The following is a 144,179-nucleotide window of genomic DNA, read 5'->3' as shown; positions in this document are numbered from 1 at the left end:
CGAGACAGAGACGCAGGGCAGTATTTTGTATTGGTTCCAGTATATTTAGGTACGACTTCCTTGCTGCTCCATATATTATGGATCCGTAGTCTAGCTTGGATCGAATTAGACTCCGATAAAGCAGCAGCAAGGTATCTCTATCAGCTCCCCAGTCCGTATAGCTGAGTACTCTAAGTATGTTTAATGACTTTTGGCATTTCTTCTTAAGTTCCTTAATGTGGGGGAGAAAATTAAATTTGGAATCTAAGGTGAGGCCTAAAAATTTTGTAGTTTTCACGACAGGGATCTTCTTTTTGTGTATAAATAGTTCAGGGTCTGGGTGGAGTCCCCTTAGATTACAAAAATGCATACTAACTTTTTTGGAGTCTGAAAATTTGAAACCATTATCGTTTGCCCAACCCTGAATTTTGTTTAAACATAACTGTAATTTTCTTTCTAAGGTGTTCATGTTTTTCTTATAAGTAAAAATGACAAAGTCATCAACATACAAAGAGCACTCTATGCCAGGGGACAGCGCATTTATGATGCTCTTTATTTTAATGTTGAATAGGGTGACTGACAGAATGCTGCCCTGTGGTACACACATTTCCTGGTCATGAGTGTCAGAAGCGGAGTTGCCCACTCGAACTTGAAATTTTCGATCTTTCAGGAATTCCCTCACAAAACGGGGGAGGTGTCCCTTAAGCCCCATAAGCTCCAGGTCAAGTAGAATGCCATGTTTCCAGGTTGTGTCATAGGTCTTTTCTATATCGAAGAATACAGCTACTATATGTTCTCTTCTGAGTAATGCATTTCTAATATAAGCTTCCAGCCTTACCAGGTGGTCAGTTGTTGTCCGCTTCTGGCGGAATCCGCACTGGTAGTTGGAGATCACTTTATTCCTCTCCAGGTACCAGACCAGCATACTTTTAATCATTCTTTCCATGGTTTTGCAGATGCAGCTTGTTAGTGCTATTGGTCGATAGTTAGCTGGGTCAGAGCCGTCTCTTCCCGGTTTAGGTATCGGTATAACTGTGGCTTTCCTCCAGCTGTTTGGGAAAGCGCCTGTTTGCCACACACAGTTATAGACCCCTAGCAGGACTGCCAATGAGGGTTCGGGAAGGTGCTTGAAGAACTGGTAATGGATTTCAACTTCTCCAGGCGCTGTGTCATGTGACTTGTCCAGCGATTCCCTCAGTTCCTCAAGCGAGAACGGTTTGTTGTAGTCTTCATTGTTCTCTGACCTGAAATCAATGGGGTGTCTTTCCTCCCTGGTTTTGAATTTTTGGAACTCTGGCGTGTAGTGTGTAGTGGATGATTTTTCTGCTATTGAGGATGCAAGGCAGTCAGCTATTTCTCTGGACGACGTGACAGTTTGTCCTTGGTTTTTCAAATGCCCTATTGCATTTGATTCTTTTCCTTTGATTCGCCTTAATGCCTTCCAAACCGCTCTAGCAGAAGTTTTGGCATCCAGACTGCCGACAAAACTTCGCCAGGAATTCCTTTTGGCTGACCGTATTGTTTTTCTAGCATTTGCTCTAGCTATCCTGAATAGCTTTAGGTTTTCCTGGGAAGGATTCTTTATAAATGCAGCCAGTCTGTTCCAGTTTCTTAATGTTTTCTTGAGTTGAGGGGTCCCAAACGGAGGATGCATATTCTATTATTGGCCTAACCAAAGTTAAATAACATTTTAGTTTTATGTTCTTATTTGATTTATAGAAATTTCTTTTAATAAACCCTAATGCTTTGTTTGATTTTTTTTTAGTTTCATCAATATTGGGATTCCATGACAGTTTTTCATTTATTATAACACCTAGGTATTTTGCGTTTTTAGTCTGTTACTGGTTCACCATAAATGAGATAAATGGAATTCATTTTTTTTTGTTACTCTTAATAATTGACAATTTTCTGGGTGGAAAGACATGCTCCAATTTGATTCCCATTTCTGTAATTCATCTAATTCTCCTTGTAAAATATCTGTGTCTTGTGTTGTTTTTATTGTTCTATATATTATGCAATCGTCTGCAAATAATCTGACGTTTGTTCCTGAAGTAATGTAATTTGGTAAATCATTTATGTAAATTAAAAATAGTAGTGGGCCCAAGACTGTTCCTTGAGGTACACCTGAGTTTACTGATATCTGTGTTGATTTAGAGCTATTTATTATTACAGTTTGTTCTCTCCTTATCAGATAATGTTTAATCCACTCATGCAGTGGACCATTAATGCCAAAATATTTTAATTTTTTAAGCAAACTATGGTGGTGAACTTTGTCAAAAGCCTTAGAAAAATCTAGTAAGATAGCATCTATTTGTTTATTATTATCTGAACCTTTTAAAAAATTATCAATTAGTCCTATTAGTTGTGTTTCACATGATCTATATTTCCTAAAGCCATGTTGGTATGGTGTGAGGACATTATGTTTGTCTAAGTGGTTTATGATGTTGCTACATATTATGTGTTCTAGAATTTTACATGTGATGCTGGTAAGTGATACTGGTCTGTAGTTTCCTGGGTCAGATTTTTCTCCTTTTTTTAAATAGGGGGTCGACATTAGCTTCTTTCCAGTCCTTTGGTACTCTGCCCAGGTTAAGCGAAGCCTGAAAGAGTATTTTGAACACTGGGGCTAGCTCATTGCTTAGTTCTTTGAGTAATCTAGCTGGAATACCATCAGGTCCAGACGCTTTATTTGGTTTGGTGTTGGCTAATAGTTTTTGAATTCCATTTTCTTGTACTACTATATCTTCTATGTTGTCTAATATGTTCAAATTCAGTAATATGTCTTTGTCTCCTGGGGCAGAGAATGCTGATGCAAAGTACCATTCATCGCAGGTGTCACATTGAATGGCTTTCTGTTTCATGGTGCATATTTTTTTGCAGATGTTGTATCTATCTTTAGATCTAGGCACTGGATTTGACTCTACATCTCTTGCTATTAATATTAACAGTGATGGGTATTTATTTCTGCAGTGTCTGATTGAGAACTTTCATTTGTGATGGGTAATCTTCTTTAATGCTATGGATGTTTATGTAAGTTTTTTTTGGAAGTTGTATTGTTCTAAAGTGTGATTATTGATTATGACTGTTGATTCCTTTGTATGTTTAGTGTTGACTAAGGTAGATCTAGTTCTGTGTTCAGCTAGTGTGTATTTAGTAATTTTTAGGATAAATAGCCAGAGCAATTTCTTGATGTTTGTTGTTGATTTTAGTTTTTAAAGGAGTCTAGTCTAAATCTAGTTTAAGGTTTACAATGCCTAAGTTAAGTGTAAATCTAAAGTGAAAGCTAATTTACAATGACAATTACATCAAATCAAATGATTTATTAAATTCAAAATATGGACCTAGACTAGATCTAGATCTAATTCTAGATCAATACATTTACGTGTTTAACTAACTATATAGAATATTACTGTGGTGACACGGTTACTGTGTGGTCAACCGTGACACACGGTCAAGTGTTGAGTATCGAGAGTTAGGGGACTTGTGGGGAAGTGACTAGTGTGTAAACAAGAAAGAGAGAGAAAGGTCAGCGAGTGAAGCATGAGATCTGTACATAACGTTGCCGTGTATATGTGTTTTGTTAAAATGTTCTACAATTAAAAGACACTTTAAAAGTAAAAGGACTTGTTTCTTCACAACTGGCGACCACGACGAGATACGACGAGGCACAAGTAAGTGGAAATGTCGATGTACAAAATATTTAGAGAAGCGGGCAAGGAAAATGGCCTGCAAGGCGAAGAACTTGAAAAGTTCATTACACTAAAAATAACACAGGAGGAAGAAAGGGAAGAAAGGAGATTTAATAGGGAAGAAGCCAAAAAGAAAGAAGAAGATAGTAAAAGGAAGGAAATTTTACAACTAGAACTAAAACTTAAAGAAAAGAAAGACAAAGAACAGCAAAATGAAAAGGAGGAACACTTTGACAAATACAAACAATTAGACAGAATGTCTCCATTTGACGAGAGCCAGAATGAATGCATTGACTCATATCTACTGAGATTTGAGGATATAGCAACATCATGCAACCTGCCACAGACAGAATGGGCAAGAAGCCTCATGGGGAGCTTAAAAGGTAGAGTCTTCAAATTAGAGATGAAGAAAGAAAAGAGTACGTGGCCGTGAAGGAGGCGTTGCTGAGACAGTTTGGCTCCACAAGTTACGAATACAGAAGGAGATTAAAAGAGTCGACACCTCTGGCGAACGACGATCCACAAATATTCGTCACCAACATGTCGATATACTTCGATCGATGGGTAGACCTGTCAAAAGTGGATCACAAATATGAAACCCTCAGAGAACACATCATAATGGACGCTGTGATGGAAGCTTACAATATTAGTGTGAAAACATACGTCACGGAGCGAGAGCCAAAGACCATCAGCAGCCTGATAGCACAACTAAAGCAGTATAAGGCCGCACACCCAAGGGAAGTGTTAGCTAGAGAGAACCCAACTGCGGCATCAGCTTTTATGGTGAACAACGATGAAAGAATGAGGACTCCAAGCCCTTTATATAGAAGAGAGAACGCTGACAAAAGCCCAACATATAGATCTCGAAGAGAGAAAGATGAAGAAATAAGCCCAACATATAGAGATCGAAGAGAGAACGCAGATAGGAGCCCAACATATACATATAAGAAAGACACAGCTAAGAGCCCAACATATACATATAGAAGAGGGAAAGATGAAGATAAGAGCCCAACATATACCTACAAGGAACAAGAATACCGACGTAACCAGCAAAAGGTTTGTTTCCAATGTCAAATTTGCGGTAGAACAAACCACACAAAAGAGACTTGCTTCTACAACCGACGCAATAAAGATTGGAACGACAGACCAAGAGATCGAGCATTTGCTGCCAAACACACTAATAAACTGCAGGTATACCCAGGCTTTGTGGGAGAACAAATGACCAACGTACTGTACGATACAGGTGCAACTGCAACCCACAAGAGTACACCGGAAGAAGACAAGACTGTGTTGGTTACACGGGTCAAGTAACTACACATCTGGTAGCACGTATCAACATACACACACCGTTCATCAGGGGTTGGCATGAGGCTTTAGTACTAGACAATAAGCCTGACAACATTGGCCTTATCATTGGCTGTATCTAAGGCTCTAAACCTTGCACAGTAGAAGAATTGAACTAGTGAAAAAAAAATACACACAGAAATGTTCCATGGTTACTACAAGAGCTCAGAAGAAAGCAGAAGAAGTGCTAAATACAAACGATAACATACAAGTTCCTTATAACAATGAAAATGAAAATACAGAAACAGAAAATGTGAGAAGCCATAATCAAGTGAACAACCCGAATGAAATCTCCACAGAAAATCAAGACCCACTACACATTAAAATAGAAAAATTTGTCAGTGAACAGAAAAATGATCCAGATCTAATAAAACTCATAGAAAGTGAAGCTCCACCAAGACGAGGGTTAATTAAGATAGGCGAAGATGGTGCCTATGTGAGAGAAATTCATCTGAAAGCAGGCAAGACACAACAATCGCTAGTTCCAAAGAAGTATAGAGAAACAATTTTAAAGCTTGCACATGACACCCCGTTTGCCGGACATATGGGAGTAAAGAGAACATTGAATAGAATCTTGAATGAATTTTTTTGGCCTAGAATTACGCAAGAAGTCAAGGCCTACATAAAATCTTGCCATATTTGCCAAATACATGGAGCAAAGGGAACATATATGCAAGCTCCAATACAAACAACAGACTTAAGTGAAATGCCATTTGAAAAGATAGCTGTAGATATTATTGGACCAATGCCAGTAATATCCGGAAGAGGCCATCGCTACATATTGACTGTTGTAGACATATGCACACGGTTTCCAGAAGCAATACCATTGAAAAGAATTTCTTCCGAAGATGTCGGAGACGCACTTACAGCAATATTTGCAAGAACAGGTTACCCTCGCATAATACTGAGCGATCAAGGCACCCAGTTTAAATCAAATGAATTCGCACAGTTTTGCAAAACTCTGAATATTAAACAAGAATTTGCTGCCCGTTTTCACCCCCAAGCAAATGGGATGTGCGAACGCCTGAATTCAACGCTGAAAACAATGCTGAACAAAGTAGCAAAGGACAACCCAACAGACTGGGACAAGCTGATCAACCCCATACTGTTTGCCTACAGAGAAGTAACACACACAACAACGGGCTTCTCACCATTCGAGATGCTCTATGGCTCACCTGTTAGGGGACCCATGTCACTATACAGAAGAGACATTCTAGTAAATAGGAACATAAAACACGACGTACTCACAGGATACGATCTTGTCATCAAAACAACACAAAATATAATCAAAGCATGCGAAACTGTCCAAAAGCAAACAAACAGAGAGAAACCAGAACTATTGAGAAAGCTAAATCAGGGTCGAAAGTTGAGAACACTACAAGTTGGTGATAATGTCATGGTTCTGCTGCCTGACAGAAATAACCAGCTATTTATAAAATCGCAGGGCCCATTCCAAGTCACAAAGGTGATTTCGAAGGTCGACTACAGCATAAACATCAGAGGCCGAGACAAAGTATTTCACATCAATATGCTGAAGCTGTACATGCCCAGACCATTTACTCTTTCAACAAACGCTAATCAAGACACGCAAGACAGTTGTAGAGTAATGGTGATAGAACCAATAGAGGAAGCAGATGATGTCTAGGGACGCTCGACTTAATTCATTAATCAGATGATGAGAAAATTAACAAATAACTTGTATGATAACTTTAAAATGTGTCTTGTCAAAATGAATGAACATTACGATTCTGAATTTTTTTTTATTTTATTCAGAGATGTGAAAGTTGTACTACAATTTAGTTTTTAAGTTTGTTGCATTGATTATAGTCATAAATGTCCATTTAGGAACTGATATGAAAGAAACACAAAGTAAACAATTCCCTTAATTTGGAAGATGTTTTGATGTAACATAAACTAATTGTGCATTTTTCACCTGACAATGTTAGCATTCAAAAGATTATTGTTACATAGAAAAAACTATATGCGTGTATTTTTTTTGTATATAAGTTGTATAATATAACAGGAAAGCTTTCTGCGATAGATCAATTGGAAATGTCCCTTTCAATAACATATTATTGAAAATTTATTTGTCGTCATAGGCATTATCAGTTCTCTCATAATTGAAGATGCCATTGTATTACATGTCATTGTTTTTCTTGTCGATGTTAAACATTATTAATGTACACCCAAACTATTGGGCTCATCAAAATTATTTTTCTCTGCCCTGGGAGGACTGTGGTGACACGGTCACTGTGTGGTCAACCGTGACACACGGTCAAGTGTTGAGTATCGAGAGTTAGGGGACTTGTGGGGAAGTGACTAGTGTGTAAACACGAGAGAGAGAAAGAAAGGTCAGCGAGTGAAGCAGGAGATCTGTACATAACGTTGCCGTGTATATGTGTTTTGTTAAAATGTTCTACAATTAAAAGACACTTTAAACGTAAAAGGACTTGTTTCTTCACAATTACATTTAGTTATTATTAGTAGTATTAGTAGATGATTAGTAGATCTAAAGCCTTAATTAAAGTCTAAGTCTAACAATAGAGTGACTAGATCTAAAATCTAAGGATATAATAATAAATATAGACTAGATCTAAAAAAATTATAAGGATTAGTTTAGTTTAGTTTTGTTCCTAGTCCAGGACAGTTGGACTTTTGGATATAGATATAGTCTAAGTGTAGACTCTAATTATTTTTCTGTGTTGTCACTATTCTGTCTATGGAATATTAAGCTGGTGTATTTTTAATGGATAATGGATATTAGAAATGTCTGAACTGATTCTGTATTATAGTGCAGATAATGTAATAAACATGTTATATGTCTGTGAATTTGCATTCTGAATCTTATTCTGTCGTTGTATGTGTCGTTATGGTATTACCCAGGACTTGGGTACATTTAGTATTAAACATACGTATATTAAAGAGAAAATGAGTCTTGACAGTCGATGTCACGATCATCAATGGTGCTAAGATAGATGTCACGTTGAAGGTTATCTTGATCTAAACAGCACTATCAATGATCGTGGTCGCCGAGGATTTTGAAATCGTCAGTTGATAAGATGATCGTTTAGAAGTTGCTAGTTGATAGGCTGATCATCTAGAAGTTGTCAGTTGATAAGAGGATCATCTAGAAGTTGCTAGTCAATAAGACGATCTAAGTATATTATTATATATTCAATGAAGAAACTTCTCTTCGTCTAAAATAAATACTTTAATTCAAAACTTGGAAAAGCTATTCACAAATAATTACAATGGTTAAATGTACTTGAATAAAACTTGTAAAATATTTTTCTACTAAATAAATGATCTACACAATAAAATGATCATGTCATCTTCCTTTGAGTTCCAACACGAGACTCAAAATATACATCTAAATCCTAACACGTTCCGCACGAGACTGAAGACAAATTTGCAGTGACTAATCTCTTCCTGTCGCTTGGTTAATCAAACTGATCAGTAAATACAGCTCAACGTACAATAATTAATATTTCTATCCAATCATTTTTATTTTAAAACATAAGTTTGCTGCATGATGGAAATTCCCGAGCTAGCTGATCTAGTCGGCAGACCTTGGCTAAATATAGATACAGTGTACGTGATAGTCGGTATAAGTCCTGTTAACTGTTTACAATTGCCACTCTCTTCAGTCTCTGAGCTGACTGTGACGAGATGTTGAATTAGTTAATTCGTGGCTTGTTTATTTAAGTCTAGGGGAAATTTTATTAATTTATCCCGCTCACATATATAAGATTTTGTACAGGCACACCGCAACTAACAGAAAGAACAGACCAATATTATAAGTATATAAATAAAAAATAAATAAATAAATGAAAGTTTACAAAAGATAAATGATCAAATAAAATTATAATGGAGAAATGAAATGAAGGTGCTAATATCTAACTTAATTGATCCTCATGGATTGAAACTTTAGGAGTGACTGGAAGAGTAGAGTGTTCCTATACCTTGACTACTTAAATTCTTAGCTGCTAGCCCGTGGGTCGACTTCTGGTTATCGTAGGACTGGCACTCAGAAGGATGAATAATCCTGCTCTGTCTTAGACGTCGGCTCGGAATATTCTCTACGCTGTAGGCAAACTGGCTCTAGGGTGAGGCCGCTGTCTGTTTAGCAGTAGAGAGGGTTGGTGCTGCAGACTAAGTTGTAGTGGGGTGGACCTCTCAGCTGTGGTTTCTAGCTTGTAGATGGCCGTGATGGCTCACACCAGTTTGTCTTCTTCAGCGAAGGTTGCTCTAAGCGGTCGGCATTAGGCAATGGCTATTGGGCAGTTGACAGTTTGGGCTGGGTACTGGGCAGATGATACTGGGCAGTATAAGGCACTGTGGACACTGGGCAATATTTTATGGCCAAGGATGGTAGGCAATGCCTTCTTGCTGACAGGTATGCAATGGGGGGGGGGAGTATCTGGTGTGATCGGCTTTGGTTACAGCTTTCTATGGAGATCTGGTAGTTATAGCAACGGCAAGCAGTTACAGCAAGCAGTTACCGCAATCAGTACAGCAATCGGATACAGCAATCGTGTGTAGCAATCGGGTGTAGCAACCAGGCTGGGGATAAGACAGACAATTAGGAACCTCCTAAAGGCATTGAGCATGGATTCCCATATGCCTTGCAATCATTCAGATACAGGTAATGGTATCAATCCCAATAAGGCATTTAAGACAATCATGCATAAAATCTTAAAGCATGCATATAACTCACTAACAAAAATGATACAAGTGAGATAACCACAATAAATGTGTTATCATACAATGTAGGATGATACTAGTCAAGATTCATCAAAAATTTGATAACGACGATAAGTAATCAGTTATAATACAATGGGGAATGAGCATAGTATATACTTAAATATAAGATGAAAATAACTACTAGGAATCGAGATACAATGATAAGGGTTTGATATAATTAATCAAAATTAAACCCATCAAGAAACTATAAGTTCACAAGGCTGTGAGACATGTATGTTTGAGGGATATATAATAGGAATGTGAAATAATTACTTTCCCATGCGCTCTGTAGGTTTAGAGCACTGTGATCTAAGTTCTTAGACAGTACTTAGATTCACAAAAGGTTATCGTTTACATCAATCACTTAGATACAGGAATGGATGAAACATAACCAATCAAATACAATAACTATGGTTTCAAAGGTAGACAACCATAGCGGCATTGATAATAATATATGGAGATATATCATCGACATAAAATAGTACAATGTACATACATAATATAGTCATAATGTAATGACGAGGAACGTGGTTAATTACTAATGTGTACTAACACATTCCTATAAAATGAAATAAGTATAGCAAAATATTTACACTCACCCCTTTGTCCCTAATGAAACCTCACAAAATATACTTCCTAACAGGGGAGACTGTATGAATTCTAGCGGGCCTATCTGATGATGCGTTGGTGTCGCTTTATATATAGATGGGACTTTTGTTTAACGGGTGGGGAAGAATCTAGGTGATTTTCTCACATGTATCTATGTACTGGAGATGTCAGGCGTCATGTCCGATTTATGGTCAATATTCGTTGCCTACCGTGAGAGTAAAAAAAAATAAACGAATATGTATCTGTCCAGCCCAAATGCAATGCTATTCTTAGAGCGGTGTGTATCCTGCGGGGGGGAGAAAAAGTTGTGAAAATATTAAGGCCGCTGCGTGAAGCGCTGGTGCCGCGACTATTGTTTGTTGGTCACCTGTACAGCGGTCAAAAATTAAAAGTTAGCCCTAGAGAAGCTTGTTAATGTTTTACGTCGAGATTCGTTCCTTGAGAAACAGTGCTAGGGGAGATAAATCCTATAAGAAATTAGTTATGGGTGGACATAAAAATAATTGATAAAGTTAAAATTTAAAGTTTTCCACGATTTGAAGAGAAAAACTCAAATGATTTTTTGCATGCAAGTTTCGTATCGTCACACTGACCAGTGTAGTTTGAAATAAATCTCTATAATGTTTAGCTTATACTTGTGTTGTTGTGCTATTCCTGTGTTACTCAAGAGGAGTGTGCCAGTTATGGAAAAAAATGTTTCGATAATGAGCTAAGTAGAATTTATTTATTTGTTAGTAATAAATTGGTTTATGTAAATATCATATGTCTACTTAGGTTCCCGGTCACTTCATCCTCGGTCACTTCATCCCCGGTCACTTCATCCCCGGTCATTTCATCCCCGGTCACTTCATCCCCGGTCACTTCATCCTCGGTCATTTCATCCCCTGGTCATTTCATCCCCTGGTCACTTCATCCCCCGGTCACTTCATCCCCCGGTCATTTCATCCCCAATTAAATATTTTATTTATAAATATGATTATGTAGAATGCTTTCTTTTTTACATTTTATGACATATTACTAATGCGTTTATAGTGTTTCCTCTTCCACTTTGTATTCTTAATGAGAAATCTAATATTATATGGTAAATCTGGATGTGTACTTATCTAAAGCGTAATGATTAAAGGCCAAGGTGTAGTGCAAGTAGTGGGAATCTTTTGATAGATAGAAGTGCGATTAGAATAATTATGACCGTGCCGCTGATAACTTATCATCAAAGGCCAATGTGTGGTGCAAGTAGTGGAAATCTTTTGAGAGATAGAAGTGCGATTACAATAATTATGACCGTGCCGCTGATAACTTATAATCAAAGGTCAAGCTGTGGTGAAAATACGACCATGTTTCACTTTATTTGATTTTTCAATCGCTCTTTCTTGAAAATGGGCGAGTCATTTTTAGCCTTGTAATAAGGTTTTATTTTTTTCTAATAAAGGCGGTCTTCCTTATAAACATTAAAGTTACAAATTGTGTTATAGGACTTTATTTCTATCGATATTTCATTTCTACATGTAAATGTAAGTATGTATTTTGTTTATTGATATTCAATTTAGATATCGAAACTGGTGGGGGGCCTCTAGTTCTGAGAACATACCCGTCATGATGAGGTTCCTATATCCTTAAAATTAATTGTTTAAGTGCTTATTGGAAATAATCTTGCATGTATATTTAGGGTGTGATTCTCTCTCTCTCTCTCTCTCTATTTCTTTCTCTCTCTCTGTCATTTAAATAAAAAAGGAATACATTAAATATTGCTTATTTAATGCTTTTTAAAATTACAATTTTTAGATAAAATTATCAGATGATGAAAATATCAGGGGATGAAGTGACCGGGGATGAAGTGACCAGGGGATGAAATGACCGGGGGATGAAGTGACCAGGGGATGAAATGACCGGGGGATGAAGTGACCGGGGGATGAAGTGACCAGGGGATGAAATGACCAGGGGATGAAATGACCGGGGATGAAGTGACCGGGGATGAAGTGACCGGGGATGAAATGACCGGGGATGAAGTGACCGGGGATGAAGTGACCGGGGATGAAGTGACCGGTCACCGTCTACTTAGTCTCTTATCCTCTCCTGTATGTTTTGTTTGTGTAAAAGACATCTTATGTTTTGATACGAGACAGTAGCGTGTCTCATGGATGACGTCATTTCATTGTTAGTGCATGTATGATATTATTGAAAACCATCGTTTTGGTTTTTGACATAAGACACTATTGTGTCTCTGTGATGGTGGTTCTTTAATTAGTTTGACCTGAACCTGTCTTACTACTTTGATTTGCTTCATTATTTCATTTTCTTTTGTGAGCCTTTATGTTTTTAGATATATTTTCTTTGATCTGCTCGAAGCTTCCATCAACCCGATCGAGCTTACTAACTGGGGAAAAATCCGCTTGAGGAAAAGTACGCTTGGCGATACTTACCCTACACCTCTTTGACTTCGTATTTAATTTTAACTAAGCCTTTTGATACATTAAATCCAAAAAAAAAGGACGAGGAATTCAGAGATACCATCAGTTTTTTCATAGGTCAGACCGTTACGGTGCTATAAAAATCCAAACTTGAAAATTGCTGCTTGCGGGCTTAATGCGCTCGAACTTCGCACTTTACTCTATATCTAGATCTAGACCTAGAAGATCAAATTGGCAGTAGATCTGGATCTACATTCAATATAAAGTTTCTGGCTACCAGAGTAGTGTCCCCTATGCATGGGCACAACTCTTCCTACTATATACAGCAGTGGTCTTCAACCATAGACATAAATAAATATAAACTGGAATTAGGAAGTTATTTTTATTTAGGGGGAGTCAAATATGTTTTATGTACTATATCTATTTAAAAACAAAATGGCGGCAATTAAGCTATAATTTCTAGGACGTACATTTCAGCCTATATATAACTATGGTCTTTAGTTTTGAAAAGTACAAAATTGCCATATTTCCTATAGTTGCAAGTTATTTATAAACTTAAAAATATATAGGTAAGTGCTTAGTTTAAAAAAAACTTGATGGTTTCATTGGAGACCTGTTTTGTATTATGGCCATAGCCAATGTTGTTTCAACGTATATTCAAATTGTTTATATCAGGATTTGATTATCTAGATATATTTAGATTGGGTATTATGTAAGGTCGACTGATAATAATAATCACGTAGGCCCCTACCTACATTGTGAACAATGATTAAAAATTCAAATACAATCACTGTCACGTAACAATGAGTCAAAAGTCAATGAGTAATGAGTAGATTCGGTAGAACTAGATTGTGCTCTCATATTCGCTGTCGGATTGGTCGATTTCTACACTACAAAAAACCAAGAATAACTTTTTTTTTAGGTTATTAATCCGTTCGTTAGCAGTTCTAAATATTTATCGAGCAGTAGTATATCTAAAGTAGTTATAAAGTTACACAGTAAATTTAGATCTACTATGTCTACATCATCATAATATAATTATATAGAATAGAATCCTTATATTATAATATAATTATATCATGTATATCTAGTCAATTTTAGGGGCTAGTCTATATAAAATATATTGATATATTCTTTATTTCTATATTATTACAGTATAGCTATATAGAGTCTACTATAGATATATCTATATACTCTATAATATAGTATAGCATTTTAAAAAGTAAGTAGGTCTAGTAAGTCATAATCTAGATCTGTACATAGATAGTAGAAAGTATAGTAGAAAGTATATAGTCGTATTAAAGATCTACAATAATAAACTAGATATAAATACACATTATAGATTAAGTACATAATATAATAAAAGATAATGACTTACTCAACATTATCAAGAAATGATACGTAAATCTTTTTTTTTTTAGATTTCCCAAAAATATCGGAATCAGGTTGAAATGGGTAAAGGCAACGGAAAGGGGAGAAGGATAGTACCCTTATGCATATGATTTTGTTGACAATACACATTTTACTGCTGATGAAAGTAATAATGTGTAGCCTATGGCGATTCCTACTTTATTCAATATGATAATTTGTAAATCTCAAATAATGTATTAACTGTTAAAATTTTAAAGTATGACTGGCTTTTTCAATTAAATGTTTTATTTACCCAAATTGATTTTTAAAATTATAATAAAAGGCTTTTTAGTACTGTATACATTTTGTTATTGGACTAAATTATCTATTTCTGTCTCTGGAGAGAAAATGTCAATCTTTCAACTTGTAATATCAATGCACATAGCTCTACTGTGAAGAATACAGTTGATTATGTGGGAGTTCTAAAAGAGGTAAAAAAAATAGCATAATAAAAAGTTGTTTTTTTTCAAATTAAGTAACATTTTTTTTTAATTTCAATGAAATGCTTGATTAAGTAATAATTTATTTATCACATAAGTTTCCTATTTCTGACTCTAGATTGAAAATGTCAACCCTTCAACTTATAGAATCAATGCACAGAGCTCTTCTTCCACAAATTCTGATAATGGTGTGGAAGGTCTAAAAGAAGTACACTGTCTTATATGAAATTTCAACTGAATATAATTGATATTATACGCATTTTTATCAATTCTTTTTTATGAAGTTGGTATTTGTTTTATACTAATTGTAATAATTAGTGGTAATACACATTTACAATTACGTTTTATATTGATTTTGTAAATTGTTTAATTTTTATATTGCTAAGGAATATAACTATGCAGCTTCATGCACGATAATAATGAAGTGTAAACTTCATTGTGCATGGATTAAAGTTGCAAAACTGAGGAAACAGTTGAAATGTTGTAAGCAGCTTCAAACATATTATAAAGGAAGAGTCAAATCATTACAAAAGGAATTAAAAGAAAAAAAGCTCCTTACAAAAGAACTGACAAGTTGACTTGAAATGTTTAATGGTAACTATTTCATAAATATTCCAATAATTTTCAGAATCATAAAAATGATATTGATACATTTTTTATTATCTATTTATAGTCAATTATATATTTGTATATAGATATAATTTATTTTATATTTTCTTATATTTCAGAACTTCCATTGCACATATTTTTTTTTAATCCAAAGGGAATGCACCATACAGTGAGTGATGAACTGATTTCATTCGCCTTAACTTTACACTATTATGGGCCCAATGCTTATGAGTACCTAACCACGAAATTTCATCTTCCCTCAACCAGAACATTAAGAAGGTATATGTGTTGAGCATGCTTAGATATTTAAAACATCTGCATTTACCAAAATCAACAATACCTTGATGAGAAAATAAATGATTATAAAATTATTTTTTATTTTAAAACAGTGCTAAACTTTGATGATTCTAAAAATTGTATATATTTATGTTATATTATAAGCAGTTGGGTAAAATATTTACTTTTCCTTTTTCCTCAGGAGAATATCTAAAATTGATGGCTCTCCAGGAATGCATGATGGAAGCATTGAAGCAACTTGTAATAGACAATCCAGAAGTATACACAAATGTGGCTTGCATGTGAGACGCAATGTCTTAAAAAAACACATTTGCTATGATGCACATAACAAAATTATGACTGGGTTTGTGAATCTTGGACACCAACATAATAAATAAGAATTGGAAGCAACAGAAGCCCTTGTTGTGCTTATAGTTGGTTTAAGGGGAACTGGAAAGCTCCTATTGCCTATTATTTCACTTTTTGCATTAGTGCAGTCACACAAAAGCAGATACTGCTTGATATTTTATCTGAGCTCCACAACATTAGAATGAAAGTATGGTCATTAACAATGGATGAACATCCTTTTAACTTCTCGACATGTGAGCTTTTGGGATATAAATTGAAAAATGTTCAATTCCTTGAAACAGCTTTCACAGATCCTTCAACTAGAAATAAAATTAATGTATTTTCGGATCCATGCCATATGATCAAACTTACAAGAAATGCTTTAGCAATGTCTGAAAACATTTTTTTCCAAAAATGGACTCATCAGCTGGAGACATATAGTAAATTTAAAATCTCTCCAAGAAAATTGTGGTTTATCTATTGCAAACAAACTGACTTCAAGACATACACAGTTTAAAAACCAGAAAATGAAAGTAGCTCTAGCTGTGCAAGTGATAAGTACTTCAGTAGCTGATGCCTTGCAATACTTATATAAAACTGAGCAAAATGGATATGACTTTTCAGAAATGCTGCCAACTGTTACATTTTTAAGAGTAGGAACAATAAATTATAATAATTTAATTCTGATTAGAGTAGTCTTTTAACTTAGTCTTCTTACTTTACATGTTTAAATGTATTTGATATATTATTTTAAACAATTATATTCAATTTTTAATCAGAACTATTGGTTGGGTATTTCAAATTATAAATGAGAGCCATATTTTTATGTAATATATGTAATGTTGTTTCTAAAACATTTTAAATGATACTCATGGTATCCAGAAATGGCATAATGATTTTTAATTTACTATTATAATTAACACTTGTAAATATACTATAATAAATATTCATTTTTCTTCAATTTTTAGAACATGGACTCACTGTTTGCTGTATTAAACTCTAGAAATCTGCACAATAAAGGTTTCAAGTCACCTATAAATGCAGAGAACTGGCCAGAAAAGCTTCATTTTCTTGAAGCTACAAAAACATATTTGCTGTCTTTAAGAACTTATGGTCGCTTTCTTTACCAAACAAAAAAGTAAATATTTTTATGTAGTGTAATATAATAAATATTTTTATCAAACATAATGTAAACTTTTAAAGATATTTTAAAAAATCATTAATGGTTATAAATTTGTTACTTTTTATATTAGCATTTTTTTTGTTTATAAAAAAATTGTTCATGTATTATTCTATTTTTTTATCCAGACACACTGCAATAACAGCTTCTTAATAACTATTGAAAGCCTGATTGCTCTTGTACCATAACTTCTTATGATTCAGCAATTTGTTCTAACGTACACATTTTCACAAGACCATCTGGAGCTATTATTCAATGCAGTAAGAAGAGCTGGTAAGTTAAATGAAAATAAAAATCACAATTATATTTTCTGTATACCTGTATTTCCATTGTTGGTACATAATTTTATTTGTTAAAAAATAATCAATTATAATTTTTATTTCTGTAGGTAGCTGGAACAACAACCCTAATGTTAAACTATTTCAAGCTAAATTTGAGAAAATCCTTGTTCGATGTGGGGTTCAACCTGGAAAAACAGGCAATGTATCTTTACTGGACAGTTCAGACCTCACAACTCCACCATTGGCAAATTCAGAAATTGTGATGAGTGAAGCCCTATTTGCAGATGACCAGTCTTTTTGTCTGAACATGATTACTGTTCAAATTTCAACATTAACTATAAATACACAATTGAACAGATTGTTTCATACATAGCTTGTTAAGTTGTTAGAAAAGCCATGAATGTAGTTAATTGTTCAACATGTAGAGTATCATTAGTATGTGTTGAAAAGCCCACAGATTTTTCTTTAAGTTATCATTTACTAAATTTAAAAAACAAAGGTGGGCTAATAATTCCCTCAAATGGTACTGTATCTGTGCTATTATCTGCAGAGAAAGCTATTAGGCATCGTATGAAAATAAATAGTGTTAAAATGTGTAGATATAAGTAATGTTATATATTAATAAAAAGATTTAGGCACAACAGACATCTTTGAATTGGGAGGACACATATTAGAAAGTCAATCAGGGATTGAAAACCATTATTTCAATTTAATTACAGTGCTTGTCAACATTTATTTCAATATGAGACAGCATCATATTGCAAAAATGTTCGATATACAACGGCATGCCACTGTTGTGAGGCAAAAGTTGTCAAAATTATTTTATTTAAAGGTCAATAATTCCTACTATATTTTTGTTACAGACATGTCATTAATAAATAATCATTTGGTTCATTATGGTAACATACTTGACAATATAGGCTTAATTCAAATAACACATATATTGTCAAAAAAACAACAGCAGAAAATGTTAGTCCCTCTAGCTGTGCAAGTAATGTCTTTGTTTAAAACTGACATCTTGTGTTTTTTTTTCATTCTCTAACTACCAATATCAGAGATTTTCTTCACTGAAGAAATATGTAAATAGTTTGGTAAGTGAAAGTAATGACTGCTTCCAATATCATTTTTTATGTGTACATGTTTAAAGAAAAACCCTTAATAAATCTAAGAATTGTAATTTTTAATGACAAGCTTGTGTAACTTGAAACATTTTAATATTGTTACAAATCACAGTTATAGATATAGGTTAACGTATGACCCCGGCGAGATAACACAGCAGCGGGTGTTCTCTGGAATGTACATGTATCAACAAAGACAGGATGTGACGTGTCCTTACGTGTTATTCCAGAAGGTACTAACAATGTCCAGTGACAGATAGAGGTCACAACTTGTGACCCCGGCAAGATGACACTGCAGCCGATGCTTTCTGGAATCTACATGTATAAACAAAGACAGGAAGTGGCGTTTCCTCACGTGTTATTCCAGAGGATACTAGCCGTGTTTGTGCAACTTTGGACAAGCGATTAGGTACTCTATATAAGCCAGAGAGTTAATGTGAAAGTCAGTCGTGAGTGAGTCGTCGGTACTGTTGTCTACTGTACAAGACAGTAGAAGAGAGATGTGTATCACTCGATGCAAGTTAACTAGGGTAGAGTTAACTGGAGTGGACTACTGTCGTTAAGGTTTATACAGCAAACTTCAGTGGACTTGATGTAAGACGTCGATGTAAGACGTGTACGGCTCTGATTCGGTAGACTTGAGTACGACTTGGTTCAGTTTTGGGAGACCTGGAGCGACACTGGGAAGTGTGTCGTTGGTCTGTTCTGTGGAATACAGCTCGATGCAAGTTGAGAAGAGATGAATTGCAGCGAAGTGAAGAGATGAATTGCAACGAGGGTATAGCTAACTTTAAAATGACAGATATTGTACAGTCTTCTACGCTACATGTTACAGTAACAAATTTTTAGATATAATAGTCAATAAAGTTATATGAAGCTGAAAGTTTAGTCGTCAAGTTCTTAGCAGTGTTTTTATTTGTGTGCCTACTAGTAAATCTAGCCAGAAGATTCAGAAATACGTAACAATATGTATTGCTTATTCTTTATTATGGGAAATGCTTCATAATAAAGTGATATTAATAGTTGATAGTGTACCTATCTTATTTAATACAGACCTTACTTCAAAAAAGAAGATGATTATGTCTTATGCATCATGCATTTAGTCATGCAAATTAACCTTGGAAACATCTAGTAAGATAGCATCTATTTTCTCACTATTATCTAAACCTTTTGAAAACATCAATTAGTTCTATTAGTTGTGTTCACATTATCTTTATTTTCTAAAGCCATGTTGGTATGGAGTAAGGACATTGAGTTTGTCCAAGTGGTTTATGATGTTGCTGCATATGTGTTCTAGGATTTTACATGTGATGCTGGTTAGTGATACTGGTCTGTAGTTGCCTGTGTCAGAATTTTCTCATTTTTTCAATAAGGGGGGGTAACATTAGCTTCTTTCCAGTCTCTTGGTACTCTGCACTGGTTAAGAGATGCCTGAAAAAGTATTTTGAACACTGGTGCTAGCTCCTTGCTTAGTTCTTTGACTAATCTACCTGGAACACAATCAGATGCTTTATTTGGTTTGCTGTTTGCTAATAATTTTTGGATCATCCAAGTTTACAGATTGAAAGTGACAGAGAATGAGTGTGAAGTGTTGGCCAACTATGTTATTTTGTATTTTTATCTTATCTTATATAATACAGACGTTACTTCAAAAAAGAAGATAATTACGTCCTACGTGTCATGCATTTAGTCATGCATATTAACCAATGACTTAAATTCAGCCAAGTCTCTGGTTTTCCTGGCTAGCTCAGGCAACCCATTCCATGCTCTAATAGCACTAGGAAAGAAGGAGTATTTGTACAAATTTGTCCTAGCATATGGGACGAGGAATGTGCCTTTATCTTTGTGTCTTTCAGAGTATTTTATTAAATTTTGTCTTTGTATTTGAAGATTTTGGTTTAGTGTGTTATGTATGATTGCTTTTTTTTTTGAGCCTTCTGTCCTGAAGGCTTTGTAAATTTAGTGATTTTACTAAAGGTGTTACTCTAGTCAAATGTGAATATTCATTTGTTATGAATCTCACTGCTCTATTTTGTGTTGTTCCAGTTTCTTAATGTTTTCTTGCTTTGAGGGGTCCCAAACGGAGGATGCATATTCTATTATTTTCGGAACCAAGGTTAAATAACAATTTAGTTTTTTGTTCTCATTTGATTTATATAAATTACTTTTAATAAACCCTAATGCTTTGTTTTTTTTTTATAGTTTCATCCATATGTGGGTTCCATGACAGTTTTTCATTTATTAAAACTCCTAGGTATTTTGCGTTTTTAGTCTGTGTTACTGGTTTGCAATGAATAAGATAAGTGGAATTAATTTGTTTTAGTTTTTTTATTACTCTTAACAACTGACATATTTCTGGGTGGAGAGACATGCTCCAATTTGATTCCCATTTCTGTAATTCATCTAATTCTCTTTGTAAAATATCTGTGTCTTGTGTTGTTTTTATCGATCTATATATTATGGAATCGTCTGCAAATAATCTGACTTTTGTTCCTTAAGTAATGTAATTTGGTAAATCATTTATGTAAATTAAAATTAGTAGTGGACCCAAGACTGTTCCTTGAGGTCCACCTGAGTTTACTGTTGTCGGTGTTGATTTAGAGCCATTTATTATTACAGTTTGTTCTCTCCCTATCAGAAAATGTTTAATCTACTAATGCAGTGGACCATTAATGCCGAAATATTTTAATTTTTTAAGCAAACTATGGTGGTGAACTTTGTCAAATCCCTTAGAAAAATCTAGTAAGATTACATCTATTTGTTCACTATTATCTAAACTCATCAATAAAAATCATCAATTAGTCCAATTAGTTGTGTTTCACATGATCTATATTTCTTAAAGCATGTTGGTATGGGGTGAGGACATTATGTTTGTCTAAGTGGTTTATGATGTTGCTACATATTATGTATTCTAGGATTTTACATGTGATGCTGTAAGTGATACTGGTCTGTAGTTTCCTGGGTCAGATTTTTCACATGGGTCAGATTTTTCTCCTTTTTTAAAAAGGGGGGTGACATTAGCTTCTTTCCAGTCCTTTGGTACTCTGCCCTGGTTAAGCGATGCCTGAAAGAGTATTTTGAACACTGGGGCTAGCTCATTGCTTAGTTCTTTGAGTAATCTAGCTGGAATACCATAAGGTACAAACGCTTTATTTGGTTTGGTGTTGGCTAATAGTTTTTGAATTCCATTTTCTTGTATTACTATATCTTCTATGTTGTCTACTTGGTTCAATTAAGTAATATGTATTTGTCTCCTGGGGCTGAGAATGCTGATGCAAAGTATTTGTTTAGAATGTTTGCTTTAGTTTCATTATCATTATGTCATGTTCATCTTTTAATGGCGCTATGCCTGTTGTTTCCATTTTCTTAGACTTAATGTATGACCATAGGTTTTTATTGTTATCTTTAGATATTACATTGTTTATGTATTGACTCTGCACGTGTCTGCTTACTTTTTGGGTTAAGAGTTTAATTTTATATACTTTTTGTAAAGTCTTTCTGCCTTAGTTTCTTTAAATTTTCTGTATAGGTTTTTCTTCTGTTTTTTAGGCAGTTAGAATGCTATGTTGTATCAAAATGTAGTTGGTTATAATAAAAAATCATTGTGTTTGTATTTTTAAGGAATAAATTTTCTTTGTAATATTAGAATCAATGTGCATAGTAGGAGTTATTTGTTACAGTTATATTTTTCCTACTAGTAGATTATGTAATTTGTTGAACGATATTAAAAAGCTTACAAATATAATATAATATAAATCTTTATTATCTTTAAGGAAATGCATGTATTACATATATATATATATATATATATATATATATATATATATATATATATATATATATATATATATATATATATATATATATATATATAAATTTACTATGAGAAAAAAAAAGAGCTTTTATTTTATTCCTAAAAACGAATCGTTGCGTTTCTCTATAAACCCTTTTCCAAAACAAGTCAAGAACCAGACAACTCGGGTTTGACATAATGAGACACTTTAATGTTTATAAAAAATAATCACGCATAAACAATCAAATACTTTACAATTGGCAGAAGTCAATGTCATAATCTCATTATCGCCTTAATTCTCCTTGTCATTTGTGAGTCCAACTGACCTGATCCAACCTTTTCGAAACAGCACACATTCCATATAGCCAGATAAACATAACACCGTGGACATACATGGAAAATGTTTACATCAGTCCTTTTAAGAACACAGGTCTGTGTTGCAAATAATGTATTGGTTGATTACCCATAGGGCTACAATGACCAACATCACATAAAACATATTTTGATGCGTTGTCTACAACTACAGTTATCCTGATTACTTTTATTCAAGTTATATTTTGTTGTTAATTCGTCCCTGGCGTCTCTTTAAGCTATTGAAAGAAGTATGTTATGTGTCAAGTATAATTTAAATAAGGAGTTCACAACAGTGGTTTCCAGATCAGCATTTATCCATATATTTAATATATATATTGTTGTAACTCTCTAAGGCAGGCACTCAACGAAAGACAGGTTGACTAGAGTAAACGATGTATTTATTTATTATAACTAGTATAAGCATCAACAAATAGTAATAGTTACTAGTTAGACTTGGACGTCTGCTATAAAGTCACAGGGAGTAATGTGTTTTAAGTTCTAAGAGTCCTACTTCATACCAGAACACAGAACAGACCACCGACACACTTCCCAGTGTCGCTCCAGGTCTCCCACACAGTTTCCTAGTATCACACAGGACAGCACTCAGCACCAGACTGTTTAAACTCCCTTGACTTCTAGCCGGCTCACAACAGTCCTTCTTCCTGTCTCAATATGCCTTTCACTAGTCGTGTTCAGTAGTGCTCAGATGCGCACCATTAGTGTAGCGCGGGAGCTTGGTTATACAATATATATATATATATATATATATATATATATATATATATATATATATATATATATATATATATATATATATATATATATATATAATAAAACAGAACTTGCCTAAATAAATTTTATATAAAAATCAAATACCTTATATATATGTATATAATAGTATATATGGGTATATGATTTGATTTCATTTAACTTTTTTTTTGTTATAGATAATTCATTTTTTAAACTTTTTTCTTTTACATACTTGCAGCAACACAGCCAAATGTAGAATTATTTCTAATCGCTCAGATTTCTTATTGTTATTCTAGATATATTAAAAATTAAATTTCCTGACTGACCCAAAATAATTAATACAATTATGCTTAATAGAAGCTTTTTTAAAGTTTTTTTTTTCATTTTAAATATATTTTTATATAGGTAGAAATATATTAATAACGCATAACAATAATCTCAATATATATTTTTATTAGTATGATTAAAAGTTAAAACAAATGCAATAAAGATAAACAAGGACAAGTCATTTCATCATTCTTTTAAATTGTAGTTTTGGAAGCAAGAGCAAGGAAAGCTTTGTAATTTAATGTGTATAGTTGATGATAATTTAAAGATCTTCTCTGGTAAATTGCATAAGCTCACAGACAACATTGTAGCCACAGTCTTGAAGAAATTTGTCTGGAGCTTGACAATCATCAACAACTAACCGTTTGTATTTTGGATGGTAGATACCACATATATTACCAGGGTAATAAACCCATCTCTTCCAGATTTTATAAGCAGTAGAATCCCATTCATAGTCTGCAAAAAAATGTAAAGGAAATCCAATTACAAATATTCTCAATTATTTTTAGCGGCCCCCGCAAGGGGAAAAGACGCTATTAGATTTGTGTAGCCTGCCAATCCGTCAGTCCGTCCCGTTTAGATATCATAAACTAGAAGAGAATATGAAAATCGCACATATTGATATTTTAGATCATTAAAAATTATGATGCAACGGCTACTTTTTTTTTTCTTTTCCGAAATTGCACGTTCTTCTTTCAAATTATGTATGCAATCAGATTTTTTTAAAAAATTACACCACTTTTTAATGAAAAACATCATGGGAGGCAAGTTTTTTAAAAAAGGTCACAGACTTCTTTATTAATAACTTAATCTTCATTCATAGTTTTGCGCATTGGTACAAAAACTTTTTTATCTAAGGTCACAATGGCAAAAGTTTCAATTGGACAATACAAAGTATATTTACCATTTGATAACTAACTCATTGAATGGAATACTGATTCAAATGTTAACCTCCGACTTAAGTTCAACAAGTCTACTGTGAAGAAACAAGTCTCTTTAAATATAAAGTGCCATTTAATTATGAAGTATTTCAACATAACATATATACAAGGCTAACATTATATACAGAACAACTCCACTAGATGACTTCCTTCTTCTTGTTTCCAACACACTCGTGACTTTCCGAAGGTCCCTTAACTCTCTGATCTCCAACACCTGACCGTGTGTTACGATTGACCACACATAGTAACCGTGTCACGACAGTCCTCCAAGGGCATAGAAAAATTTGATAGTATCTAAATTTCATTAACTCAAAAGTGTGGGTGTACACTATTAATGCAAAGAAAAACAAGATTACAAAGAGAGTTTGTGTTACACAAACTCAGAGGCGGCCCCCGTCGAAGTCGGATCCCTGTCGGATCTGCATATTCGCAAATAATATTCAAGAGGTGATTTAATTTTGATGTAAAATGTTTTACACGTTTCGGATGTTCCTTCAGAGTTGAAGATAATTACTTCCTAGTCCAAACCTCCCGCAGGATGACGGGGGATGGGAGCGGGCAGGGTTTGAACCCTGGGCCATCCATAAATCTGAACGACAGTCCAGCGCGCAAACCGCACGACCAGGCAGCCATCCGATGGTCAAAAGTAATAATGTTTCAAAGATTCATTTGCCGTAAATTTAAATTTAAATTCAATAAAAAAATAGTAGATTAGTTTTAGTATATTAAAACATTACAATATTGATCAAAACGTTTGGAAATGAAAATCTACACTTTTTTTTTTACACTTTAAGTTTAGAAATTGAAATTCTACATCTTAATCTATTTTAGTCTAAACTAGATCTAGAAATTCTAGATCTAGACTCTAAAATAATTTTAATTAGAATATAAATCCAGATCTAGATATACTGTAATAATAAAAATCTAGATCTAGTTTAAAAAATCTAGATTAGATCTAAATCAAGATATCATTCCTTTTTTAAACGCAAGTCACATAACGAGGCTTAATAAACATTACTATACCGAGTTCTTTTTTCATTTCATTTGAAGAATTAATTCCATATAACGTCAGAGGGAAAAAAAAAACACTACGTCACACGGCCTAGCTAGACTAAAAATCGCCTTCATCTATAAGAGCCATTTATCGAGTGTTCATAGACTTTGGTGCACCGAGTGCGTTCTTTAAGCATTTCATTTAAAGAATTCATTCCATATGACGTCAAAGGAAAAAAAACACTACGTCACACGGCCTAGCTAGGATAAAAATCGCCTTCATCATTACGAGCCTTTTATCGAGTGTTCATAGACATTGGTGCACCGAGTGCGTTCTTTTAGCATTTCATTTAAAGAATTCATTCCATATGACGTCAAAGGAAAAAAAAACACTACGTCACAAGGCCTAGCTAGACTAAAAATCACCTTTATCAACACGAGCCATTTCTCGAGTGTTCATAGACATTGGTGCACCGAGTGCGTTCTTTTAGCATTTCATTTAAAGAATTCATTCCATGTGACGTCAAAGGAAAAAAAAACACTACGTCACACGGCTTAGTTAGACTAAAATATGTTTTCATTAATACAAGCAATTTTTTCGAGGGTTAATAGACATTGGTGCACCGAGTGCGTTCTTTTAACATTACATTTAAAGAGTCCATTCATATGACGTCAAAGAAAAACAATTCCATTACCTCACAATAGGCTAGTACCGGTACCATAAAAAAAATGTCTTTATTTACACGAGATATTTAACGAGGGTTCATAGACATTGGTGCACTGAGTTCTAATAGATATTATTTAAAAAGGATCAAAGCCACATTGTTTTTGCGTTTTGTCTGTCAGTCGGTCTGTCTGTTATCTTGATATAAAAAAAAACAACTAAAAGTTATTAAAAATTGATTAACCTTTATTTTACGTTTCAAAACATCGCAATAATTTTTAGGTATGAACACAATTGAAAAGTTTATATAATAGATTGTTCCGGATGTTTGTATAAATAGTAAAAGAAAAAGAGAATTTCAGATAAATGTAATACCGTTAATAAAATTTTTTGGATGGTCTCGTATAAAAATTAGATGTACTACAGCCACGTGGAGAGATTTTCATACCTTACTTTGGTGTTTGGATTCTGTTTTCCTTAAAAATCGGAACATAATATTAACGATAATTAGATTTTTTAATGTTTTAGGTAGAAAGTTAAATGTACTGTAAGAAAGTAGTGAGTTAAAATATTTTTCATAAAAATCCGTAAAAACATTATTTCGTAAATGAGAAGATTATTTGTTTATTAATTAGAAGAGGGAGTTCAAACAATTATTTGGCGTTAGTAGATTTTTAAATAAATTCGGAAATTTCTGGCGACGATTTGTAAGAAACAAAATCCGGAAATTTCTGGCGACGATTTGTAAGAAACAAAATCCGGAACTTTCTTTATCGATTACAAAACTTCTATGTTATGTTTTACAAGAAAATTAAATGTCTAAAAAGTAATTTTCAGTAATCAATTCTAGTAAATTACTTTTTTTAAAAGCCTTATGCGATTTCAAACAATCATTAGGCATAATTCATGTTTTATAAAACAATATCCGGAACATTTTTACAATTAATGAAATATAAGTCAGTATAGAGATTATGATTTAGCATTAATATGCTATTTACATAAAAAACGGAACAACATATTATTGATAATGTGTTTTTGCAACGTTTAAGCATGGAAATTGAATGTAATATAAGTTAGAAGAGCAAACAAACATTTGTTGGCGTTGATTAGTTTTGCACAAAAAAATCCGGAACAATCAATTTTAGATACTTAAAACTATTGAGATGTTATGGGAGGAACATTAAAGGGTAAATCAGATTTTCAATAGCTTTTAGAGTTCTAGTTTTTTAAATCTAATCGTGACGGACAGAGCGACCAACAGACAAAAAGCACAAAAATAAGCTTCTTTTATTCGGATGGGGGCAATAAACAAAAAAAAATAAAATCTTATTTTTAAAAAAAGTTTAAGGAATTGGTTTAGCAGCTGACCATGTTGCGACGTTACGCTACTGCACGAAAATCGCTGCATAAAAGTCCATTAAAAAAAATGTGCGTGATATTTACATACAAAGTGCATTATTAGCCTTTATAAACAAACAGAAATGTTTTCTTTTAATTTTAGCAGCTAGTTGACCAGAAAAAACGTCTTTAACTATTATTTGTATTTGTTGTAAACATTTCCTGTACATTTTAAAAATATATTTGACTTAGTGATACTGAAAATACACAAAAATTGTCCATCTTTGTTAGCATATTGTAACATTGCCTCCCTTACATTTACGTAATTGTTTTAGAATTGGTGTATTTTTATGAAAAAATCGCTTGCATAATTAATTTTATAAATTAAACGGTTTGCTTTTAGAAAACCAAAAGTAGCCGTTGCATCTAAACTTTTCAAGCCGGATTTAATGATGAAATAATATTTTTCATATCTCTTCTAGTTTTCGAGATCTGAGTGTGACAGACGGACAGACGGACAGACGGACATTTTGCACAAACCTAATAGCGGCTTTTTCCCCTTACGGGGGCCGCTAAAAAGCACTTTATATACTTTCAGCCGACATGCCGTATTATTAAAAACACCTCTATGTGAACTTCTCAATCATCTAGAGTCTTAGACAGTCATTATTTTAGACTAGATTTAAGTAGAGTCTAGACCTAGATTTAGTAGGCCTATTATTATAAAAAAAAAAAAAAAAAAAATCAGTCATTATAGACATCATTCGCAATTTGAAAAGTAAATCTATTAATAAACTATAATAGATCTAAGTCTAAGTACTAACTTATAAAATAAGTCATTATAAGTAGAAGTATTATAATGAATATTGTATAGATCTAGATTGACTAGATTATAGATAGATCTATAGATAGATCTCTAGTTTAGTAGATTAAGTATAGAGTATAGTAAACGTATTACAGTATTATTAGATCTATGTCTTATGTCTATATCTAATAATTTAATAATTAAAAAACTTTAGTCTTTATTAATATCTAGACTTTTTTCTAATAAAAACTGACTATAGGCATAGCATAGGCAAGACTCGGCAATCTAGTCTCAAGATAGAATCTATACTATTACTAGATCTATTCGATTTATATATATAGATCTAGACTAGAATTAGATTATAGATCTAAATATACTAATGGAGAGATGATATGAGGTGTGTTAGACACCTTAAGGAATCTGTTAGACACCTTATTTATAGTTTAGTTATTTAGCGACGCACCATAGAAGACGCATATTGAACTATTCGCGTCTGACATATATAATATTTATGTTCAGCAACAAACCCTATTAGTAAATACTTTATGTTACAACAAATACATCTTCCAAATTAAGGAATTCTTTACTTTGTGTTTCTTACATACCAGTTCCTACTTCGACATCTACGACTACAATCAATACAACAAACAACAAAACAATTGCTATATTGTAGTACAAATTTCACATCTCTGAATGGAAATAAAAAATTCAGATGCGTAATGTTAAATCAATCTTGACAAGATAAAATTTTAAGTTATCCTACATGGTATTTGTTAATTTTCTCATTAGCTGATTAATGAATGAACATAAGTGCAGCGGTCCCTAGACACATCTTGTCAACTCGTCAGCTATCACGTTGATTTGTCCCGGAATAGCTTGAACTGTAAAGCTGAAGTCTTGAAGTTTTAAAGCCCATCTAGTAATCCTCTGGTTGGTTAGCTTATTTATATTAATATAAGCTAGTGGGGCGTGATCTGTTAGTAAGATGAATGATTTCCCAAGCAAGTAACTGGATACAGAACACGATAGCTAAAGCTTTAATTCTATTGTGGAGTATTTTTGGTCTGCTGCGTATAGCTTTCTGCTAATGTAGTAGACTGGTCGTAGCGTTGCGTCACACTTCTGCATTAAGGTTCCTTCCACTGCTGTGGGGGATGCATCTGTTGCCAAGTAGAAAGGGTTTCTGATGTCTGGAAGCTGGGGTACTATGTCGTCTGAGAATGCACTTTTAATGCTTTGTAGGCATTGCTGTAGTCTGGAGCTCCATGTGATCTTATATGGCATGCCTTTTTTGTCAGTTCATTAAGAGGTTGTGTAATACTTGTGAAATTTGCCAGGAACCGTCTATAGTAATTACATAAGCCTAAGATGCTTCGGACTTGTCCCTTTGTGGTAGGTATTGTTAATTTAAGTATCTTGCCTATGTTGTCTTGTAGTGGTCTGATAGTATTTTGCTGTATTCTGTGCCCTAGAAATTCAATGTCTGTTCTGGCGATTTTAACTTTACTAGGTTTTATTGTAAGCCCTATGTCTTGTAGTATCTGGAATACTTGTTGCAGACCAGAAACGTTTTCTTCTAATGTGTTGTGGAAGACACATATGCCATCAAGATAGAAAAGGACATATGGTATTTTTCCTAATATATTTTGCCATCATTTTGTTGAAGGTAGTAGGTGGTTACTAAGCCGAAGCTGATGCAATTCCATTAGTAACAGCCAAATGAAGTAGTGAATGCTGTAAGTGGCTTAGAATCTTCCTTTAGTGGAATTTGCAAATAACCTCTGGCTACGTCAAGAGTAGTGAAGTTATTGCACCTCTAAGTTTAGGTATAATGTTCTCTATGTTAGGCATTGGATAAGCATCTTTCACTGTAATGGTGTTTAGTTTCCGGTAGTCTAAGACATAGGCACATCTATCCGGTTGTTTCCTTTTGTTTCACTAGGACTGCTGGAGCTGAGTATGGAGATGTAGATGTATCTATTATTCCCATTTTTAAAAGCGTTTCAATTTCCCTTTTCAGTATCTCTTCATGGTGTAGGGAAACTGGATATGGTTTGGCTCTTGTGGGCTTTGTATCAGTCAGTTGGATAGTGTGTTTTATGGCAGTCGTTCTACCCGGTTGGTACCCGGTTGGTCTGTGAATATTGGAGCCCATTGAGCTAGCAGTTTATTACTATCTTGCTTAACTGGATACTGGAGGTGTGATGTGTCCATATCTTTCACATTTTCACAACTGGGCATGGTAATTCATCTGTTTCCTCTATTGTTTCTGTCATCATGACTCTCTGACTGTCTTGCGTGTCATTCTTAGGGTCGTTGAAAGAGTAAATGGTCTGGGCATGTACAGCTTCAGCAAATTGATGTGAAATACTTTATCTCGGCCACTTATGTTTATGCTGTAGTCGACCTTCGAAATCACCTTTGTGATCTGCAATTGGCCCTGTCATTTTATAAATAGCTGGTTATTTCTGTCAGGCAGCAAAACCATGACATTATCATCAACTTGTAGTGTTCTTAACTTTCGGCCCTGATTTAGCTTTCTCAATAAATCTGGTTTCTCTTTATTTGCTTGCTTTTGGACAGTTTCGCTTGCTTTGATTATATTTTGTCTTGTTTTAATAACAAAATCGTATCCTGTGAGTACGTCGTGTTTTATGTTCCTATTAACTAGAAAGTCTCTGTATAGTTGCATGGGTCCTCTAACAGGTGAGCCATAGAGCATTTCGTTGTTGTGTGTGGTACTTCTCTGTAGGCGAACAGTATGGGGTTGATCATCTGGTCCAAGTCTGTTGGGTTGTCATGTGCTACCTTGTTCAGCATTGTTTTCAGAGTTGATTTCAGGCGTTCGCACATCCCATTCGTTTGGGTGTGAAAACGGACACAAAATTGTTGTTTAATATTAAGAGTTTTGCAAAACTGTGCCAATACATTTGATTTAAACTGAGTGAGTTGATTGCTCAGTAGGCCTATTATGCAAGGGTAACCTGTTCTTGCAAATATTGCTGTTAGTGCGTCTCCTACATCTTCGAAAGAAATTATTTTCAATGGTACGGCTTCTGGAGACCGTGTACACATGTCTACAACAGTCAGTATATAGCGATGGCCTCTACCGGATATTACTGGATGAATCCAATAATATCTACAGCTATCTTCTCAAATGGCATTTCACTTAAGTCCGTTGTTTGTAAGGGAGCTTGCATATATGTTCCCTTTGTTCCATGTATTTGGCAAATAAGGCAAGATTTTATACAGGCATTGACTTCTTGCGTAATTTTAGCCCAAAAAATTCATTCAAGATTCTATTTAATGTTTTAATATTCTCTTTACTCCCATATGTCCGGCAAATGGGGTGACATGTGCAAGCTTTAAAATTATTGCTCTATATTTCTTTGGAATTAGCAATTGCTGTGTCTTGCATGCTTTGAGATGAATTTCTCTCACATAGGCATCCTCTTCGCCTATCTTGATTAAACCTCGCCTTGGTGGAGCTTCACTATCTATGAGTTTTATTAGATCTGGAACATTTTTCTGTTCCTTTTCTATTTTAATATGTAATGGGTCTTGACTTTCTATGAAGATTTCAGTCGGTTCATGTACTTGATTATCACTTATCATATCATTATTTTCTGTTTCTGTATTTTCATTTTCATTGTTATAAGGAACTTGTATCTTATCGTTTGTATTTAGCACTTTTGCTTTCTTCTGAGCTCTTGTAGTAACCATAGAGCATTTCTGTGTATAATTTTCTTTCCACTTGTTCAATTCTTCTACTGTGCAAGGTTTAGAGCCTTTGAGGTAACCAATGATAAGACCAATGTTGTCAGGCTTATTATCTAGTACTAAAACCTCTGATGAACGGTGTGTGTATGTTGATAGGTGCTACCAGATGTGTAGTTACTTGGTCAGTGTAACCAACACAGTCTTGTCTTCTTACGGTGAACTCTTGTGAGTTTGTAAATGACAGGTTGAATATTAGAGACTGATTGAATGGTGTAATACTGGGTTCTTACTTCCTGAAGTACTCTAGACACATGACGAGACAAACACTATACGACTGACTCAAGTCCGTTCAGCAGACAACATGAAGATTTTATTTACAACATAATAATAATATACTGCACTCCTTGTTAGTGCTACAAGTCAAGAAATAATAATCCTATCCGCATCCGCATAACAGCGGTATCAAAAGTATCAATCACGTCCGCATCTCAGCGGGTAACAATAAGAACAATTACTACTAGTGACACTGGAGCTTCAACTATAGATATCCATTGAAATACGAATAATACCTTAATATCCAATAAGCACATTATGAAATCAACTCTCAAATATTATTAATCAACAATGACTAGTCCTTCGACTCTCATGCTATATGCATACATATCCACCAGTCCAGGAGGAAACGTCCAACCTTCCTGTACCGGGAGCAACTTGACTTGACTCGACTGACCTCTAAGTCAACTTTATTCATCCTACTTCCTGTTTTCTACATCAGGAATTTCACGTGTCTTTTAAACTATTAACATGACGTGAACTTTAGATCATGCAATGTCAACTAAGACTGTGACAGAGTTGACGTAATATTTTGCGACTAAAATTGCGGTTGCGCCTGTATCGTACAGTTGGTCATATGTTCTTCCATGAAGCCTGGTTATACCTGCAGTTTATTAGCGTGGCAGAGAATGCTTGATCTCTCGGTCTGTTGTTCCAATCTTTATAGCGTCGGTTGTAGAAGCAAGTGTCTAGTTTGGTTTGTTCTACCGCAAATTTGACATTGGAAACGAACTCTTTGCTGATAACATTGATATTCTCGTTCCTTGTAGGTATATGTTGGGCTGTTTTCTTCCTCTTTTCCACTTCTATATGTATAGGTTGGGCTCTTAGCTGTGTCTTTCTTATATGTGTATGTTGGGCTCTTATCTGCGTTCTCTCTTCGATATCCATATGTTGGGCTCATTTCTTCATCTTTCTCTCTTCGATATCTATATGTAGGGCTCCTTTCTTCATCTTTTCCCTTTCTATATGTATATGTTGGGCTCTTATCTGTGTTCTCTCTTCTATATAGAGGGCTTGGAGTCCGCATTCTCGCAGCGTTATTCACCATAAAAGCTGATGCCGCAGTTGGGTTCTCTCTTGCTAACACTTCCCTTCGGTGTGCAGCCTTATACTGCCTTAGTTGTGCTATCAGGCTGCTGATGGTCTTTGGTTCTCGCTCCGTGACGTATTTTGCACATTATTATAGTAAGCTTCCATTACAGCGTCCATTATGATGTGTTCTCTGAGGGTTTCATATTTGTGATCCACTTTTGACAGGTCTATCCATCGATCGAAGTAAATCAACAAGTTGGTGACGAATATTTGTGGATCGTCGTTCACCAGAGGTGTCGACTCTTTTAATCTCCTTCGGTATTCGTAACTTGTGGAGCCAAATTGCCTCAGCAAAGCCTCCTTTACTGCCACGTAATCTTTTATTTCTATTTTTCTCATTTGTATGCAGATATTCATAGCTTTCTATTTCAAACGCCCCATGAGGCTTCTTGTCCATTCTGACTTTGGGAGGTTGCAGGCTGTTGCCATGTCTTCAATTCTCAGTAGATATGAGTCAATGCACTCATTCTGGCGCTCGTCCAATGGAGACATTCTGTTCAATTGTTTGTATTTGTCAAAGTGTTCCTCCTTTTCATTTTGCTGTTCTTTGTCTTTCTTCTCTTTAAGTTTTAGTTCTAGTTGTAAGATTTCCTTCCTTCTAATATCTTCTTCTTTTTTTTTGACTTCTTCCCTATTAAATCTTCTTTCTTCCTTTTCTTCTCCTGTGTTATTTTCAGTGTTATGAACTTTTCAAGTTCTTCACCTCGCAGGCCATTTTCTTTGCCCGCTTTCCTAAATATTTTGTACATCGACATTTTCACTTAATTGTGCCTCGTCGTAACTCGTCGTGGTCGCCAGTTGTGAAGAAACAAGTTCCTTTAATTGTAAAATGCCTTTAATTGTAAAGAATTAAATAATAACGTATGTACAAGGATAACATTTCTATACAACCAACTTCACTAGATGTTTTTTCCTTCTTCTTGTTTACAACACACTCGCGACTTCTCGCAAGTCCCTTAACTTCCAGGCACCTAACACTTGACCGTGTTTCACGGTTGACCACATATAGTAACCGTGCCACAACACGTTAAAATTGTTTTAGTTTTTAATAGAATTTAATTTTAATGGTATTCGTATCTAATGTGTTATACTTTTTGTCATTTAAATAAAAAATGACTATCTATATATATAATTCTCTTCTTCCCTCAACAGTTTAATCGAGTAGTAAGGAGTAAAGGAAAGATCACTCTGCGGATTCATTGGCCTCCTTCAGTCGTAGAACGACTATTGTTCATCTCAGAGCACACTTCCTCATGTGGCTGTGGAGCCCTATTTTGGAGAGACACTCCCGTCCACAGATAGCGCAGGTTAAGGTGGCTTTTTCTTCGGTGGTAGAGGAGCTGGCCGTTTTTCGGATAGTGCGTTTTTCTTCCTGAGCTGAGAACCATGTACTTTCACTGTCCATAGCTTTTTTGGTCACTGTCTCTCTCCACCTGTTGCGGTCTAGTGCTATGTCTTCCAAATTGTCAGTATTGATGTTCACTGATTTGAGGTCACGTTTTATTACATCTATGTAACGGAGGTGGGGGCGACCAGTTTTTCTTGTGCCAGTCGCGAGTTGACCATAGAGGATGACTTTCGGGGTGCGCTTGTCCTCCATCCGGCGAACATGTCCAAACCAGCGTAAACGGCGTTGTCTGAGGGCTGTAAAGAAGCTTGGAATACCTGATCGCGCAAGGATCTCAATATTGCACACTTTTTCTTTCCAAGTGACATTCAAGATCCTACGGAGACATTTCAAATAGAACGAGTTCAGTTTTCTCTTTGCTTTGCGTAGGTGGTCCATGATTCACTGCGATACAACAGTGTAGTCATAACGCATGCCTTGTAGACTTTCATTTTGATCACCGTAGTTAGCTTATGAATTTCCCAAACTTTTGGTCTGAGTCTAGCGAATGTCGAGGCAGCCTTCCCTATGCATTTTTTTATCTCCTCTTCTAGAGACAGGTCATCTGTAATTGTGGAACCCAGATAGCAGAATTCGTTTACGGCGTCCTGCTTGTTATAGTCTATGAGAATGGAGGGTGGTGCTGTAGCAGGTGGTCCCATAACATTTGTTTTCTTCGTGCTAATAGTCAAGCCATATTCTTTACAGGCCTGAGAGAAGCGGGACATTAGTGACTGAAGTTCCTCTTGCGTGTGTGCCACTACCGCTGCGTCATCCGCGAATAGCATATCTTTTACGAGGGTGGCTCTGATTTTAGTTTTGGCCCTCAGTCTGGCAATATTTAGGAGTTTGTCATCAAATCTGGAATGGAGATAGATGCCTTCAGTGGATTTGTCAAACGCGTTGTGGATTAGCAGTGAAAATAGTATTCCAAAGAGGGTTGGGGCCAGGACACATCCTTGTTTAACTCCACTGTTTATACTAAAACTTTCAGAGCTGGCACCGTTGAATTGCACTGTACCCATCATATTTTGGTGAAAAGATATGACTACATTTTGTAGCTTGAGTGGACAGCCTATTATCTGTAAAATTTTAAAGAGGCCATCTCTGCTAACTAGATCGAAGGCCTTTGTCAGGTCAATAAACGCAATATACAAAGGCATCCTTTGTTCTCTGCACTTTTCCTGAAGTTGGCGGATGGAGAAAATCATGTCAATCGTGAATCTCCCTGAGCGAAAGCCGCATTGTGATTCTGGATAGACCCGATCAGCGAGTTTTGTAGCCTGGGAAGTATCACTCGAGCAAAGACTTTGCCTACAATACTTAAGAGGGAGATTCCCCTGTAATAGTTGCTGTCTCTTCTGTCACCTTTGTTTTTATACAGTGTAATGATTTTAGCATCCCGCAGGTCTTGTGGCACAGCACCTTCTTGCCAACATTTGCAAAGCAGTTCATGTTGAGGTTAGATTAGAGTAGTTTTGCATTGTTTTAGAAGATCTGGGGGGATACCATCGCATCTGGGTGCTTTGCGGGCAGCAATGTTTTCTATGGCTTTGTTGAGCTATGAAAGGGTGGGTGTTTCATCTAGCTCGTTCATTGTGGGTAATTCTATGATAGCCTTAAGGGCTGAGTCAGAGACTGAGCTTGTGGTGGCGTAGAGCTCAGAGTAATTTTCAACCCATCTGTGCATTTGTTGGCACTTGTCTGTGATAGTTTCCCTAGTGGTTGATTTCAGAGGTGCTGTCTTGTTTTGGGAGAGTCCGAGAGCCTTTTTGATTCCTTCGTACACTCTTATGTTGCCCACTTGGGCTGCGAGCTGAATACTCTCACTGAGCTCTACCCAGTATTCATTGGCACAGATCCTTGCTGTCCTCTGTGCATTGGCTCTAGCTTCTTTCAGGTTTAGCAGGTTGCGTTGGGTAGGTTTTGCCTTGTAAGTAGCGAGTGCATCTCTCTTTGCTCTAATGGCAGGTACTATAATAACTGCTTTAGAGTAGAACCAATCATTTTGTTTTGTAATTTTTCTTGCAAAGATTTCCAGGGAAGTCTTTTGTATGGTGGACTTGAGGTGTTCCCATTTTTCTGTTCGTGTATTTTCAGAGATATTTTTATACTCGCGTTCAAAATATTCCGCAAACTGTATCTGGAGATAAGGGTGACACATCTTGCTTACATCCGATATGCTTGGTATGGTGGAATTTTTTGGGGGAGAAGATTGATCTTACAACATACCAAGGAGTGATCTGTGTCGCAGTCTGCACTGTGATAGCACCTGGTAAGCTTGACAAATTTTAAGCACTTTTGTCTTACCATGATTAGGTCTAGTTGGTTCCAGCGTTTGGAGCGAGGGTGCCGCCAAGATACTCTGTGCTGTGGTTTAGTGTTGAAATAGGTATTAGTGACGTAGAGGGAGTGTAGTGAGCAAACCTCGAGGAGCCTTTGTCCATTTTCATTTACTTTTCCGACACCAAAACGCCCAAAACAGCTGTCCCATGCAGAGTTGTCAGATCCAACGCGTGCATTGAGGTCGCCGAGGATGATAACCTGTTCCGTAGTTGGGATCTCGCTAAGAGCAGACGAAAGAGCAAACGAAAGGTTGTCATAAAACATATCTTTGGCCTCTGGTGTGGAACTCAGAGTAGGAGCGTAGGCACATATCTAAGTTACATGTCCAATAGATGTGTTAAGGCGTAGTGATAGGAGTCTTTCTGAACCGTTGCACTTCAGCTCTATTGTGTTCAGCAGTGTGTTCTTAAGTGCGAAACCAACGCCATGTTCCCTTACTTCACTTTCGGCTTTGCCTCGCCAGAAGAAGGAGTAGTCTTTTTCTTTGATTGAACCAGAGTCAGCTAAACCAGTTTTCTGAAGGGCGGCAATGTCTACTTTGAGCCTGGACAGTTCATCGTTTATTGCAGATTTTCTGACATCTTCTATAACTGGTAGGTTTTCATTAAGTCCAGTTTGTACAGTACGCACATTCTATGTGCCCAGTTTAAGAGTGGAGCTCCTCTTTTTTTTCTTCATGTCGACTGGTACATTGGCTTTGTGCTGCTTTTCAGATTTTGTCCTATCCTCGTGTACCCAAACGAGGAAGACAGGCATGACGAGACATCACCTTATTGGCTGGGGGCTGTCCAGCTTGAGGCGGGCGGTAGCTGTTGTTAACATTGTGTTTTATGTGTATATGTTTGTTATTAGTATGTAGAGTTATTCACCTTGGTAAGAAAGTTCATATCACAGTGTTGTGTGTAACCTCGTTCTGTGAGGGTGTGTAAATAAATGGACTGATGAATCTGGCGTTATAGTGTTGGTGTCGTTTATAGTTATTAAGTGTAGCGTCTCTAGCTTAACAAGTGGTAGCGGAGCGTGTAAGTAAAGGTATTTACTTAGTTGATCCTATTTAAAGCGATAATGGCTACAAGAATTGAGATTCCATCCTTTTTGAAAGATATGTCTTATGAATTATATAAGAAAGAACTGCTAGCTTGGAATGAAATCACAGAGCTAAAGAAAGAGAAAAGAGCGATAGCCGTAGCCCTTTCATTACCACAAGGCAGTGAGTCAAGGATAAGAGAGAAGGTATTTAAGCAATTAGAGCTGTCGGAGCTCAAGTGTCAGGAAGGTTTCAAGAATCTGTTGAAGTTTCTTGATACAAACTTGGCTAAAGACGACCTGGCAGACAGTATTGATAAATTTGATGATTTTGAAAACTTCAGGCAAAGGGAAAATCAATTCATACATGATTTTATCTCAGAATTTGATACAAAGTATAGGAGATTAAAACAGAAACGAATGAAAATGGTACCTGAGATTCTGGCCTTCAAGCTTCTCAGAAAGGCAAGAATTACGCAAACTGAGAAGATGCTAGTTCTGACAGGTATGAACTTTGCTAGTCGAGAGACGCTGTATGAAGAAGCAAAGGCATCTCTTAGAAAGTTCAAAGGAGAAGTTAGTAAAGGGAAAAAGTTCGATGCCTGTATCAAACTTGGGCCAATGTGTTTGTCTGAGAATGAGGAGGCTTTATTGGCGGCTGGCTACAAGGAACATGAACCGTTGAGCAGTTTGGGAAGACGAGGTGAACAACAGTTGAACCACAGCAGACGTGAAACTTCAAGAGTTTTGAAAGACGAGATAAAGAGCAGTTGAAATCTACAGCCAAGAAAGAAAGGTTTAAACACATTAGGTCGTGATGGAAATGTTTTGAGATGCATATCTTGTGGGTCATATAGACATCTTTTGTCTAAATGTCAAGACAGCTGGGAGAATCTGACAGAGACGCTCAAAGTTGTAGTGGACGAAAAGGGAACATGTCCGTTTACTGGATACCACAGAGAGAAAGATTTTACAACGAGGTTATGAGGGCAGTGCACGCTCCAGTATAGCGATGAATTGTTTTATGATTGACAGTGGTGGAGAAATTCAAGGCTGACCTGCACTAATTTGAAGTTACGCTTGTGTAGTAGAGCTGCTAGTATTGTTTGGACAATACTTCTTCAAGGTCACGGTCAAAGAGAGAGTTATAATCCTACTGTAGCTGACTGCGTGTGTGTGGAGACTACTTTCAGTTCCTGTTACTGAAAAAAAACAACAACAAAGGGAACATACCTGTGTCGAAGTATTAGGCAGAATAATTTGACTTAGTGACCTTTGATCTAGCCACCAGAAGGAAACAATTGTGTGTTAGTCTGATACAATGTGAATCTATCTGCTCTAGTCACAAGTTTGCTGTGTTTAGAGACATTGTTTTCCTTGACAACTGGTATTACTTTCTCGTATCGCCTTTGAGTCACTATTGATTCATACGATGCGCGTCAAGTTTGAAAACAGCACTGCAACAGCGCAGATTGTTTGTTAACAGTTCCACTCCCCCCCCCCCAGTCTTGTTACCGTACTCCATTTGATCAGACTCCAGAGCATAGTCAACATTTTCCCACTCCATTTGATCCGACTGCAGAACATAGTCAACATTTTCCCACTCCATTTGATCAGACTCCAGAACATAGTCAACATTTCATCTTCTCTGTGTGGGAAGAACGTTCTTTGAAACCTGGGCGTATTAGACTATGTGTATTTCTGGTGAATGCCTACACCACCAACAAAAAGATTCTATCTACACTTGCAACGTGACCATCAGAGAATACAGAAACAGTGAAGAAACAAGGTGACGTCTGACAACACAAGTCGTTTGGTTTGGCAGCTTACAACCATAACATCCTCAGAACAATTGACTCCATTCATGGCGTCTTTTAAGCCCTACATTCTTAGGATGTATGGCTCCATACCTAGTGTTTTACCCCCCCCCCAATCCTTAGGACATTTTATTATATTTCTAGTCTTATCAACCCCATGTCGACAACCCATTGACTCCATTCTATGTGCACAGTTTGACAGTTAAGTAGTTTTCAACTTACAGCCAATGTTTGACCAGATACGAAGGTACAGGAATCGACGTGTTCAGTGACCAAGGCCTGCATTACCTAACACCAAATATCAATGCTGATCAGTTGAGACGGGCACATAAAGAAGACTGGCTGAAATTTGGGTGTTTCTTATTAACAATTATTCGTATATTATGGAACATGATACACCGTATTTTTGTTTCTCTCATTGTTATGATACCAGTATTTTGTTTTCATTTTGTTCAAATTTTGATATATTTCTTTAATGAACACACACTGTCAGAAGACGTACTACAATTAGATTATTTCTCTCCAGAATACTCCTCTTACCATTTGACATATACTGCTCAAATCTATTCATTTACATGTTTAGGTCTAATAGCATGTCATTTTTTGTATTTCATTGATGTTCGTAGCCTACACTATTACATTATGCATACATAAAATTTATTATTTTGATTTGTAAAAATTTGCTGTAAAAGTTTTATTGAATGCAATGCTAAGGCAACTCTCAACAATCCAGACAGTGCTACATTTCTTTTTTAAAGTTGACTTTTTTTTTCTTTAATCCTACTATACACATTCTCCTTGATGTTTGAGAAGATTGAATTGTATATAGTAGACAAGGACACTTGCAAAGTTCTCCATCTTTTAAAAAAATATATTTCGAGGTAGTCAGAGGTACTATCATCTAGTTTTGTTTTCTTATGTAGCCTATATGCTCAGTTTTACTTAGCCTTCAAAATACAATGAAAGAAAGAAAGAAATAAAGATTTGAATGAATGACGAAGGGAATGAATGAAAAAATGAAAGAAAGAAAAAAAAAGAAATTGTTTTATGTGTATGTGTTTGTTATTAGTATGTAGAGTTATTCCCCTTGGTGTTGTGTGTAACCTCGTACTATGAGGGTGTGTAAATAAATGGACTAATGAATCTGGCGTTATAGTGTTGGTGTCGTTTATAGTTATTAAGTGTAGCGTCTCTAGCTTAACAGCTGTCCATTGGAATCCTAGGATCCCTCCCACCAACGAACGTGGCCCCTGGCGCCCTGCTCTACGTCAATTGAGCATTTGAGCTTATAACCGGTGACTGCCACTTCCCGTGTTTGGCCAAAGGCGAAGCTGGAGTGTCCTCTCCAGTTTTTTTTGGGTTAGGGCTTTGAATAAGTGAGATGAAAGCCAGGGCAATGTTTATGGTCGGAACGATGTCGCCCACACAGCAGTTCCTCCCTCTCTGCGCAGATGTGACCAAAGGAACGGAGTATCCAATATAGTTTGGGATCAGTAGCGCCGCAGGATCTGCCAGGCTGTAGCACGGTGTGCCACAGTCTGCCTAAGGGTCACCAGCTCCTGATTTTTCCTCAGGGTTGTCTCCCGAAGCCTTTCCCGTGTTTGGGTATAGCCGCAGGGCAGCGGAGGTTTGGATTCAGAGTTTTCCTTCTCCTAGATAGGTAGCCAACCAAGGCTAACGAGCCCCTCCTGCTCGAAGCTTACTGGTTTAGGCGCCAGTTGCTCGCCTTTATCCCTTCTCCTGTCTGTGGTAACGGTTCCGCCAGGCTCAGTAACTGAGCCACACGTGAAGGCCAGGAGTTGGACTGGTTGTCAGAGGCTATTTGAGACGCATGCCATTGGAAGTACTTTATAGGTAATGATGGGCTTAAGACCATTACCACTTCCGGCGTTAACAACCTTGCTGGGAGTAATCTACTCTGTAGTAACTATCGAAGCGACAGAGCACGCTCAGAGTTTGGACACGATGGAAAGATCACTCTTTTATTTTTGCAACTCGGACCGAGGGAGTTATCCTGGGTAATGTAAGAGTAAAAAAAAAAGACAATTTTTTTGTTTGTATATTTCAGGAGATTGGTATGCGTTTTCAAAAGATTTTAATAATTTCCGGATATTTCCAGGACTTTTTCGTATATTTTACAATATCAGGAGATTTCCAGGACCTCCTGTTAAATCAAAAGGAGGCCGAGGGAAATCCGTTATAAGTTATAAAATGATTTAAATTAATAATTTATACACTTAAAATAGCGTAGGTCCTATAAAAGTGCTGGGCCCACTGCTGTCGCATAGGTAGCAGTGGCCTTAGGTTGGACCTGCAAAATAGCGGCGTATTCTACGCCGCCGGTCGACTAGTATTAAATATTGCTCATTTTATGATTTTTACAATTACTATTTGTTAGATAAAATGTTAAGATGATGAAAATAACAGGGGATGAAATAACCAGGGGATGAATTGACCGGGGATAAAGGGACCAGGGATGAAGTGACTGGGAACTATATATATATATATACAATACCGTTTCCATACCTCAACAAATTTAAAGATACTGTTTTTTATAAACTTTTTTAACGTATGGTATATTTGTAAAAAAAAATAATTTTAAAGAGGCACTAAAATAGCGAAAACAGACACAATTATAATTGGCAATGTAGTCATAACACAAAAAAAAAACAGTACAAAAAAGTTTATGAGAAAAATCATTTTTTAGACTCGATTCTTTGCATGAAAGTTACAACGAATTGTATATATTAAAAGTGATTTTTTTACGACAAACATAGATGATATTATTTGGATAAAAAAAAAAGTTGAGCAAATTCATTTGGTTTACGTTTATTTGAAAATTATAAAACATACACTACTTTTTTAGGCAGAAGTACTAGTTTAAATTAATGATAATTACGTTGTCTACCTTTTCTAAATAGTTTCCCGTGTTTGTCGTAAGTGTAAATTTCTTCAAAATCAATAGGCGCCCACACAAGTACAGTTGAATAAAGAGCACCTATTCTAAAATTTACCCAAACACATCTTGTTTGTCGTTGCAGAATTTCAAGTTTTTCCATTGTATTGAAAACGCCTACTATTGCTGATTGATCTGAAATAAAGGTTATTAGTGTTAAATTCAATGTGGGAATGTTGTAGATCAGTGATGCTCAAAATACAGCCCGCGGTCCACATCCGACCCTCGACGTGATTAAATCCGGCCCGCGGACACGTCGACACAAAGTGTAGAAAATTCCTTCTTCACAAAAAAAAAAGTTAGAAAAAACATCTTTCCTTACCTTAGAGTAAATGGATTGGTACCGATACTAAGCCAATATGTTAGTTTAATAAAGAAAGAGTCGCTCTTTTTAAAGAACATAACATTTAACAGCTTTATGAAACTAAACGCATAAATAAATAAGGCAGAATTCTTGGTTTAAGGCGCAACTTTTAGATAACACCTAATCAGTGGAGGACTAGAAAATGAGAGGGCTGTAAGGCCAGCTACAGAGTTACATTGTAAGTAGAGATATAAAGCTATTTTCCGAGGGCTAATGCATAAGAAAAGTGCTTGCTAGCAATGATGGGAGAAATCCGTCCTAAAAAGAAGCATGCTGTTGAAGCCGTTAGACTTTCTCGTGACAATTAAAAGTCGAGAAAAAGTAATTGGTAAAAATCTACGACGTGTCAAGTGCCCAGACAGACAAAATCTCACCACAAAACAAGTATTAACGATAAGGACAAACCTTTTCAGTGATGAAGCTTTTGAAACCCATGCTATGTAATTCGTCTCTGGAACAAACATCTAGATTCGGTTCTCATCTTATGCAGCCGGATATTTAAAAATGAACTAATGTAAGTACTAGACTCACGGGTTTCTAATAAAAATGGTTTATAGTTTATTTCCTTTTTCTAAAACCTTTTTGTTAACACGATCTTTATATTATGTCGTTCACTGTTTGCCGATTGGTGGGGGGAGGGGACGAATACCTCTTCTGTCCTTCCCACCTAAACCCTTTGAGTGGGGGGGGGGGCGGTCCGTTTTTATTGAGAAATCATAGTTTGTGAACAAAATTAGTTGAATTAATATCTAAATTTTATATTATGTCGCTCCCTTTCTGGTATTTTGGCCGATTCGGTGGGGTGAGGGGGGGCGATTGCAAGTACTGCCCTCCCCACTCTAGCCCTCTGAGTGCTGGGGGGGGGGCGGTCCTATTTTTGTGGAGAATCATAGTTTGTGAATAAAATTAGTTGAATATCTATATAATATAAACTACGTATTGATATGTGACCCATTGTAAATATGTCGTACCACACTCTAATCTCAAATTGTATCATTAGAAAATTTAAATGAAAAAGGGTTGTACCAGGTGGGAGGGGCGATACATGCAATCGCATTTCCCCCATCGGACAAATCAATACTTTTTCTTTTTGTATTATAGTTAAGAAATTACAAAATTAAAAAAATCTGTCACTAATATAATTTATATATACTATAAATTAAATTCTTATATCGAGTCGCCCCATACCTATTCTTTAATGCCAAATGCAATCTTATGGGTAATGAGTTGTAGATGTCAGGAGAATGCGTTTCTGCAATGAAGAATGCAAGAAAACGCTTTTGGCGTCGGGGCTTCACCCCGAACTCCATTTATGAATAAGGAGCTGTACTTGTCAGGAGAATGCGTTTCTGCAGTGAAAAAAGCAAGAAAACGCTTTTGGCGTCGGGGCTTCGCCCCGAACTCCATTTATGAATAATGAGCTGTACTTGTCAGGAGAATGCGTTTCTGCAGTGAAAAAAGCAAGAAAACGCTTTTGGCGTCGGGGCTTCGCCCCGAACTCCATTGATGAATAATGAGCTGTACTTGTCAGGAGAATGCGTTTCTGCAGTGAAAAAAGCAAGAAAACGCTTTTGGCGTCGGGGCTTCGCCCCGAACTCCATTGATGAATAATGAGCTGTACTTGTCAGGAGAATGCGTTTCTGCAGTGAAAAAAGCAAGAAAACGCTTTTGGCGTCGGGGCTTCGCCCCGAACTCCATTTATGAATAATGAGCTGTACTTGTCAGGAGAATGCGTTTCTGCAGTGAAAAAAGCAAGAAAACGCTTTTGGCGTCGGGGCTTCGCCCCGAACTCCATTGATGAATAATGAGCTGTACTTGTCAGGAGAATGCGTTTCTGCAGTGAAAAAAGCAAGAAAACGCTTTTGGCGTCGGGGCTTCGCCCCGAACTCCATTGATGAATAATGAGCTGTACTTGTCAGGAGAATGCGTTTCTGCAGTGAAAAAAGCAAGAAAACGCTTATGGCGTCTGGGCTTCGCCCCGAACTTCACCAGAGAACCTTATAACGCTGCCCCAGTTGTTTTGGTTTTCGCCGAAGATTGAGAAATGCTGCTTTTTTTATTCTCATATTTATATATATATATATATATATATATATATATATATATATATATATATATATATATATATGTGTGTGTGCGTGTGTGTGTGCGTGTGTGTGTGCGCGCGCGCTGTATGCACGTTTATGCGTAGGGTTAGGGTTTACTGGGCGTTAGGGTTAGGGTTTGGAAAAAATCGCCCCCCCCCACTCCAAAGTTCTGGATCCGCTAGTGTTCACAACTGACTTTTTATAGTACAAAGAATTGCTACCCTATAATAATTCGTACGTGGTCGGCCATCAACCCCTGTTAAGCATATTCAAGTTTACTACAATAATAGCATATCCTTATAACTGTACTTCATTGAAAGCACTACCTGTTAATTTACTACTTAAAAGTTCATTGACTTGAAAGGTGTAAAAAATTGGTAAAAATTTGGCTACTCAGTATCCAGATGGACTCACGTACATGGTCAGCCATTAATTCCGGATAAGTCTAGGCAGTGGCGTAGCTACCAATGTGCGGGTGGTGCGGGCCGCACAGGGCACCAAGTGGAGAGGGGCACCTAAATTCCCCCAGTGTGTATTAATTTCCTATTTCCCTGAGCGTTTCAGTAAAAACGACTAATTGTATGGACACAAACAAACATAAACTACTGTATTTCAAACATGAACTAGCGATTTATAAACTAGTCATGTCGCTATTTTGTTTCATCTCCTTGACTATTTCTTCAATACAATGTAAGGTATAGAACAGTTTAAATTTAATTTACTAGATTTATTTCGGACACACGGTACATGTTGTTACTACACTGATCAAAGCTCTGTAATATAAAGAAGAAGAAGAAGATAGGCCATTTTTTTTACATCATTGTTTAGTCCATTGGTTTAATCTAGATATTGAGATTACAAATATATTTCTAAACTCTAGCTCTAGACAATTGTCTTAGTTTATTCATTTCTTTATGATTCTTATAGTTTAATTTTGGAAATAATTCTATTGTAATGTCAATATTTTTAAATAAGCTAACCTTTGTTTTCTAGGAGTTTTTTTTTTTACTAACTAGTTAATTGTAATACTGTAACGTAAACGAAATGATGAACAGTGCTCAAGACTGACTAGTCTGGCTGGCGCCTCAAAACCCTTTTAAGCTCAGACGGAGAAATCGGCATCTCTGGTTTTGTCCGGTCTGGGCCCCACACCCAGCTCTATCGGGGTCCCTCATTACCGACCCATCGGTATAACAGAAAATGGCATCTGATGGGTAAGACTTTAGTGTAGCTGATGCCAAGTTTTGGAGTATGGCAGGTGTTAATCGCCTCTTGGTGGCTCCCTCGTGCCCTATAAGGGACATGTTTATTTGTGGGGCCGGCAATCTCCTCCACGGAGGGCAAGTACTAAATCTTCTAATAGTAATTCTATCAGTGGATAGCCCAGATGATTTTGACAAATTGGCCGCAATGTGGAGGAACGATCGTATTTTTATGCGGTTCCTCTCTCTCCACTGTTGCACTAATATTGTGGTGGGTAGTCTAGAGTCGCCTCTTTTGTAGCTCTCGTAGGCCGTAAGTACCGCCCTCTCCCTCCTTAAATGTGAAGGGGCCACTTTTGTTAAGATTTCATCATCTTCATTAAAATCCAAAGATGGATTCAATGAGTGGTGGAGGTTATTCCCGAAAATAGAAAAACACGAGACCAGCAGAGCTCACATTCAGTCATCCCTAGCTTGGAGGGAACTTGAAGTTCGCCTGAGAGTAGGAAACAATATGGACAACAAGGCCCAAGATTTGATTATACAAGAGAAAAAAACCTGGAGAGTTAGTAAAATTACAATCAACGTACGATCCCCTCTTAAGGGAGCATGTGCTTCGAACTAAGCTTTGTTCCAGACCGAATACATACATGTCTCCACAAATACAAAATGAATTTATTACAAAATTGGGAGATCACGCTAAAAAACAAATCATACAGCAAGTAAAACAAGCCAAATATTTCTCTATTATTTTTGACAGTACACCTGACATCTCAAAGCTGGATCAAACTTCCCAAATTTTATGGTACGTTGTCATGGATAATGACGGGGTGCAGGTTCATGAGTCTTTTATTGACTTCATCGACACAAAGGACAAGCATGCTGCTGGAATCGCTGAGATGATTCTAGAGAAACTGCGTTCGGATGGCTTAGACATAATGGACTGCAGGGGTCAAGGCTATGATAATGCTGCGGTCATGAAAGGTCGAAACTACGGTGTCCAAAAACGTATTCTAGAAGTCACTATTCATTGCCTGCTCAAACTCTGGAGACATTAAGTAGCAGAGATGAAAATTCATCGACTAGATCTGAAGCAGGTGGATTATTGGTTGCTGTTCAGTCTTTTAATTTTCTCACCTATCTTGGATTTTGGGCTCCTGTATTAACGGAAATTAATGATGCGCAATTCTACCTTCAAAAACAAGGATTGTCTATTCGAGACTGCTCACTCAAACTAAAAACATTAGAGACATTTTTAAGTAGTAATCGAGAGGACATCGACGAAGCCAGCATTACCTTTGCCGAAAGCGTGTGTTCAGATCTGAGAATCAGTACTGAACCTAAAAAAGGTATTGGCCATAAGAAAAAGATTCCTGGTGAGAAAAGTGACTACTCTGTACTTACACACAAAAAAGAGCTACGAAGGGAAATTTATTCTACCTTGGACAGGATTGTTCAAGAAATAATCACCCGATTCGAGCAACATCATGATGTAGCACATAGATATGAATTTTTGTCGCCTTCACAGCTATCAAATCCTCAGGTCGAAATCAATCTCGATTGTTGTGGGTTGTTGAGTTAATAGATGTAGAGTAGATTTAGGTCTAGATGGAGTTCGTTCAACCAACAACATATAACAACTTGTATAATATACTTAAGGAAAACGATAGATACTTGACAAAATGTTCTAAACCAGAAAATGAAGGGGCACAGTCCAAAATGTCGACAGTTACTACAGATGAAGTCTCGCCATTAACTAAGAGGAGTGGGTCTTTTTTTTTTATCCGTTAAAAAACTATCCCATAATTCCTATGTCCGTCTAAAATAGTATATTTATAGTCTCGTCAAATTCCCAGTCAAGTAAATCTATAACACGATAGTACTCCTAGCGACATTGATAAAAACAAATTTCTGCTGGAGCGAAAGAGGCTTAACAGTTTTTCACAGTTTTATCAGAAGCCTCCGAACTTCCAAAACAAGGACCTGTTGAGCTCTTGAAATTTATTAAAAAAATATCAGCTAGATGATTCAGTCCCGAATATTCTCATCATCATGATTCGCATATGTTTGACTATTGCTGTAAGCGTCGTTACATGCGAGAGAAGTTTTTCCAAACTTAAACTGATCAAGAATTACTTGTGATCAACGATGACAAATTTACGACTCACTAATTTGGCCATTTTGTCCTTTGAACAAGAGCTGGTGGAAAAAAATGGATTTCGATAAAATTATTGATACTTTTGCCAGCAAGAAAGCGAGTAAAATTAATTTTTAGTATGTTTATGTAAAAGTGATTTTTTTGAATTAACAATATTTGATTAATGAATACATATTATTTTGAACAAAAAAAAGTAAGGTTTTGCAATGTTATTAATTAGTTAGTTGTTTTTTTTTTTTTGGGGGGGGGGGGGCATCAAGATGAGGTACCGCACCAGGCATCATATACTCTAGCTACGCCACTGAGTCTAGGCTAGTTTGCTACAATTTAACAATAGCTTATCCTTATCTCTGTACTTGAGTGAATGTATTACTTGTTCAGTTGCTACTTAGAAAAGCTTTGATTATACAAAAATAAAATGGCTAGAATTTAACTACTCAGAATCCAGGGGATGCATGTGCACCAACCTGCGGGCGCCCATGACTACTGTAAGCCTAGTGAAGTAAGTAGTGGCACATTTTTTCCCTTTCAATAATGAAACATTTTCAAACCAATATAACGATCGACTTTGAGTTTCCCCCATGTGGGCAATGAGTCGAGAATTGGTTTCTCATTTATATACACAAGCTTTGAAATTTTAAAGAAAATCGTTAGGATCGTTTTTGAAAAAATTATATATATGTGTGTGTGTGTATACATACATACATACGTACATACATATATACATACATACATACGTACATACGTACATACATATATACATACATACATACATACATACATACATACATACTGTTACAAATGAACAGTGATAGGTAGAGGTCAACGTATGACCCCGGCGAGATGACACAGCAGCTAGTGTTCCCTGGAATCTACATGTACAAACAAAGACAGGATGTGACGTGTCCACACGTGTTGTTCCAGGGGACGAACAGATCTAAGTAGGGGGACAGTTACTAATGAACAGTGACAGATAAAGGTCACTACGTGTGACCCCGACTTGATGACACTGCAGCGAGTGTTTTCTGGAATCTACGTGTATAAATAAAGACAGGATGTGACGTTTCCTGACATGTTATTCCAGAGGATACTAGGAGTGTCTGTGCAACTTTGGAGAAGCGATTAGGGACTCTATATAAGCCAGATAGTTAATGTGAAAGTCAGTCGTATGGAGTCGTGAGTGAGCCGTTACAGTCGATACAGACTATGTAAGACGTGTGCGGCTCTGTGGAAGAGAAATGTGTACGACTCGATGCAAGTTAACTAGGGTAGAGTTAACTGGAGTGGACTACTGTCGTTAAAGTCTATACAGCGAACTACAGTGGACTTGAGCCGTTACAGTCGATACAGTCGATGTAAGACGTGTGCGGCTTTGATTCGGTAGACTTGAGTACGACTTGGTTCAGCTTTGGGAGACCTGGAGTGACACTGGGAAGTGTGTCGTTGGTCTGTTCTGTAGAATACGGCTCGAGGAAAGTTGAGAAGAGATGAATTGCAACGAAGTGAAGAGATGAATTGCAACGAAGTATAGCTAACTGTAAACTGACAGATATTGTACAGTTTTCTACGCTACATGTTACAGTAACGAATTGTTAGAGTTAATAGTCATTAAAGTTATATGAAAGCAGTGTTTTTATTTGTGTGCCTACTAATACATTTAGCCAGAAGATTCAGAAATACGTAACAATACATACATAAAAGAATCGCTCATTTAAGAGAAAAGTATATTGAGTTTTGTTCACGAGAAGTTCGTTCAAGTTATTTAAATTTTTTTTCATTAATATATAATACGCATACATCGGCTTAGTTACATTGGCTAATTGGAACTTTAAACCAGCGACCAACCAACAATATTCCATTATTCCTCTCTACTAGCTTAAGGGAAATAGATATGCTATAATCATTGTGGCATATCCTTCCTATTTATTGCTAGCAAAATCCTGGCTAGGGGGCTGCTAAAAGACTCCAACACCATCTAAAAGATAGCTTTTTCCGGAGAGTCAATATGGCTTTAAGCAGCGTAAGGTACGTTTGACATGATATTTGCAGTCTACCAACTTAAATGTAAAAAGAAAAATATAATTATCTTTACTGCATTCATAGATTTGACCAAAACATTTGATAACGTCAGTCTTAAAGGCTTTGGCGAATCCTGTCTAAATTAGGCTGCCCTAATAAATAGTGTATCAATGTCATGATAACATGCAAGCAAGAGTCCAAGACAAATGAGATACTCTAAGCAATTTCATGTTTAAAATTGCGTGATGCACAATGGAGTACTGGCTCCTACATCGCTCTGTGCCTAAGAAACGTGGACAGTATATAGAAAACATGCAAACAAAACAAATAACTGAACCACTTCCACATGACCTGTCTTAGAAAAATACTGAATGTTAAATGACAAGAAACAATACCAAGTCCTTCGATGAGCGGGCATGCAAAGCATATACAAAATCCTGATGCAGTCCCAGCTGCGATGGGCAGGACACATCTGCCGACTGAAAAACTGCCGCATCCCTAAACGGTTCTTCTATAGCAAATTAAGGGAAGAAAAGGGCTCAAAAGGCGGACAAAAAAAACGCTCTAGGGACACCCTCAAAGCATCTCTAATAGCCTCAGCATTGAAACAGCCACCTGAGAGACGCACATGACAGAGCATCATAGCGTCGCGATGTAAAAACTGTCGCAAAAATTGCTGAGGAATGAATAAAGTTGACTTTGAGTTCAGTCAAGGGTGGTCAAGTAATATTTTAGTCCACAACGGACAGTAGCGACTTAGAAAAGTCTGTAGTAATTTCAGATACATAGTAACTTATGGGCAGTTGTTGCCATTGGTTTTTTTTTTGAGACAAGCATTAGTTAATCTGTATTTTCTGCACAGTGTTAACCGCTGAGATGCGGACGTGATTTGTAATATACTCGGGAGACTTTAACGTATTGGATATTTTTGATACCGCTGTTATGCGGATAGGATTGTTTATTATTTCTTGACTTGTAGCACTAACAAGGAGTGCAGTAATATTATTATTGTAGTAAAATAAACTTTATATATGTCTGCTGAAACGGACTTAAGTCAGTTTATAGTATCTGTGTTTGTCACGTGTCAAGAAAACTCCAGGAAGTACGAACCCAGCATTCCACGACATTCGCATTCTTCAAAATTACACCATTTAACTTTTTACAGGTATGTATAGAATGTTGCACTGTCTCGAGACTATTTAATGTTTAAAGACTTAAAATAAAGATAAAGACCAAAGTCCAATATAAGGGCATCAGAGTAATGCTTTTCGCAAATGACTTTTCCCTAAATGCCTGAAATGAACTGTACCTTTAAAATAGCTTGCCTTTTTTGCTAAAGTTTGCACACATTTAGGCTCTAGCATCAATATAAAAAAGACAGATGTGATGCACCAACTTCCTCACAGAACTAAACATTTTCAGAGTTAAAAAATCTAGCAAATGTAAACAAATGTGGCTATTTTGGAAGTACCATATCAGCAAATGACAACCTAGATGTCCTAACCGTGCTGTAGTTCTCCCTTCATTCTTATTTGCATCATGGAGTTTACATTCACGCCACATCAAAAATAAGCATAACTCCTTAAACAAACTTTTAAAAAATTCATCAGAAGAATTGGTTTGATTACATTACAAACGTAGCTGTCACAGATTAACGTCATCAACACAACACAAAGGTCCAGGATATGTAGTATATATATATATATATAAAAAAGTCTCACCAAACGACTTTTTAAAAGAGGAACAGCGTGCTGAAAGGCGCTCTGATAGGATGGGGTCAATAAAAGCGATACAAAGATACCTATAAGAGCTCCCTTATGGACTGTGATTGATATTCACGGTTGGGAAACACTAGCACTCGATCACTCCACATGCCACGTGAAACTGTGAGAATTGGAGTCGAAAGATACGAGGAAAAGAGAGCGAACAGCATGAAAAAAAAAGCAAAATAAAGAATGAGAAAAGAAGCAAGCTAATCAGCAAAAGACTAAACCTAACCATGCCGTGTTTGTGACCAGCTTTTAAATCGAAGATTGGACTTCATAGCCATCTTGGACTTCATAGTAAATGAGAAATGTGGTCATTTTTTACCACGAAGGAGGAGCTTTTATTATGTACTAGACATCAGTTGGTAAAGTCTAGGCGTTTGGTCGTTGTGTTGGACAAAACACCCTCGTTAACTATATTGTGTACTTAACAAAAAGTTTACATGATAGACAAATTCAAATCTTAATTTTTTAAAAAAGGAGATGATTACGTAATTCACGTGTCCATAGGACAATCTAGTCATGCATGTTAATCAGTGACTTTAACTCTGCCTAGTCGGTGGTTTTCCTGGCTGATTCAGGCAATCCATTTCATGTTCTAATAGCACAAGGGATCATTTTGTCCCATTCAAAAGGGGTCAGATAAAAGATTACATGAAATACAACTAAATTGATAATTCTTTTTATCCAGGGAATAATATACCAAAATAAATGTAGAAAGTTGAATAGAAATGTGGCATTCAATTGGGGCTTTGGGAAAAAGCTTTTTTTCCCCTCTAGGCCTGAAACTGATGGAATAAACAAATGTATGCTTGAACTTGGCTTGACTTGGCTACATACGAAAGAGGCTCGAGGTTCGACATCAGACTCGAGAAAAGTTGTGTTTACTGAGCGCTATAGGCAGCACGGAAAAACCCTTTCGAAGATATCCCCTCCCCCCCAAACTGGTCCACAAATGAGATTGGGCCAAAGCGCTCTGAGCATGCTATAAGTTTTGAGTTTTCATCTGTATGACTTGTTGCTTTTATTTGTTTTAGTTTTTTTGTTGTTACTCTAATTATATTTCAATTGTGTTTGTTTCTCAATTTTAATGCTTAGACAAAGAAATAGACGTCAAAAATCTAATATCCAAATAGACCTATAGAAAATAAATGTACCTTACCGTCACAACGGTCCATCCCTTGTCTATATGGAACTGGCGAGTTAAATACGTAAAACTTCAAACACATTTGTACATTTTTGTTGCGGTAAAGTTGATATCCAGGGTTGGTTCTACAATTTTCAGGGTTTGGTTTTGGCCATGCATTCAACGCATCTGAAAATAAAACTACGATGTTAAGAATACGAAGGATTTAGAAATCTACTTTCTATTTGCAAGATATCACTCATTGACGATCAAGTGATCCCATCAACTGTCTTAAGTACTTGCAAGAAACACGGGTTCCTTTTACCTCATTGGCACTCACTAACACCTGGTTTTCACATATTTGCAGCCTGATCACCGTAATTCAAGAAAAATCGAAAGCGTTCTAACAAACGTTTGTATTTTATTTTCGGTATTTCCAAAAAGGCCGCAATGTATAGTATAAACGTAAAATACCACTCTCTCATTAATTGATAAATAAAAAAATAAAAAAATTATAGCTTTTATATAGAGTTACTTTCATGTTTATAGGATGCTATGAACGCTTTGTCCAATCTCATTTGTTGACCAGGGAGGAAGTATCTAGGAAAAGGTTTTCCGTGCTGCCTCAAGTCATGTGTCGAACCTCGAGCCCCCTTCATAGGTAGCCAACCAAGCGTACTTAACCTCTCGACCATGCTTCCGAAATGATCATGAAAAATTTTTAACCGTCATACGTATCCGCATTTCGCATATGGGCACTTTTTACGTCTAGCCGCTCAATAATAACTGGTTTTGACAGATTCAGAACCTGACGACTGCTATTGCGAAAAACGACATGCTTTCTATCAAAACGTTGTGTTTTATTTTCGATATTTTCCCAAAAATCTGCAGTCTGTATATAAAGCATTTTATTTAAAAAAAATATCACAAAGTTTCGTATTTTTAAAGCCATTTTTTTTTCTAATTGTACTTTTTCTTATATGCTTAACGTTATTTCTGCACTCCCTTTTAGACGCAGTCTATTTTTAAAAAATCGTAATACGATTAATAAAATAGATCTAGAGGGTTTTTTTTTTGTGTTTTTTTTCTGAGCGTGAAAAAAATGAGATGAGAGAGCAAGTAATGGTACTTTGTAACACGGGTAAATAATTTAAAAAAAAAACATCTAAATTCTATTAGCATTAAAAAGATACATCTAGATCTATTGCAATTTTGCTACATTCAAAAGGGGTGAAATAAACTATTACATTTAATAACAACAATACACTCAGGCAGATTGTGGCAGATGTCAGGTGGCGGCCCACATCTAAGGGTCTGACAAGGCGTGGTAGCACGACCATGTCCAGACTTAGGATAGGCCACACCTACATCACGCACTATTTTGTGCTGAAGAGAGACGAGCCCCCACTTTGTGAGTACTATGACTCTCGCCTTACCGTGGAACATATCCTCAGTGATTGCCCCAGATACCAGGATGTTAGGGAGAAATTTTTTAGAACACACACCTTGAAAACACTATTAAACAATGGCGACCCTGGGAAGGTACTGGGCTTTTGTACGGGAGGTGGGTTTGTCTACGAAGATCTGATCTTTGAACTGTGAGCAAATATTATTTACATAAGATTTTTACAAAATTATTAAATTTTAACTACCTTTACTATTTTAACTGTGAATAGACCTTGTTTATAATGATTTAACTGTATAAAATTTAGCCCTTGTTATGAAAAGGGAGAGTGATCCTTAAAGGATTACGGGCACGACATGGCCTAAATTGTGCCAATGTGCCTAAACTCAAAACTCAAACTCTTTATATTTAGAGAACAAAATACAAAAATAAATGTAAAATGTAACGGAAAAGTGGCTTTACAATTGGGGTCTTCGGACAATGCTTTTTAGCGGCCCCCGATTGAGGAAAAGACGCTATTGGTTTTGTGTGGCCTGTCTGTCTGTCTGTCCGTCTGTCCCGTTTAGATATCAGAAACTATAAGAGAAAATGAAAATCGGACATCATGATATTTTAGATCATTCAAAGTTCTGATGCAACGGCTACTTTTTCTTTTCCGAAAGTGAACCATCTAATTTTTTAAAATATATATGCAAGCAGATTTTTCAAAAAATTAGGCCTACACAACTTTTCAATGAAAAACTTCAGGTGAAGTAAGTCTTATTAAAAAGTTCACAAGCTTCTTAATGGATAAATCAAGCTCCATTTATAGAATCGCGCATTGGTACAAAAATTGCATCTAAGGTCACAATGGAAAAAATATCAATGGATCATTATAAATAGATTTTCCATTTATTTACTAACTCATGGAATAGAATACTGATTCAAATGTTGTTTTTAAAAAGAATTAAAATACGAACTAATTTTCAATTGTAAGTTTAAAAAAACAAACTACTTTTATACCGCGCAGTTTTCACACATCCCCATTAGGTTATACACTTGACACAATCTAAATTACAATAAATAGAGGCCAGATATAGGTCTAGATTTAGATTTAATTGTATTAAACAATTCGAACAAAATATACATTTATAATCCATCAAGAAAATAGTTCTTCTAACAGCTTAGGGGTTTGCAGATTTATTTGCAGATTTATTTATGATGTAAGCAGTAGTATCACTAAACTAAGGCAGAAAGAGTTTAGAAAAAGTACATAAAAATTAAACACTTAACCCAAAAAGTAAGCAGACAGCTGCAGAGTAAATACATAAACAATGTAATATCCAAAGATAACAACAAAAACCTATGGTCATACATTAAGTCTAAGAAAATGGAAACAACAGGCATAGCGCCATTAAAAGATGAACATAACATAATGATAATGAAACTAAAGCAAACATTCTAAACAAATACTTTGCATCAGCATTCTCAGCCCCAGGAGACAAAGTCATATTACTTAATTGAACCAAGTAGACAACATAGAAGATATAGAAGTACAAGAAAATGGAATTCAAAAACTATTAGCCAACACCAAACCAAATAAAGCGTCTGGACCTGATGGTATTCCAGCTAGATTACTCAAAGAAAGAGAGTACCAAATGACTGGAAAGAAGCTAATGTCACCCCCCCCCCCCTATTGAAAAAAGGAGAAAAATCTGAAAAATGAAACTACAGACCAGTATCACTTACCAGCATCACATGTAAAATCCTAGAACACATAATATGTAGCAACATCATAAACCACTTAGACAAACATAATGTCCTCACCCCATACCAACATTGCTTTAGAAAATATAGATCATGTGAAACACAACTAATAGGACTAATTGATGATTTTTAAAAAGGTTTAGATAATAGTGAACAAATAGATGCTATCTTACTAGATTTTTCCAAGGCTTTTTACAAAGTTTACCACCATAGTTTGATTAAAAAATTAAAATATTTCGGCATTAATGGTCCACTGCATCAGTGGATTAAAGAGTTTCTGATAGGGAGAGAACAAACTGTAATAATAAATGGCTCTAAATCAACACCGATAACAGTAAACTCAGGTGTACCCCAAGGAACAGTCTTGGGTCCACTACTATTTTTAATTTACATAAATGATTTACCACATTACATTACTTCAGGAACAAACGTCGGATTATTTGCAGACGATTGCATAATATATAGAACAATAAAAACAACACAAGACACAGATATTTTACAAAGAGAATTAGATGAATTACAGAAATGGGAATCAAATTGGAGCATGTCTTTCCACCCAGAAAAATGTCATTTGTTAAGAGTAACAAAAAAACTAAAACAAATTAATTCCACTTATCTTATTCATGGCAAACCAGTAACACAGACTAAAAACGCAAAATACCTAGGTGTTATAATAAATGAAAAACTGTCATGGAATCCACACATTGAAAAACTATAAAAAAAATCAAACAAAACATTAGGGTTTATTTAAAGAAATTTCTATAAATCAAATAAGACCATAAAAATAAAATGTTATTTAACCTTGGTTAGGCCAATAATAGAATATGCATCCTACGTTTGGGACCCCTCAACTCAAGAAAACATTAAGAAACTGGAACAGACACAAAATAGAGCAGTGAGATTCATAACAAACGAATATTCACATTTGACTAGAGCAGGGGTGGGCAAATTACGGACCGCTGCATCAGAGGGAACGCCTACAGAAATGCAAATATATTTATTAAAAAAAAATAATTTTAAACATGTAAATAAATTATTGAAATTTCTGTTTCTTATCACTTATGATGAAGAGGCTAAAGAAACATTGTCTCTACATGTCATTTTAAAAGGTTTAAAGTAAATGAAGATTATTCTTATTGGCAATATTTCGAAACATTCAGTCAAAGACGCAAACTAAGGCCAGTATTTATTCAATGCTTCGAAGAACTGTATTGAAAAAAGAAAGCAATCGTAGCAATGATCAGAAGCCCGTGCATTGACTAAGAAAAACAGGTTTTCAATCAATTAAAGAACAATATCCCAACCATTCGCTCTAAACGGGAAAGTTTGTGCAAAGTTACATTGATTATTAAACATATTATCTCAGTAATTAAGCTTATTAGAACTAGGAGTCTTAACCAAGTAGTACTTGAAGATTGGGAAACAAAACATTCCGATGTTCGGTACCACAGTTGTTAGGGTTAGGGTAAGGTGTTGAGAAGAATATGGAATCACAAGGAAGAAATCGTTATGTCCTTTCGAGGATATTGACTGTGACTTTGTTACTAATATTTTTAATGAAGAGTAGAAGGCAAATTTCTTGTTTTTCAATAACAATTTCACAATGGGTGGTTTGCACTTGAAACGTATGTGCAATGTTAATATTTTCCCCATTTCTCCAGCCAAGCAAGCGAAAACAGATTTTATCATTTTGCTTTGCTGAAAGGTGAAAATACTTCTAGTGAAATGGTTTAAGACTTATTTGGATTCCTTGTTGTGGAATTTGAAAGCAAATTTTAAGACGTCAAGAACTTGGAACCTGTTTTCAATACCCTCAGTTCACCATTTAGTGCAGAAGCTGATTCGGCTCCACCGGACATACTTCCAAGCAAATTATGACCTGAAATAGAACCTCTTGATCAAGAACTAGTCTAGAGATCTAGTCTAGATGTAGATCTAGATTATATTTCTAGGCTATTTCATATCAAGAACTAGTTAAGAAATCTAGATCTTGTCTAGATCTCGCAGCAATAGATTCTATATATCTATTCTTTATTCTGAATCTAGTCTTCAACTATTTAGTAAATAGAGTCAAGAGCGATTATGATCAGTATTAGTAGAACTACTAGAGGGTAATAGCCTATGCTGTTCGCATAAAAACCTGCTAACCCGCGGACCCCGAAAGGGGAATAAACGCTATTAGTTTAGTGTGGAATGTCTGTCTGCCCGTCCCGTTTAGATCTCGTAAACTAGAGACGATAATGAAAATCAGACATCATAATATTTTAGATCGTTCAAAGTTCTGATGAAACGACTACTTTTTTCTTTTCTGAAATCGAAAAATCTAATTTTTGAAATCAATTATGCAAGTATTTTTTTCCTAACAATACACCACTTTTACAACTATGCACTATTAACTAGTAACAAACATGGGAGTCTCCTAAGTAGAGGCAATAGTGTTGTTACCATATCATATACACATTTATGCAAACAGTTTTAGATTTTTTGTAAAAAATATCTTTTGTCCATTTGTATTACTAACTTAAATAAGTTATGTTATACCAACTACTACATTTACACAAAAAAGATGTTACTTTTTTTAAAGAGAATAATCTATTTTGTATGCGTATAAGTTGGACATAATTTAAAACAACAATTAATAAATTGTTATTCATGTTATCGCGTGAACTGCCTCGTTACTCCATAGCGATATAATATTTATAATAATAATAAGGCTTGTCTTCGATTCTGAAGATTAGTGAGGAATGCAGTATTTCCTGTGACTGCGCAGTCCCAGCTGTGACCTACATATTTTGCCACATCCAGGGCAAGCATAACCATTGTCCGCAGCTGGTCGATTTAGATTTTCTTTACGCCGTCTGCTTTTGTCCTCGGCAGCAGATTTTCTTTTGGTCTAAAATGTCTCGTTCTGAGGCCGCATGCAACTAGGTGCTCTCTTCTATGTCAGCCAAGAAAAATTGATGCCTAAGCTGGTCTTTTAAGCGTTTCTATGAGGCGCTTCTGTTACGTCAACCAACTTTAAGCTCACCAAAAAGGACTGCCTTTGGCATACGTTCGTCTCCCATACGGGATACGTGCCCTGCCCAGTGCATCTGTCGGACTATAAGAAGTCACTCTATACTGTCTAAACCGGCGTTTAAAGGACATCGCTGTTTGTAGTGCGGTCTTGCCACCGTATGTCCATGATTGAGCGCAAGCATCTTTGGTGAAAGCGCTCAAGCAGTCTTATTTGTTTTCTTTATAGTGTCAAGGTCTCAGAACCATATAATAAGGGTTGAGAGAACCACAACCTAGTAGACATTGATTTTTGTATGCAGGCGGGGCGACTTGTTCCGCCAAACGCTCGCCTAAACGCGTCTAAAAGCGCTACTGGCACTGGCCAGACGGTTATCAACTTTCCTTGAAAGTAAGGCGTCATTTGACATTATACTACCTAGATATGTGAAGTGGTCTACCACGTTAAGGGTCTGTCCGTTTAAGGTGATCCTTGGGCTGATTATGTTTTATTGGGTGACTTCTGGAACACAACTGTTTTCCCGAGGTTTATAGATAAACTGAAAGACGCGGCAACGTATGCAAATTCGTTTACTACGTTCTTCAGATTATGTTCATTGTGAGCTAGCAGGGCACAATCATCGGCATAGCGAAGCTCCGTTACAACCATCTCCTTTTTTGTATGGGATAGTAGACGTCGAAGATTAAACACATTGCCGTTTTAACGAAACCGGATGTAGATGCCTTCGTGCAATCTCTGCCTCATTTGATCCAACATTACGCCAAAGATAATAGCGAATAGAGTAGGAGCGAGTACACAGCCCTGATTTAAGCCATTTTCTTTTAGGAAGTGACCCGACAGGTCATCATTGTGTCTAATCTGGCCTTTTCGTCCAATGTGAAACTGCTTGAGAATGGATAGAAGCGTAGGTGGGAATCCCATCTCGACTGACCGTGTTGAAAGCCTTGGTGATGTCCACAAAGGCAGCGTATAGGTTTAAGTTCTGCTCTTTGCATTTTTCTTGTAATTGTCGCAGAACAAATATCATGTAAGATGTACCTCTACCGGCTCTAAAACCACATTGGCTTTCAGATAAGACCTCGTCCACTAAAGAGTGGGTTAGTCGGTCGAGCAACACTCGAGCAAAGATCTTTCCTGCTACTGACAGAAGTGTAATGTAAGTTAGACTTGTCGCCATTTTTGTATAGGGATATGATTACGGAATCTCGAAGTTCAGGTGGGACCACGCACTTCTCCCAGCATAGAGCGAACAAGTCTGTTAGCCTCTCGGTTAGGGCGACACCACCCATTTTAAATATCTCAGCGGGAAGTCCATCAGAGCCAGATGCCTTGTGTTTTTTTAGTTTAGATATTGCTATCTCAATTTCCTCAAATGTCGGTGGGTCGTCGAGCTCCAGTCTCTTAATTTTCTGAGAGACATTTGCCAGGGAGCGATTCCTCCAATACGTACCTTTTATCACCAAACATCAGACTGTAGTGCTCTGTTCAGCGATTTAGTATATCCGCCTTGTTAGTTAATAGGGTAGAACCATCGGATATTAGCTGTGTCTGGTAAGTTGGGCCATAGGCACATCGAAGCGACTCATAGAAAGAGCGTATGTCACCAGTATCAGCCTGTCTCTGCATGTTTACGGACAGCTCAAGCCACCAATTATTTTTTAGCTCCCTGGCCTTTGACTGCAGAGTGTGACAGAAGTTTTATACAGGGTTCTGGCTGCGTTGTTATTAGGGTTCGCAAGAAAAGAGCGATAGTATTTGTGCTTACTCTTTAACATACTATACTTCGTATAGCAATATAACACTGAACTAAAGGAACTTTTTTTTTTACGAAAATGTTTTTTTCTCGAGGAATAAGAGATAGTGCCTTTACAAAACAATTAGAGCAATTATATATTTATTATAAGACATTAGTTAAGCCAGGTTCACATGTAACTTCACATTCACTTTTACCTATCCTTTGGTTTGTTGACCGCTGGGGCACCACACAAGATCCGTCAACCTTCTTTCTCCATTCTTCTCTGTCATTTCTCTTCGATAGAATTTCATTCTGATGTTCTTTCTGAAAATATTGAAACCTGTCTTTTTACCTGCCTGGGTGTCTCCACACAAACTGTCTTTGTAACCTTGTTTTCTCTAAGCCTGAAACTGATGGTATAAAGGAATGTATTCGGTGTCTACTTTCGCACATTGCTTCCATTAAGATTAAAGGTTGCAAAAAAAAATAGATAGATAGACAGATAGATATATAGATAGATAGATAGATAGATAGATAGATAGATAGATAGATAGATAGATAGATAGATAGACAGATAGACAGATAGATAGATAGTGTTATGACATGATTAGGAATTAGTTATTTGTTTCGGGAATAGGGTAAAGTTTTAATTAGCAACGATGACGTAAAGTTAGTTAAAAAACAAGAACGCTCTAAGCGACGCTAAAAAGAAGACGCTTCGTGTAGAGTAGTAGACTTGAGTACAGTAGAATAGATACGGATTTACGGACATAGTTGACATCGGACGATTCCCTTCTTGATTATTAAATATCTTTATAGAACAACATCAGCGTTGACTACATATTTGATTGTTTCGGCCTTTCGCTAGTGTTACTGAATTAGTTGAGTTCAGCGTTACTTCCAGTCAGATCTACACTAGACATATTGCCAAGAATCAACACCGCGCGGAGGCCTTAACAACGTGGCGACCCCAGACTCGGAGCTCACTGGCATCAACATCCAGAAGGATAGAAATCTAGAGATAGGAGATAAAGTCCTGATTCTGGTGAATGATTTGAAGAACAAGATAGGCAAGCAATGGAAAGGGCCGTACATAATTACTGACAAAACAAGCGCAGTGAATTACAAAGTAGATATTAATGGTAAAGTAAGAACACACCACATCAAACAATTTGAAAAGATATATGGAAAGAGATAGAGAGGAAACACATGAAGAACATATGGAAGCAGAAAACAATGGGGAACAGACAGAAGAATGTTTACTAGTGCTAATAGAAGAGGAGAACAAAGACAATGATATTAAAGATAGACCGCTGCTGGAAGTGAATAAGAATCAAACATGGGAAAAACTTAACTTGGAGAACTTGTCACAGGAGAAAGCAAGAGATATACAAAACATGGTCTACGAATTCAAAGAAATGTTTTCGAGCTGACCTGGGAAGACGAACGTTATTAGCCATGATATAAAGCTAATGGAGGATAAGTCCATCTTCATAAGACCGTACAGAGTTCCATTACATCTACAAGAAAAGGTGAAGAAGGAAATAGACAGTTTGTTGAAACTGGGCATTATAGAACCCTCAGTCTCTCCATACGCTTCACCGATAGTGATAGTAAAGAAGAAAAATGGAGATATCAGACTTTGTGTGGATTATAGGAAGTTGAATAAAATAACGGAATTCGATCCGTATCCTATGCCAAATATCGACGATATATTGCACAAACTCTCGAATGCTAAAATCTTCACTAAGCTGGATTTAACGAAGGGATATTGGCAAGTGCCACTGACGGAGAGGGCGAAACCATATACAGCATTCACGACGCCGTACGGGACGTTCCAATGGAACTGTATGAGTTTTGGACTTATAAACGCCCCTGCTACGTTTAACAGGATGATGGCATCGGTTGTCAGTAATAGGCAGAATGTCATATGTTACCTTGACGACATATATCTATTCCATGAGAATTGGGAGGACCATTTAAAGGGTATAAGAGATATCTTTAAAGTAATACAAGAGAATGGTTTGACCATCCAGGCTGAGAAAGTAGAAATTGGGTTGGAAGAAATAACATTCTTAGGTCACAGGGTTAAAAACAACGTCATCAGTCCCATAGGAGAAAACATTAAAAAGATATTGGAGCTGGAGATACCTACAACTCAGAAGCAGGTTAAGAGTTTATTAGGGCTGGTAAACTATTACAGGAAATTTATCAGGAACCTGGCAGAAAGTATGAACCCGCTAAATAATTTACTGAGAAAAGGGCAACCACAGAAAGTTAAATGTGACTCGGAGTGCAGGGAGGCAATAGAAAAGATTAAAAAGATTTTCTCAACGGACCTGATACAAGGAGAAAGTGTTCTACGTATCAACGGATGCGTCAGGGAGCGCTATTGGGGGATGTTTAATGCAACAATATGAGTGTCTGCATCCCATAGCGTATGTCAGCAGGAAACTGTCAGAAGCGGAGAGAAGATATAGTGTAGTGGAAAGGGAGGCACTGGCAATAGTATGGGTGGTGACGAAGTTAGAAAGTTATTTGTTGGGCAAAGAATTTTGTTTGCTCACTGATCATAAACCTCTCCAGTTCATGCAACAGAAAAGCATGAAGAATGGAAGAATATGTAGATGGTTCCTGATACTGCAGAATTTCAAATTTGAAATAAAGGCAATAAGCGGAAGTATCAATATAGTGGCGGACATGTTGTCTCGAGTTACGTTGAGATAGGTGAAGGAGCATATAACTTGAACACAGTTGATTTTGTTTTAATTTAAGTAATCGAGTCGGCTAGTAGTCATAATTAGATGGGTATTAGGTTGTGTTAAGGTATCTTTGAATAGGATATTTATGTTATATTTGTGTTATTATTAGATTAGCTCATGTTGGTTATTTATTTCGGGTAGTAGGTATGAATTGTATGTATGTTTGTATGAATAGAAAGGGCATTTATAAGGCGACGATGTAGTTACATCACGAAAAAGTAAGTTTTATAATTTATTCTTTGTTGTTGATCCTGATCATACATCAGTCAAGAGTTAGGTCGTGTGGGGACAAGTAAGTGGAGAGAGGAAATAAAATACACATGTAAATGCCTGAAAGAACGTTAGGTGTATAGTGAGAGAACGAGTATTGATAAATGTCGATTTGTCATATTAGGTAAATTGTCTGTCCTGACGTGTAAGGGAAAGCGGTGTAACCTCTGGAACGTGATGTGATGAAGTATAGATAGACACACCTAGAGTGTCAGCGCAAACGAACTATGTCTGCGGTCACATATGGCACATCACATTGGACAGTATCACTTAGTGACACTTGAGGGAAATATGTATTCAGAGGAACTTGATTGTGGACACAGGAAGAGAAGTTGAAACCGCAATTAAATCTCAAGTTGTGTTGTCTTTTATGTTTCCCTACATTTTGGCCCTTGCACATTGTAAGACTAAGACAGTAGATTAAAAAATTGACAGGCAATTTTTTTTAGCGGGAGGGGGAGGAGTTGTTATGACATGATTAAAAATTAGTTATTTGTTTCGGGAATAGGGTAAAGTTTTACTTAGCGACGATGACGTAAAGTTAGTTAAAAAACAAGAACGCTCTAAGCGACGCTAAAAAGAAGACGCTTCTTGTAGAGCAGTAGACTTGAGTACAGTAGAATAGATACGGATTTACGGACATAGCTGACATCGGACGATTCCCTTCTTGATTATTAAATATCTTTATAGAACAACATCAGCGTTGACTACATATTTGATTGTTTCGGCCTTTCGCCGGTGTTACTGAATTAGTTGAGTTTAGCGTTACTTCCAGTCAGATCTACACTAGACATATTGCCAAGAATCAACACCGCGCGGAGGCCTTAACAATAGATAGATAGATAGATAGTTAGATAGAATTTACAATAATAAATCTATCACAGATTTATCTCAATCTGTTTACCAATACTTTTGTAGTACTCACATAAATACGATCCATTAAATGCCTTTGAAACTGTTTGTAATAATCCAAAACTTGTTAACATCAAGTAAAAAAAAGGAAAGCCAAAGATGTTGAACATCTTTTTCATTCAATTCAATGCGTTATTTTACATCTTACTAAAACAAAACAAATGATAGAAGACATGAATCACAAAACGAGCAATTATATAGAAAATTTAATGTACACGTGGATTAATGTAAAATGTACATGTCAATTTTAATTACGACAGCAAAAATTTTAAAAAAAGGTTATCGATTTTTAGTCCGCTAGATGTCTTAAGGAGTTAGGTAATTTTTTTTTTAGGCGATAACGGAATTAAACAAAAAATCACAAAGAAACTTTATACGAGAACTAAATTCATAGGCGGCCCACTTTTGTCCACCTATAAAGTCCTCATTTCAGATAGACAATACTTTCTTCACAAACTACAATCTACCAAGAACTACAATCTTCCTTGCAAGATTGCCTTTGATCACTTCCACCCACTGGCGGATCTACGGGATTGGTAGTAGGGGCGAGCTTACTTGACCGCCCCTCAAAATTAACGTTCAAACTAACATACTTTAGTAGCCCTTGAATTAGTGTATCTGTTACAATAAAAATTTCACGAACCGCTCTCTTTTTCCTTCTCTCTCCATCTCTTGCTCGCTCTCTGGAACCCACATTGTTTTAACTTGCACATCGTGATTACTTGCAGTATAATGAGATCCCTACATAAACTCGAACTCATATTTTGGGCCCGTTAATTCTGGTACTACCACTTTTACGGATATAATGTATCCACTCCCTCCACCCCCACCCGCCAAAAACAAAAAAAGTTTGTCCTCCGTACGATCTATGACTTTTCTTCGGCTTCTCAATTCAAACTATATTATATTTTAACAATGACCCTTCTCACACACAGTGACACACACAGTGACACACACACAAATATAACCGCTTTCACACTATTTTATTACAATGACTATTTTAACTTTTTTAACACTCTCCGACTGATCGAATATTCAGTATATTCAGGCCTAGAGAAAAAATAATACATTTTCCGAAGGCCCCAATTCAATGTCACATTCCAGTCCTGAACTGTGTATTTTTTGCGGTATTATGTTCTTCAAATAAAAAGAAATATCAATTTGTTTTGTTTTTATCTGATGCCGCTCATGAATATAGAGAAATAACTACAGATCTAGATCTATCTTTTCATGTTTTAGGATTAGTTTTTTATTATTTCTTTTTAGTCAGCGTCTAAAGGTTAGCGTCTGTCTTTCCATCCCTTTTAGATCTCAGAAACTACAGGTTCTGATTCAACGGCTACTTTTTTTCTTTTCCGAAAGTGAACAATTTAATTTTTAAACGTATCTATGCCAGTAGATTAAAAAAAATACACCACTTTTAAATTATTTTTATTCTTTTCTCTTTTTTCAGGATACCTTAGCTTTTTAGCGGCCCCCGAAGGGGAAAAAACGCTATTAGTTTTGTGTGGTCTGTCTGTCCGTCCGTTCGGCCGTCCCGTTTAGATCTCGTAAACTAGAAAAGACAGTGAAAATCAGACATCACAATATTTTAGACCATTCAAAGTTCTGATGCAACGGCTACAATTTTCTCTTCTGAAACCAAAAAAAACAAATTATTTAAAGCACTTATGCAAGCAGTTTTTTCATAAAATACACCACTTTTACAACTATTCACAATTAATAGTAACAAACACGGACGGCTGTTTAGTAAGGGAGCTGGGTATTTACCATATTTGAACATTTATGCAAATGGTTGATGATTTTTTGTCCAAAATTATTTTTTTACATTGGTATTGCAAAGTTATGTAAGTTCTATCATACTAACTACTTAATTTACAAAACAAAAATGTTAATTTTTTAAACAGAAAAAATCTATTTAGTAGGCTATGCATATAAGTTGGACATAATTTAAAACAACAATTAATAAGTAGTTTTTCATATTATCACGTGAACTGCAGCGCCGTACCAAAGCTATTAAATATTTAACTTAAGGAAAAAGAATTTTTTTTTACCGAAAGGTTTTTTTCTTGAGGCTTTCAATAAAAGATTTTACAAAACAATTAGATCATTTAGATTACTATACTATTAATATAATTTGTCCATCGTGGTTCAATGATGACCACTTTGTCATTAAGGGGGCTGAGGGCTTTGCACTGGGGTTCTATGCCTCCTTATTTGGCTGGTGAGACCTATAAGAGCTCGGAATGATCGGCTGCACACTGGGCAGGTTATTCCAGCTAGAGCTAGTGTCGTGGGCCTTGCTTTTCTTCTCTGACGTTTTTCTTCTGCCAGCGTTGTTCATTTTTCCTCAGCAACCAGTGCGCCAGTTTTCACATCGCGACGCCATGATGCTCAGTCGTGTGCCTCTGTCTCCCAAGTGGCTAGGTCTTTGCTGAACGCCTTAAGAGAAGCTTTGAGGGTGTCTATGAAGAGCTTTCTTTAACCACCTTGTGAGCGCTTTTCTTCGCTTAGTTGGCCATACAAGAGTCGTTTAGGGATGCGGTGGTCTTCCATTCTGAAGAAGTGTCTTGCCCATCGCAGCTGGGACTGCATCAGGATTGTGTGGATGCTTTGCAGACCCGCTCTTTCAAGAACTTCAGTATCTGTTTTTTTGTCTTGCCATTTGACATTCAGTATTTTTTTAGACGTCATGTGGAAGTGATTCAGTTTCTTTGCATGTTTTCTGTACACTGTCCACGTTTCTGAGGCATAGAGCAATGTAGAGAGGATGAAGGCTCGGTAGATCCCTAGCTTTGTATTTGTGGTGATACCACTTCTGTTCCAGACATTTTTAAACAGTCTGCCATAGGATGCACTGGTTTTGGCGATATGCAAGTCGATTTTATTATCAATCTTTCCATTTCTGGAGAGTGTGCTGCCAAGATATGTGAATCTGTCCACTGCATTTATATCATATCCATTTATCTTGATGCTTGGATCCGAGTAGGCTTTCCCTGGAGCAGGTAAATATAAGACTTCAGTCTTTTTTGTGTTAATGGTAAGGGCAAAGTCTGAGTAGGCTCTTGAGAAGTAACTGACAATGTTCTGCAGGTCATTTTCAGAGCAGGCATTTAGGGCACAGTCGTCAGCAAATAGCAAGTCCCTGATTACTGCTGATTTTGTTTTTGATTTTGCTTTGAGCCGCCTAAATTAGATACTCATTATAAGACATCAGTTAGGCCAGGTTCAAATCGAACATCACATACACTTTCACCTATTCCTTGGTCTGCTGAACCGTTGGTGCACCACTCAAGATCTGTCAATCTTCTTTCTCCATTCTTCTCTGTCATTTGCATTTAATAGAATTTCATTCTGATATTCTTTTTGAAAATATTGAAACCTATCTTTTTACCTGCCTGGGTGGACCACTTCAGAGGCCGATTTTGATTTTGAGTTTGTGTTACCACACAAACTGTCTTTGTAACCTTACTTATTAATGACTTTAGGTACTTTATTAAGAAACACTGCACTATTCACACTAGCACAGATCTGACTATTTGTGTCAATATCTTCTAAAGTTTTTTTTTGCTTTTTTAACCATCTTACATTCACTAAATAGGTGTTTCTCTGGGTTTGGGTTTTCTTTTTTACAAATTTTGATGGTATATTTGGACCTTGTTGTATTTGTGAGTTTTCTTTTTAATGTTAGTCTGTAAGCCACTTCTCGTGCTTTGGGTGTTATGTATTTGTTGTGTAAATACACGAATGTGTCTATCAATTTTGTTGTTTTAGCCCCTAACTCCCTGCCCCACTTAATTCTAACTTATATGTTTTCTTTCAGGTTGCCCCTCAGTGTAGTGTATATAGTTTTTGAGTCGTGGATGGCTGCCTGGTCGTGCGTTTTGCGCACTGAACTGTCGTTCGGATTTATCAATGGTCGAGGGTTCAAATCCTGCCCGCTCCCATCCCCCGTCTTCCTAGGAAGTAAAGTATTTTCAACTCTGAAGGAACATCCGAAACATGTCAAACAAACATTTTGGTGTGTTACGTTTTCGTTGCTTGGTAGGTTTCTTGTGCGTGATCTATAGAAAGGGTATATATGTTTACCGAAATGATGAGATGTGTTGTTTTAATTTGGGAAGCAGTTTGTTCAGTTAATGCCAAAAATAATAGAATACTAAAGGTGAAGCTGTTGGGAGACCGAACTATGTTTCCTACAAATTTTATTGTGTTTTGATTTTTCTTTAAATGTCTTGTAAACCTATCTCCCCTTCTCTTTTATCTCGTATAAGTGTTTTATGTTTTATATTCTTTATTGTGTTTTTATGCATGTGTTGCCTGAGCTAGCAAAGAAAACCAGTGACTTGGCAGAATTTAAGTCATTGGTTAACATGCATGACTAGATGCATGACGCGTAGGACGTAATTATCTTTTTTCTTGAAGTAACGTCTATATTAGATTAGATATGATTCTCAAACAGAGGTTCTAGGCAAAGGGTATATAGAAAAGGGGTTGGGGGCAACCATGACTAACAAATCTTCTAATGGGAATCCTGCTAATAAGTGTTTGGTTTATTTTAAGTTGGCTTGTGGCATCGGTGTAAACCAGATTAATGTATTTTGTCAACGTCTTGTCTATGCCTGTCTTGGGTAGGTGTCTAGTATTTTAAATAAGTAACTTTGGTCGATTCTGTCAAAAGCTTTCTCTTGGTCAATGGACATCATGAGGGCTGCTTTTAAGTCTTTGTCTTTACAGTAATAGATAATGTCTTGTAAGAAGTGGTTCAATTCGTCTATATTTTTGTCGGGCTTACTAATATACTGGTCTTGTTCTATTAGATGGGTTAAAAGGGGCTTAACTCTTACAAAAAAACATTTTTGTCAGTAGTTTATAATCGGTATTTAAAAGGGAAATTGTTCTAAAGTCACTATTTGTTGTGTTGTTTTCGGGGGGGGGGGGAGGTAATAATGTAACGTATGCAAGTTAAAAAAATGTAGGTGTCTGTACTGTTTCTAACATGTCGCTGTATATTCTTAATAGAAGTGGTCCTATTTGGAGTAAAAAAGTTTTGTAAAATACATATGTCAAACCATCTAGACCAAGGGATTTATTATTTTGTGTAGTGTCTAAAGCAGCCCTCAGTTCCTTGAGTGTAAAGGTCATATTGATCTTTCCTTTTTTCGTCGAAGTTATTGTTTTGCAGACATTTAGGAAAACGTTTTGTTCAGCTGTATCTGTCTGCTCTTTATAATTTATGCTGGTGAAATGTATTGTAAAAATATCCACTATTTTGTCGCTGTCGTATGTTTATTCCATCTTTGTCTTTTATTTTGTCTGTCATCCTGTTTCGGTGTTTATTTTGTTCTGTCGCCAAGTATAATTTGTTTTTAGTCCTTCTGCCATTCGGGTGCTTTTGCACCTGATTTCGGCCCCTATGTATTTGTAAATCTCTTCCAGTTGGGCGGTTAATTTTATTTTTTCTTTCTATTTCGTCTTGAGTTTGAGTTAGCAGCTGTGTAAGTCTCTGTTTTTTCGTTTTTTCTTTTTGTTTGTTTGATTTTCGATAAAATTTTAATTTGCTGTTTAATTGAGTTTTTAATTAATGCCCATGTCTTTGTTAGTTTGTATTTATTTTTGATTATGTCTTGTGCTGTGGTTAGGAGAAGTTGGCTTATTAATTCTTTGATTACCGGGTCTTCTAATAAATTTTTATTTAGTTTCCAATGGGTTTCTTTTTATTATTTTCTTTTTTATTACTTTTTTTTACCTAGCTCGAGTAGTACCCCTTTATGGTCTGAGTAATGCCAGGTTTTTACTAAATGTGTATCACTAACTATTTCAATGTCTTTTTGCTTGTAAATGCGATCAATTCTGGTTTTCACCGGGTAAGATCTGTGTACTTTGGTGGTTTCCTTGCTATCCAACTCTACCTTTCTGTACAAATATACCAAGTGGAATATGTTTTACAAATTCCTCAATGTAATTGTGTGTCTCAGCTAATAGATGAATGTGTGGACGTGTATGTGTTGTTTGTCTAGCTGTGTCTCTATAAAATTAAAATCTCTCCCATGTATGTGTTTTGTAGTGTATCACTCAAGATCTGGAAGAATTTACGTTTTCCTCTTCTTCTCTGAGCGGGTGCGTCAATGTTAACTAATGTATATTTGTGACTTGTGAGACTACGCTAACTATAGTTACCCTTCCATCGTTGTCTTTATATGTATGTGTGATTTTAGTTTAGTCTGATGTTTCTAAAATTGCTACTCCTCTAAAAAATTTCCCCAAGCTAAAGTGACCCCCCTTATTGATCTATTTGCCTAAAATATGGTGGGTGTGTTTGTTTTCTGAAGGAAGGTGAAATCAGGTTTATATTTCCTAGCGAGGTGTACTATATACGTGTGCAAGAACATCCTGGGGAGCCGAAAAGAAAACCTAATACACTGGACAAGCTACGTCAGATCTGTAATGGATAACTGTCCTTACAAGTAGCCGCCAACAAAACCTATAAGTCATCATTAGATACAGTCCAAAACCAAGCTTTGCGTCTAATCAGTGGAGGTATGAGAACTACTCCCACAGCAGTCTGTGAAATAGACTCTAATATTGAACCTCTTATGTTAAGGCGCAACAGAGCAGCATTAGAAGCTATTGAGAGATACAGAAGGTTAGAGGATGATCATCCTAATAAACTACTAACACAAGCAAAAATAAAGCAAACCAACTAGCCCTAAAACACCATCTACTTAATAACAGAGACAAAATTACCAGATTTTCAAACATAAATCCTGGACTTAACTTCAAACAACCAACCATTAAAACACTTTTATTAAATTATACCCTTACAAAAGAATCAAATTCACTGGAGCTCAAAGTAGGCACGCTCGAAACAATGGAAAGCCTTCCAAAACAACTATTCATATATATACCGACGGATCGGCCTTCAAAGCCACCATTAAAACTGGTCTTGGTACCTTCTTGGTCTTCCCTAAAAATAATCACTTTGAAATAAATAGCTCGAACTTCCAAGCCAAAATAGAGGCAATTACCATAGTATTGCAGACAGTCGAAAACAAATTATATGAAGGATTACAATCACCATCAGATATTGTTGTCCTTACAGACTCCCAATCTATTCTGCAAGCACTTAACAGCAGCACCCCTAACAGCCCAAGAGAGATGTACTGCAGTACTGAACAACTGAAGAGAAAACCACTTTATTTTTCCTTGGCACAGTCTGCATAAGAGCTACTAGCTTAGCAGCAAAAAGCTGGTTAGAAGAATAATAATGTGTGCTTATTTTTTAAACTACTAATTTAGTCAGAGAGTGGGGGAAAATCCACTCCGGTCTTCCATTCCTCCTCTTCTCTTCTCTCTTCCTCCGACCCGGGATCCTCATTTAGTTCCTCAGGCTGAGATTCTTTATTTGCAACATGCAAAGAGTAAGAGAAAGTTCTATTTCTTTTAATTTTAGTTGGGGTAGTTGGACTGTACTATTCTCCATTGTCTTCAATTTGTTTCCTATCAATAGGGTTTGTGGGAGAAAGATCCACGCCTCTTATCACTGTGTTGACGATATCTCAGTGTTGACCAATGCTCCATCCCTTTTGTGGTTTACCACCAATGTAAACCCATCTTTTTCTAACAATGTGACATTTTGTGTTTCATTGTGTGTGTTTTTTCCCCAGCTTCACCCCCTTTCAAAACCGAGGCATAAGGGCCTTTGGCGTTGTATTCCTGTTTTTGTTTCTGGGTTGCTTTCTTTCCCCCTAAGGGTGGTTTTATTGGTACACTGGTTTGACTAGTCCACAGTGCCAGACCACATTCCAGATGTTTCTTCTAGATCTAGAAAGTTTTTACAGAAATGACTATCAGAAATTCAATGAGAAAATTAAAATAAAAATATGAATGAACAAAAACTTTGAAAACGATACAAAGGTAGAAAACTAGAATATTGAAATTATATAATGTCTAGAATAAATACACTATATACTCCCGCCTCCTACACGTCTCACTAGTGATCTATATTAACTCAGAAAATACAGTAATCCAAGTACGAATGCTACGAAAGCACTTTTGGCATTTCAGATTTCTCAATGATTTTTCAGTCTTTATTTTAAATTGTTATGAATTACTCATGCGTTTCTGAATAGATCGGATGAGAGTCATTGCAGAAAATTGCTGATTTTATAGGTTATATTCTGTTTTTCCCCATTTCTTTTTTTTTTTCTTTGACGTCAGTTTACGAGCTCTTTACATCCTAGGAATACTTGGGCTTTTGCCACTTTTCTTTGCCTCTATTTTGAGCTATCGGCCTCTTTATTGTTTTTTTTTCTTCAAATATATATATTTTTATTAGTCAAGGTAGTTAATTAGTTACAATTTAAAATACAATGATCACAAACATGGAAATGGAAATAATTACATTGAGATTGTCATAACATTTTATCGTTATAAGTTGCTTTGTACAGGTTATTCATCATACGACATTTTTTTTAACAGCACAAAATTAATATCAGCACAAAATTAATATTTTTTTCATATATAAAGTATTTAATATATATATATATATATATATATATATATATATATATATATATATACACGGCCGCCGCTACCTATTGTTCAATGTTTGCATTGCACTCAGGCGGTCGAATGGAAGGGGCGGCCGATTCATTATATCAAGATTATTTTTTTTGGTAATAGGCGATATTATGCCGCCCACGCCTGATCCGGTTCTTTCTGTGGTCTTACTGTAGACAATAAGCTCCTAAACCTACCCTCCACAGCTGTACCATCGCAAATTAATATTAAGCCGAAAAAAAAAATTTAGTTTTCAAGTTCTTTTATCATTGTTGTAATGAAAAATACGCCATTTTGTTTAATACGTTCTTAAGAGGATGTAACTCTCCATCCCAGAAGTTTAAAAAACAATAAACTAAGAGCAAGTATCACTGAACTATATATTATTTTGATGGAATTTAGTATGATCAAAATTTAGATTTAGTGCTAGCTTTAGGGTTAGGGTTAGAATTAGGTTTAGGGTTATGTTTAGGATTAGGTTTAGAATTAGGGTTAGGGTTAGAATTAGGTTTAGGGTTAGGATTAGGTTTAGAATTAGGGTTAGGGTTAGAATTAGGTTTAGGGTTAGGTTAAGGATTAGGATTATTAGGTTTAGAATTAGGGTTAGGGTTAGAATTAGGTTTAGGGTTAGGTTTAGTGCTAGGTTTAAGATTAGATTTAGAATTAGGGTTAGGTTTACAGCTAGGTTTAGGGTTAGGGGTTTGGGGTTAGGTTTAGGTTTAGAATTAGGGTTAGTTTTAGGATTAGGGTTAGGTTTAGAATAGGTTTAGTGAAACCTAACCCTAACCTTAAATCTAACCCTAAACCTAGCACTAACCCTAAACCTAACCCTAAACCTAGCACTAACCCTAAACCTAAATACTAAACCTAACCCTAAACCTAGCAATAACCCTATCCCTAAACCTAAATACTAAACCTAACCCTAAACTTAATTTCCTAAACCTAGTACTAAACCTTAACCTAAATACTAACCCTAAACCTAATTCTAAATTATATACCTAATTCTTATTCTAAACCTAACACTAAACCTAGCAGTAAACCTTTTATTTTGATCCTACTAAACCTAATCCTAAACTATAATATAGTGCTCCAAACGATATATAGTTCAGTGACATTTTTTTCTTTACTTCCTCTCCAGAACATCATAACAATATGGCGTTGCCTCTATTACAGCAATAATAAGGAACCGTAAAAACTAAATATTTTTTTTTCGGCTTAATATTAATTTGCGATGGTACAGCTTTGGAGGGTAGGTTTATGAGCCTATGGTCTACGGTAGGACCACAGAAAGAACCGGATCAGGCGTGGGCGGCATAATATCGCCTATTACCATATTTTTTATTTTTTAGTCTAATAATAATAATAAAATTTCTTAAATATTTTATTTAAATTCTAATTATTCCATTATCCATTGAAAACTTGCTGGAGGGTGGGGGGGGGGGGGGGTGGAAAGAAGACGATATTCGTACAATAAGTTATTTTGTAAACTTTACTAAGAAGACAAAAGCGGTAGGCGATGGATTCCCATGGGTTTGTCCATAAGCGCCGACTCTCCCTGGCCTTGAATTTTCGAGGGTTGTTTGCAATATTTGTTTCGAATTGAATTGCCCGCCCTGTACGTAGATCTAGTAATTAGAAAGTCACTTTTATTTGAAATGGCTTTTATTTGAAAATATAATTTTTTGGCTGATTATAGAGTGTAGATGTAGATCTACAATAAGTTCATTTGTGTTCCAGTTTAAATAAATTTTAATTATCTTCTTTTAGTAGTAAGTTTCTTAAACTTTGGGTCCTCCCCGAGGTGGGGGGGGCGAGTACCTTGAATTGGGCGGGGTGCGCAACTTTCTGACAAAAGGGGGTGTTATAGAGTGCCATTGTGTTTCCTAGGCGGCAGTAAGAAGAGGTTAAGCGATTGATTTGTGGTCATGCATTGAGGATGATAAAATTAGCGTAGTGCAAATGTGAAAACGGCAGACAATCTTGAAACATGAAAGTGTACAGATGTTGTTTTGTGGCAAGGTAGATTTCGTTTAAATATCAGTATAATTCATTAATACTACATCTCAATCTCAAGTTAAATATGTGAATATTGTAATAACAGTTAAGCTATATTGAGTTTATGTTCACACAAGAAGTTTCTTCAAGTTTTTTAAAGTTAATTTAGTAAAAATATAAAACGCCTTTATTGTTTCAATTGTACTAGCTGTTTGTAGCGACAAACCAACGACCAACTAATAACACGGAGAGGGGGCGTCGAAAAAAATGTTTTATTTTCAGTGTAACTTATCTCAATATTAATAAAATTAAAACATATTAAGTAGGAGATGTCATTTTATCTTCTAATAAGACCTTGTTAAATGTAGACCGCTTTTTGCGAGATGCGTATGCTACAATATGGGTCAAAACGTTTTGAAGAAAACATTTTAAAACGTCTCCGCGTGTGTGATTCTTTGTCTCAAAATAGTCGAATTTCTTCTGTCTATTGCACTTAATTATAGTGACGACTTTTGTGTGGAAAAAGAAAATCGTCCGCGACAGAGACGTCCAACTTAACAAGAAAAATATTTTTAAAAAGATCACGCCCATTACAGAAGTACGAGCGCAATATGTAGGCCTACCTAGAATGTCCCACGCATAATACTATTGGCCAGGGCTGCCTCTTTATTATAAGATTTAACATGGTCCTCGACTTTTTTTTTATTAGGATGAACTCATCAATATTAGCCTTTTTAAAATTTTTCTCTTCATACTGTTATAAACCTGGTGGTGGCACAGAGAGGGGTAGTGGTGTGAGTGTAGTCAGCCGACGCAAATCGCCCCAGGCCAGCGCTAGACGAGCGGACAACCGTGACGAGTTACGACGATCGGCCGAGACGAGTTAACAACATGAAGGTTCGAGTAGGATCGGCGTCGTGAACAGAGCTCATTAGCGTCACGAGAGTTGTAGTCATCTGACCACCTAGAAACGTCGAGCGGCGTTCTGTCCGGTTCTAGAAGGCCAGTAGGGACCCTATATAAAGAGCGGAGGTGTCGCAGTCAAGACGGTTCAGAAAGCGGGTTCACGACAGGAGTTCAGAACACGGTCGACTACAGCACAGTTCAACGGTGTGGTCCTGTACGGAGCATTACGACGGTTCAGTGCGGAGTACTGTCAAGTACAGTTGAGACGAACAGCGTCTTGATCTTGGTCTGTGATCGAGTCCGACACAACGAGCCCAAGTGTGTGAAGTCAGTCCCGAACTGTTGAACCCAGTGCAAGCCCGGAACGAGACGGAGAGACCAGTGCAAGACTTGATACGGCGGAACGGTGTTATCGGAGAGATATTTGTTATCGCAGAGCTATTTGTACTGTTCTACGTGCTGCCAATTGTACAGTATTGGCTGTTATTTATGGACATTAAACCTTTACGTTATTTTGGAGCCCTGACTTGTCAAGTTCTTTAAGTTGGTGGTGTATGGTGCAGTTTGCAGAGAGCCTGGATAGTGAGATTCGTAACAACTGGTGTCAGAAGTGGGATCGGATCGGAATCGGATTGGATCGGATCTACTATGGCTCGTCTGAAACTGCTGTACGAACTTGAATTTAGAGAACTGAAGGAAGAACTCCGTGGACGAAGGCTGAAGGTATATGGTAACAAGGAAACTTTACAAGCACGCCTCCGAGAAGACATGTTGGAAGAAGAAGAAGATCCGGACACATACCTTTTTGAAGTCGAACCGGATTTGCTGGAACAGCTCACCAGTAGAATGCAGCAACAGATCACCAGTACCATACAGGAACAGATGGCAGATATGCAGGGACAAATCGCCAGTAGCAAACAGGAACAGATGGCAGCTATGCAGGGACAGATGGCAGCTATACAGGGACAAATCGCCAGTAGCAAACAGGAGCAGATGGCAGCTATGAACTCGGCGCTAGAAAACACCAATTCCAAGATAGATGCCATGAACACCAAGATAGCCGCTATGAACCAACGCATACCTCCTGTGGAGGAGAGAATCAACAAATCAGACGTTCGTTCAGATGCTAAAGCCAGAGAAAGGAGCCTTGGTGGTGATCATGAGGACCCATTGAAACCTGACGAAGCCGTTGAGAGACACTTGCAAGTCGAGAGATATCAGCCAGGTCCGAACCTAACAGACGTTGGTCCAGCTGCCAAGACTGGAGAGGAAAGTCCTGATGGTGGTCAAGAGAATCCAAGGAAGCCTGACGTTGAAGATGATGGACATTTGCACGATGAAAGTCATCGACAAGGTCTGAAACCAACAAGCGATTGGCCCGATACTGAGACGAGAGAGAGAGGTCCTGATGACGGTGAAGAAAGCCGATTGGAACCTGAGGCCGAAGACGAAGTGGAGTGTTACCAACCTGCCCCACGAGCATGTCCTCCAGACACGGCTGAAAATGATGACTTGTCCCACTATTCCCTGTCCTATGGATTTGAAACCCATCACAACCCTTCTCCGCAAAGCCCTATGACGTCACCTCTTTGGCCAACGATCTTGGTATCCCCAGCCCTTACATCCTATACTTCTCCATGTATCAAGTGGCTGCCCTCAATACCGAACGACAAGAGAGCGACGCGACCACGACATCACTGCAGTCACATAAAGGCCAACTGGCGGAGAAGAAGAAGGCTACTTTTGTTGAATGCAAGATGGATGACGATGCAACCTCGATATCACTGCAGCCACATGAAGACTAACTGGCGGAGAAGAAGAAGAAGGCGACTTTTGCTGAGTGCAATATGGATGACCATGCGATCACGAGGTCGATACAACCAGATGAAGGCTAACTGGAGGAAAAGAAGAAAACGTTTTCTGAACTCAACGTGGATGGCGATGAAAGCACGACGGCGAAGCAACCAGGTTAAGGCCAACTGGAGGAAGAGAAGGAAGCGACTATTGCTGACTGCAACATGGATGGCTCCATCAAGCTCAAGAGGCAAGCCAACTGCCACTGATCGCCCCCCGCCTGCAGCGATGAAACTTTACAGCCAATGTCATGATGTTGATTCTTTCCGGGACGGACAGATCTAAGGAGGGGGCAGTGTTATAAACCTGGTGGTGGCACAGAGAGGGGTAGTGGTGTGAGTGTAGTCAGCCGACGCAAATCGCCCCAGGCCAGCGCTAGACGAGCGGTCAACCGTGACGAGTTACGACGATCGGCCGAGACGAGTTAACAACATGAAGGTTCGAGTAGGATCGGCGTCGTGAACAGAGCTCATTAGCGTCACGAGAGTTGTAGTCATCTGACCACCTAGAAACGTCGAGCGGCGTTCTGTCCGGTTCTAGAAGGCCAGTAGGGACCCTATATAAAGAGCGGAGGTGTCGCAGTCAAGACGGTTCAGAAAGCGGGTTCACGACAGGAGTTCAGAACACGGTCGACTACAGCACAGTTCAACGGTGTGGTCCTGTACGGAGCATTACGACGGTTCAGTGCGGAGTACTGTCAAGTACAGTTGAGACGAACAGCGTCTTGATCTTGGTCTGTGATCGAGTCCGACACAACGAGCCCAAGTGTGTGAAGTCAGTCCCGAACTGTTGAACCCAGTGCAAGCCCGGAACGAGACGGAGAGACCAGTGCAAGACTTGATACGGCGGAACGGTGTTATCGGAGAGATATTTGTTATCGCAGAGCTATTTGTACTGTTCTACGTGCTGCCAATTGTACAGTATTGGCTGTTATTTATGGACATTAAACCTTTACGTTATTTTGGAGCCCTGACTTGTCAAGTTCTTTAAGTTGGTGGTGTATGGTGCAGTTTGCAGAGAGCCTGGATAGTGAGATTCGTAACAATACTAAGAAAAAAAGGCCAGAATACGCTTAGCGCCGCGTCCCGCCCGGAATTAAACCCCTTGATGACTTGAGTGAAAACCTGCCACATCTTCAATTCTGCCTCCATGAAGAAACTTTGACAACGATTAAGGCAACACTATTTCGGAAGAAAAATAAATGCCAATTATTTTTGGTGAAATGTCTTTTCCTAAATTTGGATTGTATACATAGTGTTAAAAAATATAAATGAAAAATAAAACCTAAATATTAACACTAAGTTTCTTTTCTTGTTCATTACATTCATTAAAACAATGCAAAGGGCATGGGGATACGTCAACGATGTGAATGGGAAATAACAAGGAATCGTCTACAAAAATAGATTTAAATCAAAGAGCGTATAGTGGTATAGTGTCAAACTCAGTCTTAATGATATTTTTTGCTAAAAAAAAGGGGGGGCGGCAGTTTTTAATTGTGCAAGCAGGCGGCCACAACCCTCTCGGCAGCCCTGTATAAATATATATATATATATATATATATATATATATATATATATATTTATATATATATATGTATATATATATATATATATATATATACATCATGGGCGTAGCCAGGATTTTTTTTCGGGGGTGGTGGGGTGGTTTCCCCCACCCCCCGACCCCCCGACCCGCGAAAAAAATATATTTATATGTATTTATGTGTGTGTGTACATAATTTTTATTACATTCTGACCCTTCATTCTTTCGGAAGTTAGTGGAAAAATTGTAAATTCCCCACCATTACTAGCAAGGGGGTCTGCGGGAGCGCTAGAAGCTCCCCCAGCGCTCCGCCCTATTTCTGGTATTGAAAGCCAACAAAATGCATATTCTGAGGTATCTACAGTGCATTTTCTTGCTATTAAAAAGTTTTATTTCAAAAACCTAATGTGCTATTCTTACTGACTTAGAACCTCCCGCGCCGTTCGGCGCATTTGCCGTCAAGCTGTTTCCATAAAAATTTGTCACTGGTAATGTCTGAAGCCTCTTCCCACCTGCTCCGAGAACCTCCATGAATGTGTGGCGTCAAGTTGTACTAGAATATCATTGCAACTCTTCTTATGCGTAATTCATTTGTCGGAGAACATGTCCCGCGAACCTCATGCGACGCTCTTACTAAGAGGTCGACTCCCAATTCGGCATAGGATTTCCTTGATTTAGAATAGATCTCTATAACTGACTCCTAAAATGTGTCTTAGCCATCTTTGATGAGCCACATTTAGTGTTTTTCAATTTCGTCAGATGACTATTTCCTGCACATTATTAATGGAGCCCCGCCACTGGTAGAAATGTGTAATCTCTCTTGAAAACGCTCTTGGAACTAAGTGACTGTAGTTTGCTATAGATGTTATATCGAAAAGAGAAGTTTTATCGTCTAAATCATTTGTTGGGGGTTTTAAACTAAAAAATCTCTGGAGTTTTTTTGTGTTTTTTTTAATTCAAAACCCCCTTTAGCTACGGTAATAGAATTTAGTAACTGTAGTTTGCTTTAGAATAATATTGAAGATAGAGGTTTTCCACCTCAAAATGCTCTATATGGGGAAACCATTTTTGTGTAATTTGCTTTTTTTTTATATTGAAGAGGTATTTTTAGCATCAAACCTCTTTGAAGGAGGGTTAAACTTAAAACCCCTTTGGCTATGCTCATAGATTTAGAAGTGTGTAATTTTCTTTTTTTTATATATTGAAAAGGTACTTTTTAGCTTCAAAATCCACTGGAAGGAAGTTTAAACTCAAAACCCTTTTGACTACATTCATATAATTTTGAGTGTATAATTAAATTCGTTTTTAATATTAAAGAGGTATTTTTTACCTTCAAACCCCGCAGAAGGGGGGTTTAAACTCAAAACTGAGTCAAAACAAATTTAGCTACGCTCATAACATTTTGAGTGTGTAATTATCTCTTTTTTTATATCGAAGAGGTATTTTTTGGCTTCAAACCCTACTAAAGAGAGGGGGGGGGTAACTCAAAGCCCCTTCAAAATTTTCAGTGTGTAATTTACTTTTTTATATTAAAGAGATGGTTTATCGTAAATTTTGGAGGGGGTTTTAAAATCAAAATCTTCCTTAACTGTGCTTTTGAAGTTTGGGGATTGTCGTTTGCATTTTTTTTTTTGGTTTTGTTTTATAGAAGAGGGTGATTTAACTGCTAAAACATTTGGTAGATGGTTTTAAACTCAAAACCCCTTGGTAGGGGGTTTTAAAATCAAAACCCCCCCTGTTAAGGGGTTTTAAGCTCAAAAACCCTTGGCTGTGCTGGGGCAAGTGACGGTTTGGTATTAAAATTTCACCTAAAATAAACAAAATCAAAGCAAAAAATCAGTCACTAAATTCCGATCCCCCCCCCCTGCGGGGGGGAAATTTCATTACGGGGGGGGGGGGGGGAGGGGTTGAACCCCAAACCCCCCCTCCAGGCTATGCCCATGATATATTTATATATACACACAAACTTATACGTACATAGGCAACCAAACATCTACGTTGGTTCTTTTATTTTTTCCCTTCATGTGACAATTTTTGATTTCCTCCTTTGAGATTCGGAACACTACTTTCTCACCATCAAGGTGGCAATCGTGTCTGCTGTAGTCAGTATCTGGGGAGATTCTGCTTTGCGACGCTTTCTATTCCTTTTAGTCACCGGGGTCTATAAGAGTCGTACAGAAAGTTTTTTTTTTCTTTTTTTCTCCTCTTCCGCGTCTCCTTTTTTTTTTTACTCTTTTTTTTAAGGATACCTCTGCTTTTTAGCTTTTGACGTCAGTCTTCGGGCTGTTTACGTCCTAGGAATCCTTTAGCTTTTGCTTCTTTTTCTTTGCCTCTTTTTTGGGCTCTGCCTCTTTTTTGGGCTATTGGCCTCTTTATTGGGCTTTTTTTTCTTCCCTTTTCTTTTTGCTTTTTTTTTCTTTATTTTAAAAACAAAGATTTTATTTTTATAAATTAATAAATTAACATATATTATTTGATACTAATGATAATATAGATGAATATATCTTTAAAAAAAACAAAAAAAAAAACAACAACAACTCGTTCTTATAAACAACAAGAAACATTTCAAAGACCTATCTCAGTATGTTTGTGGATTAGACTGCAGTAGGCGTTCCTAAAGAAAGGTCAAGGTTAATCATAATCATTTTTTCCCCTTCCCTTCATTTGACAATTTTTGATTGCCTCCCTTGAGACTTGGAACACGACTTCCTCATCGTCAAGGTGGCAACCATGTCTAGTACAGTCAGAATTTGGGGAGTCTTTACTTGCGACAATTTCTCTGTGGCTGAAATTTGGTCACAGGTGTCTATTAGAGTTGTAGTAATAATACTTATTAATTTTAAAGTTTTATAAATTTTTAATTTTTTTTTTTTTTTAAATTTCAAATGAAATTTATTAATTTGATATATGTGGTAAAAGGTGGCAATATTTTAGTTGCATTAAAAATACAAGAATTGTGTAAAAACATGAAGCTAGAAGCAAGATGTAAGAGCAAAACATAATTACAGAATCAATAAAATTTTGGCATAATACTGGAATGATTGTCAATAAGTTAACAACATTGGTAGCACAGAGCAGGAAGCACTGCAGTCAGTTCTAACTACTCAATGGTGACAAGAATGAATATCTCCGTAAGCAGTTTTTTTGGGTCTTTTTTCTGAGCCTTATGTTCCTTGTTTATGAAACAATTTATGGATCAAAATCTTTCGGTGATTTCTATATTCTTATAATCTCCCTTAGGATGAAAGCATTGGTTATCTTATTTCTCTTTATGCTTGGCATTAATAGTTTTTTTGGCATTGTCTGAGTTTTTCCTTCTTTTTTCAAGTTTGTAGTGGTGTGAGTTCCTTCGAAATACAGAATGCCTTGTCGGTGTTGTAAGACTCAGACTTCCGGTAACGGCACGCTACTGATGTACTTCCTCTTACAGAAGAGGATCGTAAGCACTTGCGAGTTCGTTTGTTGGGTGCACTAGAGGTGGGAGACTCATCAAGGTGACATGGTTGTTGGGTGCACTAGAGGTGGGAAACTCATCAAGGTGACATGGTTGTTGGGTGCACTAGAGGTGGGAGACTCATCAAGGTGACATGGTTGTTGGGTGCACTAGAGGTGGGAGACTCATCAAGGTGACATGGTTGTTGGGTGCACTAGAGGTGGGAAACTCATCAAGGTGACATGGTTGTTGGGTGCACTAGAGGTGGAAGACTCATCAAGGTGACATGGTTGTTGGGTGCACTAGAGGTGGGAAACTCATCAAGGTGACATGGTTGTTGGGTGCACTAGAGGTGGAAGACTCATCAAGGTGACATGGTTGTTGGGTGCACTAGAGGTGGGAAACTCATCAAGGTGACATGGTTGTTGGGTGCACTAGAGGTGGGAAACTCATCAAGGTGACATGGTTGTTGGGTGCACTAGAGGTGGGAAACTCATCAAGGTGACATGGTTGTTGGGTGCACTAGAGGTGGGAAACTCATCAAGGTGACATGGTTGTTGGGTGCACTAGAGGTGGGAAACTCATCAAGGTGACATGGTTGTTGGGTGCACTAGAGGTGGGAAACTCATCAATGTGACATTGTTGTTGGGTGCACTAGAGGTGGGAGACTCATCAAGGTGACATGGTTGTTGGGTGCACTAGAGGTGAGAAACTCATCAATGTGACATTGTTGTTGGGTGCACTAGAGGTGGGAGACTCATCAAGGTGACTTGGTTGTTGGGTGCACTAGAGGTGGGAGACTCATTAAGGTGACATGGTTGTTGGGTGCACTAGAGGTGGGAAACTCATCAAGGTGACATGGTTGTTGGGTGCACTAGAGGTGGGAAACTCATCAATGTGACATTGTTGTTGGGTGCACTAGAGGTGGGAGACTCATCAAGGTGACATGGTTGTTGGGTGCACTAGAGGTGGGAAACTCATCAAGGTGACATGGTTGTTGGGTGCACTAGAGGTGGGAAACTCATCAAGGTGACATGGTTGTTGGGTGCACTAGAGGTGGGAAACTCGTCAATGTGACATTGTTGTTGGGTGCACTAGAGGTGGGAGACTCATCAAGGTGACATGGTTGTTGGGTGCACTAGAGGTGGGAGACTCATCAAGGTGACATGGTTGTTGGGTGCACTAGAGGTGGGAAACTTATCAAGGTGACATGGTTGTTGGGTGCACTAGAGGTGGGAAACTTATCAAGGTGACATGGTTGTTGGGTGCACTAGAGGTGGGAAACTTATCAAGGTGACATGGTTGTTGGGTGCACTAGAGGTGGGAAACTCATCAAGGTGACATGGTTGTTGGGTGCACTAGAGGTGGGAAACTTATCAAGGTGACATGGTTGTTGGGTGCACTAGAGGTGGGAAACTTATCAAGGTGACATGGTTGTTGGGTGCACTAGAGGTGGGAAACTTATCAAGGTGACATGGTTGTTGGGTGCACTAGAGGTGGGAAACTTATCAAGGTGACATGGTTGTTGGGTGCACTAGAGGTGGGAAACTCATCAAGGTGACATGGTTGTTGGGTGCACTAGAGGTGGGAAACTCATCAAGGTGACATGGTTGTTGGGTGCACTAGAGGTGGGAAACTCATCAAGGTGACATGGTTGTTGAAAGTGTCTCAACTTTCCCCGTCGCAGGATGCTAGATGCGTATTGTATGGGTAGATGTACGTAGACTGTATTATTCAGAAGGGAAATGCGTGTTCAGAGCGTAGTCGAAGTGCTGGTTTTAGTGAATGTCTTCTATTTTCTATACATTTACATATGTTTGTTTCTTAGAATGTTTAGTTCGAATCTTCTGTTTTAGTCACTTCACAGTATTATATGCTAAAGAAAAGCACATCTATCTCCTTTTATACATTTACATATTTTTCTTTGTAATTTTTTAGTTAAAAAAAATTTTAAAAAGTCTTTAAATTTTATACATTTAAATTTTCATTTACTTTAATGTACATTTTACTTTTTTAAACTATTTTATTTAATACTTTTCCATCCTACATTGTATAATCCCTCTGTATGTATGATCTACTTGAATTCTATTTAGGATTTTGTTGTCATAAGTAGCTTTTAAATACATGTTCCATATAAGTATTCCATACGCTGCTAAGAAAATCAAATTCGTATCTAAGTTTTTTTTTACTTTCTGCTTTGGGTACTTTATTTAAAAATATTGCTAGACATATGTTGACCTTGGCATGACTGTTGGCATTTAAAATGTTTGACCGAGTTTCTCTCACAATGGGAAGTTTGGACAATCCACAAACAAATGTTTTTCTGTTTTTTTACTATCCATTCCACATAGTTTGCATGTGTGTTTCTGGCCTGTCCTGGCCTTACCCTTCTTCTTTATTGGGGTCATTTCCTAAATCAGTCTGTAGGCCACCTCCCGTGCTTTCGGAGTTATTGTGCAATTGCGTGAATGTGTCTGTGTATGCATTGTCCGCTATGCCAAAATAGGCTCCCGTGTTTGTTACATTTAATAGTGAATAGTTGTAAAAATGGTGTATTTTTTATGTAAAAACTGCTTGCACAATTGATTTTAAAAATTACATTTTTCGCTTTCAGAAAAAAGTAGCCGTTGCATCCGAACTTTGAACTGTCTAAAATGATGTTGGATTTTCAATATCTTTTCTAGTTTACGAAATCTAAACGGGACGAACGGACAGACAGACCACACAAAACTATTAGCGTCTTTTCCCCTTTCGGGGACCGCTAAAAAGTAGGGGAGATAATAAAAAATGGTAGGGAAGGTAGTCTGTAAAAACAAAAGCCGATGCCGACCCCTCTTTATAGGCTACAATCCTGCTTCACAGATTTTTTTTTTATTCGTTGTAATGATGGTGTCAATCAATCCTAGCTCCCCACACTCGATTCTCCATTTGTGTCGATGAAAATTATCACAGGATAAGCTTTGTCATTTATGGCAATTACTTTAAAACTGACTGCAATTTAACGCAGCGATTCTCAATTTTTTCATAGTGGACAATGTTAAGGGGATCACAATGAATTTTGTTTCTTTTAATGAAATTTTAAATCTGACAATGTGCCAAATAATGAAAATAAGATATTTTCCTTTAATAATAAAAAAAAATGTGAATGGCAGTCGCACTAGCTTAGTTCAACCATAGTAAATAAAGGTTTGTATTTTAGAGTATAAATAGTTACATAGACGAATAAAATACTAATCTTGACCATGGGCGTAGCCAGGATTTATTTTTACTGGGAGCTTTTTTTTTGGGGGGTGTGTGAAAAATTCCTCTCCCATATATGTGTGTGTTTGTATATGTATGTTTTTTGTGTAATTAATCCTTACTACATTCTGACCATTCATTCTTTCGGACGTTATTTGTACCCTACAAAAGTTATTCTTGGGGTTAGTTGAAAAACAGTCGTAGCCCCGCCTTTGCCAGCTAGGGGATATCGCCCGGCGCCAAGCATTATTTCCAGTATTTGAAACTAAAAAAAAAATGCATATTCTGAGGTACCTATATTGCATTTTCTTTATTTAAAAAATGTAAGTCAAAGGTCAAATCCGCCATAGTTTATCTATCTATCTATCTATCTATCTATCTATCTATCTATCTATCTATCTATCTATCTATCTATCTATCTATCTACCTTCAAATCATCTTTTGGGAGCTACGCTCATAGAATTAGGTGATTTAATTTCATTTTAGTTTAATACTGAAGAGGGGGTTTAAATCTCAAAACTCTGTGGGGCGTTAAAACTCGAAAAAAACAGTCAAAAAATATTTCACACACCCTGCAAGGGGAATTTCATTTCTGGGGATGGTGTTTGAACACCGAAACTCCCCTTTTCTCTTGCTATCCCCATGATCTAGACAAAGTCAGGTTGTAAACATGTTTTTTTTTTGGTCTGGTTTTGAGGTGAAATTAAAGAATGAAATGACCAATTACACATTAATTCCTAGAATAGAGAATTGTAATGAAGACTCTTTTTTCCCTTTAATAATTCTTATGATCGTCCCCCACCCCACCTCTTATAAAATGAGATGACATTGCTAGTTAGTCATTTCTCTTTATAGCTAAGCATGGGACAGTCAAAGAGATAGCTATATATTTATGTCATTAGTCTGCTGAGCCAGATTTTAAATATAAGACTCATATTTTGTAAACAGGAAATTCTATAATATTTCTTTTCTGCTCCAACAAATGCTCACATGTTGTAGTTGACATTTTACACCTTTTCAAAATTAGACATCGTTGGACGTGGTGGCTGAGTACTGTAGCTCTAAAGCAGGTCAAAAAATCAGAAATTTCAGAACGCCTCTAAGTCCAAGCAACTCTGATGGTTATCCCGACATTCGTTGGGGAAAAAAGGTGATTGATCGTTGAGCATTCTTATTGTATGAAGGTTAGTTTGATTTAACAAGTGACGTGAGCTCGTCGTTATAAATGAAGCCTTTGTGTAATGTGGTAATAGGGTTCCTATGCACAGGAATTAACAATCACAAGATATATAGCTTGACTTTTCAACAGAGTTTGGCAGTTATTTTTATGTGCTAAAAATTCTTTGTTTTTTTTAGGAATGGAAGGGACGTCCATTTGTCCATAAAACCTCAGGGCCTGGTACTTGTCTTGTGTCTCCATCTCATTTTTCGTTGCGGCGAGGGACATTATATTTCGACAGGTCTGTAGCTTGGCTTTTTGGTATTTGTGCTTTACATGTTCTAAATACTTCGATTATACCACTTAGCTTTGTTTACACTTAAATTTAAATATCCATTCTATTTAGAATTTAAAAATTGATATAGTGCAACTATTATATGCATCTATCTATCTATCTATCTATCTATCTATCTATCTATCTATCTATCTATCTATCTATCTATCTATCTATCTATCTATCTATCTATCTATCGTGGGCGTAGCCAGGATTTTTTTTCGGGGGGGGGGGGAGTTTGGTGGTGGATTTTTTCTCCCCCCCCCCCGACCCCCCCCCCCCCCCGCGCGTAATTTTTTTTTATATGTATTTATGTGTGTGTGTACATAATTTTTATTACATTCTGACCCTTCACTCTTTCGGAAGACGTTTATTATGCCCTAGATTAGGTTCTTCCATGAGTTAGTGGAAAAATTGTAGATTCCGCGCCATTATTAGGAATGGGGTCTGGGGAAGCGCTAGGAGCTCCCCCAGCGCGGGGCTAAGCCCCGCCGCCAAGCACTATTTCTGATATTGAAAGTCAACAAAATGCATATTCTGAGGTATCTACTGTGCATTTTCCTGCTATTAAAAAGTTCTATCTCAAAATCCTAATGTGCTATTCTTACTGACATAGATCCTCCCGCGCCGTTCGGCGCATTTGCCGTCAAGCTGTTTTCATAAAATTGTAGACTCCCCGACATTACTAGCAAGGGGGTCTGGGGGAGCGCTAGGAGCTGGTAGAGGTTTTTAAACTCAAAACCCCTTAGGTTGTGCTGGGGCAAGTGATGGTTTAGTATTAAAATCTCACCTAAAGTAAACAAAATGAAAGCAAAAAATCAGTTACTAAATTCCGATCCCCCCCCCCCCTTGGGGAGGGATTTCATTTCGGGGGGGGGGGGGGGTTGAACGCCCATGCTATCTATCTATCTATCTAACTAACTATCTATCTATCTACCTATCTATTGATCTATCTATCTATCTATCTATCTATCTATCTATCTATCTATCAATCTATCTATCTACCTATCTATTTATCTATCTATCTATCTATCTACATATCTATCTATCTATCTATCTTCTTATCTTATATAATACAGACGTTACTTCAAAAAAGAAGATGATTACGTCCTACGCGTCATGCATTTAGTTATGCATATTAACCAATGACTTAAATTCTGCCAAGTCACTGGTTTTCCTGGCTAGCTCAGGCAACCCATTCCATGCTCTAATAGCACTAGGGAAGAAGGGGTATTTGTACAAATTTGTCCTAGCATATGGGACGAGGAATGTGCCTTTATCTTTGTGTCTTTCAAAGTATTTTATTAAATTTTGTTTTTGTATTTGAAGATTATGGTTCAGTGTTTTATGTATGATTGCTACTTTACTTTTGAGCCTTCTGTCCTGAAGGCTTTCTAAATTTAGTGATTTTTCTAAAGGTGTTACTCTAGTCAAATGTAAATATTCGTTTGTTATGAATCTCACTGCTCTATTTTGTGTCTGTTCCAGTTTCTTAATGTTTTCTTGAGTTGAGGGGTCCCAAACGGAGGATGCATATTCTATTATTGGCCTAACCAAGGTTAAATAACATTTTAGTTTTATGTTCTTATTTGATTTATAGAAATTTCTTTTAATAAATCCTAATGCTTTGTTTGATTTTTTTGTAGTTTCATCAATATGTGGATTCCATGATAGTTTTTCATTTATTATAACACCTAGGTATTTTGCGTTTTTAGTCTGTGTTACTGGTTTGCCATGAATAAGATAAGTGGAATTAATTTGTTTTAGTTTTTTTGTTACTCTTAACAACTGACATTTTTCTGGGTGGAAAGACATGCTCCAATTTGATTCCCATTTCTGTAATTCATCTAATTCTCTTTGTAAAATATCTGTGTCTTGTGTTGTTTTTATTGTTCTATATATTATGCAATCGTCTCCAAATAATCTGACTTTTGTTCCTAAAGTAATGCAATTTGGTAAATCATTTATGTAAATTAAAAATAGTAGTGGACCCAAGACTGTTCCTTGAGGTACACCTAAGTTTACTGTTATCGGTGTTGATTTAGAGCCATTTATTATTACAGTTTGTTCTCTCCCTATCAGAAAATCTTTAATCCACTGATGCAGTGGACCATTAATGCCGAAATATTTTAATTTTTTAAGCAAACTATGGTGGTGAACTTTGTCAAAAGCCTTAGAAAAATCTAGTAAGATAGCATCTATTTGTTCACTACTATCTAAACCTTTTGAAAAATCATCAATTAGTCCTATTAGTTGTGTTTCACATGATCTATATTTCCTAAAGCCATGTTGGTATGGTGTGAGGACATTATGTTTGTCTAAGTGGTTTATGATGTTGCTACATATTATGTGTTCTAGGATTTTACATGTGATGCTGGTTAGTGATACTGGTCTGTAGTTTCCTGGGTCAGATTTTTCTCCTTTTTTAAATAGGGGGGTGACATTAGCTTCTTTCCAATCCTTTGGTACTCTGCCCTCGTTAAGTGAAGCCTGAAAGAGTATTTTGAACACTGGGGCTAGCTCATTGCTTAGTTCTTTGAGTAATCTAGCTGGAATACCATCAGGTCCAGAAGCTTTATTTGGTTTGGTGTTGGCTAATAGTTTTTGAATTCCATTTTCTTGTACTACTATATCTTCTATGTTGTTTAATTGGTTCAAATTCAGTAATATGTCTTTGTCTCCAGGGGCTTAGAATGCTGATGCAAAGTATTTGTTTAGGATGTTTGCTTTAGTTTCATTATCATTATGTATTATGTTATGTTCATCTTTTATAGGCGCTATGCCTGTTGTTTCCATTTTCTTAGACTTAATTTATGACCATAGGTTTTTGTTGTTATCTTTAGATATTACATTGTTTATGTATTCACTCTGCAGCTGTCTGCTTACTTTTTGGGTTAAGTGTTTAATTTTTATATACTTTTTGTAAACTCTTTCTGCATTAGTTTCTTTAAATTTTTATATAGGTTTTCCTTCTGTTTACAAAGCTTCTTTAGTCTATTATTAAACCAGCATTTATTTATTTTGTTTGATGTGTATTTAGTTGGTATATGATTTTCTATAATGCTTTTAAGATGGTTTTTAATGAAATTCCAGAGGTCATCGACTGGTTGGTTAATGTCTTTTTCTAATAAGAATGTTTGTTGAAAGTTTAGTGCAGCTTGGTGTAGTTGTTTTAGGTTACATTTATTCCAAAGTAATATTTTTTTTTGGGGGGGGGGGGGGTTTGTATTGGCTACTGCTTTTGTCTGACTGTGTATTTTTATGATCTCATGGTCTGATAGACCATGGATAATTTCATAATCAACTACTAATCCAGGTCTGTTGGTTAAGAAGAGATCTAATGTGTTGTTTAATCTAGTTGGCTTTTTAATGATTTGATCTAAACTTAGGTTGTGTAAAGTTTCTATGAAAAGCTCATTTATGTCCTTAAGGTTTTGGTGTTTATCTATGGTTAGTGTTTTCCAATTTATATCAGGTAGGTTGAAATCACCCATAATCCAAAAAACTGCATTTTTATTTGTCTCTTTAAGTGTAGTAATCTGATTACATAGTTCCTGCATGTATTCTAAACTAGAATTTGGTGGTCTGTAAATGCTGCCTATTATTAGGGATGTTGAGGTGGTATTAATTTTACAAAATGTTGATTCTACATTTTTTGAGTTAGGTAAGCTAATTTCTTCTGCTATAAGAGTGTTTTTTATTGCTAAAAGAACTCCTCCATGATTATCAGCCCTATCTTTTCTAAAAATTTCATAATTACTATTGAAAATTTCTGCATTATAAATTTCAGGATGCAGCCAAGTTTCTGTTCCTGCAATTATGTCTGGTTTCTCACATTCTAATAAAATTTCTAAGTCTGCTGTTTTGTTTCTAATGCTTTGAAAATTTATAACTAAGGTTTTAAGGTATTTTGGTATTACTTCTTTAGTAGGTTTGTTTAGTGAGGCTGTTGTATTAATTTTAGTAGATTTAGGTTTAACAGGAGTGGATCTGGCTAGTGGTTGGTGAGTTTGGTTCGGGATGGTGTTTAGGATGTTGTATGGGTTAGAAGTGTCCGCATCAAAGGAATCAAACAGTCCTGATGTAAACTGAGGTAACCCACACGGTACACAGTGCCATGATGCGTCTTTGTTGCCTAAGGCATAATACACAGGTGTATTCATATGGAGACATGATGCATGGTACCATTCATCGCAGGTGTCACATTGAATGGCTTTCTGTTTCAGGGTGCATATTTTTTTGCAGATGTTGCATCTATCTTTAGATCTAGGCCCTGGATTTGACTCTACATCTCCTGCTATTAATATTAACAGTGATAGGTATTTATTTCTGCTGTGTCTGATTGAGAACTTCCATTTGTGATGGGTAATCTTCTTTAATGTTATAGATGTGTATGTTAGGTTATTTTTGAAGTTGCATTGTTCTAAAGTGTGATGATTGATTATGACTGTTGTTTCCTTTTTAAGTTTAGTGTTGACAAAGGTAGATCTAGTTCTGTGTTCAGCTAGTGTGCATTTAGTGATTATTAGGATAAATAGCCAGAGCAATTTCATGATGACTGTTCTTGATTTTAGTTTTTAAAGGAGTCTAGTCTAAATCTAGTTTAAGGTTTACAATGCCTAAGTTAAGTCTAAATCTAAAGTGAAAGCTAGTTTACAATGACAATTAAATCAAATCAAATGGTTTATTAAATTCAAAATGTGGACCTAGACTAGATCTAGATTCTAGATCTAATTCTAGATCAATATATTTACGTGTATAACTAACTATATAGAATATTACTATTAGTTTTTATTAGTAGTATTAGTAGATGATTAGTAGATCTAAAGCCTTAATTAAAGTCTAAGTCTAACACTAGACAGACTAGATCTAAAATCTAAGGATATAATAATAAATATAGACTAGATCTAGATGATAGATCTAATAAATTACAAGGATTAGTAGTGAGACAAAATAGTCCTAAGCTAAGAATTGTTAATTTGAATTAATTAGTGGAAAAAATGCTGAATTAAGTTAAATATATAATTTAAAGATATTAGTTTATTAGTTAACTAGCTTTTTTAATGAATTTGGTTTGATTTTAATACAACAAAACGAAAAATTTAACTCATCTCTGATTACAGTAAACAGGGAGCATCTATCTATCTATCTATCTATCTATCTATCTATCTATCTATCTATCTATCTATCTATCTATCTATCTATCTATCTATCTATCTATCTATCTATCTACCTATCTATCTATCTATCTATCTATCTATCTATCTATCTATCTATCTATCTATCTATTTATTTATCTATCTACCTATCTATCTATCTATCTATCTATCTATCTATCTATCTATCTATCTATCTATCTATCTATCTATCTATCTATCTATCTACCTATCTATCTATCTATCTATCTATCTATCTATCTATCTATCTATCTATCTATCTATCTATCTATCTATTTATTTATCTATCTATCTATCTATCTATCTATCTATCTATCTATCTATATATATATATATATATATATATATATATATATATATATATATATATATATATATATATATATATAAATGGTGAAATTCGAGCATGTCATGAGGTATTTGAAATGGATTTTCGCTTACATTAAATTTTTTTCGCCATTGTTTTTAGTCCATGTTATTAAAGGTAACTTTTTTTTTATTTGTATTATGAAACAACTTGTGAAAATGAATCTCGTACAAAGAATGTTAAGAAAATATATTGTCGATTTTTTATCGTAAGTTTTACTTTGATAGTTAAATCAGAAATTGAAAACCTCATTAAGTCATTTGTAACGAAGTTTTCTAAGCCTAATCTATGAAACACAAAAGCATGCGAAATGAGAAGCCTTATTTTTGAAAATTTTGCAAACCTCTTGAAACGAATACTACTACCGCGGAAGTTTCATACTTTTCAAATCTGCCAGATTTACTGTTTGCACTTCTTAGGAGTTTATTCACACTTAATGTTGAAGATGTTACGAAGACATGACAGAAAAAATGTATTGAACTAATTAGTATTGATGAACGAAAAATGATTTCTCTTTAATGTCAGTTACACTGTTTACACACTTACACATTTCAGTCATATCCCGTTATGTCTGTGTTGCGCCATTTTCTTTCATATCCAATAACATACTTTTATAGAACTGTTAATCATTTACACATAGCAACAAAAAAGTATGGAACTCCATGTGCCACATTTTCTTCTAATAGTACTTAATTGGAAAAGAAAAAGGTTTTCATCTGGTAATGTCATCCTGTGTTTTATTTTACTCTATATACGACTTAAAGTCAATTAGATTAAACTAATAGAAGGAATTCAAATAAGAGAATACTTTATTTTAATTATTTTAAACATCTTTTCTTTTAAACACCCCACTGAGTTGATTATAAAGTTCAATCTCAAGAATCGTATATTATATTAAAGCCTAAGTACTTTTTTTCCATGGCGATATATGTGTCAATATTTCAGACAAAAAATGAATTGCACTGAAGCCTTTTTTTGACATGATAAACTAACGGTTTGTGTTTTCCACAACAAAACATTTGATCAGCTTTACCAATATCTAGTCATGTGGTTCCCTTTTACTCCTCCTATTTCCTTAATTTAATAATAGACAAGCGGTTCTAAACCTTTTAGCTCGGCGACCCCTTTTTACTATTCCCCTCCATGCGCAGACCCCAAACCTTAAATACTGTAAAGTAACTTCGCTTTTGATAAAATTATAAAAATTGTAATCGTAATGAGGATATAAGCTTTGCCAAAAGCTTTATGTTTAAATACGATATAATTTGAAATTATATTTTGTCTAAAATGTAGAAAAAAAAAAAATTAATTTTTTTTTTATCCATTGCGCTTTCCCCGTATTAATGTTCTATACTCATGTGGCTGTTTGAAAAGCGTAGCAGATAGAAAGTAAACCACACTGCTACAAGGATGGCTACCTGATCGTGCGGTTTGCGCGTTGGAGTGTCGTTCGGATTTATCGATGGTCTTGGGTTCAAACCCGGCCCGCTTCCATCCCCCGTCGTCCTGGGGGATGTTTGGACTAGGAAGTAAACTATCTTCAACTCTAAAGGAACAACCGAAACATGTAAAATATATTACAAATATTTTATAGACCTAGTCTAGATTCTAGATCGAGATTTAGATTAGATTTAGATTCTAGATAGAGATCATATCTAGAACTAGTCAAGAAATCTAGATCTCGTCTAGATCTAGATTCTATTTACATTCTATATTCAATACAGTTGCAATAGCCAGTGTATACAAGACAATGTTGATGCGAAGGTTGAGCTTGTTAGTGTTTCCTAAAGTCAGCAATTCGCTTAACAGTCTTTGCATGATCACAACGAATCTTATCTTTGGATCAATAAAAATTATCTTATCTTATCTTATGTTTTCGCTGAAAAAAAGGGAATTGACGGTTGATTGAAAATGATTATCATTCTAGAGTTATCTTTCCATGTATAATTATTGCTAATATAAAGAATGGAGGGTTGGAAGACTCTTAATGTGATATAGCATATATAACTTATATTCGTGACATGGATTTTTTGAAATACAAAAGAAAAAGTATTGGTCTATATTGGGGGGGGGGTGTCGATCGCCTTTATCGCCTCTTCCACGAGCCCTCCTGATACCGACCACCCTCTTTCATTTCATATTTACTAATGATTCAATTTGAGATTAGACTGTGGTGCTACATAATATAATATAATGGGTTTAAATAATAATTGTAGTGTAACTGAGTTGATTTTCTGCGTGCGTCCAGCGTGTCTGAAGGTCATGGCCATTGTGTGTGTTTCATGTCCAGTGTGTGTGTGTATAGACTGCATCAGTGGTATGCTAGACGTGCTGGTTTCATTCACTGTTTACTGTAGTCTAATTTTGTCAAATAAAGCCATGTTATTGGTATTCTAGTAATCTGCTAACATACGGAATAAGTTGTTGGCAAGGCAACGCCTCATCTAAACTGTTGCAACGTCTAGAAAACATCATTAAAAAAGCATCAAAAATTACACTCACAACATTACCACATTTAAAGGAACTTTTTGAACAAACGTGCCTAAGAAAAATCGAAAAAATCTTGGAAGACAACGGCCACCCGCTCCATCAGAACTACGCCAGGTCGTCGCGAAGTGGGCGACTGCTGTCAATCAAAACAAGAACGGAGCGGTACAAAAACTCGTTCGTACCTCACTCGGTCAGACTCTATCACCGCCACTCATTGATCAGGGAACATGAAATGCACCAAGATACCTGTGTGTAGTCGCTGAATGAACTCTTTATGTTGTCTGTTGTATTTATGTGTATTTTTCTGTTGTGTTGTCTTTATATGAGAAACGAGTCCTTGTAATCACAACAAATTTCCGTAAGGATCAATAAAGCAGTCTTAGTCTTAGTCTTAGTCTTAGTCTTAATCATTTCATTACAATAATAATTAGATATGTAAATAAATATATAAATATTTAATGAATTTTCTTCACAAACTATGATTTCTGCATAAAAAATGTGCCGCCCCCAATCAAGGGATTTGGGTGAGGAGGACAGTAGATGCAATCACCCCACCCCACCTTATTGAATCGGCAAACATAACTGAAGATAGCGATATAATATCAAAATTAAATAATATAGATATTCAACTAATTTTGTGTACAAACTATGATTTCTGAAGAAAAAAAATTGGAGCGCCCTCCACCATTCAAAGGGATCTGGGTGGGGAGTGCAGTTGATGTAAACCCCCCCCCCCCACTCCATCCAATCGGAATTATCTCTGAACAGTAGCAGGTCACTCACGAAGGCCGCGGAATACACATTTAGACCAAAAGAAAATCTGCTGCCGGGGACAAACTCGGACAGCGAAGGGAAAATCTCAATCGACCACCTGCGGACAATGGTTATGCTTGTCCTTGATGTGGCAAAATATGTAGGTCACAGCTGGGACTGTGCAGCCACGGGAAATACTGCATTCCTCACTAATCTTCGGACTCGAAGACTAGCCTTATTATTATGTATCAAGTAATAACTATTTTTTATTGATAAAATTAAAATTTAAACCAATTAAAATAGCAATCAATATGTATTGCTAAAATCATCAAACACACTGGAATTTTTTTTTACCCTGGTCATCATCTGTCCCTACGTATTTTATGTATCATATGTTGTATGAAGTAGTCCTTCAAACATTAAATATTAATTAATTATTTGCCTTAAGTATCTTTGTAATAGTTTTCATAAAGAGCAGTTTCTTGTGTATTTCTTGATCTTTGACGTGTGTGACCCCAGAACAGTTTTCACATTGGGAGAAGGGGCGAAAGCGAGTAACTTGCACATAAACCAGTAAGCTTCGAGCAGGAGGGACCAATTAGCCTTGGCATGTTACCCACCTAACAGACGGAAAACTGAACAAAACTCGGCTGCCTTGCAACTATATCCAAACATGGGAAAGCTTTCATGGGTCAAACCTGAGGAAAAATAAGGAGCCGGCGACCCATGGGCAGTTTGCAGCATACAGCGCTACACCATGTCAGAGCCTTTGACGTCGCTGATCCCAAACTGTATATATGTCGTTTGCAAAGAATTATATCATCATTGGCCTCCTTAAGTCGAGAAACAACTATGGTTCATCTCGAACACTTTTTCATATGGCTGTGGAGCCCTGTTTTGGTAAGACACTCCCGTCCACATATATTGCATGTCAGGTGGCTTTCGCTTTGATGGTATAGGAGCTGGCCATTTTCCGTATGGCTCGCTTTTCTTCAAGAATCGAGACCCATGTTTTTCTAACTATTATTTCACAATAACAAAATAGATGAAAGTTAAACATTTATATAAATAAAATACAACACACATTGTTATTGGAGAAAGTAAAAAATAATCTCACTAGTGGTAGATCCCCTTTGAAAGTTAGTGACAATCAAATCAGGTTCTTTGAAGTAGTATGCTCCTTCAGAAAAAAAAAATGAAACATGTATTATACAAAATTTTCGTGTATAAATACAATTTCTCTAGAGTGACTTGAGTAGAAAGTAAAGGTAATAGAAAATATAACTTTATTTAGCAATGTGCTGACACTAAGCAGAAGTGGTTTTTACTAGTGAAAATAGTCTGTCCAAATAAGCTATTGAAACTACTGTCAACTTCACATGATAGGAACTGTACAGTTTGACAGTTCTTCCTCTAGGACTTTTAGGTATCTATCAAGAGCAGAGCAAAAACCTGAAAGATGGAGTATATATTCACAGTAGAATGGAGGGAAGGCTTCTTAATTAAACTGGCTAGACCTAAACGAGGAGACGACATATCCTGATTAGGGAACTGATGTTTGCCGACGATGCGGATCTCACTGCCATTGGCAATAATGATTACAAAGGCAAGTCAATACTTCGAAAGCTAGAGGTCAATAGTTAAGTCTTACAATAAGTCTCAGAAAGACCAAAAAAAGGGCATTAAACGTCACAGAATATATCAAAATCTTTTATTCATACTTTTTCTATTTTATTATCGACATCGTATAGAGGCCAAATCTATTTTTCTTACATTTCCCAACTTAGAGACAACTTTACATCTAGACTTATTAACTTTACTTTACACATAATAAGAGACTATTTTTAAACTTATAAATGAAATGTCATTTTGGCTTATTATTGTAAAAGCATATAAATGTATCAGGTTATCCTGCTGAATAAGTCTTTCTATTTGGTCTATATTTATTGCTAAATTCTAACAAAAAGCTCTCAGAAGATCCTTAATTTAATTAATGTCGTAAACAAGAAAATACGCGAATGGCTTGCTTGGCTAATTTGTCTATATTGGCTAAGAAAATCAGATAAAAAGCTTTACAGTTATAGATCTAAGTCACAAATTGGTTTGTGCACACTTACCTCTGTAACATCTTGTATGACAATTTTTTATTTTTTTTTAATTTTTACAATTTTTTTTTTATTTTAAAACAATTAAGTTTCCAATCATGAGTTGCTGTAAAAGAGGTGATATAAATCTTCGGGAAGGTTTCTTTATATAGTACAAAAATGTACCGGAAGTCACTATACCTTGCAACCAAGGACGCCTCGGTGAACGGTGTAAAATATAGGCTTAGTGCGCAAAGTTGGTAGTCCATGTATATATATAGTCTATGCACTGGCGGATCCAGGGGGGGGGGGCGGTAGGGGCGATCGCTCCCCCCCCCACTCGGCCGACCCCCCCCCCCCAAAGGGGGGGGGGGCGGACGAACTTTAGTATAGGATTCACACAATTTGTATATGAATTTATTACTTATGTTAAAAATATATACTAATTATTTATATTTCAACCTATTTTTAGATTATTTCGCCCCCTCCTCTAGTATGTTGGCCGATTTGGTGGGGTCGGGAGGGGGCGATGGTATCAATCCCGCCCCACCCCCTACACTTTCGAGTGGGGGGGCGGTCCAATTTATTGGTAGAAATCACAGCCTGCTAACAAATCAATTAAATATCTATACCCTTGTAACTTGTTATTGATATTTTATATATATATATATATATATATATATATATATATATATATATATATATATATATATATATATATATATATATATTATATATATATTTTATATTATGTCATTCCCTGTTTGCCGATTGGTGTGGGGGGGGGGACGAGTAACTCTTCTGCCCTTCCCACCTAAACCCTTTGAGTGGGGGGGGGCGGTCCGTTTTTATGGAGAAATCATAGTTTGTGAACAAAATTAGTTGAATTAATATATAAATTTTATATTATGTTTCTCCCTTTCTGGTATTTTGGCCGATTCGGTGGGGTGAGGGGGGGGGGGCGATTGCATGTACTGCCCTCCCCACTCTAGTCCTCTGAGTGCTGGGGGGGGGCGGTCCTATTTTTGTGGAGAATCATAGTTTGAGAATAAAATTAGTTGAATATCTATATAATATAAACTACGTATTGATATGTGACCCATTGTAAATATGTCGTACCACACTCTAATCTCAAATTGTATCATTAGTAAATTTAAATGAAAAAGGGTTGTACCAGGTGGGAGGGGCGATACATGCAATCGCATTTCCCCCATCGGACAAATCAATACTTTTTCTTTTTGTATTATAGTTAAGAAATTACAAAATTAAAAAAATCTGTCACTAATATAATTTATATATACTATAAATTAAATTCTTATATCGAGTCGCCCCATACCTATTCTTTAATGCCAAATGCAATCTTTAGCAGAAATTAGTAAACGAGCGAGGATTAATCGTTTTCACTCTACCGCCATTCCCATTTCCAGACAGAGTTTTTGTAATTTCACATGAAGTTATCATAAGTATTTTAAGAAAGACTTTGCATTGGAAAAGTTAGAATTCAAACGAAATTTTTCTGTATAAGAGTCATGATTGAGATGAGTTCTAAACTCAAATAACGTTTTCATAGTCACCTTTTCCCAACCTTTTCAATCTGATATTTTTCTAGCTAAATAAATTTGGGACTATAACTCACAATTTATACTAGAGTTTTCTTGAATAATATTTATCGAATAAGTTTTTTTTCGGCGGCGATCCTCAATGCAAAAATCTAAATACGTGGGGTATCCTAACTTTTCAAGGAACAAATCGGTTTTATTTGCAATGTATTATGGGCCTATAAATTCAAATTAGAATATTTTTCAAGTACAACATTATTCAAAAGGTCGTTTTTTAATAGTATGAATAATGAGCTTCAGGTCAGGAGAATGCGTTTCTGCAGTGAAGAATGCAAGAAAACGCTTTTGGCGTCGGGGCTTGGCCCCTAACTTCATTTATGGGTAATGAGTTGTAGATGTCAGGAGAATGCGTTTCTGCAGAGAAGAATGCAAGAAAACGCTTTTGGCGTCGGGGCTTCGCCCCGAACTTCATTTATTGGTAATGAGTTGTAGATGTCAGGAAAATGCGTTTCTGCAGAGAAGAATGCAAGAAAACGCTTTTGGCGTCGGGGCTTCGCCCCGTACTCCATTGATGAATAATGAGCTGTACTTGTCAGGAAAATGAGTTTCTGAAGTGAAAAAAGCAAGAAAACGCTTTTGGCATCGGGGCTTCGCCCCGAACTACATTGTGAAGAATGATCTGTACTTGTCAGGAGAATGCGTATCTGCAGTCAAAAAAGCAAGAAAACGCTTATGGGGTCGGGGCTTCGCCCCGAACTCCATTGATGAATAATGAGCTGTACTTGTCAGGAGAATGCCTTTCTGCAGTGAAAAAAGCAAGAAAACGCTTATGGCGTCGGGGCTTCGCCCCGAACTTCACCAGAGAACCTTATAGCGCTGCCCCAGTTGTTTGGTTTTTCGCCGAAGGTTGAGAAATGCTGCTTTTTTTATTCTCATATTTATATATTTATATATATATGTGTGTGTGTGTGTGTGCGCGCGCGCGCGTGTGTGTGTGTGTGTGTGCACGTTTATGCGTAGGGTTAGGGTTTACTGGGCGTTAGGGTTAGGGTTTGGAAAAAAATCGCCCCCCCCCACTCCAAAGTTCTGGATCCGCTAGTGAGTCTATGGTCTAACAAAATGTCTTTGGTAACATAATACAATAAACCAGAATAAATTACTAGTCAAGTAAATGATTACAAGAGAAAAACAACAGCTTGAAAGAATAGTCAGATTAGGTTCTGGGAATTTAGGCACTGGAATTTTAGGCACCGGTAATTTAGGCACATGAAAATTTAGGCACTGGGAAATGTTGGCACCGGTAAATAGGGCACTTTTTGACAAGGCGGAAAATTAGGCAACGGAAAATTAGACACTCTTTAATAGCAACTTTAGTTTTGAGGATAATTAAATATTTTTTAAAGAATATTTTCAAAAATATTGTCAAAAATAATATCTATAACGATTTTAATTGAATTTTTATGATTCAAAAGAAAAGCTGACAAAACTAAAAAAAAAGCCAATCATGACAATGCGGGGGAAAAATCAAGTATATGATTATCACATCACATGATTCAGGGAAGGGGAGATAGAAATGCTGCTTCACCTTCAGCACCAGCCCTTTATGTTCTGTTGTCACAGATAACTATATAGCATACTGTAGACATTAATCAATAATAACAATAATAATAACAGAGACTTTGTGTTTATACAAGTAGACATAGGAGACTATCTTTATATTTCTCACATCCTGTTACGTATTTTCTCACAAAACATTCACAACAAACAATGACGCAATATACACATATTAGCACATCCTTCCTTTTTAAGTTGTTAGCACACTTTAGATTAATTGTTAGTTGATGTAGGAAGGTTACGATGTTAGTAGAAAGAACAAGTCAAGTTAAGACAGAAGAAATCAGTCAAGTACAATCGTGGTAGACAGTATGTGGTAGCAAGCTATTTTAGCAGGTTGTAATTAATAAGTTGAAGTAAGTAGTTGTTTTCATGGAACAGGTTTATGTGAAGTCAAGTTGTGGACTTTGTAATGTGATTGTATTAATAGTGAATCTGAAAAACTATTATAGTCATCAAATATTAACATGAAAATTGGATTGATGTCCTGTAAATAAACGTCATATTGTATCACGTTTTACAGCAGTCTTTTTTGTTTACATTTTACAGTTTCTATAGTTGTTGTCAGTACTGTAATGGTGGTTATGAATTACATACCTACGAGAAATATACCTATAAATAAATATCTATCCTGGAATTAGTCATAGGAATAAAAATTCCCTGCTATGCAAGCAGTTTTTCATAAAAATACACCATTTTTACAACTATTCACTATTAATAGTAACAAACACAGGAGGCTATTTAGAAAAGGAGATGAGTATTTACCATATTTCAAACACGTTAAGCAAACGGTCTTAGATTTATCGTTAAATTATTATTTTTTCACAATTGTATTGCTAAGTTAAGTAAGTTCTGTTATACATTTATAAAAAAACATGTTTACTCATTTTAAAAAGAAAAATTCTATTTCATATGCATATAAATAATTTAAAACAATAATTAATAAATAGTTTTTCATATTATCGCGTGAGATGTAGCGCAGATCCACACCATAGTTATAAGACACTTAAGCAAAGGAATTTTTTTTTTCTTGAGGATTTGAATAATAAATTGACATTTTACAAAACAATTAGGTCAATTAAATAATCATTATAAGACATCAGTTAGGCCAGGTTTACATCTAATTTCACCTTCACTTTCACCTATCCTTTGGTCTGCTGGACCGTTGAGGCACCACACAAGATCTGTCAACCTTCTTTCTCCATTGGTCATTCATTTGCCTTTGATAGAATTTCATTCAGTTATTTTTTCTGAAAATATGAAAACCTGCCTTTTTATTTGCCTGGGTGGACCACTACAGTAGCCGATTTTGATTTTGTGTTTCTACACAAAACGTCTTTGTAACCTTGTTTTTATTAAAACAAATATCAGGTGACCGAGCGTCGCTCGGGTGAATAATTTGTTAAGGAAGGATATATACCCGAAGTCATTTTGGGAATATTGTTGTAATTACGAAAATAAACGATCGGGTCAGAACTATCTATCCGAAGAGTTGCTTTTTCGTTCTGTCAGTTCTCAATGTAATTGTACATGGCGATTAGAATAGTAAGTCCCCCCAACAGTAGGCCTGTAGAAAACCACAGCTCACGTCTTAACGTTTTACATTGCTTCTTTCGCGTCAAACTATTGGGCTATTATAGGCTTGGAAGAAAGTCTTTGCAGTTTAACTACTAAAATGGTTACTTTCTGACATTTAATATTGCAATTAATATATTCATTATGGCTCTGAGACATGGACACTTTACAGAAAACAACTAAGGCTTCTTGAGTGCTTTCATCAAAAATGCTTGCGCTCCATCATAGACATACGGTGGCAGGACCGCACTACAAACAGCGATGTCCTTGCCAACGCCGGTACGGACAGTATAGAGGGACTTCTTATGGTCCGACAGTTGCACTGGGTAGGGCACGTATCCCGTATGGGAGACGAATGTATGCCAAAGGCATTCTTTTGTTGGTGAGCTAAAAGGTGGCCGACATAACAGAGGCTCCCCACGAAAACGCTTCAAACACCAGCTTAGGCTTCAACTTTCCTTGACTGACATAGAAGAGAGCACCTGGTTGTATGCGGCCTCCGAACGAGACAGCTGGTCACTCACGAAGGCCGCGGGATACACATTTGAGACCAAAAGAAAATCTGCTGTCGAGGACAAACGCAGACGGGGAAAAGAAAATCTAAATCCACCACCTGCGGACAATGGTTATGTTTGCCCTGAATATGTATGTGCGCAGCCATGGGAAATACTGCATTCCTTATGAATCTTCGGACTCGAAGACAAGCCTTATTATTATGGCTTTAGTAAGAATCATCAAGTGATGCAAAATCTCTACGTTATAGTGTAAAACGTGCACTTAGTAACAAAGTAAAATAGCGCATTTTTTTCCTAAGACACGTAAGATAATCGCGTTAGTATTCTAAAGAAACGTTAATGTGAGGCATCTCTGTTACTCCGACAACCTTTCAGCTTACTAAAAAATAAATTGCCAAAAATATGCTCGTGCCCCATACGGAATAAGTGCCCTGCAAAGCGTAACTGTCGGATTATAACAAGTTCAAACCATTTTGCAAAAATATCGCTGTTTGTATTGTGGTCTTTGGTGAAGTCGTTCAAGAAGTCTTAGTTGCTTTCTATAAAGTACTCATGTCTCAGATCCACATAGAGGGGTTGAGAGAATCACTGGTTGACACTGATTTCTGTAGACAGGCGGAGCGATTTATTTCGCCACACTCTCGCTTGGAGGCGTCGAAAAGCAACTATCCCTGATCATATATCAACCTCTCTTTAAAGCAATGTGTCATTTGATAATATGCTTCCCAGAAGTCCGCTCTAATGTGTAAATTATTAAATTAAACCATTATAATTTAAAATAGGGTTCCCAAGGTCTCCTTCTTTTCAAGGATCTCCTGGAAATCACCTGAAACTCATAAAAAAGTCATTAAAAAGACAAAATTGTCATTTTGGGGTGTCAATCAATATGGTAAACGCCAGTCCCTCGCCTGATATAAAAAAACGGCATCGTCAGCTTTCATTTAATAAAAATGTAATGCAAATACGAATTTATTTTCTAATACAAAATCTTTTTTTTCACTTATTATCCTTATCCCTACCCTTACTGGTCCCGCGCAATCCATTTCACATAGGGCCCCTCAAATGTTAGGACCGGCCCTGGTTGTGCAAGTAAGGCATAGATAAGCTGTGTTATGACCATTTCCTTTGTTTTGGTATGGGACAGTAGACTTCGAAGCTTAAACACCACATTGCAATAATTCACCAGCAAAATAATAACAAAGTAAAAGCTACCTACGGGTGTACACACTTAAAGTGTAAACAATGTACAAAGCCTTTAAAACTCAATAACTAATCATACATGAAGATATTTAATTTTATTATTTTTCTTCCATAGTTTCATAATGGATCAATGTACAATAAAATGGTAATTTATTACTATAGTTCGGGGAAGAACCCATCCTTATCTCCGTGGCTGGAGGAAGGAACCTATGAATTAATGAACACTGAACACCCAGTTCTAGCCTGTAGTCGATTCTCAGCAGTCGATTCTCACCACCCGCAGCCTACCTCTTAATCGTTGATCCTACCCCGCTAACACACTGCATCCTTCACACCTCAACGACGTACAGCAGCGACCGGACAACTCTAATATCAGCCAGAGTTTTACCCTGGAGCTGACACCTCACAACGCTGATACTCATGCTAACGGACTATTAGCAGTTAGAATGATAATTTAATTCTTCCATTTATCTTTATAAAAAAAGTGAAATTACTTTAGGTCCCAGGAAACTACAGACCAGTATAACTTACCAGCATCACATGTAAAAATCCTAGAACACATAATATGTAGTAACATCATAAACCATTTAGACAAACAGAATGGCATTACTCCATACCAACAGGGCTTTAAAAATATAGATCATGTGAAACACAACTAATAGGACTAATTGATGATTTTTCAAAAGGTTTAGATAATAGTGAGCAAATAGATGCTATCTTACTAGTTTTTTCCAAGGGTTTTGATAAAGTTCACCACTATAATTTGCTAAAACATTTCAACATTAATTGTCCATTGCATCAGTGGATTAAAGATTTTCTGATTTAGAGAGAACAAACTGTAAAAATAAATGACTCTAAATCAAAACCAATAACAATAAACTCAGGTGTACCACAAGGAACAGTCTTAGGTTCACTACTATTTTTAATTTACATAAATGATTTACCAAATTGCATTAGTTCAGGAACAACAGTCAGATTATTTACAGACGATTGCATACTATATAGAACAATAAAAACAACACAAGACACAGAAATTTTACAAAGAGAATTAGATGAATTACAGAAATGGGAATCAAATGTCAGTTATTAAGAGTAACAAAAAAAAACAACCTAAAACAAATTAATTCAACTTATCTTATTCATGGTAAACCAGTAACACAGACTAAAAACGCAAAATACCTAGGTGTTATAATAAATGAAAAATTGTCATGGAATCCCCATATTGATGAAACTATTTTAAAAAATCAAACAAAGCATTAGGGTTTATTAGAAGAAATTTCTATAAATCGAATAAGAACATAAAACTAAAATGTTATTTAACTTTGGTTAGGCCAATAATAGAATATGCATCCTCTGTTTGGGACCCCTCAACTCAAGAAAACATTAAGAAACTAGAACAGACACAAAATAGAGCAGTGAGATTCATAACTAACGAATATTCACATTTGACTAGAGTAACACCTTATTAAAATCACTAAATTTAGAAAGCCTTCAGGATAGAAGACTTAAAAGTAAAGTAGCATTTATACATAAAACACTGAAGCATAATCTTCAAATACAAAATTTAATAAAATACTCAGAAAGACACAAAGATTAAGGCACATTTCTCGTTCCATATGCTAGGACAAATTTGTACAAAAGCTCCTTCTTCCCTAGCGCTATTAGATCATGGAATAGGTTGCCTGAGCTAGCCAGGAAAACCAGTGACTTGGCGGAGTTTAGGTCATTGGTTAATATGCATGACTAAATGCATGAAGTAACGTCTGTATCATATAGGATAAGATAAGATTATCACTCTTTCATTTAATCTCATTTTTTTTTGTTTTACTCACTAAATATTTTCTATTTGGTTCTAAAGTTATTCTTTTTTATTTTTTGTAAACTACCCGTGTGTCTAACCTGTAATGCACGCTCGTCTATGTTGTCGTCAGAAGTCTCTAAACCTAACGATATCAATACTAATTACTTAATTGATTTTAATTAAATCACCCTGGAGGAGCAAAATACCGATGCACATGTCTTTGCAGAATTTGAAATAGGAACTTCATAAATTCAGAATTCAATGTCTGTGTACACGTCATACCTTAGTTTCTAATTTTTCTTCAGAGAAGAAGCTGATTTTGGAAAAGGCGTTTAATGAAGTACGCTGCATTCTCATTGAAGGTTAAGTTTCAATACTACTAGAATAGACAGTCCTGATTTGTTGTTATGTGCGTCGCGGCTAAAAATTATGGCGACATCGCTAGTTCTTTGCTTTACAGGAGTCAGATCCTGGCTAATGATTGAGTCACGACTGAAGATAGTTGGTTAGTGTTGAGCCTGGTCATAGGTAGAAGGATGCTCAAGTAGCTACCTACCTACATTGGCTAATTTTGTATGGCCTGTGTAGCCCTACTTAAGTGTGGGTGTAGCATTAAATATTTTATTTTGTATTATTGTATTAAATTATATTATATCATTGTATTATATGTAATGTTGCATGTACTGTGAACGCCAACCATTCATCTATTTATTATTTACATCATTAAATGTTCAGTTTTCGAAGCGTTTTGAACAATCATTTATCATTCAGAGTTCAATTTAATGGTGTTGGGACTTTTCGTATTACAATAGCTTGTCCCGATGGGAAACCGGTTAAATAAATACATTCATTCAGTTCATTCTTTATTTTCAATAAAATCCCACCTTAACAGTAGCCATTGTTGTAAACTCTTATCAGAAGCAGTTTTTAGCGATGCTTAGAATGTCAATTGCTATTTCTATTAGTGAATACTTTTGCATATGTATTGGATTTGTACTTTTGTGTTTTTCGTATATTTCAGGTTATTCTGTTTGTTAAATACATTTTTGACGTATCATATTGTTACAAATGAACAGTGATAGGTAGAGGTCAATGTATGACCCCGGCGAGATGACACAGCAGTGAGTGTTCTCTGGAATCTACATGTACAAATAAAGACAGGATGTGACGTGTCCTCAAGTGTTGTTCCAGGGGACGAACAGATCTAAGTAGGGGGACAGTTACTAATGAACAGTGACAGATAGAGGTCACTACGTGTGACCCCGACTTGATGACACTGCAGCGAGTGTTCTCTTTAATCTACATGTATAAATAAAGACAGGATGTGACGTTTCCTCGCGTGTTATTCCAGAAGATACAAGCAGTGTTTGTGCAACTTTGGAGAAGCAATTAGGGACTCTATATAAGCCAGAAAGTTAATGTGAAAGTCAGTCGTTAGTGAGCCGTTACAGTCGATACAGTCGATGTAAGACGTGTGCGGCTCTGATTCGGTAGACTTAAGTACGACTTGGTTAAGCTTTGGGAGACCTGGAGCGACACTGGGAAGTGTGTCGTTGGTCTATTCTGTGGAATACGGTTCGATGCAAGTTGAGAAGAGATGAATTGCAACGAAGTGAAGAGATGAATTGCAACGAGGTATAGCTAACTGTAAACTGACAGATATTGTACAGTCTTCTACGCTTATGTTACAGTGACGAATTGTTAGAGTTAATAGTCAATAAAGTTAGATGAAGCTGAAAGTTGAGTTGTCAAGTTCTTTGCAGTGTTTTTATTTGTGTGCCTACTAATACATTTAGCCAGAAGATTCAGAAATACGTAACAATATAATAGCCCAAATAACTTGTTGCTCGACAGGAGTTGACGTTGACTCCAAAGCCATCATGATCATAATTAAAATCCATACAATTCATGCAAGTTGCCATTTCTTTTCATTGTAATATTAGATAAATAAAATAATGTAATTAAACTAAGGAGTCAATAAAGTACAACAATAACATCTTAGTCTCAAAATTATTTTTAAATATTTTTTTTTATATTGATTACATGTTTTGAATGTTTTTTGTTCTTATTTAGAGATCTTCTCTGGTATAGGTAAAGTTCTCACAGACAGCATAAAAACGACATTTATGAAGTACTGCGCCAGAGCAAACATCCATGCCAAGAAGTTTTTTTTCAGGAAAGTATACACCACATGCCATACCAACTTCATACTCGTAATTGGTGAATTTATTACGGAAGTAAGGAAAATCTAGACAAATACATACAAATAATATTTCTTACAAAAAAAATGAATAGACTAATAGAAGGCAATGTACATCATGAACAATTAAAAAATTATTAACAGTTTCGATTCCACAACGACATTTTGAAATCTAACATAAAAGTTAATGTATGCAATCCTGATTAGAAACGACATTTGCGATTGATACAAAATCTTATTACAAAGCAAAAAATTCTTGATCCTTACTGTCTAATAGTCACCACTCGTTCTTTCTGTTTATGCATTTTAGAAACTTTTAGACTTTCGTCCCGTGCTACAATTGCTACAGCTGTCGTTCCATTTGGATTTGATTCATTCACAAATCCTCGATTTTGCCATCTCGTATATTTGCTGTTCCTCTGGTGTGTCGAAAAGCTTTCCGAGCTTCTTCAAACTGCCGCCAATTGTTTCCTTTGATTCCACAATGCGATGGAACCCACATAGATAATTTGATTGACAGAACAGAGCTGACTTGGGGGGTCCAGTGGATGACCAGTAAGCTATGCATGACTTGGGGGGTCCAGTGGATGACCAGTAAGCTATGCATGACTTGGGGGGTCCAGTGGATGACCAGTAAGCTATGCATGACTTGGGGGGTCCAGTGGATGACCAGTAAGCTATGCATTACTTGGGGGTCCAGTGGATGACCAGTAAGCTATGCATTACTTGGGGGTCCAGTGGATGACCAGTAAGCTATGTATGACTTGGGGGGTCCAGTGGATGACCAGTAAGCTATGCATGACTTGGGGGGTCCAGTGGATGACCAGTAAACTATGCATACCCCACCTTGCTCAGAACGTTTGACGACGATTTTTAGGTGACGCCTTATGGCCTTGGTAGTCCAATTAGAATGTCTGTTGTTCTATAAGAGGGGGTACCTCTGTCATCTAGGCTATTTGTTTCCTTGAGCAGCTCATTGACCTTGGTCTCAACTCCGAGCACAGATATTACCTGTGGCACTAAGTTGTAAGAATACGACAACTGCCACATTGGGAAAAACAATTAGTTTCTATTCTTAAAACAGATCGAGATAATATGCAGCATTTAAAAAAAGGAAATGCACATCAATAAGTGGGGGGGGGGGAGGGGACTTATAAACTAAAATCAACTTATAAGTTGAACTCTATAATTATTGTCACAAACTCTTACAAAAAATCGTATTCAAAATCCCAAACCTTGTAAGAAAATTATAATGTTGCTACAAAAAATTAAGCACATATTAGAATAGAATTATTTCTTATAACTATTTTAACATTTTATGCTTTTAAAGATACCTACCGCCATAAAATAATTCCTTATGTTTTGTATTATTGTATGGTTCTCTAAATCCCCAAACATAATTAGTATAATCATTTGATAAATAAAATCCGACCCAAAGACATCTTGTTTGTTTTTGCAGAATCTCAAGTTTTTCTTTGGTATTGAAAATTCCTAAAACTCTATATACACCTGAAAATAAACAGACACACACACACACACAAAATTATATTTCTTTTAAAGACAATTACTCCTTTATACAGCTGACCAAACTTTGTAAGAGCGATTAGTTTGCTCTCAATATATTAATTAAAGATGAAAAATATAACATTTAACCCCATCTTAATTTCTCACGCTCAGGACCAAACTACAATAGATTAATTAATTAAAAGATATTTGTAATTGTGTTAAGAAAATAGTGTAATAACTGAAGGGAGTTTTTTTTTTTTATTTACACGGAGACATGACAAACACATAGGACTTCTGCCTTGAGCACAGCATCTTCATCTCGGCTATAAACTTGGGCAGAAATCGTTCTCTCTCTCTAATGTCAACATCCTTCCTAGTCTAGTAACTAATAGTGCGCACCTTCTGCACCATCTTGGATGGCTGTGTGCATGGCAGGGTTATAATAATATTTATAGTAAAAAAAAAAGATTTCTTTCTTCTTTTCAAATTTCAAAATCTCATCTGGTCGAAAATCAAAGGGTAGAACCAAAGTTGTAGGACACTGCTCTCAAAAACGGCTCTAACGATTTTTCCAGAAATTCGACATTTTAGCTAGTAAAAAATTACTAGCTAATTGGCCACACTGGAACATCTCTAGATTGATCGTTATAATGTTTCAAATTATAATTGAAATAATTTTAAATTTTGTCAGAGGACTTAGACAAACTGTTACTTAAACAGACATACGTTAGTGGGTTTTCCCGCGTATAGGCCTTTAATCATTAAAAAGTTTAATTAATAAATAGGCAGGCGTTTTGAAACATTTTAAACACCTTTTTCTCAGTATGGTTTTATAGGTATACCTTAAGAATTTGATATACTTTTAGCATAATTATACAATCACTTAACCAGGATTTTTTTTCATGGGGAGAGGTGGGATAACACAAATCAATTTTGGTGATATTTATCATTCCATTTTATACTTTTAATATATATATATATATATATATATATATATATATATATACATTCGAAAACGAATCTAACGATTTTCTTTGAAACCTCAAGGTATGTGTAAATAAATTAAAAGCATCTCAACTCATTGGTCACATCGCGAAAACTCAGGTCGACCGTTATATTGGCCTGAAAATGTTTCATTATCAAAAAATTAATTTTGGTTAGAAAGTTTTATGAATGAAAATTTTCCATATAATTTTAAAGGGAAAAAACTTGACACCGCTTACGAAACTAGGCTTACAGCAGTACACTAAAACCATAGACTTATATATAATACTACTAGACTGGAAACCGGAAATAAATTCTTATCTGCGACTGATCAATAGGGAACCATAGACATAAATAAATATAGACTGGAAGAAGAAAGTTATTTTTATATATATACATTCGAAAACGAATCTAACGATTTTCTTTGAAACCTCAAGGTATGTGTAAATAAATTAAAAGCATCTCAACTCATTGGTCACATCGCGAAAACTCAGGTCGACCGTTATATTGGCCTGAAAATGTTTCATTATCAAAAAATTAATTTTGGTTAGAAAGTTTTATGAATGAAAATTTTCCATATAATTTTAAAGGGAAAAAACTTGACACCGCTTACGAAACTAGGCTTACAGCAGTACACTAAAACCATAGACTTATATATAATACTACTAGACTGGAAACCGGAAATAAATTCTTATCTGCGACTGATCGATAGGGAACCATAGACATAAATAAATATAGACTGGAAGAAGAAAGTTATTTTTATTTGGGGGAAGTCAAATATGTTTTATGTACTATATCTATGTGAAAAAAAATGGCGGCAATTGAGCTATAAATTCTAGGACTAACATTTCAGCCAATATATAATTATGATCTTTAGTTTTGAAAAGTACAAAACTGCCATATTCCCAATGTTTTGCCTTTGTTTCATAATCATAGACATAGGCAAATATATATAGGTTTGTAATGTGGATCTATGTTTATTGACATATGGCTTCTTTATTAATGTATGGCGATCGTCTTATCGATTCAAATTGTTAGAATTAGTTTTTAGTCAAAAAAGTCAAAGAAAATTAGCACAACGTGCTCTAATGTTCGTAGTTCGATATGCCAAGGATAAATTCTAAAGTTGAAAAAAAAATTGAATATTATACACAGTAACTTTCAGTTTCAGTAAGTCAGAATAATTCAGTATCACTGTGACTGTGACTGTCACTAATTTAATGTTGATAGATCTAAATCTAAAAAATATGACTAATATTTGTAATAACTAGGTCTAATACTTTCCATACTTTTTACTACTAACTATTAAACTAGTCAGTCTATCATTTATGCATGCAGACTATAGACTAGATCTAGTATAAGTATAGATTATAGATCTAGTGACAATCTAGTCCTAGACTATTTATATTATACTAACTATAGACTAGACTATACAGATTACAATTATAGTTTATAGTATAGTAGTATAGTACTAGTAGTAAGTAGAATTTTTTTTACTATAGTATTTATATAGACTAGATCTAAATCTAGTATTTAAAACTATTTATAATTATTTTAATTATGTAAATTTAATAGGTTTGGTAGGCACGATTAGAGATATAATAACACAGAAGGGGTTCTATCAATTATATAGGTTATGGCTAAAAACAAACAAACTATAAATACTTTTAATTTTACACTGCTCATAACTGCTGTATAACTCATACAAACTTATCTTTTCCCAAATGTTTCCCATAATATTTTTTACTTTATCGTCCAGTCTAGATCTATATATATACATATATATGTCTATGTGGGGAACATTTTGTAGAAAGTTGGATCAAGGCGTTGTTTTGTAAAGTAGTTAAAAGAAGTTGTTGTTTTTTTCAACCCTTACCTATGTAACATATAATTTTATTTTTTAGATCTAGATCTAGTAATTGATTGGGTCCATGATTTGGGCCATTCTTACTGCCAGATCTTGTTGCAAATCGTACAAAGTGCGTTTATCATGTTTTTTTTTAAACTCCCGCCTGTAGAAGTTCACCAGGAATGTTGTCAACTCGGCCGATTTTCCCCTTTTTAGGGCTTTTACTACTGATGCTACTTCCAAGCGAAGCATTGGATAGTCGTCTATGTTGGATACTGCCGGGACATTTAGTATCTCTGTATCTCCTGAGATTTCAGTTATACAACTCTGAACAGTATTCCGTCCATCTTCTTATCTCAGCTTTTTCTTCAGTTAAGCTTTTTATGTTTTTGTCTTGTATTGTGCTAGTTCTTCCATGCTTTGAGGTAGTGAGGTCCTTCACTAGTTGGTACGCTTTTTTACTGTAATTTCTGTAAAGTCCCTGTTCAATTTTTTTGTGACTATTTCTATATTAACATTTTTTTCGCTTCTTTCATTTCCTTTTTAATCCGTTTGTTGACGCTTATGAATTTTGGGTCGGACAATTTTTTCTCTTTAAGCTCCCGTCGCTTGTCAAAGAGGTGGATTATATCCTCTTATACCCAGGTTGTTGCTTTTTTTTTTTTGGGGGGGGGGGTGGAGTTTCTTTTGTATTTTAAGGGCTGTGTCTGTGACTGCTGTGTTTAGCATATTGACTTGTGTATCAATATCCTGGTCATTGTAGCCCAATATATTGAGGTCTACAAAGCGTCCTCCTACTTGTGACTCGAATATGACAGCTACTTAGGGGTCTTTCAGTTTATCCAGGTCAAATTTTACCATGGTAGGTCCTTGTTTTGTTACCTTTTTAAGGTGTAATTTGAAAGTCATCATAACAAGGTTATTGTCACTTCCAATGTCAGCTCAAGGAAAAATATATGTTTTGGCCGTATGGATGCTTGCCTTAAAACGCTTCTGCACCACAATATAGTCGATCTGGTTGTGGTGTTCTCTGTTAGGACTGTGCCATGTGGATATACGCGATTTTTTTTGTGGCATCCTAGTGTGCTAGCAAGTAAGAGATTGTTGTATTTCGCAAATTCTAATAGTCGTTGACCTCATTCAGAGTTGAGAGGTTATTGTATCTTCCACATGTGCCTTTCGAGATTTGTAGGAGTCGCTTCCTACTTTGGCATTCCAGTCTCCTTGTACCACAAGGATGTCCTTTTTCGGGACCTTGTTGACCACTCCCTGTAATTGCTCATAAAACTCTATTACTGACTCGACGTCATATGCTGATTTAGGAGCGTATGCTTGATTGATATTTAAGGGTGATGCCTTTAAACGTATGGAGATGAGTCGACTGGGTATAGGATAACAGTTCACAACACAGTTGCCGTAATTCCTGTGAACTAGAAATCCCTAACTCCTTGTTCGTGAACATCTTGTAGTCCACTGTAGTGCAGTCTATGGCCTTCAGCTATTGTTGTTTCACCTGTTTTTCCAGCGCATTTCAAAGAGTCCTATGATGTTGAAACGGATTCGGTTAAGTTCATGTGTGAGCTCTTCAACTTGTCCTTCGTCTCTTAGTGATCACACATTCTATGTTCCTATTGTGATTTTATTTCTGGTTTTTATTTCTGGTATTTATTTATTTTTTCATGGACCAGTAATATACTTTTCATCTCCGCCCTGGTCTGTGACTCTTGGTAACCCGGGCGACGGCCGAGCCGGTATGGATTTATTTACGGTCATGATCTCATTTGGTGTAACGTGGGCTAGAAACTTGCATGGCGGCGCCCGTTCCTCTCCATACTTGACCACAGCCGAGTGTACCTCCAATTAGGTGGTTCGCCTTGGTCCTGAACATGTGGCCGTTGTAGTCCATCCTGATACTCTTCCGCCCTGGCCGGTGACCTTAGTCTAGAAGGACTTTCGCCAAGTGGTGCCATTTTATCACCACCACCCCCTCAAATGGTTTAGTCCGCCAGCTGAAGCGGTTTACCAGGACATGGCGCTTGGAGACACATGTGACAGATTTAGGGGTTGGAAGAAGACCAGTGAGACCGTTCACCTAAAGGCGCAGCATGCTGGACCATCAAAGGTACTACCCATTTCCAGTCACTGGCGGATCCGGGGGGGGGGCGCACGAAAGTTAGTATACAATTCACACATTTTTTAAAGGAATTTATTGCTCATGTTAATAATATATACTAATTATTTATATTTCAACCTATTTTTAGATTATTTCGCCCCCCCCCCTCTAGTATGTTGGCCTATTTGGTGGGGCGGGAGGGGGCGATGTCATCAATCCCAACCCCCCGTAAACTTTCGAGTGAGGGGGGGGGGGCGATCCAATTTATTTGTAGAAATCACATCTTGCTAACAGAATCAATTAAATATCTATATGATTAAAACTTGTTATTGATATTTTAACCGATCTTTATTTTATGTCGTTCCCCTGTTGGCCGATTGGGGGGGGGGCGAATACCTCTACTGCCCTTCCCACGTAAACCCTTTGAGGGGGGGCGGTCCTACTTTTACTGGGAAATAATAGTTTATGAACAAAATTAGTTGAATAAAAATAAAATTGTTATATTATGTCGCTCCCCTTCTGGTATCTTGGTCGATTCTGTGGCTTAAGGGGGGCGATTGCATCTACTGCCCTCCCCACTCTAGCCCTCTGAGTTGGGAGGCGGTCCTATTTTTATGGAGAAATCATAGTTTGTGAACAAATATAACGTAGAGACTTTGCATGACTTGAAAGCCACAATGAATATACTAATTGCAATATTAAATGTCTGAACGTAAGCTTTTGAAAAGTTATACTACAAACTGCAAAGACTTTCTTCTTATCTTATAATAAGCCAATAGTTTTACGTAAAAGATGCCATGTAAAACGACACGACTTGAACTGTGGTTTTTCTAACTGATGAGGGACTTTCTATTCTAATCGACATTTACAATGTCATTTAGAACTATAATAACATAAAAGCAACTCTTCTGATGGGTAGTCTTTATCCGATCGTTCCTTTTTGTCATTACAAAAATATTTCCGAAATGAGTTGGGGTAAATACCCTTCCTTAACAAATTATTTATCCGAGCGAGCTTGGTCACCTGGTACTATATAGCTCTTCCTTCGGTGATCGAAGATGAGCACGTATCTCATATCCCATGAACTCAAAGATGACTGTTAAGTCCAATTATCGCCTTAAAAAGCCGTACGCATATGTGACATGGGTAGGTTTGGTCAGTTTCAGATACGCCTGCTTCTTCTCTCAGCTTTTTATTGGTTCGGCGCTCTTGCACGCTGGCCACTCTTCTTGATTCATATCTCATGACTCCGAGACTCACAGCTTCACGTCATGAGAAGCGACCAAGAGCTAGTGCTTCCCAGACGTGAATGTCAATATTAGCCTCCTTAAATGAGGTGCTAGCACCTATTACTAGCTATTAATAGTAAAATAATTGCAAATAGGCAGACTTTCTTGGACCAATTAAACGCTACACTTTAGTATATTTTCCTCTTCACCCATATAATTTCACTTTGCTCTGATTCAACAGAAGCCTCGAGTGCTCCCTGATTGATATAGTTTCTTTATTTTTATTTCTTTTTTCGAGTTCGAGCCGCACAAATGTTCTTTTTAATGATGTAAAAATTACATAATTATGATGTATAATTATTTTCTAAAGTGATTAAATGTTATTTTTTTTTAAATGATGATTAAATAGAGATATATAACATACCAAGGCATTTTCTATCAGCGCTGATATAAGTATCAAAATCAGGGTTAAGTTCTGCAAAATTCAAACACATTTGTACATTCTTGTTGCGATAAAGTTGAAATCCTCGATAGTTTCTACAGGTATTCGGATCGGGGATAGGATAATCTGAAAATATTGGAGTCATATAAGTAACTTAATCGTTATATTCAACTTTTTATTCATTTTTGTTCATTTTACATAGCTTTGAATTATTTTTGGTATTTTGCTTTTAAAAGTAAATAAACGACGCGACATCTTCTAGGATGTCGAGTTTTTAATGGTCCATATTGCTACACGCTGAATTATTCTTTGCAAAAAAATTTATTGAGCAGGAACTGAGTTGTTTATGTTTTTCTAATTTATGCTCTCTTCTTTGTCGTTCTCTTTTTAAATTAAAGTGTCATTAACAATAATAATAGTAATGATAATTATAATCTTTATTATCTTCAAGGAAATTTGTCTTAAATGTGTGCATTACACACACAAAAAAACAACATTATAACTATAGAAAACAAAATATACATTCACACCGGATTCACTCAAAATTTGCAAGTGATATGTTTATATCAAATTGTTTAATTGTATTTAATGATTTGATGGCCAGGGGAACAAAGGAGTTTCTGTGTCTTATGAATATTTTTCTCAGTTGCCCGATTTTGGATTTCTTTTTTGCCAGTGACCTTACTAGCAGCATCTAGGATATTATGAAGTTTACATTTATTTTTAACGATCAAATATTGTACAAGTCAGAGATATTGAAATACAGCAATTGTAAGCATGATAAAACATTATATTATTTTATTACAAAGACAACCCCAATCCTTTTTCTTAGCGTTCTTCTTAGCACCTCTTAACCTAAATCAAATTTTCTAAACATATAGGTCGCATTTTATTGACGGGAGTTGAAGGTTGGCCTATTTTTGTTTTAGGGAAAGATCGGTTGTATTTGCAATGTAGTTAGTGCCTATAAATTCATATTTGAATATTTATCAAGTAAAAGCTTCAATCAAAAAGATTTTATCAACTAGACATTTAAATAAGTATCCGCTAAACCAATTCTACCGTTTTTCGTGCTGCAAATTACCTTAGCGCGTTTTGGAACATCTGTTGACGTCTTTTGCTAAACAAAGCAGGCCTATTATAAAGGTTTTCGCTTAACATGAAGATAATCTTTCGATGACTATGCCAAATAAAGGCATTACGCTACATGTGCCTATTCACTCACACTTCAGTATCAGACTTTCCCCCACCTTACTTTAGTTCACTTTACTTAACATCTCCTATTTATTAGTATGGATAATGAACTGTAGACGTCAGGAGAATGCGTTTCATTATGTAAGAAAGCAAGAAAACTCTTTACAGCGCCTCCCTCCCCCAGTGTCCCAAGCTGTTGTCTTGGAGGGAACGAGAATATTTTTTTTCCGCTGCTCTAAAGTTATATGTGTGTGTGTTTATACTTAGGGTTAAGGTTTCCATGGGGTTAGGATTAGGGTTTGGAAAAGAATCGCATCCTCTCAATCAAAAGTTTTCAATTGGCTAAGTGCTGGCATTGAACTCGTATCAATGTTTGGTTCTGGCATGTGGCTATTCTACAATTGACTCGCCTTTTAAACGGTTTCCCGGAATGTTTCTCGAAAACGATTGAATCGCCACATATTAGGAAATCGGATTATTGAATAGTTTTTTTAATCGAAATGTGAGCATCAGACAGATGGATAGATTTAATTGCGCAAAAGTATTTGCTAGTTTTCGACATTTTCGGGCCGTTAAACATATTGACATAAATATTTGATTTCTGTTTATTTTAATTAAAGCTTTTACTTATAAAAAAAATGGAAAAAATATTAATAAAAAGCATACAAGACTAAAATTTTCAGATTTATTTGACAATGTTTGTAATTTATTCAGCAATGGTTTAGTACGCCATCTATGCGTTGACAAATTAACATGAACATCAATCTCCGTTTCAAATCATGTTTTGTAAAAGTAATATATATATAGGGTTATAACCTTGCCATGATGGCATGAAGGCTCGTGTCCAGGAAAGTGGAGAACCATCAGAGCCCTTCGAAGTATCGAACGGGGTAAAACAAGGCTGTGTCCTAGCACCTACACTGTTCAGAATCATGTTCTCTGCTATGCTGGCAGATGCATTCACAAATAGAGAAAACAACGGGATAAATATAACATACAGAATTGATGGTGGCCTATTCAACCCGAGGCGGCTGAAAGCAAAACTAAAAATAAAATCAGCAGTAATCAGGGACTTGCTATTTGCTGATAACTGTGCCTTAAATGCCTGCCTTGAAAATGATCTACAGAGCATCGTCAATGACTTCTCAAGAGCCTGCTCAGACTCTGGCCTTACCATTGACACAAAAAAGACTGAAGTCCTATATTTGCCTGCTCCAGGGAAAGCCTACTCGGATCAATGCATCAAGATAAATGGACATGATATAAACGGAGTGGACAGATTTACCTATCTTGGCAGCACACTCTCCAGAAACGGAAAGATTGATAATGAAACTGACCTGCGTATCGCCAAAGCCAGTGCATCCTATAGCAGAATGTGTAAAAAAATCTGGAACAGCACAAAAACAAAGCTAGGGATCTATCGAGCTGTCATCCTCCCAACATTGCTCTTTGCCTTAAAAACGTGGACAGTGTACAGAAAGAAAGTGCAAAGAAACTGAACCACTTCCACATGACGTCTAAGAAAAATACTGAATGTCAAATGGCAAGACAAAATATCAGATACTGAAGTCCTTCAAAGTGAGGGTCTGCAAAGTCTGTTATGTGCCTGAGTCTTTTGTTCCTGTTGTACCTGTTACGAGTACCTCAATGAACCGGTCAGATCAAGACAACGTTGTGTCCTCGTCCAAGACTGTTGCTAAGGATCTTAAAGACCTCTGTCTATCTTCCGGTGCTCACGAAAGTAATTTGTAGCTCGATTACTGCATCCAGAAGTTTAGCATGAACTGTACTTGCGGCGCATCACACAGAGAATGTGGATGCCAAGAAAACAACCGACAAAGCATTTGTACTTCTGCCATCATCATCGACATTGGCATAGACAAATGTCAATAAATCCCGGTTAAATCTGATCTGGCAAAAGGAAGACATCTGAAACTTGAATTTGAATAGACCTATCTCCTGGACGTAAGACTGTTAGCTTAGAATGACTGTGGCGCATTGAACTTCTGTTTGCAACGTGGCTGCATGTGAACCTTGAGCGTCCTTGAGAGACGTCTGTCGGGAAGGTCTGCTGAAAAAGCGTGTCCTTGCAACGGCTGTGTTGACGAAAACAGTGCTTGACACTATCTCTCTTTGTGTCACCTGAAAGAAGAGAAAGCGACGGCCGCAGAGAATAGTGCAGATGACATCGTGGGGAACACAATCCCTGCCACCTGAACTGTCAAACCTCAACTGTACTGTTTCTTTTCGGGACGAAAAGCGCTAAGAAGTGGGCAGTGTTATAACCTCGCCATGCACACCACCATAAAAGATAGTGCAGAAGGTGCGCACTATTAGTGACTAGACTAAGTCGGATGTTGACAGTGAACGATTTCCGCCCAAGTCTAGAACCGAAATGAAGAACCTGTGATCAAGGCAGATGTCCTATGTGTTTGTCATGTCTACATGTAAATAAACACATATACACCTTGTTGAGTTGCCTCACATATACATATGTATCTATCTATCTATCTATCTATCTATCTATCTATTCTATCTATCTATCTATATATAAATAGATAGATAGATATTTTAGGACATTCTTATGAGTTTTAAAAGATTTTAATGATTTCCGGAGATTTCCATGACGTTTTCGTAAATTTTTGTAATTTCAGATTTCCTGATAAATCGGCAGGCCGCGGGAAATCTGTTATAAGTTATAACATGGTTTAATTGAAAATTACACCTAGAATTAGCGCGGGGTCATGAAAGTGCGGGCACATTGCGGTCGCATAGGTTGCAGTGGCCTAAGGCCGGTTCTACAAAATAGCGGCGTATGCTACGCCGCGGGTCGACTAATGATCAATAGATGAAGATGCTCAATTATTGCAGATAGTCTTACGTTTACATTGATCTATTCAGTGGAGTCACTAGGGTTGGTTTCACTCGATGCGGTCAGCTCATGGTATCACATCCAACAATATTCCCATATTGTATTGTAAAATGTCGTTGGTAAAGAATTTTTTTTTTTTCAAAATAGGACATATATGAAAATGTCAGACTATTTAAAATAGAGACAGATTTAACATCAAATGAATATTTTTTTTTATTTCATTTAAAAATCTTTTTACTCTCTTTCTCTCTCTCTCTCTTTCTATCTCTCTCTCTCTCTCTTAGATAGATAGATAGATAGAGTGCTTTTTTGTGACGGTACGCACCGGTACCTCGTACCGGCACCTTTTTCAATGTGGGGAGAAAATGATTACTTTTTTTGTATTTTTAACATTTATTATTAATTTATTAGTAGTTAAAAGCTAGAAAATCCATCACTAAGTACCGGCACCTACTTCATTACAAAACAAGGTTACAATAGACAGTTTGTGTGGAAACACAAACTCAAAATCGGCCCCCGATATAGGCTTCAATATTTTCAGAAAGAACATCCAAATGAAATTATATCAAAGACAAATGAGAGATAAGAATGGAGAAAGGAGGTTAACAGATCTTGTGTAGTGCCCCAACGGTCACGCAGATCAAAGGATAGGTGTAAGTGAATGTAAAGTTAGATGTGAACCTGGCCTAACTAGTTCCCCTTTTAGACCTAGTGGTCTATAGGGCAGATGATGTAAAGTTCATCTGTTTTTGTGGCCTACGGTTAGCGAGGGTGTCATGTAGCCAGCACAACGACCAACCGCCTATACTTTACCCCAACTAATGTCAGGTACCCATTAGAGCTGAGTGGACTCAGAGGCGCCCAAAGATTCCAAAGTTGAAAATCCCAGTCTTCACCAGGATTCGAACCCGGGACCCCCGGTTCGGAATCCAAGCGCTTTACCGCTCAGCCACCGCGCCTCCCCTGGCCTAACTGATGTCTTATAATAGATCTAATTGTCAAAAAAAAAAAAAAAAAAAAAATTCCGCAATTAAAAAAATGTTCAGAAAAATGAAATTTATAAGATTACTATTTATTTTAAATTAGGTTTAACTTATAATGCATACTAATTAGCTTTTTCTCTTTAAAAAAAAGTTTGCATAACTGATTTTAAAAATTAGATTTTTCGCTTTCAGAAAAGAAAAAAGTAGCCGTTGCATCAGAACTTTGAATGGTCTAAAATATTGTGATGTCGGATTTTCAATATCTTTTCTAGTTTACGAGATCTAAACGGGACGGACGGACAGATGGAGAGACATTTCGCACAAAACTAATAGCGTCTTTTCCCCTTTCGGGGGCCGCTAAAAAGCACTGGATAGTCAAATATAGATAGATATAGATATATATTACGGGAGGGGAAGAGCCATGTTGACTTACAGAACCCTATAAACAAAAATTGAAACATGGAAAGGGAAAGAGAAGATCGGGTGTAGGGTGACGCCATGAGCTTACCGCACCGGATGAAAAATCTTCTCTAGCGACACTGCTGACAATACATTAAAGCATAGAAATCAGGTAATTTGCGAAGCAACTATAAATTATGTATGCTGAACTATGTATATTTAATGCACATACTTGGAAGTCCTGGTATTGTTGCCAGTAAAAAACATAAAACCAAAGAAAAGTTGAAGGCGGTCATCTTAAGGACATGAAAATGTGGTAATATGCTTCTTTCAAATCTGGTGAAGAAAATATAACATCGGAAGCGCTTATTTATTCAATCTTGGACCAAATGATGACGCGTAAGACACGATGAATACAGTGTAAACGTGGACTAATGTAAAAAGCACATATCAGTTTTTAGTTTTGACAGCAAGACTAATTGTATTTTAATATATATTTCTTGACTAGATGTCCTCATAGGCCATTGAGATGTCGAAATTGTATTGCAAGGTTAATGAAAATTTTAAGTAGCTGCTGATATAAAAATTAATTTTGAAAAAATTATGAGCTCAAAGAATTAAGGTCTAAAATTTATTGTGTCTAATACAATACAGGGAGATTTTTGTGTGCACACGATTCTCGAACATATTTCTGTGTCACCAGTAAGGCTTCTCCATTAGTTGAGACCCGTGAAGCTCAAGGTTTTTGCTACTTAGAGGCCTAATAAAAATTCTGACACATGATCCACATCAACGCAATAAATTAATTGTGTATAATGAAACCTGCTCTCAGCTCTGTGTTATTATTTGCTTTCAGTAGCGTAGCAAGGTACCGTGATCCCAGGTTCTAGAAAAAGATAAGGGTTCTAGAAAATGATAAGGTCCCTTTCCTCTCCCGTTTTTATTGTGTTAAAATGATTATTTCCAGTATTTATAATTGTGTTTACCAAAAAAAGCACTCCAATATCTGTCTGTATTCTCTAATGACCCCCATAGCTATCTGTCTGTATTCTCCAATGACCCCCATAGCTATCTGTCTGTATTCTCTAATGACCCCCATAGCTATCTGTCTGTATTCTCCAATGACCCCCATAGCTATCTGTATTTTCCAATGACACCCCATACCTATCTGTCTGTATTCTCCAATGACCCCCATAGCTATCTGTCTGTATTCTCCAATGACCCCCATAGCTATCTGTCTGTATTCTACAATGACCCCCATAGCTATCTGTCTGTATTCTCCAATGACCCCCATAGCTATCTGTCTGTATTTTCCAATGACCCCCATAGCTATCTGTATTCTCCAATGACCCCCATTGCTATCTGTCTGTATTCTCCAATGACCCCCAATAGCTATCTGTCTGTATTCTCCAATGACCCCTATAGCTATCTGTCTGTATTCTCCAATGACCCCCCATAGCTATCTGTCTGTATTCTCCAATGACCCCACATAGCTATCTGTCTGTATTCTCCAATGACCCCACATAGCTATCTGTCTGTATTCTCCAATGACCCCCATAGCTATCTGTCTGTATTCTCCAATGACCCCCATAGCTATCTGTATTCTCCAATGACCCCCCATAGCTATCTGTATTCTCCAATGACCCCCATAGCTATCTGTATTCTCCAATGACCCCCATAGCTATCTGTCTGTATTATCCAATGACTCCCATAGCTATATGTCTGTATTCTTCAATGACCCCCATAGCTATCTGTCTGTATTCTCCAATGACCTCCATAGCTATCTGTATTCTCCAATGACCCCCATATCTATCTGTCTGTATTCTCCAATGAACCCCATAGCTATATGTCTGTATTCTCCAATGACCCCCATAGCTATCTGTCTGTATTCTCCAATGACCCCCATAGCTATCTGTATTCTCCAAAGATCCCATAGCTATCTGTCTGTATTCTCCAATGACCCCCATAGCTATCTGTATTCTCCAATGACCCCCATAGCTATCTGTCTATATTTTCCAATGACCCCCATAGCTATCTGTCTGTATTCTCCAATGACCTCCATAGCTATCTGTATTCTCCAATGACCCCCATATCTATCTGTCTGTATTCTCCAATGAACCCCATAGCTATATGTCTGTATTCTCCAATGACCCCCATAGCTATCTGTCTGTATTCTCCAATGACCCCCATAGCTATCTGTATTCTCCAATGATCCCATAGCTATCTGTCTGTATTCTCCAATGACCCCCATAGCTATCTGTATTCTCCAATGACCCCCATAGCTATCTGTCTATATTTTCCAATGACCCCCATAGCTATCTGTCTGTATTCTCCAATGACCCCCATAGCTATCTGTATTCTCCAATGACCCCCATAGCTATCTGTCTGTATTCTCCAATGACCCCCATAGCTATCTGTCTGTATTCTCCAATGACCCCCATAGCTATCTGTCTGTATTCTCCAATGACCCCCATAGCTATCTGTATTCTCCAATGACCCCCATAGCTATCTGTCTGTATTCTCCAATGACCCCCATAGCTATCTGTCTGTATTCTCCAATGACCCCCATAGCTATCTGTCTGTATTCTCCAATGACCCCCATAGCTATCTGTCTGTATTCTCCAATGACCCCCATAGCTATCTGTCTGTATTCTCCAATGACCCCCATAGCTCTACTGATGCTCATCACTCATGGAAGTTACTTACAAGCTCAATAGGACTGTTAGGAAAGGTTAGGGTTAAGGCAAACAAAAGGCGCATCATCCTTATTAGGAGCATTGTGGTTGTGTGAAAGGCTTACAGCCTGTCCATAGAAAATTACTTACAGAAACCAAAGCAGAGATACAAAACAGAGACATAGGCGAGAGTCAAGTTAAAAAAAAAGATTTTTAAAGTTGTTTAGGGAACGTCGAACAAATCCTAAAAGTCGGAACACTTAAACCAATAAAACGAAGACAGTTTGTTTGGAAGCACAAACTCAAAATCGGCCCCCGAAGTGGTCCACCTAGGCAGGTAAAAAGACAGGTTTCAATATTTTCAGAAAGAATATAATAATAAAATTCTAACAAAAGGCAAATGACAGAGAATAATAAAGAAAGAATGTTGACAGATCATGTGTTGTGCCCCAACGGTCCAGCAGACCAAGGGATAGAAGAAAGTGAATGTGAAGTTCGATGTGAACCTGGCCTAACTGATGTGTCATATAAAGATTATCTAATTGATGTAATTCTTTTGTAAAGGGTCAATCTCTTATTCAAAGCCACAAGGAAAAAAAAATCCGATTTAAAAAAAAAATCCTTTAGTTTGGTGTTCTACTGCAGTACCTCTGCGCCGCAGTTCCCGCGAATGATTTGAATAACTACTTATTGTTGTTTTAAATAATGTTCCACTTATAATATTAATTTTATTTATAAAGCGCTGTTAACAAACAAAACGTAGGCTCAAGGTGCTGTAATAATATTACAAACACTAACACAAAAGTTAAAATGACAGTCAACCTAAAAAAGTTTAAACAGATAGGACTTAATGTTCTTAAAAGTGGTGTAGCATGTTGTCTGTCTGAGATCAATGAGGAGTGAGTTCCAAACCTTTGGTCCGTGAACTGAAAAAGCCCGCAGACCGTAGCTTTTGAGGGAAAAACATGGCACTACTAAAAGCGTTGAGTCCATTGAGCGCAGGGCTCTCTGGGGGACATATGGAGTAATCAGTTCGCTAAGCTACAAGGGCATCTCATTGTTATGACAACGAGATGACAAAGTGTGGCGATTCTCACTTTCACGGGAAGCCAATGGAGCGTGCGCAAGAGCGTAGTAGCAGAATCTCGTCTAGTTTTTTTGAGGACTATTCGAGCGGCGTTGTTCTGTATTCGTTGCAGCTTGGCTATTTTGTCATCAGGTATACCTGCTAACATGGCGTTGCAGTAGTCAAGGCGGGAGAGTATGAATACCACAGCTAGCGTTTTTGTTAACTCCGTTGTTAAATATGGTCGGATCTGGCTTAAAAATTTGCGCTAACACGATGCGCTCCAGAAGCTTTGACAGGAAGGGAAGATTTGATACCGGGCGATAGTTTTTAAGACATTCCGGGTCAAGACTTGATTTCTTTAATAAGGGCCTGGCAAGTGCATGCTTAAATTGCTGTGGTACAATGCCTGAAGTCAGTGAAGAGTTAACAATGCTAGTAATTGTGGGTACAAGCTCATCCAAACAATCAAGGAGAAAGGAGGTTGGAATGGGATTAAGGTCACATGACTTATTTGGCATCTTTAAAAGAGTACTTTTGACATAATCTTCACATACACGCTAAAACTTGCAAAAAAGGAGAATTTTTAAAAAGTGAAGAGTGGTCAAGCTGTGATGAGAGGGATGGCATGTCATTTGTGATCCGCTCAATCTTGCCAATGAAGAATCTATTGAAGGAATCAGGAAGTTCAGATACTGGGAGAGATGACTGCAAACGTTCGTTGTTGTCTCCCCCTAAAATTTCAGCGGAGATCAGAAGTTTCGAGTTTTTGTCGAATATGACTAGCTTTTGCATCTCTAGTCATACGGTTAACCTTGTTATATCTATATTATAAAGTAGAATGTGTGGCGTATGTATGTATGTATGTATGTTACTTATAGACATCAAAACCGCTAGACCAATCTTGATAAAACTAGGCAGGAATGTTCCTTGGGTACCAACTTAGACCGTAGTGTATGTATTGTAGCCCTAAAACAAACTTAAGACCCTCAAAAAAAATAAAGTTGTCCGACTCTATTACAGCTATAGTATTTTATGGATCTAGGCCATGTCCACAATGTTGACATGAGAAAAGATAGAAAGGATTTAGACCTAGATCTAATTTTAAGAAATACACTTTGCGCAGATAGTTTTTTACTTTGACACATGAAAAGACAAAAGAAGATCTATTGATTTCATTATATAATAAAATTAACCTTCAATTTTGTGTTTCAAAAGCATTTTTTACATTAATTAGTTCCTTATATCTGTGATTACAGATTTCCTGATGAACATTCTTTCATTAGACAATTCCGTAATGAATCGCGTACTAAATATTAATTCGTTTAATTGTTTACTTTATAATCCCATCCCTAGATCTAAAACTCTAATTCAACTCTAAGATGATAAAACTTCTCTTCGTACGGATAGTTTTATACTTTAACACATAAACATTTTAATTAAAGTCCATTCATTTCATATTTTGATCAAATAAACATTCAAATTTGGTTTTCTAAAGCTACATTCGTTTACGAAAGCTGCGAAGCCGAGTTGAGATAGGCCTAGATCTATATTCATTCATGAATCGCGTACTAAATATAATTTCGTTTAATTGTTCACTTTATAATCCCATTCATTTAACAAAGCTATCGCTCTTTTCGTTTTTAATACATAAGAATGTATCGACCTCGGGTAAACCCATTTTCGCAAACCTAATTTTATTTTCGTAGCGAAAGAGAAATAACGTGAAAGGATCATTAGCTAAGTTTTACATACATCTAAATCCAATCCACTACATTAGTAAACACAAACTTAGACCCGCAGGCCGCGGGTAATGCCAGGCTAGTATACTATAAAGTAGAATGTGAGGTGTATGTATGTATGTTACTTATAGACATCAAAACCGCTTGACCAATCTTGATAAAACTTGGCAGGAATGTTCCTTGGGTACCAACTTAGACCGTAGTGTATGTATTGTAGCCCTAAAACAAACTTAAGACCCTAAAAAAAAAAAATTGTCCAATTCTATTACAGCTATAGTATTTTATGGATCTAGGCCATGTCTACAATGTTGACATAGAAAAGATCGAAAGGATTTAGACCTAGATCTAATTTTTAGAAATACACTTTGCGCAGATAGTTTTTTACTTTGACACATGAAAATACAAAAGAAGATCCATTGATTTTATTATATAATAAAATTAACCTTCAATTTTGTGTTTCAAAAGCATTTTTTGAATTAATTAGTTCGTTATATCTGTGACTGCAGATTTCCTGACAAACATTCTTTCATTAGACAATACCGTAATGAATCGCTTACTAAAAATAAATTCGTTTAATTGTTTACTTTATAATCCCATCCCTAGATCTAAAACTCTAATTCAACTCTAAGATGATAAAACTTCTCTTAGCACAGATAGTTTTTTTACTATACTACTAATTATAGTCCATTCATTTCCTATTTTGATCAAATAAACATTCAAATTTGGTTTTCTAAAGCATTTTTAATAGACTACATTCGTTTACGAAAGCTGCGAAGCCGGGTTGAGATAAGCCTAGATCTATATTCATTCATGAATCGCGTACTAAAAATTATTTCGTTTAATTGTTCACTTTATAATCCCATTCATTTAACAAAGCTATCGCTCTTTTCGTTTTTAATAGATATGTATGTATGACTTCGGGTAAATCCATTTTCGAAAGGATCATTAGCTACGTTTAACATACATTTAAATCCAATCCACTAGATTAGTAAACACAAACTTAGACCCGCAGGCCGCGGGTAATGTCAGGGTAGTATATATATATATATATATATGCATGCTAAATAGATTTTTTCTATTTAAAATAAAAGTAAGCAAATAAACCAGTTCACAAATTCATAACTGACGATGCCTCATAAATCAACACAACGTTACAGTAACATCAAGACAGCTTCCCATCTAGCACATACACATGATCGTTACACTACGGATCAAATATTCGCTAAAAACATTGATTATTTTCAATGCCTAATTTTCCGGTGCCTAATTTTCTGCCTTGTCAATAAAAGCCCAATATACAGGTGCCTAAATTACAGGTTGCCTAAAGTTCCTGGTGCTTAAAACGCCAGACATCGGCATTCAGAAAGACGGGAAAGAAACACAAATCCCAGAAAGGCGTTACGTAACGTCAATCTTAGTGTTACTTACCTCCGTAAAATAATTCTTTATGCTTTGTTGCATTGTAATCTCCGAAGTTACCTCCCCAAGTATATTGTCTACATTTAAAATCAAGTTCAAAATTAACCCAGCCACATCTCGTTTGTTGTTGAAGAATGCCAAGTTTTTCTTTGGTATTGAAAATTCCCCAGTAAGATTGATTCACTGAAAATAAGCAAAAAAGATATTGTTCTGCTAATCTTATATTTAGCAGCTTGTAAAATTGTCAGGCTTATGAATTATTTGTGTTAACTAGCTGTACACAATTAAGGTCCCGGGTTTACCCTGACAAGAACATCACTCACACACAGTCTTACATAGAGTAATCAACTATGTTAAGAGTTTAAATAACAAAAAAATGAATTTAATTGTATGAAACTGACATAAGTGTATGTACAATGAGGATGATAAATAGACAATATATATATTAGATATATAATATATATATATATATATATATATATATATATATAAAGATATTATTCAATAATTAGTTTAAGCACCTTTGCTACTGCTATCCACTTGTCACCCTGGTTTCATAGTCCACCAGATTCTGACCGACTGGCGTCACAAAGCTGCCAACCTCGGTAATAGTAAAGTTAGACCTCAGATGATCGCCAATTTGACAATGACACTGAAAACTGTAATATATATTTCTGAGACGGCAAGCGACGCTCACAGTAGCATAGACTCGAGCTCAGTATATTCAACTCTAACACTGTCACCCTATAAACGAAATAAACACAAAACGTAACTTCTACTCTAAAACTAGAAATAGTGACAACCTCATACAACATATATTAATAGATATCACAAACGAATAACTCACCATAAACAGGGGTCCAAAAATCCTACTGAATAATAAGTCCGAGAAACTAGTACAGACTATAGACCTTTTACGGAGCAACACACCGTCCGCTTCAAATAAATTCAGAGGATGAACTGCCTCATGACAAAGAATGACCAACAGATGTCACCGGACTTTGTGACGTGGCAAAAACAATTCAAAACAAAAATACAAGTCACTCTCGACCCGTACCAGTACTACGAGTAGAGAAAATAAAAAAAACAGAGTTAGGATAACTACGCGACAGTTACCTCCCCAAGTATATTGTCTACATTTAAAATCAAGTTCAAAATTAACCCAGCCACATCTCGTTTGTTGTTAAAGAATGCCAAGTTTTTCTTTGGTATTGAAAATTCCCCTGTGAGATTGATTCACTGAAAATAAGCAAAAAAGATATTGTTCTGCTAATCTTATATTTTGCAGCTTGTAAAATTTAGGTACAGTGACTACTGTATGTCTTCTACAAGGAAATTTTTATTTTAAAAATTAAATATGTAACAAGAAAATAAAAAAAAAATACTTTAAAAAAAACAAAGCTTGTATTAAGCTTAGTTGTATCAAGTAGTTTGGATCAGTCATGTAATAAAATTTGTTATGGATCTAGACTAACAATAATAAATTTGTGCAATGAGCTATGTTGTTGCACGTAAAAATTATACATGTGCCAAACGCAACTAGTCAAATTTTTACAAAACTTATTTCTCTACAAAAGAAGTTACGAAAGTTATATAAGATTACAGACCTATAGGCCTAGAAATAAATAAATATAGACTGGCAGTAGGAAGTTATTTTTATTTGGGGGGAGTCAAATATGTCTCATGTACTATATCTATGTGAAAAAAAAATGGCGGCAAATGAGCTATAAATTCTAGAGCTAACATTTCAGCCAATATATAAATATAATCTTTAGTTTTGAAAAGTACAAAACTGCCATATTCCCAATATTTTGCCTTTGTTTCATAATCATAGACATAGGCAAATATATATAGTTTTGTGATGTGGATCTATGTATGGCGGTCGTCTTATCAATTCAAATTGTTAGAATTAGTTTTTAGTCAAAGAAAATGAGCAGAACGTGCTCTAATGTTCGTAGTACGATATGCCAAGGGATAAATTCTAAAGGTTGAAAAATCATTTTCACCTTTGCTTCAATAAATTGAATATTATACACAGTAACTTTCAGTTTCAGTGGCTTTTTAAAAAATTATGTTTGTATGTGTGTTTAATAATGCATGAATGAAACTTTTCTTTAATAATTTGAACTGCTTTTAATTATTTTTTTAATAAAGAAAACAAAATCATACCTTCGAAAAAAATTAAATCGATACAAATATTAACGATAGAGAAGATGGTGTAGATTCGGAACAGCAACATTTTACCGCCCAGCCCTCCTCTTTTAGGAAGTAAGACCCCCTTCAAAAAAAAAAGAACATCTTAAGGGTAAAGGTTGTCGTCAACACTCCCCGATCCAACTATGTATCTAAAATCATAATCTTTTGCTTCGTAATTGAGGTGAGGGAAGGGGGCTGTTTTTTTTTTATAACATTTGCTTTCCTACTCTAAAACTTGAACTTACATTAACTTAGGATTTATAAGTTGAAAAAGTTTACTTTATAGAGGGGTAGTGCCATAATAAAAAATATTTTTATAATATAAACAGAAAATCTAAAGCATTTACATTAGTAACAAATTATTTACACAAATTGCCTAATTATCAATATTGAAAAATCAGCAGTCAACCGCAAGTTTTGGTAGTTGAATTAAAGCGATGAGCGGGAAATCATTTGTACTACCTATTTCCTGAATTCAGTGATGTATATTATATATTATGACTCTTAACCTGGAGCCATTTTTTCTCGCATTATTATTATTGTTATAGTTTTTCCCGTTTTGTCAGTTTTTCTTTTGTATCATGTATTATAAATTGTTATAGATATTATTTTTTTAACATAGTCGAAAGCCCTTAGCCTAGGATAAAATATACTTTAAGATTTTAAAATTATGTTCAAAATTAAGGTCGCTATAAAAGAGTGCCTAATTTTCCGGTGCCTATTTTTCCAGGTGCCTAAATTTGCAGGTGCCTAAATTTCCAGACTGTGACGTGCCACTGGGAAAGGCCCCCTTTGTCATGCGATTCGTGAAGGTATAAGTAATTAAAATCATATAATTATAAAAAATAATTTATTTTTGATGACGTTAAGTCCAAGGGTTACTAACGCCATCGTAGACCAGCATGCTTTACAGGTCGGAAAACAGAACACACAGGTAGCATACAATAGAGAAGAAAATAGGTTTAGATAGCAAGATTTTAAAAAATGTTTAATGTAATTAAAATAAAAGGGGGAGGGATTACAAAGGTGAGGAGCATAATTATACATCCTAAAGTAACATTCATACGTAAAGATAAATGAGATTATTAAATCATCATAGTGACAGCTTACTGTGCAAATATGTAAATGCCATACTGTTTTTATGACTAAGCTCTTATGTTCAAAGGTGTGGTCGTTGTCGGCTCTGAAGCTTTCTCCTCTGCCTTGGTGCTGTTGACTGTTTAGTCTGCTAGTATGAGCATCAGCTTGGAAGATGCCAGCTCCAGCCGAAATAATGCAGTTAAATTATAAATAGCCCGGTCGCTCTTATGTGTCCTCAAAGAGGGAGTGACACAGCGGAAGTGGGGCAAAATCAACGAAGATCAGGCAGGCTGCGGGGTCTGAGAATTGACTTCAGATTTAAAACTTAGTACTCAGTGTTCGCTGATGCCAGTTCCTTCCTCCAGCCACGGAGTTAAGGGTGGGTTCAACAGAAACAGCAGGTACGGGAGTTACGAAAGGCATTGTCATGAGCCAGGAAGGCTAAAATGAATTCAGCTATAGTACTGGGAATAATCGCTGATTCAGATCCAGCAGTTGGCAGGAATTTCGCTTATTAGGAAAAAGTCGTTGTCTTTAATCGCTATCAGGCACAAGGTAGAAGTGAACAGAATAAGGGGACACAATGAATGAAATCTGTAAATAAACGCCCCTCAACGTTCTGAATAAAGTGCAGCGATTGCTTCTAATTGAAGAAGTTTGAGACTTGTGTATGCCACTTGGTTGGAAAGAGGGATTGGACAAGAAGGCATTTGATAGTTCATGTGATGGTTTCAAAGGTTGTCATGGCCAGGGGTGTCAATGGAATAAGCTCCCATTGTCTATAAAATACCCCTTATGGCATGCGTCTCAAATAGCATCTGACAAATAAGTCAAGCACCTGGTCTGCTCGTGTGGTTTCGATATTAAGCCCGGCGAAACTGGGTCAAGATAGACAGTGTGAAACCCGGTCAAGATAAGCACTTTCCTTTTAATTGACAATGCGTTATTAACGAACACCTAACTAGAGTTCAAGTGTGAAGTGTGCTCACGGTCCAAATGGGAGGGGAAGTCCGGCAGCCTTGCACGATGAAAGTATCACAATCAAAAACGTCAACAAGGTTGTTACTCATGACACTAGAATAAAATAGTGAAGCTTACCCAGATGGGCAAACTGGTGAGTAGCGAATGTGGTTTGATTTTGTGATTTTCCACCTCATTCTCGTGAATGTATTTTATTTTGGCAGCTTTTCTTTTGAATGATGAAAATTCTGTTAAAATCGGTATTGTTGGTATTTTTTTACTAGGTTACCAATAGCCCTTAGCCTAAGAATAAAATAGTAAAAAAAAAAATATTAAAATTAAGGTCGCTATTAAAATGCCTAATTTTCCGCCTTGCCAGAAAGTGCCCGATTTACCGGTGCCTAATGTACGGGTGCCTAATTATCCGGTGCCTAAATTATCTGTGCCTAAAACTCCAGTGCCTAAATTTGTAGACACCACACGCATGGCATGGTGGCACTGAAAAAGTGGTACAGCGCTTGGTATTTGAAACGAGTGTTTTCGGGTAAAATCTCGGACTGGGATTAGGAATTTCGGTATTTCAGGACGCCCTGAGTTCAACCAAGCGTTCTTATTGCTGTCAGCTTGAAACTCTTTTTGTAAGTCAGCTAACAGCAAACACATCTGTACATTCTTGTAGCGATAGAGTTGAAACCCTTTAACGTCTCTACAGGTCTCTGGATTTGGTGGATCTGAAAATATATGGTGTATTAAAAGTCAATTATTAAAAACTTATTGTCATCTTTAAGCTTTTAGCGTCATTTGAACGGGAACTCCGTTTTTTTTTTTTTGTTTTTCATTGAACATGGCAATAATTTCAATAATTTTGATAAGCTACAACAGGGGCGTAGCCAGGATTTTTTTCGTGCGGGGGGGAGGGGTCTTTTTCTCTCTCCCCCCGCCAAATATATATATATATATATATATATATATATATATATATATATATATATATATATATATATATATATATATATATAGTTGATCTTCATTACATTCTGACTCTTCATTCTTTCGGACGACGTTTATTGTAACCTAGTGTAGGTTCTTCCAGGAGTTAGTGGAAAAATGTAGACTCCCCGCCCTTGCCATAAAGGTGGTCTAGGACTCTAGGTGAGAGCTGCCCTTGCGCGGGGCGAAGCCCCGCCGCCAAGCACAATTTCCGGTATTAAAAGCCAAAAAAATGCAGATTCTGAGGATTCTACAGTGCATTATCCTGCTATTAAAAAGTTTTATTTCAAAAATCTAATGTAATATTCTTAGTGACTTACATCTTCCCGCGCCTTCGGTTCATTGGGCGGCAAGTTGTTTTCACAAAAATCTTTCACTGGCTATGTCTGAAGCCTCTTCCCACCTGCTCTGAGGACCTCCATGAAAGTGTGGTGTGAAGTTGTACTAGGATGTCCCTATTTGCGCTCTCCTCGTAATGGCCTCCATGTCAACACAACTCTTATTATGCAACTCTTATTATGCGTAATTTATTTTGTCGGAGAACATGTCCCTCAAATCTAATGCGACGCTCTGTCACAACCTTAGTTGACATTGCATGATCACGTCATGTTAAGACTTTAAAAGACACGAGGAATTCCTGATGTAGAAAACAGGAAGTAGAATGAATAAAGTTGACTTTGAGTTCAGTCAGTCAAGTCAAGCAGTAAAGTTAAGTCAAGTCAGTTAGGTCTTTTGGACCGAGTGGTCAAGTAATATTTTAGTCCGCAACGGACAGTAGCGACTTAGAAAAGTCTGTAGTAATTTCAGTTAGAAAGTAACTTGTGGGCAGTTGTTGCCAGTGGTCTTTTTGAGACTTATATTAGTTGATCTATATTTTTGCACAGTGTTACCCGCTGAGATGCGGATGTGATTCGTAACTAACATATATTGGATACATTTGATACCGCTGTTATGCGGATAGGATTGTTTATTATTTCTTGACTTGTAGCACTAACAAGGAGTGCAGTATTATTATTATTGTGTTGTAAAATAAACTTTATATTTGTCTGCTGAAACAGACTTCAGTCAGTTTATGGTATTTGTCTTGCCACGTGTGAAGAGTACTTCAGGAAGCAAAGAACCCAGCATTACACGACATTCGCATTCTGCAACGTTACACCATTTAACTTTCATTTACACTTAACTACGCTCAAAGAATTTTAGTGTGTAATTTACTTTTTTTAGCGGCCCCCGTAAGGGGAAAAAGCCGCTATTAGGTTTGTGCAAAATGTCCGTCTGTCCGTCTGTCCGTCTGTCACATTCAGATCTCGAAAACTAGAAGAGATATGAAGAATATTATTTCATCATTAAATGCGGCTTGAAAAGTTTAGGTGCAACGGCTACTTTTGGTTTTCTAAAAGCAAACCGTTTAATTTATAAAATTAATTATGCAAGCGATTTTTTCATAAAAATACACCAATTCTAAAACAATTACGTAAATGTAAGGGAGGCAATGTTACAATATGCTAACAAAGATGGACAATTTTTGTGTATTTTCAGTATCACTAAGTCAAATATATTTTTAAAATGTACAGGAAAAGTTTACAACAGATATAAATAATAGTTAAAGATGTTTTTTCTGGTCAACTAGCTGCTAAAATTAAAAAGAAAACATTTCTGTTTGTTTATAAAGGCTAATAATGCACTTTGTATGTAAATATCACGCACATTTTTTTAAATGGACTTTTTATGCAGCGATTTTCGTGCAGTAGCGTAACGTCGCAACAGGATCAGGTGCTAAACCAATTCCTTAAACTTTAAAAAAAAATCTGATTTTATTTATTTTTTGTTTAGTGCCCCCATCCGAATAAAAGAAGATTATTTTTGTGCGTTTTGTCTGTTGGTCGGTCTGTCCGTCACGATTAGATTAAAAAAACTAGAACTCTAAAAGCAATTGAAAATCTGATTTACCCTTTAATTTTCCTCCCGTAACATCTCAATAGTTTTAATTATCTAAAAATTGATTGTTCCGGATTTTTGTGTGCAAAACTAATCAACCCCAACAAATGTTTGTTTGCTCTTCTAATTTATATTACATTCAATTTCCATGCTTAAACGTTGCAAAAACACATTATCAATAATATGTTGTTCCGTTTTTTATGTAAATAGCATATTAATGCTAAATCAAAATCTCTATACTGACTTATATTTCATTAAGTGTAAAAATGTTCCGGATATTGTTTTATAAAACATGAATTATGCCTAATGATTGTTTGAAATCGCATAATTTACTAATATTACACTTATATTATTTGACAATGCGTCATCAATATCAAATTGTTCTGTATTTTCATCTTTAAACAAATTTTAAAAATATCGACAATAGGTTGTTCAGGGCTTAAAAAAAAGTAATTTACTAGAATTGATTACTGAACATTACTTTTTAGACATTTAATTTTCTTGCTGAAACATAACATAGAAGTTTTGTAATCGAAAAAGAATGTTCCGGATTTTGTTTCTTACAAATCGTCGCCAGAAAGTTCCGAATTTTTTTAAAAATCTACTAACGCCAAATAATTGTTTGAACTCCCTCTTCTAATTAATAAACAAATAATCTTCTCATTTACGAAATAATGTTTTTACGGATTTTTATGAAAAATATTTTAACTCACTACTCTCTTACAGTACATTTAACTTTCTACCTAAAACATTAAAAAATCTAATTATCGTTAATATTATGTTCCGATTTTTAAGGAAAACAGAATCCAAACACCAAAGTAAGGTATGAAAATCTCTCCACGTGGCTGTAGTACATCTAATTTTTATACGAGACCATCCAAAAAATTTAATTAACGGTATTACATTTATCTGAAATTCTCTTTTTCTTTTACTATTTATACAAACATCCGGAACAATCTATTATATAAACTTTTCAATTGTGTTCATACCTAAAAATTATTGCGATGTTTTGAAACGTAAAATAAAGGTTAATCAATTTTTAATAACTTTTAGTTGTTTTTTTTTTTTATATCAAGATGACGGACAGACCGACTGACAGACAAAACGCAAAAACAATGCGGCTTTTATCCTCTTTAAATAAATTCTATTAGAACTCAGTGCACCAATGTCTATGAACCCTCGTTAAATATCTCGTGTAAATAAAGACATCTTTTTATGGTACCGGTACTAGCCTATTGTGAGGTAATGGAATTTTTTTTCTTTGACGTCATATGAATGACTCTTTAAATGTAATGCTAAAAGAACGCACTCGGTGCACCAATGTCTATGAACACTCGATAAATGGCTCGTAATGATGAAGACGATTTTTATTCTAGCTAGGCCGTGTGACGTAGTGTTTTTTTTTCCTTTGACGTCATATGGAATGAATTCTTTAAATAAAATGCTAAAAGAACGCACTCGGTGCACCAATGTCTATGAACACTCGAGAAATGGCTCGTAATGATGAAGGCGATTTTTATTCTAGCTAGGCCGTGTGACGTAGTGTTTTTTTTCCTTTGACGTCATATGGAATGAATTCTTTAAATGAAATGCTTAAAGAACGCACTCGGTGCACCAAAGTCTATGAACACTCGATAAATGGCTCTTATAGATGAAGGCGATTTTTAGTCTAGCTAGGCCGTGTGAAGTATTTTTTTTTTCCCTCTGACGTTATATGGAATTAATTCTTCAAATGAAATGAAAAAAGAACTCGGTATAGTAATGTTTATTAAGCCTCGTTATGTGACTCGCGTTTAAAAAAGGAATGATATCTTGATTTAGATCTAATCTAGATTTTTAAAACTAGATCTAGATTTTTATTACAGTATATCTAGTTCTGGATTTATATTCTAATTAAAATTATTTTAGAGTCTAGATCTAGAATTTCTAGATCTAGTTTAGACTAAAATAGACTAGATTAAGATGTAGAATTTCAATTTCTAAACTTAAAGTGTAAAAAAAAAGTGTAGATTTTCATTTCCAAACGTTTTGATCAATATTGTAATGTTTTAATATACTAAAACTAATCTACTATTTTTTTTATTAAATTTAAATTTAAATTTACGGCAAATGAATCTTTGAAACATTATTACTTTTGACCATCGGATGGCTGCCTGGTCGTGCGGTTTGCGCGCTGGACTGTCGTTCAGATTTATGGACGGCCCAGGGTTCAAACCCTGCCCGCTCCCATCCCCCGTCGTCCTGCGGGAGGTTTGGACTAGGAAGTAATTATCTTCAACTCTGAAGGAACATCCGAAACGTGTAAAACATTTTACATCAAAATTAAATCACCTCTTGAATATTATTTGCGAATATGCAGATCCGACAGGGATCCGACTTCGACGGGGGCCGCCTCTGAGTTTGTGTAACACAAACTCTCTTTGTAATCTTGTTATTATTTTGAAGAGATATTTTTTAGCATTGAACCCTGATGAAAAGGGGGGGGGGTTAAACTTAAAACTCATTTGGTTACGCTCAAAAATCGTGTTATTTGCTTTTTTATATTGAAGAGGTACTTTTAAGCTTCAAGCCCCACTGGAACCCCTTTGGCTACACTCATAGAACTTTGAATGTGTAATTTGCTTTTTTTTTATATATTGAAGAGGTACTTTTCAGCTTCAAGCCCCACTGGAGGGGTTTTAAAAACTAAAAACCACTTTGGCTACACTCATAGAACTTTGAATGTGTAATTTGCTTTTTTTTTATATATTGAAGAGGTATTTTTTAGCTTCAAACTTCGCTAAAAGGGTGTTTAAACTCAAAACCCTTTTAGCTACGCTCATAGCATTTTGAGTGCGTAATTTTCTTTTTCTTATATTGGAAAAGTATTTTTAGCTTCAAACCCGCTGAAGGGGGGTTTAACTCAAAAACTCTTTGGCTACTCTCACAGAGTTTTGAGTGTGTAATTTGCTTTTTTAGCGGCCCCCGTAAGGGGAAAAAGCCGCTATTAGGTTTGTGCAATATGTCCGTCTGTCCGTCTGTCACATTCAGATCTCGAAAACTAGAAGAGATATGAAAAATATTATTTCATCATTAAATGCGGCTTGAAAAGTTTAGATGCAACGGCTACATTTGGTTTTCTAAAAGCAAACCGTTTAATTTATAAAATTAATTATGCAAGCGATTTTTTCATAAAAATACACCAATTCTAAAACAATTACGTAAATGTAAGGGAGGCAATGTTACAATATGCTAACATAGATGAAAAATTTTTGTGTATTTTCAGCATCACTAAGTCAAATATATTTTAAAAATGTACAGGAAATGTTTACAACAAATATAAATAATAGTTAAAGATGTTTTTTCTGGTCAACTAGCTGCTAAAATTAAAAGAAAACATTTCTGTTTGTTTATAAAGGCTAATAATGCATTTTGTATGTAAATATCACGCACATTTTTGTAATGGACTTTTTATGCAGCGATTTTCGTGCAGTAGCGTAACGTCGCAACATGATCAGGTGCTAAACCAATTCCTTAAACTTTTTTATTTTTTGTTTAGTGCCCCGATCCAAATAAAAGAAGATTATTTTTGTGCGTTTTGTCTGTTGGTCGGTCTGTCTGTCACGATTAGATTAAAAAAAAAATAGAACTCTAAAAGCTATTGAAAATCTGATTTACACTTTAATGTTCCTCCCGTAACATCTCAGTAGTTTTAAGTATCTAAAAATTGACTGTTCCGGATTTTGTTGTGCAAAACTAATCAACCCCAACAAATGTTTGTTTGCTCTTCTAACTTATATTACATTCAATTTCCATGCTTAAACGTTGCAAAAACACGTTATCAATAATATGTTGTTCCGTTTTTTTATGTAAATAGCATATTAATGCTAAATCAAAATCTCTATACGTTCCGATTTTTAAGGAAAACAGAATTCAAACACCAAAGTAAGGTATGAAAATCTCTCCACATGGCTGTAGTACATCTAATTTTTATACGAGATTGGGACCATCCAAAAAATTTAATTAACGGTATTACATTTATCTGAAATTCTCTTTTTCTTTTACTATTTATACAAACATCCGGAACAATCTATTATATAAACTTTTCAATTGTGTTCATACCTAAAAATTATTTCGATGTTTTGAAACGTAAAATAAAGGTTAATCAATTTTTAATAACTTTTAGTTGTTGTTTTTTTATATCAAGATGACGGACAGACCGACTGACAGACAAAACGCAAAAACAATGCGGCTTTGATACTTTTTAAATAAATTCTATTAGAACTCAGTGCACCAATGTCTATGAACCCTCGTTAAATATCTCGTGTACATAAAGACATTTTTTTATGGTACCGGTACTAGCCTATTGTGAGGTAATGGAATTTTTTTTCTTTGACGTCATATAAATGGACTCTTTAAATGTAATGTTAAAAGAACGCACTCGGTGCACCAATGTCTATTAACCCTCGAAAAATTGCTCGTATTAATGAAAACATATTTTAGTCTAACTAAGCCGAGTGACGTAGTGTTTTTTTTTTCCTTTGACGTCATATGGAATGAATTCTTTAAATGAAAAGCTAAAAGAACGCACTCGGTGCACCAATGTCTATGAACACTCGATAAATGGCTCGTATTGGTGAAGGTGATTTTTAGTCTAGCTAGGCCGTGTGACGTAGTGTTTTTTTCCCTCTGACGTTATATGGAATTAATTCTTCAAATGAAATGAAAAAAGAACTCGGTATAGTAATGTTTATTAAGCCTCGTTATATGGAATGATATCTTGATTTAGATCTAATCTAGATTTTTTAAACTAGATCTAGATTTTTATTACAGTATATCTAGATCTGGATTTATATTCTAATTAAAATTATTTTAGAGTCTAGATCTAGAATTTCTAGATCTAGCTTAGACTAAAATAGACTAGATTAAGATAGGGATCCGACTTCGACGGGGGCCGCCTCTGAGTTTGTGTAACACAAACTCTCTTTGTAATCTTGTTTTGTTATATATTGAAGAGGTATTTTTTTAGCTTCAATCTCCGTTGAAAGGGGGTTTAAACTCAAAACCCCTTTAGCTACGCTCAAATCATTTTGAGTGCGTAATTGGCTTTTTTTATATTGAAAAGGTATTTTTAGCTTCAAACCCCGCTGAAGGGGTTTTTTAGCTCAAAAACTCTTTGGCTACTCTCACAAGAGTTTTAAGTGTGTAATTTCCTTTTTTATATTGAAGAGGGGGTTTTATCATAAATTACGGAGGGGGTTTTAAAATAAAACTCTTTCTTAGCTATGCTCTAGTAATTTGGGGATTGTCGTTTGCATAATTTTTTTTTATAGAAGTGGGTAGGGTGTTTGAAACTCAAAATCCCCTTTTCTGCGCTGGGACAAGTGATGGTTTAGTATTAAAATCTCAACTAAAATAAACAAAAGCAAAGCAAAAAATCCATCGGGGGGGGGGGTGTTGAACCCCAAACCTCCCCTGGCTACGCCCATGAGTTAAAATGTGCTAAATTCTAACAAAACTATATACTGTTGATTTAGGATGCAGATAGCTTTTGTGTTAACACATGTCTGTCTTTTTCACTTTTGTGACACTAAATAGGTCAACTTTTGTAGACATTAATAATTTTAATCTTGTGATACTTTTCATTGAGATAAATATTGTTACGAATGAACAGTGACAGGTAGAGGTCACTATGTGTGACCCCGGCGAGATGACACAGCACCGAGTGTTATCTGGAATCTATGCATGTAAACAAAGACAGGATGGGACGTGCCTCATGTGTTGTTCCAGAGGACGAACAGATTTACGAAGGGGGGCATTGTGACAAATGAACAGTGACAGTTAGAGGTCACTACGTGAGACCTCGGCGAGATGACACTGCAGCAGGCATCCTCTGGAATCGACATGTATAAACAACAACAGGATGTGATGTTTCCTCCCATGTTGTTCCAGAGGGTACTAGCAGTGTTTTTGCAACAATAGACAAGCGATTAGGGACTCTTTATAAACCAGAGAGTTCATGTGAAAAGAGTCAGTACAGTCGTCGATACTGTTCTCTACTGTGCGAGACAGTAGAAGAGAGTAGACTTGAGCCGTTACAGTCGATACAGTCGATGTAAGACGTATACGCTACATGTTACAGTGACGAATTGTTATAGTTATAATTCAATAAAGTTATATAAAGCTGAAAGTTGAGTCAAGTTCTTTGCAGTGTTTCTTTTATTTGTGTGCCTAGTACATTTAGCCAGAAAATCAGAAATACGTAACAATTGGTGTCAGAAGTGGGATGTTTTCTGGCTGAAATGTCTTCGAGGAAACTACTTAACCAGCTGTTGGTCAAAGAATTAAGGCAAGAACTTCGTGAGAGAGGTCTGCAGCTCAATGGTAACAAAGAAACACTAACAGAACGCCTAAGACAGGCCCTTATTGAGGAAGATCAAGATCCAGATGAATACATATTTGAATTAAACCCAGATATGACAGAGATCCTGAGTAACATGCAGGGCCAGATGAACTTAATGAAGGAGAGCCTCAAGAAAATAAACGCCATGAATGA

General features: G+C 36.2%; 1 protein-coding gene across 3 annotated transcripts; it reads right to left on the bottom strand.

The window, feature by feature from the left end:
- Positions 1–23,764: 23,764 nt before the first annotated feature.
- LOC106072517 (uncharacterized) lies at positions 23,765–123,969 on the bottom strand. 3 transcript variants are annotated; one of them, XM_013232899.2, is made up of 5 exons: positions 123,811–123,969; positions 118,113–118,256; positions 53,838–53,990; positions 43,032–43,214; positions 23,765–24,114 (listed from the first exon to the last, which is right to left on the bottom strand). In XM_013232899.2, exons 1-5 carry the CDS (start codon positions 123,872–123,874, stop codon positions 23,921–23,923), a joined length of 738 nt encoding a protein of 245 aa, XP_013088353.2. In that variant the 5' UTR covers positions 123,875–123,969; the 3' UTR covers positions 23,765–23,920. The 3 variants fall into 3 exon arrangements, with proteins under 3 accessions (XP_013088353.2, XP_055877071.1, XP_013088355.2); XM_056021096.1 differs by lacking the exons at positions 118,113–118,256; positions 123,811–123,969 and adding exons at positions 61,919–62,027; positions 65,661–65,814; XM_013232901.2 differs by lacking the exons at positions 118,113–118,256; positions 123,811–123,969 and adding an exon at positions 65,661–65,814.
- Positions 123,970–144,179: the final 20,210 nt, after the last annotated feature.

Source organism: Biomphalaria glabrata, chromosome 2 (genome assembly GCF_947242115.1).
Source record: "Biomphalaria glabrata chromosome 2, xgBioGlab47.1, whole genome shotgun sequence".
Taxonomy (NCBI): domain Eukaryota; kingdom Metazoa; phylum Mollusca; class Gastropoda; family Planorbidae; genus Biomphalaria; species Biomphalaria glabrata.
This window is presented reverse-complemented; position numbering and strand designations above follow the sequence as displayed.

Excerpts from the sequence above, each read along its gene's own strand:
- LOC106072517 (XM_013232899.2), bottom strand. The coding sequence starts at position 123,874 with ATGACCGCCTTCAACTTTTCTTTGGTTTTATGTTTTTTACTGGCAACA. Across the intron at positions 118,257-123,810 it reads AACAATACCAGGACTTCCAA|ATTATCCTATCCCCGATCCG; the intron begins GTATGTGCATTA and ends CAATATTTTCAG. Across the intron at positions 24,115-43,031 it reads CGGGAAACTATTTAGAAAAG|ACTATGAATGGGATTCTACT; the intron begins GTAGACAACGTA and ends ATTTTTTTGCAG.